Genomic DNA, 142,688 nt, shown 5'->3' with positions numbered 1-142,688 from the left:
TGAAACCATAAAGCTGCACTTTCTTTTTGCCTTATAGTCAGATTTGTCATAACTTTTCCGTTTTGTGGTAAGCTTTTCTTTGGCTGTCACTTCTTCACCCTGACCTGTCTTATTTGGCTCAGCAGAACTAAAATATTGTGGCGAGCTCAGACAAGGAGGAGACAGAGGTGTCGTTTGGTCTTGCTTCCCGTGAGCTAGCCAGGGAGCACAGTCGTTTATTGACATCTGCAGAAGAACACTGCCGCTAGCTAACTGCTCAGCGCGGCAACCGCACAGCAACAACAACAACAACACACAGGACGCCCTCTGACCCCGGAAGGACACACCGTCGCAGCGAGAGGGCGTCACCCGTCACTATGGCAACATAAACAAAACATAACTGTACAAACAGAACCCCGAACAGCCCTGACCCGCTACAATATGCTGCTGAGAATATAGCCCAGAAGAAGCGTATAGTATAGCTTTTATTTTGGAAAGAGCCATTTCTCTGTAATAAACTCTCTTTTCCAAAGATGAGTGATTCCTCAATAAGATACAGGGCTTGCAAAATCGCCTGCTGGGGCTAGCGATTTTTCCAGTCGCGCTACCAAAATCTATCTCTGCCCTGCCCGTCGGGCTATTGTAGGAAGGAAAAATATATGTCAATGCTTTTGCATTCTTTCGGAAATGTAGCTGGGTAATTATGTCATTGGCATCGGTGAGAGCCACTGTCAATATGTGACATATTGAAATCGCGTTTGAATTTGTGCTTGTTTTTTGCTTTCACTTTGCAATCGCGCAAACTGTGTATAGAGAGCGACAGCACTGATTGGTGAGTGATGATAATTTGCGCACCAATTCCTCTGACATCGTCTTATCAATCGTTAGCTTACTATGCAAACATGACAAGTGAAATCTCCCGCAGCAAGCTTAAACATGTGAGAGGTTGATCACGCAGAGAATCGCTGAGCGTTGTGTGAGTGCGTGTGTAAAAGCAGCAGGATATATATTTTAGTTCTGCTGAGCCAAATAAGACAGGTCAGGGTGAAGAAGTGACAGCCAAAGAAAAGCTTACCACAAAATGGAAAAGTTATGACAAATCAGGCTATAAGGCAAAAAGAAAGTGCAGCTTTATGGTTTCATGGACAAAAGAATTTCTGTGGCTGCAATATGACGAGCTAAATAATAACCAGGGCTGCACATAAGTGTTCCGCAGGTGCCCATTCGCTGTCAAAATAAAAAACGGGCACAAGATAAGAAGTTGCAACGCGTGTTTGCGTACATAAGATTTTCAGGAGGAGGACAGACATTTGTTTAGAACTCTTAAAGATGTCGAAGAAGCTCCTTTAAGCAATTACTGTGATGTTCCTCCACCTCCAAAGAAATGTCAGAAGGAGTCCGAACCACAAAAGAAGCACGTATCCTTGGAAAAGTAGTTGCAGGAGGTGAGCTGGCTTCAAACAAATGATGAACGCACAGAGATGTGGTGCGGAATGTGCCGTGAAAATTTAATAAACGACAAATTAAAAAGGCATGAACATTTTTTTTTGTATCAGAAAAATATCAAACCGTGACACCAAAGTATCGAACCGAACCGAACCGTGAATTTTGTGTATCGTTGCACCCCTAATATATATACATATATTCATGACAGAAACTAATAAAAGTTACTATAAATGTTAAGTTTGACATGTTTTGGCCCTTAATTTTTTTACTCTACCTTTCAGACATTGACTACATTCAGTCTAAGTGTCAAATCATTCCTAAAGAAAATACTTTTTATACTATCACCTAAAAAAATCATCAAGTTCATAGAGAATATTTTAATAAAATTCAGACTTATTAGATTGTATTCACACTGATCCATAAGAGTATAATCAGTCAATTCTAATTCAGCTCTGGATACATAACATTAAAAATATAATTTACAAAAAATTATGGGAAATCTCCTTTTGCTCCTTTATCCCTGGCTCTTCTCAATAACTTTACGGTGTTATCTGCAGCAAAATATTAAAGTTAAAATATTAAAATATATTTCATCATGTCATAGGAGCATGGGCTATGAAAATCCAGTAAAAAAAAAGATATCAATCAATCAATGTCAAGACTCTAATTTTAAAGCAGTTGCGATAGCTTAATTGTACAACAGCAGGCTCAGAATTATTCCACCTGATTTATGTGTTCCCTCAGGTTGCCAATCTTCTCAGGCTCTTCCAGATCCCTCAGATAAGCTACGCTTCAACAAGTGCCAAACTCAGCGACAAGACGCGGTACGATTACTTTGCCCGCACTGTGCCCCCTGATTTCTACCAGGCCAAAGCCATGGCTGAGATCCTGCGGTTTTTCAACTGGACCTATGTGTCCACCGTCGCATCCGAGGGTGATTACGGGGAAACTGGTATCGAGGCTTTTGAACAAGAGGCACGCATGAGAAACATCTGTATTGCCACTTCAGAGAAGGTAGGAAAAAGAATTCATTTGCACATTTCTGTTGTCAAATCCACATGGCTATAAGAAGCAAACAGAAAGAAAAGCTAAACAAAACAAACAAAGCCAAAACTTCCATGTGGAATGTCACCCTGATGTATGGCCTACGGCTGCACCAGCAACAATAAGCAAAGTGCTAAATTTGTCCGCTTATAAAAGTTTGTCTTTACGTCTTATCTCGTCCTACACCAAATAGGGTTTAATATCACACTGTTGTTATCAGTCGTGAACCAGAAAATGAAAGCTTATCTCCAAGAACTCATTCTGGGTGCTTTCACAGTCACATTTTTCATCTAATTTGCTACAGAAATACATGTTGGTATGAGACTGTGAGACATATCTTTTTTTGTCACATTTCCGCCTATGATTTATGTGATAAATAATTACGAATAGGGAACATAAGGAGGAGGAGCATGTACAGTATGTCTGTCATTAAATTGCAGCATGTCTCTTCTTTGTCCAGGTGGGACGGTCTAACGCGAAGAAGTCCTATGAAGCTGTGATCCGTCAGCTCCTCCAGAAGCCAAACGCCCGTGTGGCTGTTCTTTTCCTGCGAAGTGACGATGCCAGAGAGCTGCTGGCAGCTGCTGCCAGGCTCAACACCTCCTTCATATGGGTGGCCAGCGACGGCTGGGGTGCGCAGGAAAGCATTGTCAAGGGAAATGAGGTCACAGCTGAAGGAGCCATCACGCTTGAATTGGCAGCCAATCCCATACCAGAATTCAACCGCTACTTCCTTAGTCTGAACCCTGTCAAAAATCATCGGAATCCCTGGTTCAAGGAGTTCTGGGAGCAGCGGTTTCAGTGCTCTTTTGGGGGAGGAGGCGGAGTGGGCTTGGGAGAGACGCCTCCCCCACCATGTGACAAGGACTTGTCGATGGACAAGAATAACTTTGAACCCGAGTCCAAGATCATGTTTGTGGTGAATGCCGTGTATGCAATGGCTTACGCCCTACATAACATGCAACGTAGCTTGTGCTTTAACACCACCAAGCTGTGTGACAGCATGAAGGCCTTGGATGGGCGCAGACTCTACAGGGATTACATCCTTAATGTCAGCTTTGCAGGTAAGAGAGCTATAGCACGGCAAACAGAATGAAGAGCGATAAGGTGTTGAAGTTTTATGAAGAATAAGAAGTAAATGTTGGAGGGGAAGCTGGTGGAAAGACAGTAGGACAACGATGGGAATTTTCAGTCCCTAGTTAACAGTCCTCTGTGAAACAATACAGGGATGTTGTCCTTCTCCTCAGCCAAAGCAGCCATGAACATAAAAAGTACTGAAACAAATCCACTTAATTGCTATGTATTGTCAGAGCCAGCTTGCCATTGACACCTATTACCCATGCGTAATTGATACGACACTTGAAAGTTTCTTTGAGGAATGAGAGCTTCAGTTAATCCGTCAGCCATATTCTTCTCTCTTGCACTAATGAGATTGTGTGTGTTATAATAGCTCCTATAGCAGGCTGCCTGTCTGTCTGTCAGTCTCTGTAGAGTTGGGAGTGAAGAGACAGAGGATTGGCTTGACTGACAGATGGCGTACAAAGGAAGCGTTATAAATAAACTGCTGTGTCTCAGGGACTGACACAGGTTTAGAGGTGCTTATTCCTCCACCAACCGTGACCAGGAGCAGACATCAAAACAGCCAGACAAACAACACTAACACGGCAGATTTGCCATGGGACGCTGGGGAGAGAGAGCAGCAAGGATGGATGGAGGATGAGAAAATGGCATCGCCTATGAGGGGAGGGGGGGAGGGAGCTTACAGATAAGAGTGACAGGCAGACTAAAATGAGAAAAGAGAGTTTGGGGTAAGGTAAGAGAGCGTAAGACAGAAAAAGAGATAGGGAAAGAAGGAGGGAGAGAACAAGTGAGCACCGAGGCAATTCCGGAGTGGGACGGCATGCGTCAGCAGAAGAAGAGAATTCTCTTTGAAATTCCCCATCTTCATTTCTGCTACAAATCAAAGTGGAGCATTTCTGTCTGAGAAGAAGAGCGAGTATAAGATAGAGACTGAAGAAACAGTCAAAGCAATTGCAGTTGCATCCTCCACTTGGCACCGATGATCCCACTCCATTATAGAGTACATACAGTGAGAGATAGGAAGGATATGCAGATTTACACACACGGGAAGCTGACAAATGCTCTGGAGTGGGTTTTGGGGCAGAGGAGAGAAAAGCAGGGAAAAGCAGAGGACAGCAGATGAGAAAGAAGGTGTGAATCCCTCTGTGACTTTCCTACATCTCTATGTCTGATAATACACTCCCTCTAACACCGCTTCTGCCTTCTTTTTAATACTGATGTATGTCTGCGAATTGCACGTTTTTATTCTTCAGCTGGTAAGAAAGAACAGCAAATACAAACAACCTGAGTCCTTTTACACTGACAGTGCTGACAGAATGACAAGCAGCTGTATTGGTAAAAATCCATTCAGAGAAGCTGTGCTGATAAGAGCTCAAACTACGTGGAAGACGGTACAGTTAAACTGGGAACTTGCGGCAGTGTTTGTTTTGAGGTATTGGTTCGCCCAGAATGACTCACTCTCGCTCTCTGCTGTACATATACATCCTTCCGACTACAGTATGTAAGGAAGAAGCTGAGGTGAGTTGAGGTTGAATGTGGGGTATGAATACTGCAGCATCACCATCCGCAGTGCTCTCAGTCTGAACTGTAGCAGACGGAAAACCAACACTCTTCAGTGCTCTCTGTCTCCCTCCTTTCGCCTTCTCTTATACACACATGCAGGTTTATTGCACAGTCTTTGCATTGCATCAAAATCGGAGCTTCCTTATAGCTTCCAAATGTCCCCTAGGACTGTGATTCTTAAATGTAATAAGACTGTTGTTTTATTAGCTTTTACTGACATTGTATGTGGTGCCCTAATGCACTATTCTGCATTAAAAGCAGTGTTTTCATATGCGGCTCTCTTCATCTAATCTCGTCTTGCTCGTTGCTATGGTAATTGCCAATTGTTGAAGTGATCCGGTAGATCATGGGAACTGCTCCTTACCAACTAGTAACAGACACAGAGGCGTTTTTTTACACATTTTTATGAGGCCTTACAACATGCTTCATACGCAAAACGTAGACATACATACACACAAGAGGCACATAAACGCCTTCCTAACATTCTTTTTTACAATGAGGTGGCTTGAAATGCTTGTTTTTCTACCAGCATGAAATTGCAGACACCCCCAACCCACACACTTCTCAAAGCCATCATTCAACTCCCACCCACCCACCTCCCCGATCTGCAGCAAACAGATCAGTATATACACACATGCATGCAGTCTTCTGTTCAAATAGTGGTGATAGATGTGATATTCCCCCTTCTCTCTTTCTCTCTCTCTGTGTGTGTGTGTGTGTGTGTGTGTGTGTGTGTGTGTGTGTGTGTGTGTGTGTGTGTGTGTGTGTGTGTGTGTGTGATATGTCTGTGTTAGCAGAGGCGGTGTGCCTTCAGGGCCACATTGAGCTTGCTGCAACGTTTAGATGCTAGAGAACAACCTTCACTCATTTTCTCTCCCTCATTTTTCCCTCAGTCTCTTTTCCTCTGTCTCTCTGTCTTTGTCGCTGTCTGTCTTTCCGTCACTCTTTCTCTCCCACCTCATCACTCCATCTTTTCTAGATGCTTGTCCCCCTTTTTTTCTCACCCGGAAAGTGTCCTACTCTCTCCTACATTCAAAAACAGCACATCCCACTCAGACTTCACAAGGTTGCTCTCCTGCCTCCACTGCCTCTCTGCGCCAGTCTGCTTCTCCACTCCTCTCCCTCACTTTGCTCATCTGTCCATCCAGCCTTCACCTATTCTCTGTTGATTCCTCTCTCTAAAGGCTCTCCTTTCCATCCACCTGTATCTCAGCTACCATGACATCAGTTTCTTGCTTTTCACTTTTGCTATCTCCTTTCTCTTTCTCTTGTATTCTTCTCCCTCTACTCGCTTGTCACTTCCCTCCTTTCTTTGCCCTTATCTTGTCTCTTGGCTCATTCTCCATCCCAGCACCTTCTGTTTTTCTCTTGCCATTTCTTTCTTTTGTCTCCTCTATCTCACCACCTTTCTTTCAGTCAAGCCTCAGCTCTCTTCCGCTACATTTTACCTCCTATACATTTCTGTCCCTTACTCTAGACTTCCTTTTCTCTACCCTATCTGTCCTCTGTTCCCCTGTGGCCTGTTGTTCTGTGACCCAGTCAGCGCCTCCATCCCCTTGGACCAAATCCACAGGGAGAACAAATATAACTAATGTGATCCCTCTGTGTGTGAATTTGTGACATGTGAGTGAATACCTGCATATATGCACTGAGGGGACATGAGTGCATGTATGTGTGAAGTCACGTAAGCAAAAACAAAAAAAGATTTACCCTCTCCACGTAAATCTGTGCACTTCACTTTCACCGCTTTTAGATGACTTATTCCTACTTATTCATCCCAAGCCGCCTTTGCCTCCTCTCGCTCTTTCCCCCTGCCTTTAATACCCACAATCCCCCTTGGGCTTTGCTTTAGCCCGACATGGCCGATAACATAATTAATTTCTCAGCTTCTGAATGAAAAGCCTGTTTTCACCATGCTTCTAATTAAGCTAGAATAATAAGGTGTTTCTCAAGTTAGTGGGAATGCTAAGTGTTTCGCAAAAATTAGGGTTCTGGTTAGGCTGCTTTATAACTACAGTTTGTCTTGCTTAAGTTGATTTGCTTTTTCTTTCTTTTCCCTCTTTTTTTGTATTTTTTGCTGTTTAATTTTCATTTCTCCCAGTTGTCTAATCAAGTGCCATTACAAAAATGAAAGAGTTTGTTGCCATTGCAGTAAGATAGTTGTATATTTAGATTTGATTGGGACAAAGCAAACCCTATGTTTCACCCAGCCTGTGAGACACCGTTTCTACTCTACTTCTAGTGTACCACATGGCAGATGAATTGGCTGACAGTATTGCTGGATGTCAGTGAGTGAGGCTTGGTCTTTTGTTTGCTGATGACACTTCACGGGCATAAAAAGTCACCCGGAGCAGTAGGGAAGTATTGTGTGGATGAGGTGACACAGAATCATCTATAACACTGTATTAGGTTGCGTTAAAAGATCTGTTACACATGGAAACCTAAGAGCCGCCGTTAGGAAGCATCGCTACAAATCATTCCGTCAGTTTATTGTTCAGCGTGTTGTTGTAACAGAAACATGTTGTAGAAAAGTAGCTGACAGATCAAGGCTTTTGTGCACATTGGAAATAATATGAACAGGCTTTTTAAAAATCATTTTTTAAGCAACACTGTTTCGGAAACACTGCAGGTCGGTCGAAAAAGACAGTTTGCATATTTGAGATGCCGGACTTGAACACAAAGACCTGTCACAGTGCTTCAGCTTTGCTATAAAGATCCTGAGGCTTTATTGAGGTTTCCAGCTGGTTAAATGAGTCTAACTTTATTTGATATTAGAGATTTCAATTTTCTTTGTCAATTCTGATTTTTTTCCTAAAAGTGACTTGCCTATGCTGATTTTCCCAGTTCTGATTTTCTTTCTAAGAACCAAAACCAACACCAAATAAAATTATACAGAAATTACCAAATTAAACTTTACAATTCCCCCAAAACTGCAGTAAGTTACAGCACATTGTCTATTAAATATCTGAAAAATAAGTGTTCTGCTACCTGAAAAAGATACTGTACACCCATCATCAGCTGACATTTAGGTGTAACAGGTTTATACAACAATGTTAATTTAAGGTGTTTACATTATTTTCCAGTATGTTTATAACTTTAACAGATAACAGGACACCAACCACTTTTTCATTTGTCTCCATAACTTTCCTCTTAAGTGCTTTGATCTGTTGCTCATACCGAGGCTCATATAGAGCCTGCAGGCGTGTGGCTGACTCTGTGCACTGGATAGCTTTAGCTTTAGCCACTTTGTCTTTGTTAGTTTCTTTAAAATGTCTGTATTCAGCTGGGTGAGGGTGATTTAAGTGCCTGATTAGGTCTGTTGTTACAAATGTTTTCGCACTCGTCCACACATGGTTTACTTTGGCAAAATTTGAAGACAAAGAGACAACTGCTTTCCGAAGAGCTTCCATGCTAACAATATATTAATGTGTGGTTATGAGTGTGCACTATTTGTCTGCCCCGCTGTGCGTGTAGCATGTGTTGCGCATGCATGAAACAGACCGGCTCATAATTGGACATATGGGCAGACTGGTTCCCTGTTCGGTCCATCGGTGGAACTGAATTTAATACGTGCATTTTCATAAGATAAATGGATCTCGATGAGTATCGCTGACATTAGAGTTGCATCTGTTGATGTTTACCAAGACTATATTTAAAGGACATGGCCACTATAATCACTTTTAGTTGGTATAATATGGCCACAGCTAACCTGTTGATAGTAAAAGCACATTTGTGGTGCCCTAACTTGCTGTAATTGGAGATAAAGTATCTGAATTTCAGGTGCAGGACCACATCTCCAAACACGCTCTTCCGGTTCTCATCTCTATAAGTTCCCCCAGTTCTACAAGCTGTTCATTCTCGTTTACACGGCCCACCATCCCTCCCCTTTTCAATTCTTTAACTTCTTCACTTCTATTTAGTACATGGGGATCTGCCAGGCTCGGGAGCCGCCACCAGTCCACTTCGAGGCCTTGCCTAAACTGCACCTCAATTCATGTCCAAGCCATTCATCTTTATTTACTAAACCGCTGTCAAACCTCAAATAAGGACGTGCGCCCAGCAAGTGAATTACATGATCAGTATATATATATATATATATATATATAGAGAGAGAGAGAGAGAGAGAGAGAGATTTGTAACTATTTGGGAAATCAGGAAATCCTAAATGTATATATTTTTTAATTCAACAAAACACGCTGGAGATGTGGACTGACAAATATTTATTAACTGTTTTAGCTATTATTTAAGTGGCCAGTCTCAAAATTTCAACATGCTCAGAAGTTTGATTCAGTGAGTCTACGGCCATAGATGCTTAGTCCTGTCAAAACAAAAACCTTTGTTGTTGTTGTTTTAGTTTTATTTTTTTTTAGTTCAGTCCAGGACAGTGATGAAGAGAGAGAATTTTGTCCATCAGTCAATAACCTGGGCTACGTGTCTCCGCTCTCTGCAGTCAGTTGAATCTTGGTGGCCTTCGCTAGCTCTGACTTGCACCCTCATCCACTTTCTTGATAAGCCATTCTGTCATGTCAGCGAGGTCACTGATGTTGGAAATAAGGAGGAATCACCGGTCCTCTGAGTCTATTGCTGCCTGAATGCGATGTGTTAGCGGGAAGTCAAGGACAAAAACAGTGCCTTCAAATGGCTCTGTAGGCCAATACTCTTATCTCTTTTGTCTGTATTACACGTAATTACCACATGCAGCTAATTAGGCCTCAGCACATATCTAAGGTCCTAATAAGGTGCAGTTATGATAATTAGCCACTGGTAACGTCTTCTGTCAGTGTGTATTGGTGTTTAAAAGGAGGAGGTCCCAGCTTGCCTTATTGCTTGCTGATATTAGCAGACTTTATTATCTGGCGACGTGCAGCATAATGGATTCATATATCTCCTTTATCTCAAGATATTATCAGCACCTTCTTATTGAAATCATTTTCATTTAGCTGTCACCTAAACATTTAGCTGCAAAATCCAAAGAAGACTTGACAGTTAGAATTTCCTGTGACAGAGGGAGATGAGAGAGGAGAAAGATAGAGAGTTGTGCTGTCTCTGTGATTTATGGATTTCATAAACCCTAACCCCCTCTGCTGCCATCTGACACGCCATTCTTTTCTGAGCACACTGAACTATCACAACAATAGCACAGCTTTAGCCCCTGTCAGTGCTGCGTGCACATACGTACACATTCGCACACACACACAGCTAACAGCAGGGTCAGAGCTTTGGTTCTGTCAGCACTGCCTCCCACAGCGCTCAGAGCAATACCTTAGCCATCAAACTGTAAAGCAAAACCTAATCGAGCTTCAATCTTGTGTGCACATCCTTACACGTACACACATGCAAACTTTTCAGCCCAACAGCTTATTCGCAATCTGTATCCTGATTCACTCTACTGATCCCAGGCTGTATGTATGGAGAATGAATTCAGCCCACGATTTATTCAGTTACCCAAAGACAAAGAGATATGAGGAAGGCGGCATAGCATCATCAAAGCAAGCTGCACGGTGAGGACCGAGAGCCTTGTTACAAATTGAAGAACGGTGCTTTATAAACCCAGCATACACTGTGATTTCTCTAGTCACATCATCTTTCGACAAGGCACCACCGTATAACACGCAAGCCTGTGTGTCAGCAATACAGAGCTGACTGCTCTGCTGTAAAGGACAGCGATGGCACAATAGGAGTGGCATACACTTTGTCTGTGTCAAAACAACCAACTTTCAGCACTGTCAGGTCCAGCACTGCCTGCAAAGCATCAATAACTTACTGTTTTCCCAGTCCATAGCCCTTTTCTATTTGTTTTTTTAATGGTGACCGCACATCCTGCCAATTTTACAATCTCTTCTGTTCCCACATCCTCAGGGTAGATGGTAATCCTTTCATAACAACATGTATACAAACCAATTTGGCAGTTTCAGCAGTGCACCTCACTCACAGAAGAGACCCAGAGGCTAAATCTATCATTGTGTGGGTAGCTATAGCATTACCAAGGGATTCAATTCTCTGCTTCCATGCCTATATGGCTTTATGGGCAGCTTGTTAATGATGCATCTGGTAATAAACTTTATCAGATCTGATTTTAGAACAGCAATTTTGTCCCTAGGTGACCTTATGGACAGGTGGGAGGCCAGTGACACACACATCACCAATTATACTGGGCATTTATAGCCTTTTAGAAAACACTTTTGTGACTGGCTGGTCTTCAGTAATGAAAACACTTTTGTAGTGCCTTTCACTATCTGTTTTGGACTCCTAAGGCTTACTGACCATTGCTTATTGTCCCTCTCTTCACTGCTGCTTTTAAAAGACATCAATGAGACCTCAATAAGGTGATTGTTTGTGATTGTTAAGCTTTGATCTCCTTTCCCACTGGGTTTATCGCCTTTTTTCCACTCTTTGTCTCTTTGTTCTCTCTTCAGCCCCATTTTCTCCTCCAGGCAGCGAGACAGTAGTGAAGTTTGACACCCAGGGGGATGGCGTAGGCCGATACAACATCTTCAGCTACCAGCACTCTGGTGATCGTTATGGTTACGTGCCAGTAGGTGAATGGGCAGAGAGTTTAAGTCTGAGCAGTGATTTAATTCGCTGGCCCAGAGAAGTAGTGCCCACGTCGCAGTGCAGCGACCCCTGTGAGCGCAATGAGATGAAGAAAATGCAGGCAGGTAGGACGGTGAATTTCATTAATTTCGTCTTTGTTGTAGTGACATTCAAGGTAGCAGCACCTTTGGAAAATCTGCCACAAACTGTTCATATTCTTGTTTCCCAGGTGAGTACTGCTGCTGGATTTGTACAGCCTGTGAGCCTCATGAATACCTGGCTGATGAGTTTACCTGCTCACCTTGCGCTCCTGGCCAGTGGCCCACTGACGACCTGACGTCCTGTTATGACCTTCCCGAGGACTATATTATGTGGGAAGATGCCTGGGCTATTGGCCCAATTACCATTGCATGTGTAGGGTAAGTGACAGGGAAACTGAACAGAAGTAGCTCACAACAATAAGTAAGTGAGGAAAAACTTAGCATGTGGTCAGCCGAGGCTCAGCGTCATACAGATACAGAAATTTTCATAGCTATGCACAGACAATGACATGAGCATATACTGATTTCAGAATATTTTGTTGATTGTTTAAGTCAATTTTGCTATTTATAACCATGCTTTATGTGTGTGACAGCATATAAGCAGTGACTTCATGACACTGATTGTATGTCTGGCTGCAACTTCCTCCCTGTCCCCAGATTCATGTGCACCGGCCTGGTGATTTGGGTGTTCGTCAGACACAACAACACACCACTGGTGAAAGCATCAGGTAGAGAACTGTGTTATATCCTCCTCTTAGGAGTCTTCATGTCCTACGCCATGACTTTCCTCTTTTTGGCCAAACCCTCTCCTGCCATCTGTGCCCTGCGCCGCCTTGGCCTGGGCACATCATTTGCTGTCTGCTACTCCGCCCTTCTCACCAAAACCAACAGAATCGCCAGGATTTTCAATGGTGTGAAAGACGGAGCGGGAGCCGTGAGGCCACGCTTCATTAGCCCATCCTCTCAGGTGAGTGATTGCAGCATCATGTCTATCCATCTGCATCAGTCAGATGGATGGATGGATGGACAAACAGTAGATCTCGATGACCTTACTTCCTCTTTTCCCTTTTTTTTCCAGGTGTTCATCTGTCTGAGTCTAATCTCTGTCCAGTTAGTAATGGTGTCAGTATGGCTGCTGCTGGAAGTCCCCGGCACGCGTCGCTTTACATTGCCGGAGCGACGACAGACTGTCATCTTGAAGTGTAATGTACGTGACTCCAGCATGCTGCTGTCACTGGGATATGATGTGCTCCTGGTCATCTTGTGTACTGTGTAAGTGTGTCACAACTAAACTCACAACTACCCAAAATGTACTATATAAAGTAGTTTATGTTCTACAGATCAAATCAGGAACTGCTGAAATGAAAAGGGTATTTTGTCAACTTAAAAATGTGATTCTCTTCTCCACTAGGTATGCCTTTAAGACCAGGAAGTGCCCTGAGAACTTCAATGAGGCCAAATTTATTGGATTCACTATGTACACCACCTGTATAATTTGGCTGGCCTTTCTTCCTATCTTCTATGTTACATCCAGTGACTACAGGGTATGGTTTTGAACATACACATGCATGCACGAGTGCGTGTTTCTGTATTTAAGGAGGACACTGATCTGACTCTAGCTCAACAAGATGCAAGCCTAACCTTAAAAACTATCTAGCAGCAGCACAACTGTGATGGTATGCTTATGGTCCAAATAAAAAGCAGAATTAAATACTCTGGGCTGTTTGTGGTAAAAATTAACTATTGGCAGTTTCACATTTACTGTTTTTTCCCATAGACTGCAAAAGTTATATGTAGACATTTTGATGTTGGATGTTGTATAAAGCGTTTTGAGTGCTCAGTTAGAATAGAAAGCTGTTTCATGTTCCACCTTAAAAGTTTTTTATTTCTGTGATAAAGATGAGCGTTTTTTCAATGGGACTCTATGGCAACTGACTCGCTTTGGTGTTTCAAGTATGTAATGCGGTTATTTGAGCAGTTTTTATCTTCTCAACATGATTTTTTTTTTAAAGATGCACAGCTAACAAAGCAGAAATCACATAGGTGTAGTCACAACTTCAACAATTCCTAATCCTATTGGCAAATGTCCCAGCTGTGCAGTACTGGGAGTGACACTTGAACAAGCTCTGTCAAACTGCTGACACATGTTCAGATTTAACAGCAACGGGGAGTGAATGTTCACCTGACCATACAAATCTTAGGCATACACACACACACCTTATATACACACTCCACAAATGCACACGTTGTATCAAAGGGCGCAAGAGAGGAGTGCTGATAGAGTGCTGATGCCAGGGCTGCTCATTTGATCCCCGTAAAATGTCAAATAAATGACCCTCTTTCGCTCACTCTCATACTCTCTCTAGCTCTCCTCTCCACCCCTCTAAATATGCATTTTTTGACGTAATGTTACTGTAAGATTAGACAGATATGGGAAAAACATCGCCAATATGCATACCCGCCCACTCACATACTCTATGTACATACGTACTCAGAGGAGACGTTGAAGGGTTTATTGCTGATATGCTCAAATGTACTGTGATCTCACTGGGAATTGCTGTTATTCAAACATTTGTAACACTTGTGATAACGATTATGGCGGGATACAGCAACATATAGTGCGCACTGCTGCGTGCTGGAGATCAGGAATCAAGAGAGAATAAGAGTGTACTTAATTGGCATTGATTTCACAGAGAATAAAATTAAAGCTTCCCTCCAGTGAGAGACTTTGGCCACTGTGGTCTCTGTTGATTAAGTCTTTTATTGATAGATTCTAGTAAGTGTTATAAGCTAACAAAGTATGCTAACAAAGACTTGTGCTCTCACTTTACATGCATGATTATCTGCAGCGTGTGCAGACACAGAGATTCATTTCTTTAGTGTCTTTAGCAGCATTTGCTTTCATTTCTAATTCTATTCAAAGCACTTTGTCATAAGCACTCAAATGTTCCTTTGAAGTATTTTCATTATTATAGATTGTTATCATTAAATTAGTTTGTAATAGCAACTGAAACAGTACAAAAGTATGCATGTCAGGATTACTGGCAAGTCTCAGCTGACCGTAGATGCAAATGTTAGCAAAAACGATTTAGTCCATGTGACAGTGATAGACTTGCAAACTGCTCACAATGTGGCTGATAGCTAGATCGATGGATGCATGGATGGATGTCTTGTGCTAACCTGGCTACTAATTACTGTCTTCTTATGTTTCCTCTGCAGGTTCAGACAACTACCATGTGTATCTCAGTCAGCTTGAGTGGCTTTGTGGTGCTGGGTTGCATGTTTGCCCCCAAGGTCCACATCATCATGTTTCAGCCCCAAAAGAATGTAACCAGCCACAGGCTTAACCTTAATCGCTTCAGTGTCAGCGGGGCTGCCACCTCATATGCATCTCATGGTAGGTTATTTGGTTATATGCTCAACATTCTGTACTCAACAAAAAGTCCAATATTTCCCTGTCTATTACTATTTATAATATTCCCAACCTCCTTACTTACTTAACAGTTGGCAGCCATTGGCATGTTTTCATGAAATAGTGCTTCTTTTTCCCCCTGGTGAAAAATCCCTGGTGATTGTGGCCAAAAAAGCTTCATCTCTGACCTATCCAGATGTTGCTCTGCATACATCAGACACTGATTTTAGTGATGAGGTCACAGGTAATGTTTTATTCGTGATGACTCTTTGATGTAGGGACCCAGTTTGTGCATTAGTGCTGCACAGTGGAACAGCGCACCACCACGCCTATTTTAGCTAAAGCTTCCAGCAACTGTTTTGTAGTGGGTGGTTTTGATTAGACTTCCTGCCCAGCAGACCTGCAGTTTTATCTGAACATTTTCTCTCAGATGCTGTCTTGATTTCCACAGTTTCTGTAAACTCACGTTGCTTAATGGTATTTTGGATAGTGGAAACTAAAACTAAAAGAACATGGGTTGTATTTATAGACTCCCCTGAATTGTAGATACCCAAACCAATTAGCTTATTTCCAGATCACTCAGTTTCTTGGAGCAGCCCGGTTGGTGAGTGTTTCCACAGGGCTTATTCAGCTGAGAATTGTTATTACCTGACAACTCCTAATGTTAGTAAGTTCCTGTGAGTAATTCAAGACTTAGTAAAAATGTAAAATATGTTAAATGTGTGTGTGTGTGGGGAAGAGGGTGGGGGGGTTATTGCTGCAGGGTCATTTCTACTGCAAAATATGAATATTTGTGTATCCTTCTATTCTGTATGACAAAGATGTTGTTGTTTTTTCTTTTACTAATTTGACACCAACAAAATTGAATATTTAACTGTGCTTTTTTTTCTGTCTGTGTAGTTGTATTTTCCCTTTTAACCCCCTTGCTCCTTTTTCCTTTCCTAGCTTCTGTCAGCGCCCACTATGTTCCCACTGTGTGCAACGGGAGAGAGATTGTAGACTCCACTACTTCCTCTCTGTGACCACATCCAGTCTACTCTCCAAATCTGCCCCCTGTGACTGTTAGCCAGTTGATGAACATTATCCTCTTCTTTGCCCGCCTCACACACACACAGCGCTCACAGATAAACAGTCACATATGTGCACATACACGCACAAACAAGCAGACACCTTCCTTGTGGACTAGAACTGTATCGTTTCACATATGTAGAAAGTGTGTAACTATATGGAAATTATTTTCTAGGGATGTATATACATGGAAATCAAAACTTGTTGTATGTAGAGAAACAAAAGAACAAAAAAAGTTTTTAGGAGGAATTTTTGGAGCCTTTGTTTTTGATAGCTTTGTTATGATGCAGTGTAAATAGACATGCGCTTACTCATGGTAGGAGGGGCTGTGTCCCTCAGTCTGGATGCACATTTGTGGCTCTGCTTGCCTCACCTGCAATACCCCACAGACTTTTTATTCTCATGCTTTTTTGTAGGTCTCATTGTAATAACAAATGATGTATGTATTTCTATTGTGTATCTGTACATTTGTATATTATGCTACTGATGGTTCAAACAGCACAATGTTGATGGTCTTACAACCCTAGAGTGAATGTGGACTAAAGCATAACCTGGACTGGTTAGAACAGCTGGAATGGACATGTATAAAAAACAAAATCTCTCAAATTCATCAACTTTCAGTTTGAGAATTCATCCGTTCACATCTTGATAGATGTGCTTTGCATCCTAGATCTATTTAAGAACCTAATGTGGTTGTTTTTTGCGGGAAGGTATGTTTTGCTTTTGATACAAATGTTCATTTTTCTATTTCTAATCATGGAATCCCTTTATCTTAATGGCCATAGTTCCAGACATGTGTTCACCAAAGCAACAGAATTTTACTCCCACTCTTAAACTGCTGTTTCTATGGAGGATTTCTGTAATGGATTGCTAATAATAACTAATAGCAGGGCTGAAAAGATACAGTACAACAAACACCTTTTTTTCTGCCTCAAAACTGTCAACACAGACAGTGCAGCAATAGTTGTGTCGACAAAAGCAAACTGGTGTCTTACCCTGTAATTATGAACTTTATGTACTCAAATGACTCAAACGCTAATGGAGGAAAATGGTCTGCTTTCATGAATACATGCTGAATTTCTCCAGCTAGAGGGGAATGGTAGCTGATGTTTCTGTGCCCCATAGATACAGTATGTGGTGATGTTTTGAATATGGCTATGTGCCTTAATGTAATGTTTGATAGTTCTCCAGGTAGAAGTTGTAAAAGATCAATTTTACATTACCAGCTGCAAATCCCTGTTTGGTGAATGGAAAAGTGGGCTAACTATAGAGAACATGCAGATAGTTTTATTTCCTAACGAGCCTTCTGCCATTGATTGTTTACCTGAATTACTGAAACGGCGACTCGGAGGAATCCCTGGGTTAAAATGCCTTTCCCTACCACCCATATCTTTTCCAGTCTGTTATTAAAAGGGAAAGGGTATTTCTGATATATATGCCCATATATTTTTACAGCATAGCATCTCCAATAAAATGAGGGAGGGGAAGAGGAGCTCATATACCATTAAGATTGAGTCTTTGACTCACTGAGTTATTGAAGTGTGCAGTTTACATATCTGTGTTAAATGTGTTGATGTTGAGAGGCACAGAGGAGCAGCTGGCTTTGGCAGTCCCAGAGAGGCTCACGAAAGGAAGCAGAGCACACAATGTCAGCTGCTGGCTGATCCCAGCTAACAAAAGGATGTTAGAGAAGAACTCATATCCATAAAGTACATCCAATTTATCAAAACATCCACACACATCAAACTGTCTGTTTCAAGCTGGAAATGTTGCAGACTCGCTGCTGGGTGACAGTTCTGAGGTGGTGGAATAAATGAATGTTGCGAGAAAATCTAAATATTAGCAGAGTAATTTAGCATATTTTCTTTTTAAACAAGTGACTCATGCAATAATTTATTGCATTTAAGGTGGTAGTAAATTATTAATAAATTGATCTTAAATGTTTACATATAATATGCTGTCTGGAATAAAGTGTGACTGTTATATTTGATGTTTCCAGCAAAATATGTGATCGGAATCACTCATTTTCTTCCCCCCCCGGTCGAGCCTTTTCAAACTATTCTCTCAAATTTCATACAGCAGATGTGGGTAGAACTGTTGAACATTCATCTCATGACTGGTCTACACCTTTATGCTGCCTGTCTCCAAGAGCACCCTGTGATTATCACACTGAATGATAGATTGAAAGAATTTCAGAGGATGCGCCAAGATGAGCCGACCTACATTGGGGCGTGTGTGTTAGGTGCAGAGAGCAGCAGGAGAGAGCGCTGTGGCAGAGCAGAGGGAAGCTGCTGCTGGATTATGTAAAGCACTCCCACAGCCCAGAAGTCACAGTGCTTCTATGGAAGCTCAAAGCATCTCAGAGATTCGCAGGCTTTGTTAGAAGAAGGCTTAGCCATTCACTCAGTGGTCCTGCTCCCACAAGATACACCCAGCATGGCACGTTGCTATGGACAACCACCATCACATCCGCTGCTGGAATGTCTGTTTGTCCGCATGAAGAGGAGGGGTGAGGAGTTGCCGAAAAAGGAGGAAAAGAAAAACGAGTTGCTGGTTCTGATTCAAATTGGCAGTGACTGATGAGATTTGGCTCTGCGAGTCCCTGTACCCTACTCCCAGCTTTTAATAGTTGCACAAATAGAGCACTTAACCCTGTTCTCCACTCATTTAGTCCGGGGACCAGTCTCTGACAACAATCTCACACTCTTCTTTTGACCCCGTCTCTCACAGTCTGCCTCACCCCTTCAACCATTCCCTCACCACATTTGTCCACTTCATCTCCACTCGATGTGTGAAACTTGCTACACAGTGGGTCTCAGCCAAGACCACCTAAGCAAGACCAGCAGGCTGCTAGGCCATACTTGAACTGAAGCATTTAGATCTGGGAGCCCACTGCAGGCATGCTGTCGAGGCATAAGGAGGTTTGAAAAGGGTTTAACGGGTGTATGGGAAAATCTGTTGGAACTGAGACGTAGAGGAAATGCTTTACTTTGAAATGCCTCACCTTTCCGAGTTTTACCATGTCATGCACCAAGTAACTCACTCTGGAAGCGTCCTTAATTGGCTTTACTCATGAATATCCTTTACAAGCAGCCATTCATTATAAACATTGTTCCTCTATTCAGCCTCGGCCAACTGCTGTGTGCTCCACAAAGATCTCTGTGCTATAGCCCCCGCCGTATAGCAGAATGTGTCCTTGGCCTCTTTGAAACAAGATGAGATCTCTGCAGGCAAAATGAAGCTGAGGTTTAAGGGACTCTGGAACTGATCAACCACAAAAGCAATAGTTCCGTGTTTATGGTATGTGCAATAATAAGGCTGTGATGACATCATAATAAAATAACAAGGAAAAAAACCTGGTTTTGTCCACTCATCCTTCTCTCTGTTCATCTCAGAAAAATATCAATAAATGCAGCTAAAATGTGTGTCGAAGTGCAGATACATTCGTCTCTCCAGCAACACTAACAGCCTCTCAACATCACTTTCATATCCACATGGGCTCTATTCAACGTGTGTGTTGCCAAATGTTGAAAGATGGCTCTAACACCCTGCCTCATCTGTTCCCCAATGAAGGCATTCTTGTTAAACCATCTACCGGAGAGCCCAGTGTTTTTGCTAAATGCAGTGTGAAGGTTCAGTCTCTGAAAGTAAGACGTTAAAAGTGTGTATTAAAAAAAGATAAAGATGAAGCAGTCTTTTGGTAATTTTCCATTCTACACTGCAGTCAGTAGCTTGTAGTTTGACACAACGTACGTTAGAGAAGCTATTTTGTTTTGTTTTTAGAAAAGTCGGGGACATGTCAAACTGTTGAAATGAAAATCTTATCATATTTATTCATTTTATCTCATTTTACTTTATTATTTTTACAAGATTACATTATCGTTATCTGTTCTGTAAAACAGGATTTGGACTCTTCTTTTGTATACTAGTGAATGTCGCCCTCCAGTGGTTAGTTTCAGTAATTACACTTCTGACCACCATACTGTGCTGCGGTTTACAGCAAGGAGTTCTCCAGCGGCATTAAACACTCGGAAATCGTGTACAGGTAAATTTTCAGAAACTTGTACTGAAAAATGATGTTCTCTAGGGAAGCAAAAACCAGGGAAAAATCAGAGAGGACGTTAAATTAAACGACATGAGTTTACCTTTTAAAATCTTAATGTTTGACTGACCTCTGCAGGACGATATGGCGAATGCCAGTGAAGACCAGGGTGAGTTGCTAAGGAAAAAGGTGGGGGAAAAGTGGTTCATCAAATGTATCATTTCTAACCGCGAGAGGGATTTTTTTTTCTGCTTCAGCTGCTTCAGCTGTAGAATATGTGTATACACACACACACACACACACACGTAGAAAAACATTTAGTATACACATCCAGAGTTTTTTTTTTTAATTTTTATTTTTTTTGCATATACTATTATATATTGTACATATATTTATTAGTTTCAGATTTAGCCATTCGTATATTTTGCCTGTTTATGTTGTTGTATTTTGCACAACTCTGTTGCTTGTGAAGCTCGCACACAAGAATTTCACTCGCATGTGCTGTACCAATGTACCTGCATATGTGATGTGACAATAAAAAGTGATTTGATTTGATTTGTAATTTTCGCATCCTGTATATCAGTAAGTCAAAGGTAGCCACTTCTGAGCCAGCATGATGATTTGCGCAATGGTAACTTTAAAAAGTAATATATCATTTTAAGGTAATATTGTGCCCTCCGTTGCTAGGATATTATATTACTGTTGAAGCCAAGTGCCAGAGGGGTTTGGAAATACTGAATGCTTTCAGGCCACGATATAAATCTTCTGACTGATGAATGCCATTCATTCCACTATAACAACCAAAACCAGGAAAAGAAGTTCTGCCTTATTTGTAAACTTGTTGTGCGATGACTAGTTGGGCAGTTTGGAAAATGTTATTAAAACATAATGCAATCATTTGCAAATCTCATAAACATTAAACTGAGACATTTTTACCATTTTATGAACAATATTTGCTTAGTTTGAAATTGATAGCAGCCACACATTTCAAGAGCAAAAGGCTGGAAACATAAGTAGTACTAAAGAGAAATATCTGGAGGAACATTTTGCAATTGTGCAAAATTAATTGTGCAACAGGTGAGTAACATATTCTGTATTTTTTGTTTTAAAAAAAAAAAAAGCATCTTAGCTCGGCAGATGTTCACCAATCTGCATCTACAAATTGTGGAACAATTTCATAATAATTTTCCTTAATGTAAGATGTTCAATAACTCATTATCTTCAGTGCATCAAAAGATTCATAGAATCCAGAAAAATCTTGTTGGGCAAGGCAAAAGGCCAAAAATAAGTATTGATTGCTCATGATCTTTGGGCCATCAGGTAGCTCTGCATTAACAGACAAATATGATTCTATAATGGAAATCACTGCTTGAGAACACTTCTGGAAATCACTGCAAACATAATCCAGAAACACACGTCTTCTCTGGGTCAAGGCTCATTTATACTGGACTGAGAAAATGTGGAAATCACCATTTGTGGTTAGATTGTTTTAAATTTGAAATTATTTTTTAGGATAACATTGGTCAAATATTTCTCACACCAGAAAACCAAAAATACAAATAAGACCCAGGACTGGTGAGCAGCTATTGAGTCCATTATCACCTCTCCCAAAAAATTCCAGCACATGGTCTCCTTTGCTCACAATTACAAGCTGCTGTTAAATGAAATGGGGACATCACCCTGTCCCAAGTTTTTTGGAGATATGTTGATCCCATCAAATTCAAAATGATCTTATTTGAAACACATCACCACTGTGATGTAGAATGATCTCCTGCATCTGGCGTTGCACAAAACTCAAAGGTGCTCTATTGGATTTAGATCTGGTAACTGTGGAGGCCAAATGAGTATGTTGAACTCACTGTCATGATAAAGAAAACAGTGACATCTGATGTGGCCTTCTGCTACTGCAGCGTATCTGTTCTAAGCTGTGACATGTTGTGCATTCAGAGGTGCTCGTCTACGTATCTTGGTTTTAACAAGTAGTTATTTGAGTTACTCTCATTATCCTATCAGGTCAAAGTAGTCTGGCCATTCTTCTCTGACATCAACAAGGCATTTCCCCACAAAGCACTGCCTCTGTGGGGAAATGTAAACCTCGAGGATGGTTGTGTGTGAACCAGCCCAGTCCGTCAGGTACCAACAACCACGCCACATTCAAAGTCACTTAGATCTCTTTTCTTTATTCTAATGCTCAGTTTGAACTTCAGCAGGTCATCTTAACAATAGGATCCCCTAACAAAGTGGTTGATGAGTGCATATTTCTTCACGAGTTACATTTTTGTTTGCCAGTTCCATTTTTTATGGATGCCCCATAGTGTTAATGACGATTTGACATAGCTTTTACTAAGGCCGTATTAGAAACAACTTGAATTTTTGGTGACAATCCCATTAAAATAGAAGCAAGTGCACCAGATCTATATAACTGGACATCTGTGAAATGTCTTCATATTTTAATAATGACTGTTTGTGCAAGCTTGTATACATATGTTTACAGATGTTTTAAATGTCTCTTTGTATTCCTCTTTTCAGTCTGCAAAGCATGCAAAAGTACCTTGAGTCTAAATAGTATTGAACAAATACATTTGACTTAAGGTTAAGTCAAATGTATTTATTGCTTAATTTTTCAGCAGCTTTTTAATAAGATAATCAGACTGAGTCAGATTATACATAAATACATCATGATTTATTTGAAGTACATGGACAGTCCACACCACAACCCAAACAGAATATGGCAAATTCAAATTTCAACTGATCAGTAGTTCTCTTCATTATATAATTTCAAATAAAAAAAAAAACAACAAAAACATGAGAAGGTAATGATTGTACATGAAAAGAATAAACCATCTGTGTAAACATCTGTGGGATATGGAAAGGCAAATCATAGCTTTCCTGAAGATGAACTATACCACAGGTATCAACGAAATATTGGACGATACGCAAACTGAAGAGAGAAAAATAGCAAAACAGGACATCTTAAATAGGTCTTTGTCTTACCCTGAGGTCTTCTATCAATTTTTTCCTGAAATAAATTAGAATCAGACAGCTATCAGGAAGTGTCAGCCACACACCTGCTTCACAGTCTTTAACTGGACAGCTCCATCGTACCAAGCTTTAAGGCCACCAGGTTAGTGTGACTCGTTTGAGCATGGCTCTGATGTTATGTCTATATGTGTGTGCACATACAAACAGTTGGTGTTCCAGGTATCAAAGCTTATAAAGGGGATAGTTAGATAGGGGTCACAAAGTGGGAAAAGTCTCTTGAAGGTCTGATTTCTCCCCTCAGCCCCCTTCACGGTTCTTCCACTCTAGCTCCACACCAATGTTTTGGAATGAGCCGAATTTAGCTGCACATTTTCATAGTTATCTCCATTTCTCTAAAATGAAAACGAAAAGAGAATTATTTTGCAACACTATATAGTTTGTTTGTTTGTTTTTTTTACCACTGTGGAACTTTGTGGTTTTAAAAGTATAGTGATACTGTGTCTCTCACCTTGGATGCTATGGCTTTGAGTTTTCCAAGTAGAGAAGGTTTTGTGTATACAACTTCATCCTCCATGTCTGCCTCATTCTCCCCCTCCATCACAGCACAGCTGTCAGCCACTGGCATTTCACATTCCTTATTAGCAGACATCACCAGCCGGGAGTACTTATACTCCAACCTTGCACAGAGACAAGTGACAGAATCAATACTGCAGAAATTTACAAGAAGAAGAAGAAGACGAAGAATCTTCACATAAATACTGTGATGTTACAGAGACAGAATGGCAAGAGATGGGATTTGGTAATAATGGAGAAGAAGAGACAAAGTTAAGGAAAGAAAACAAAACATGTGAAGCTAAAATCTTACAGCAGTGATGAGGAAGAAGGTGAGAAAGGGAGAAGGGGAGAATATTAAGGGGAATTAAGGGGAAAATGAGAAAACATGTAATTAAATAATGATGTGAGAAGTTAAAGAACAAGAGGCTAAAGATACCGTTTGTTCTTCTTCCAGAAATAGCAGGTCAGGGAAACGAGCAACACTGCAGTGAAAGCTCCCAGTCCTGCACCAAGCTGGATCCAGAACTCAATGCCCTCACAGGTCTGTGTTTTCTTAGCAGGCAAGGGCACACCACCCATGCACAGCTTTGGTTCATTCCACACATACAGCAAGTCCTAAGGGTGGATATACACACATGAATGGGACAGCGCATACACTAGTAAGTGTAAATATGAAATTTGAAGTGTTCAATAGGTTTGTCTTCATTCCAGCAACCTGCATTTTAAGTGAAACAAAGACTGTTATAGGGCTGACTTTAAGCTTTGTGGGATTTTTCTACATACATGGATATTTTGGATGCTAACAACCTTTAGGCTTGTTACCATGAACGGTTGTGGAATTATAACCCGTTTGGTTGCTTGGCTGGCTATAAAATTGGATAAGAATTTTAAAATCGGAGGTGAATATAAACCACTTCAAATGAAAGCTGCAGTACACAGTCTGTTTTAATTCACATTAAACATGCCTTTAAGAAAAATCCAGTACTCATAGACAAGTATATGTCCACACACACACCTGATTTCCTCCCTTGCACACTCCCTCTATCTGATGGTAGTCTCTTTCTGTGCATGTAGGACAAGCCCCTGAGCTCTCCCATAAGAATTGAAAGGTGCAACCATCACACGTTCCAGCAGGACACTGACTGAAATAGCCAAAGGCACAATTTGTTCAGTAAGCTGGACCACAGCACAGAACAGTGACAAACACATGAAAATTAGAGAGACGTTGATGAGAAAGACCTGGGTACTGAGAGCTCCCCCGTAGTGCTCTTGTCTGGGTTACAGCGAAGTGTCACCACCACGCTCCGACCCGACTCGCAAGATGAAGTTGTCTCCAAAGACCTTACACCAAAAAGCACAGAAAGCAAGAAGCTTAAAGCAGTGATTTTTTTTTCCACTCTATAAATAATGCCTGTAATGATAGGCACCTGTAGTAAAAGTTGACATCAGGAACTTTCTTGGAGGTCTTGGGAAACAGATCTGGTGTTACACTTATTCCTTCAAGGTTGTTATCCACAGTTGTCCCTGTTAATATTTATAGAAATGTATTACTTAATAATATGTCTACTTTTAATTTGTCTTTAATCTTTTCTATGACAGGAGTTTAACATTTAAAGACAAGCAAAAAAGACCTTTTATATTATACGAGTAATGATCCCCACAAAAAAGGACCTTTTACTTATTATCACATATTATTTTATTATTTTAAAATAAAAATAGAGGCATAAAAAAGTAAACCTAAATTCAATTCTCTTCACTGCCACCGTCTGTGTTTGATGCTCACTAACCAACAAATGTGTCAGCCAGGTTAATGGACTGCGAGGAGAGGGCTGTGTGGAATCCTCGTCCACTAGCTGGGATTATTGTTGATTGACAGATGAAGGTCGTGATGGCATTGGGCCCTTCCTTTTCTCTCTGGGAGTCAGTGATGGATAGGTCTGTTACATTGTCTGTACATACTGCCAACTGACCCTTAAAGAAAAAGAGAAAATTGCAATGACATTCAATTTGTGCACAACACATTTAAAATTGCAGGATTTTCTGCGCATTTTCATCTTTGCACACCTTTCCTCCACAGATACTGATATTGAAGTGATGGAAGTACTTGGTTCCTTTTGAGGTAAAGCTTGGGCCATTCATCAGTGACCCCACTGGCCCAAGTGAGCTGAAGTCAAAAGTCAGAGTGGCATTGCCTTCTGTGTAGGTGAAGTGACAGTCACTATAGCATAAGCTGTGCTCCTGGAAAACAAATACACAGGTATCTGGTGTACCGCCTTACTGATAACAAGAATTTTCTTAAATTCTTTCTCAATCATAGCAACAAACCTTGTCACTTTTGCTGGAAGGTCCACAGGATTTGCAGGCATCAGGGCCTGGTGCAGCGTGAGGCATCAGGTATGTGTTAGGTGGACACTCTGTGCACTGGCTCGTACTTGCGTCTATGTAATGCCCAGGTGGGCACGGCACACACGCAGAGCTGGACGGTTGTGCACCGAGGGCACAAACCCGACAGCTAGAGGACACTCCGTCCACCGCGTTACTCACAGTGATGGAGTAGATTCGCGCCACATCTTTGACATACTGTCGTACCTTAGGTAGAGAGAGATAAATACACATCAGCTAGATGACATGAAATAAAATCTCCAGTGTTGATATATTGTGCAAGACACTGAATGACACTTCAGAATTTATCTTTAGAACCAAAAAGAAGGGAGTACTTGGTGTGCCTAAAGTGGTCTGACCTCAAGAACTCAGTCATTTCAGATTTTATTAGCTATTGCACAAATTACAACACAACGACAACAACAGCAACCAAAGACAGTTCAAAACAAAAAGCAAGAAGCAAAGGTTACTGCTATTCTTTTACAGTTTTGCACTTTATGATATGTAATAAGGTTTGCAATTATATGAGATAACTAAAATATTTGAGGTAAATTAAATTAGAGTTATATATTTATATATAACTCTAATTAATAATATATAAATATATTTATAATTTTAAAGGACACCCTAGCCCACACGTCAGTGATCGATTTTGTAACTGTATCATCAGATCTGCAGCTGTATGTGCTAGACACTTGGGTGAAGAGAGGTGCTGAGCTGACAGCTGATCACCACCTGGTGGTGAGTTGGCTCAGGTGGGACTGTGGGATCTTCCATAGAGGAAGCAGAGTCTGGGGAGGAGGGGGGCGAGTCATCTATCACCAGGGGTGGGGTCACCCCTGGTGATAGATGACTCTATCACCACCAACTCTTTGGTGGGATAGCCCCTGGAGTGGATGAGGTTCCTAAAGGCTCTGGGTGTTGTACAAAGACTGAACTTTGGACACAGGAGCAACAATGCGGTTTTTGTCCCGGTCGCTGAACACTGGACCACCTCTTTACCCTTTTGAGGATATTTGGGGGTGCATGGGAGGTTGCCCAACCAATCTACATGTGTTTTGTGGACTTGGAGAAAGCATCTGACCATGTGCCTCGGAGAGTTCTGTGGGAGGTGTTTCAGGAGTATGGGGTGTCTGGCCCGTTGCTTTGAGCCAGTTGATCCTTTTGCAACCATTGCAAGAGCTTGGTCTGCATAGCCTGTAATAAGTCAGGCTTCCCAGTGGGTGTTGGACTCTACCAGGGAAAAAGTAACTGAGGAAAACAAAGACATGTTCTTATTAGGAGACTTTAATATCAATTGGTCAGCTCCTTCTTGTCCTTTAAGGAAAAAGATAAGTTCATCAGCGTTGGCTTGTTGCCTGTCTCAGATGATCACCATTCCCACCCGGGTCACGGTCAACGCAGGAGGTCATCATCATGTATTGATCATATATATATATATATATATATATATATATATATATATATATATATATATATATATATATATATATATATATATATATATATATATATATATATATATATATATATATATATATATATATATATATATATAAATGTTCCTGAGCATTGCTCTAATATTGTTTCTATTCCAGTTGGCTATAGTGACCATAATCTTGTAGGTTTGACCAAGAAAATGAAACCACTGAAAACTGCACAAAAGATTATTTTTCATAGATCATACAAAAATTTCAATGCAGATAAGTATATTAATGACGTAAAAGAAATTCACTGGACTGACATCTGCCTCGAGAGTGACCCTGATATGGCATTATCTATGTTTATTGAAAACTTTTGCTACCTGGCTGACAAACATGCCCCCTTAAAAAGATTTACTGTTAAAAAGAACTACGCACCTTGGTTAGATAATGAACTTAAGGTTGCAATGTCAGAAAGGGATATAGCAAAAGCAAAAGCACATACCCGTAAGTCTGTCAGTCCACAAGAGTGGGCACGATATCGCGAGTTAAGAAATCAAGTAACTAAATTGAATAGGCGCAAGAAGAAAGAATATTATCAACTTAAGCTCAAGGAGGCCAATAAGGACAGCAAAAAGTTTTAAATAATATAATGGGTAGAGATCTTGCTCCGGTGATGTCTCACATCTACACGGGTGGTACGTTTATAAGTAAAGCTAAGGACATAGCCAATTATTTTGCGAATTATTACAGCAATAAAATAACAAATTTAAAATCTAATATGAGCAGAGGTGATCCCACCTTATCACGTCGTCTTATACAGGATGTTATCATGAATAATAAGCAATGCCAATTTAAGTTTGAGGCAGTGAATGCGGAGATGGTAGAGCGCTTATTGATATCACTTCCTGACGATACATCCTCCGGCTCTGATAACATAGACAGTAAACTGCTCAAAGTTGCAGCCAAGTTTTGTGTCCGCTTCCTATATTCACAATTTATATAGATCTTTGGCATGCAGCTTATTTCGCATTGGCAGTGGAAAGAATCGAAAATAATTCCCATTCCTAAAAAACAAGAATGACGTTTTTAATGGTGGTCAATAGCAGACCTTAGGTCTACGCCCGTTCTAAAGTAAATCTATGGAGAGGATTGTCTATGAACAAATTCAACATTACCTAACAGAAAATCAGTTACTCACTCAGTTTCAACATGCTACAAACCTGGTTATTCCACCAGTTCAGCTCTCATTCACATGACAGATAACTGTACAAATATCTAGATAATGGAATTTGCCGGGGTTGTATGCGGAAGTGCTGATTGATTGATAAATCATGATTTTGATAGATAACTAAATGTTAGGTTTTACCACTGCTTGTGCTGAATTCCAGGATAGCTCAGTTAAATGGCGCCATGACATCGTTTGATAGATAAACTAAAAGTTTATGGATTTCCCACTGCTTTGTGCTGGAGGAACAGTTATTGTCTGGAAGAAGGCAAAAGGTTTATTATAATGGTTATTTCTCGGAGGGCTGTGAAATGAACTGTGGTCTACCCCAAGGCAGCTGCTTCGGTCCACTTCTCTACTCAGTCTTTACAAATGATTTGCCGTATGTCCTGGATAAATCTCATCTTGTAATGTATGCTGATGATTCCACCATGTTTTATTCAGCCAGTAGCCACTCTGAATTGACAAGCGTGTTACAACTAGATTTGCTGAACGTGTTTGATTGGATAAGTAAAAACAACATGATTTTAAACGTGTCTAAATCCAAATCCATGTTAATAGGAAGTAGAGGACGCTTAGTCAACAGCCCACAACTAAATCTTTCCATAGCTGGATTGGTATTAGAACAGGTCACCCAGATTAAATTACTTGGTGTTACCATAAACCACCACCTTTCATGGTCTCAGCACATCAACTCTGTTATTAAGAAAATGGGACAGGGCACAGCTATAGCTAGGAAATGCTCTTTTTATATCACTTCTTCAATTATGAAAGATGTCATTAATGCACTAGTATTATCTCATCTAGAGTACTGCTCAATCATTTGGTCAGCAGCTAATAAGACAGATCTGAACAGACTTCAGTTAGTCCAAAATAGGGCGGCCAGATTAGTGTTAAGGTGTTCATATTATACAAGTATTGATAAAATGCACGATAAACTTTCTTGGCTTTCTGTACAAGCTAAATTATACTATGGATTACTTGTATTTTTAAAGAAAGCAATACTGGTAAACACACCACACTTTTTTTATGCTCAGTTGCAGTATCCAGATGAAATACATAATCATGCTACACGATTCTCAACTACCGTAACCACAATTTAGTAACTCCTCGAGTTAAAAGTAACTTTTTGAAAAACTCTGTTATATTTAGAGCATCTTTTCAGTGGAATAAGTTCCCTTATGCAATTAGAGAATTGGCTTCTATTCATAATTTTAAAAATCACCTAAAAGCCTATTTAGGCCGTTTTTAATGTATTTGTAAAAATTGTAGAGGGTAATGTCACTTGTAATGGAAATTGTGTATTTTGTTTGAGTGTTGTGTTTTGGGTTTTTTGCTTTTTTATATAATTTTTAATATTCACATGTTTACATTTTCAGAATTGTAAAACCTTATTGTGGATCTAAGAGCCAAATTATGTGGACAATTTGCATCCAACTCATTGTGTAACATTTTATTTGGTGGTATTTGATGGTTTGGGCCCCAGGAAGACTAGCAACCACTGTTGTGGAAGCTAATGGGGTTCCTTATAAATAAACAAATAAATAAACCAGGGTTGCCGTTTGTTACAGATTCAATTTATAATTTAAATGGGCAGAATTTCTAGGCCAAGTGACAGAAAGCTTCAACTTGGGTGGTCTCAGAATCTCATCTCTGCCTTTCGCAGATGTGGCTCCATTGACTTCATCAGGCGGTGGCCTCCAGCAGCAGGATGAGAATCACCACCTCCAAGTCTGAAGCCATGGTCCTCAGCCAGAAAAGGGTGCCATGTCCATACTAAACCAGGTTAGGGACGAGTTCCTGCCCCAAGTGGAGTGCCTTGGGTCAGTATCTTGGGGTCTTGTTCACAAGCGAGGGAAGAGGGGAGTAGGAGATTGACAGACAGATTGGTGCTGCAGCGCCAGTGATGCGAATGCTGTACCGGTCTGTTGTAGTGAAGAGAGACCTGCACTTAAAAGCTAAGCTCTCAATTTCCCGGTCTACGTCCCTACCCTCAGCTATGCTCACGACCTTTGAGTAGTGACCAAAAAACGAGATCGTGGATACAAGTGACGGAAATGGGCCTCCTCTGAAGTGTGGCTGGCCTCTCCCTTGGAGATAAAGTGAGGAGTTTGGCCATCTGGGAGAGGCTCAGAGTAGAGCTGCTACTCCTCCACATCGAAAGGAGCCAATTGAGGTGATCTGACAAGGATGCCTGCTGGGGTCTCCAGGGTGATGTGTTCCAGGCATAACCCACTGGGAGGATGCTGCGTTGCAGACCCAGGCCAAGCTTGAGAGATTATATCTCTCATTTGGCCTGGGAACACCTTTGTGTTCCCCCAGACAAGCTGGAGGAGGTGGCCAGGGAGAGGGAGGTCTGTCTGGGTGTCTCTACTTAGGTTGCTGCCCTAATGACCCAGCCCCGGATAAGTGGAAGGAAATGGATGGATGGGTGGAAAGTATTAATGAACATCGTTCACTGACAGCTTTGAAGTGAATGTAGTTTAAATTAGTTCATATCTGTGTGTAATTGTGTACTTCTACTCACATCTGAAGCTTGGTTAGTCCTCTGGAAGGCCCATGTGTAGGAAACTGAAGCATTCTTTGTCATGATGTGTGTGTAGGTTTGCCTTGTTTTGTTTTTCTCCCAAGACTCCACTATTTTTGTACTCTTCCTGTTTACATCCTAAAAGATTCATTAGACAAATTTCTGGTTTGAAAATCTATGGTAACATTTTTCAGAGCAGCAATCATGTCGGTAACTCTTCTCACCATCATGAAGTAGAGCTCACAGTCAGCTGTGCAAGAAGTTTCAAATTCAAATGTAATGCGACCAAATTCTTCCCCTGAATGACTCGACACTGAAGTAGGAAGCCTGATGGCAAATAAACAGAAGAAGGGAATTAGTCACAGCTGAAAGAAATAGCTCAGTGGCAAAAGTGATGGAGGCTAAAAAACTCAAAGCTACTATCCTTACTTGAATCCAGGAACATGGAGGTTGAGGATGAGGTAATCATTATCAGAGCTTCCGGCTCCAGCCTGGATGTGATTACCTGCAACCTCCCAACCTGAAAATAAATAAATAAATAAATAAATAAATAACTGATCAAGCACACACATCCATACATATGCAATAATACTAAGTGCAATAATCCTTTCTGTCATCGTTGTATTTTTACTCAGTTGTATATAGTATTTGTATTCTATTTTTATCTTATTGTATATTTATTTTATTTTATTCTACTGTATATAGTATTTTATTTTATTCTATTCTGTACAGTTGTGTACTGTATTTATTCTTATTGTATTCTAATTTTTGCCTCATAACTTTTGCACTGTCCACTTCCTGCTGTGACAAAACAAATTTCCCAGTGTTGCGGTTAGTGTCGTGTGGGTGTTGCGGTTAGTGCGTGTTGCTAATGGTAGCCAAATATTTGCCATGCTTTTTGATTCACTTCATTGGAGTCATCACACAATACAGTGACAAAATAGACCAGAATTGAGGGAAAGAGCAAAAGTGGGCATGTCTTGCCATAAACACCTACCATTCATACTGTCACACTTGGAATTGCCGACATTAAAACAGGAAGTCTTCATGTTAGAAGGAAGAACATTCCACCATTTGTACTCATAACCCAAGGTGGGCTCAGAGCCTGCAGGACACTGCTGACATGCTGGGGACAAACAGTGAAAAACACAATTGGGAAACCGCATGAAACAAAAGGTAAGTGGAAGACAAATGAGGACTGTAAGATAGAAAGTTTTCAGTACGTTTCATGCCATCGGAAAAGGTCCCAGGTGGACATGGTGAGCATGTGGCCGTGTCATTGTTATAGAAACCAGGGTTACAGGGGGGGCAGGGCTCTCGTTCTCCACTTGGAGGCAATGTCACAGCTCCAGTCACATTCTCAAGACAGATCTTAGGTTCAACCCACTTAAATATGACCTGTGTCTGAAATCAGATAAAAAAAAGGTGTGAGTTGGAATAAAAAGGACAAACTGTGATTATAGAGCGAGTCTCAACAGGCTCTTTAGTAAAGAGGTAGCCTCTTTTCTCTCACCTTGCGCTCTTGGTCACAAGCTGTGTGGATCTGGAAATAATCCTTCATGGAACAGGGAGGTCTGTCCTTACATGAGCCAGATCCCTCAGCTAGGAAAAGTGGGGATACATTATATTAATATTAGCATAGGAGATATAAAGCAAATATAATTATTTAAAAACAGGAGCAATTTTAAGCAGAATCGATCCCCCCCACCCCCATTTCCTTTTATATGGATACAACACTAGCAAAGCAACAGTCGCAAAATATGTACTAAATAAAATATGTTTATTCCCTGGATGATCTAGCTAGGAAAGAGGACTAGGGCCACTGGGGGGAAAAAGTGGGCATGTGATTTTTTTCTTCTTTTCCAGAAGTCTGAGACAAAAGAAAGAATTCTGAGGTTAAGCTCAGAATTTTGACTTTTTCCTTAGAATTATTTTTTTTCAGAATTCTGGAAAAAAAGAAAAAGAAAACTTTTTTTTTCCCCCGGTGGCCCTAATCCTCTACCGTATCTAGCTGTATCCAGTGACTTTTAAATTACTTTACTAAACAGAAAATTAATTAAATGCATTATATGATTCTTTATCAAGGCAGAGTGTGCCTCAGTAAAAACTGTGGAATTGCCTGTTCTTTCATCTTAAAACTTAAATTTCATTAGATGGTTAAACAGTCTGAACAACTCGTTTGAAGTACAAAGAAGAGTTGTATTGCCATATCAGCTGGTTTTGCCTTTTGGTCTTCATAAAACACATCACCTAGTACAGCTCAAATAAAAAATATTAAAAAATAACATCAAAATACATATCGGTCAACAGTGCATCTACAAGAAATGGCCAATCATTGTCCCAGGCAAGGAGTAGGTTGTGTCATATTTAGTTCATAATCCAAAGGAGTGCAACTTATTGGCAGTCCTTAATACTGTATTTATCCTGAGATGTGCCTATTTAATATGGTACAGGCCAATTTTAAAAATAAGTGAATACATTTTTTTAAATCACTTGAGTAGAAAGATCCAACTAAATACATTTTCAAAAAGTATGTTAACATTATGTAGCAGTATGTAAAAGTATGTTACAAGATACATCATACAAATAAAATAACCACAGTACTTTAACTGAAAAGTCCTCGTTCAAACCCCCTGGGGGAAAAAAAAAAAAAATAAATCTAAACTTCTAGTTCAAGATTCTAGTGCATTGGCTGCCTTCCTATCATATTACATATGTTAGCAAATATACTAACATAATGATCAAGCATTACTTTTGCTGCCCCAGTTGCCAAAACCTGCTATTCCCTTGCGATCACGCGGGCTCACTGTGTTTCTTTTTCTGAAGTTTGACAACTGTGACATAAAAATAGGACAAGCTCTATCTATATCCTTTAGATGTGCTTCTCTAAAAAGCAGTGATAGCAATTAGGATTCAAAACAGATTTGAAATGGCAAATCTAGCTTTTTATTCATACCTGCATACTGAGTGCTGGTGTTACAGGGAGTGCAGGAACTGGCACCATGGCCAGAATAGGTGTCCCGAGGACAGGGTTCACATGAGGAGGAGCCAGGGACTCGACTGAAAGATCCCGGCTTACACGGAAAACACTCTGATGTGTAGGCAACACCTGAGCGGAGCAGAAAAGATAGAAAGAAGAAGTAACTGTTTGATCTATTTTGTTGTCATTTTTTATAAAGAGAAAAAGAAAAAAGCAAAAGTAACCACCAACCCTCAATATGAATATTTTTCAGCAGTGCAGGATTCACCACTTTTTTTCCCCATCGTAACACCACCAGTCCTCCAGTAAAGGATGTTGGTGCCAGATTTCAGGTTCACCTAGAATACACATATCAATGCATCATCAGCTTGGGATTAAATATTAATAATTAATATAATATTCTATCTGAAAATTAAGAAAGGTCATTATATGCGATCAGCTTAATTGCAGCAGCTAAGCTGTAACTCTATAGCCATCTAACCATGAAGTATAAAGCTTAACAGCACAAGTTCAGAAAACATAAACTGCAAAGTATGCAGGACAACAGTAACTTTATACAGATTGTTTTGTTTTCATGGCATATAATGCCACGTAAGTAAATTCATTTTTTTTTTTCTTATTAAGGAATTAAAATAGCAGAACAATTTTCTTGAACCAAACAAATCTAATCTAACCTGCGAGAAGAAGCAAGGAGCAGTACCACCACTAGAAACCTATCTCAAGAAGATCCATATATTACATTTAATTGTACATTTTAATTCACAATGCAGAAACCAAAATATGTACGTGCAGAAGCTCATTTACAGCATGAGTGTAAAATTACTGGAGACAATATAAAATGATGCCAGCTCCTTTCTGTGTACACGCTTCCTGCTTCTATCCGCTCTGTGGATGTTACACAATACATTTGATTTGGGAGAACGAGGCTAAAAACCTGCCCTTTCTGTCTACTTGTCGTCGTGCTCTGTGAGACATTTACCGTATGAGTTGCCCATTCGCCATGCTTGGTGAGCTTGAGCCACTTCTTGTCATCAGACTGATCCATTTCTTGACACTGGTCATTCTGGATCTAAACACACACAAGCAGATCAAAACCTCCCCCCTTTTTTTCCACACTAATTTTCAGTTACAACATTGTGCATGGTTTATATGTTCATGCATACACACCGCATCACTACACTGATAAGTGGACAGGGGAAAATACAAAAAAAAAGTACTAGAATTAACTGTAAGAAAACTATGTAACTATGCTTTAGCTTGAGCACAATCTATAGTACTTTTTAATTAGCTCTTGCAGGCTTCTTACAAATAAAATAGCATTGATAGATGTATATACAAGCAATAATAATAGAATAGAATAGAATAGAATAGAATAATCCATTTAATTGTCCCACAAGGGGAAATTTGGTTGTAACAGCAGCCAAAAAGACACATATACAAACAAACAGTACACAGGACACAGAACAGAAACATACACAATTTTTCTTACATATTTACATTAAGGACAATGGTTACTATATACAGAGAGTACTGTACAGTTACAGTGGGGCAAAAAAGTATTTAGTCAGCCACCGATTGTGCAAGTTCCCCCACTTAAAATGATGACAGAGGTCAGTAATTTGCACCAGAAGTACACTTCAACTGTGAGAGACAGAAGGTGAAAAAAAAAATCCATGAATCCACATGGTAGGATTTGTAAAGAATTTATTCGTAAATCAGGGTGGAAAATAAGTATTTGGTCACCTCAAACAAGGAAAATCTCTGGCTCTCACAGACCTGTAACGTCTTCTGTAAGAAGCTTTTCTGTCCCCCACTCGTTACCTGTATGAATGGCACCTGTTTGAACTCATCATCTGTATAAAAGACACCTGTCCACAGCCTCAAACAGTCAGACTCCAAACTCCGCCATGGCCAAGACCAAAGAGCTTTCGAAGGACACCAGGAAAAGTACTGTAGACCTGCACCAGACTGGGAAGAGTGAATCTACAATAGGCAAGCAGCTTGGTGTGAAAAAATCAACTGTGGGAGTAATCATCAGAAAATGGAAGACATACAAGACCACTGATAATCTCCCTCGATCTGGGGCTCCACGCAAGATCTCATCCCGTGGGGTCAAAATGATCATGAGAACGGTGAGCAAAGATCCCAGAACCACACGGGGGGACCTGGCGAATGACCTGCAGAGAGCTGGGACCAAAGTAACAAAGGTCACCATCAGTAACACACTACAACGGCAGGGAATCAAATCCCCCAGTGCCAGACGTGTTCCGCTGCTGAAGCCAGTGCATGTCCAGGCCCGTCTGAAGTTTGCCAGAGAGCACATGGATGATACAGCAGAGGATTGGGAGAATGTCATGTGGTCAGATGAAACCAAAGTAGAACTTTTTGGTATAAACTCAACTCGTCGTGTTTGGAGGAAGAAGAATACTGAGTTGCATCCCAAGAACACCATACCTACTGTGAAGCATGGGGGTGGAAACATCATGCTATGGGGCTGTTTTTCTGCCAAGGGGACAGGACGACTGATCCGTGTTAAGGACAGAATGAATGGGGCCATGTATCGTGAGATTTTGAGCCAAAACCTCCTTCCATCAGTGAGAACTTTGAAGATGAAACAAGGCTGGGTCTTCCAACATGACAATGATCCAAAACACACCGCCCGGGCAACAAAGGAGTGGCTCCGTAAGAAGCATTTGAAAGTCCTGGAGTGGCCTAGCCAGTCTCCAGACCTCAACCCCATAGAAAATCTGTGGCGGGAATTGAAAGTCCGTGTTGCTCGGCGACAGCCCCAAAACATCACTGCTCTCGAGAAGATCTGCATGGAGGAATGGGCCAAAATACCAGCTACTGTGTGTGCAAACCTGGTAAAGACCTATAGTAAACGTTTGACCTCTGTTATTGCCAACAAAGGTTATGTTACAAAGTATTGAGTTGTATTTTTGTTATTGACCAAATACTTATTTTCCACCCTAATTTATGAATAAATTCTTTACAAATCCTACCATGTGGATTCATGGATTTTTTTTTCACATTCTGTCTCTCACAGTTGAAGTGTACCTCTGGTGCAAATTACTGACCTCTGTCATCATTTTAAGCGGGGGAACTTGCACAATCGGTGGCTGACTAAATACTTTTTTGCCCCACTGTACAGTTAATAATGAAGTGATGGCAGATGTTTCCACTGAAAGGCAACGAATACTCACAAAGAACTCAAATAGCAGGTTACTGTCAGGATACTGGTAGTCAAAGCTAACTGAGCCTTGTTTCTTCAGATGCACAGCATAGATGAGAGAGACTGTGCATTCATCCCTGTTGGACTCCAGATAGTTTCCCTGAGGAGCCCAGGAAGAGCTACAAGAAAAAAAAATAAATAAATCCAGCATAGTATTTTTTACCAACTTTTTCCCTTTTTTAAATGTCTTACTCAATTACCTGTTACAGGTGAGGCTGTTATAACCGGGTAGGCTGTTCTCCAGGGAGGTTGCTAGGCTACTAAATCCAATAGGCATGTAATCCCATTGGTCGAAGCGGATACCGCTACCGAGGGAGTAGCTTCCTGCTGCACACTGAGTGCACTCCTGAGCTGACATCTCCAGGAACTCTCCAGCCTTACACGAGAAGGCTAGTGGACACAGTGAAAGAAAGAAAACAGTTTTTGAATTTACCAACCTTCTTCACATTCTACAGCAAAAAGCATGGTCGCATCAGCCATTACATGTAATGTAACCCCAGTGATTGACAAACTTCATTCTTACATCTGTTACAAAGCGTCTTTGTACTTGTTTTCCCCTCACTGAGCCATTGTGTCTCTGCATTTCTCCAGAACAGGTATGAGGACAGTTCTTCCTCATACCTGTTCTCGTCTAATGGCATTGTGATGCTTCTCTATGCTAAATGTGAGAGCATGCAACTGCTTCAAGGCTAGATTTAAAAATAGTTTGCTCTGGCAGGCACTTTGATAGTTACACATAACAACTGGTGACAGATAAGCTCATTAAGTGGGCGGTGTGCTCCATTTCAATACAGTGAATGACACTGAAATATCATATGCGAGTTAGAATTAGATGACGAACCTATGAGAACACAAGTGTATATAAATAGTGGTCTGAGGAGGAAGAAGGAAACAAAAAATTGTTTAAAATAACAAAAGGTGAGAAACAGTGCTGATATGGAAAGCATTTTGTTAGTTCAGTCTTCAGTGCATTCCAGTTCACGGCACTATTATTATTAAAATAATAAATAAACTTTTTCCAAACAATTTATGCATACATAACACATGTAGGTTTGAAAACAGTAAAAGAAAAGAAAGCATTCATGAACCCTATTGTTGGATTCGATCCATTAGTGAGGTGGTGTTGAATAAAAGCACTGGGCAAACCTGTACAGGTGAATGATAAAGACCAAACTTGTATGACCAGCAACATGAGCATTCCGTCATGTAATGAAACGGTGTCATCTTGGCTCCATTATGATAAGAGTGTCAAACAAAAACTACAAAAAGAAAAAAGTAACACCCTCTATGACTCACTTTTTTACTTAAGAAAAAAAAATGACATTAGCATCGACTGGAAAGGTTAGTTACATGGCCCAATAAAAAGCACCAAACGAGCTTGAGTTAACATCCTCAAGGACACGTTTGTCAGTGAGCACCTGTGCATTCTTGGAGCTACACTAACATCTCCCTGTCCTTTCACTTCACATTAAACAACCACTAACCTTCATCAACACGTGCCATCAATTATGTGCCTTGTTTCGTAGCAAGCACAGAAAGATATTACGTAACATTGTTTTTGCTCCAAGGTTATTGGCCTGTAGCTTCACTCTATGGTTGGTCGACGTCCAAACACAGTCAGGTTGTGGTGGTGAAAGTTCCAGCTACTGATAAGAAGGTGACATACACACATCAGCTTCAGTCATTTTCCACACGCACACTTAACTCACTGCATTCTGTGCCTCGCACTGGCGCTGGTAGTCCAGTACAGGCCCCAGGGTGCTGTGGGATGGCCACTCTCCACCGAGATCCTGTGCTGTCACACTCCGTGTACTCAAAGTAGTAATCAGTCTGCCAGGGAGACACACAAAACATAAGAAGTCAGTCAACATAGCAGGCTTGGACATAAAACCTGACTAAACATAGGCCAGAGGCAGGTCAGCAAACATCTCCACCCAAACTAAAGCACAGAATCATCTCTTCCAGATAAGAATCACCAGCAAATCAGAGCAGACTGCTTGCTACTAACAATGAATTCCTACAGAATCCAGCTGCTATTGGCTGAAAAACATGAGTGCCAGTCACAGTGTAATCTCTAAAGCTAAAACCATTCTTCTGCCCCTGGTCACAACAAACCATCTCCATGGCGATAGGAGTAGGGGAGATGGCAGCAGTGGGCTGCTGGTGAAAGAGGCTGAGTCATTTTACCAGCAGCTTTTAACATTTCAAGTAGGCTCACTTAGACATTCGATTATTGCATGTAATTGTTTTAATCTGTGGCTCATGAGTGAAAAGCACTGGCCCAGTGTTCTTGATTCCACTTCTCCTCATCTTGTGTCTACAGAGGCGGGTGGCCTAATTTCTGACAGTTTACATAATGCTATTCCTTGAGCCAAACCAGATTTTGACACCCCGGCACATACAGGCTGTTGTGTGTGGAGTGATTTTTTTTCCCTGGTTTTAAGTGGGTCTAAGGTTAGAGCTCAGAGACGCTTTCCGATAAAGGTCACAAGAAATGAGGCTAAATCAAGCATATTAATACACAAACTGTTTTTACTGCTGTAGTGATACAAAAAATAAATACAGGATTGTGAACTGTGCAACACTAAACCCTCGTTATCTCTTGCGACTCCCATAAGTGCTGTGGTCAATCACGGATGTGGCAGCTGTTCAATATTCATCTCACACCATGATTCAGCAAAGTCCTCTTCGGAATAAATTTCTTTCAGCGTAAACATCAGCTCTGGTAAATCTCACCCTCCCCAGAAGGGCTAAAGCTGCACAATGATTTAACCACCATATAGGAACAAACTGGAGGCCCGCAGTAATCTCTTTGTCAGTGTGAAAAAAGAGAATGACTTAGAGGAATGTTGCTCCTCTATCTTGGGACACCTCTGTGTGTGTGTGTGTGTGTGTGTTGTGCTGCCAGCCTAGTGTCAGAACGTGTTGAGCTGTGCCAGACCAAAGGGAAGGAAAAGCCAGTTCATGCAGGAAACTGATAACTTAATAGCACAGACTGGTGAAGTTCAACAAACACCAGACCTGAACAGTGATTCATACTCCTCCATGTTGTTCGCGTTATTTAAACAGAAAGCAGCGCTGAGGTGTGCGTCTTCACACATGCTGCAAATTATAAAGTGGGACTCCAAACCTACACCGTAAATCGACCCGGAAATGTGACATCAATGTTTAATCGTGTTTACTGTTCGATCACTAGATTAATAACTCGCTCAAGCGTGCGCAGACACAGCAGCCTTTCGCCTTTTCTTTCTTTTCTGTATAAACAGTCAGTTATTTTTGATATAGCGATAAACAGCTCAGACTGATTGACTGTAGCCTCACCTCAGTACACTGCTTCTGTCCTTTCGCCCCGTCCATCAGCTGGAGCGCGCAGAGGATGAGAGCGCAACGACCGACGAGCCAAGCTGAGGTCTGCATTGTAGATCATCGAAGGTGGCGGGGGGGACACAAACACACAAAAACAACCGAAATCCAGGAGAAAAACGGAACGTATCATGAACCCGAACCCGGCTTGACACCTGCTTATATCGCTTCTTGCTTCCCAGGCTTTCCACCTGCAATTACGCTGCGCGCTCCAGGGATGCCTCATCAGATTCAAGCAGTGTAGGATAAAAAAAAAAATGGGTTTCCGGTTAAGGTTTTCAAAATAAAGATTTGCGCGTACGGTTGATGATTTGTGATGGTAGTGTTTAGTGAAATGCATCATTTTGTATGATGTCATTTTTGTGATATGGATGTGTTTAGGAACGCATAAATGTTCACTGCAGAAGTTAAGCCCCCAGTTTTCCTTTAATTTGAAGGCGAAGTAATGCTGCCTTCTGTTGCTGTCGTTGTATTTTCTTTCTTTTGCACATCTTTGATTCATGCTTTTAACCTCCTGGTCCTCCTGAAGTGTTGCTTACATAAAAAAATAAATAAATAAATAAAGAATTTTTTTTAAAAATTAAAAAACAAGCTGGCTATCATAAAAATATTTAAATATACAAAATATAGCGAAATGTTTAGTAGCATATTAATTATAATACTGGTGGCTAAAGGAAAACGAGCAGCAATTTTTTGGGCACACAACATTTTGAAAGGATTTTTTCATGATCTTGCGAGCATTAAACACTAGTGACAGTCATGCACACAACTGACCACCAGAGGGAAACAAAGCTCTGCAACATTACTGTGGGGACGGCTCTGGTTAGCTGTGTTACGTTATCTACAGCCTGTGCAATAACAATCAAATTTATATTTTTTTATTTTGTGTCTGAAGTGAGATATTTATGGAGATAAATGTTCGGCGTGCAACTCTGAAAGTCTAACATAGTAAGTGTAGCACTTGCAGCTGATGTGTCTGACATGGAAAAACTGGTTTGTGCTCATTTTTTTGGTTTTGAACACATGTAGAGTTTGTCAGACTCGGGTTACTACTGAAGGTCTAACAGATAGAAGATTTCTAAAGCTTCCAAATAATATCAACCTGAAAATGAAATGGATATAATTTGGTTGCATGTTTTTAATCTTGGCTATAAAGTCCCTCTAAGCCTGTATGTTTCTGTTTACATCCTTACACAAAAAAGCTCATGCATGTTTCATAATAACACCCTGGCTCAATTTGTCAGGGTGTGCATTACACCCATAGCACCAAACCGCATTAAAAAACACGGAAGAGCAGCCTGACAGAACAACTCTGTGCCTGTAGGTGTAACAGAAATGCAATGCGTCTCTTTTTTTTCTTTTTTTTCTTTTTTTTGAACAGTTTTCTTATTAACTTTCTATTTAATGGACAGAAATTTGAAATTAGTTTAATCATCTAAGCAAAGCATTGTGTTTAAAATAAAAAACGTGTGTAAAATTTTTATGACCTTCATTGACTAGTTATCAGACATTAATCTTTCTTTGGAATTGGTAAACATATCGGTGACATAATAGTTTAATTGTTGTGTCTGGTGTTTCTCCTACAGTCAGCAGTGCAACCGACTTAGGACCAAAATGCCACCAAGAACTTGAAACTTAGAAATGACCCATCTTTCCCATGAGACTGAACCTGTCCCCCCAATTTACAGCATGTGAGAAAACGCATAAAATAATAATAGTTTCAAGAGGGAAAAAAATGCCTGGCAGGCTGTGTAATCAACTTGCTTTCCTGTGGCACTCACGTGGATAATTTATGACATGCTGCATTAAACTGAGTCACAAGGCTTGTCCACAGTGCTAGGACTTCCCTTTGTTCACACACTGAGAGTCAGGACTCCTGCTGTTAAATTCACGTGGGTTGAAATTTTTCCTCGCTTGACAGAATATACCCTTTCTGACATTTAATTCTGTTGCAGGAAACTTAGCAATAATTTCTTTTCTGTTGAATTTTTTTCCTGTGTATAGAGTATTTTGGTTTCAACTAAGAAAACTATGCAGCTGGCACCAAATGAAGACTAAAGCTTATCTTTAATCAGAATTACAACTAGACCATCAGAAATATTATATGCAATATAATTGTGGTCTAAAATATAAGTATGATATCTGAGCCTATAAAGGTTACATCAAACACTTCCTTTATCCAGAGCCTGTGCCGTTTATATTAAAAGAAACAGTCCAAACCAGCATCCGTAACCAAAGTAGGATTAGAATATGTTGGGTCCCAATGCTAACATTGATATTCCCTATGAAAAATCATTAACCAACAAAACTATGGATCCAGCTTTTCTTCATGGGATTGTATGAATATTCAAGTAGTTCTCACCTAAAGGCAGCTGGCTTTCTACCGTCTCACTTTTTCAGTGAGGACTGATGCCAGCCTCCACCCTCTCTCTCTCTCTCTCTCTCTCTCTCTATCCATCTATCTCTCTCAAGCTCTCTCTTTTTCCCCCCTTTCTCTTTCTCATCTGAGGCCTATCACTTACGGTGTTTGCCTGTAACTTGAACTCTCATATTCAACCATCTGTAACGCTGCAATAACCTTTACACCCTGAGCTGCTGCTCTGTGATCAGATGAGTTCATTAATTAATAGTGGTGAAGTGTAGGGCAAGTGTATTAGTAACTGACCCTGAGTCAGATGGTAACCAGAGTCCAGCTGGAACAAGGTGGACCAACCCCAGCCTCCAAATTCACAACAAGCCAGGGACTACCTGATCGAGTAATGAGACACCAAGGCACTCACGTATGCGCATAAAACCCTGAGACAGTCGTACTCATGCTGGTTGTCAGGGTGGCAGATAAGGTACTGAGAAGAGAAGAAGAAACAATTGCTTAATAGTTAAATACTGTTTGTGGTTTGTTTAGCTTTTGGGGGGGGTTTTCCCCTTTTTTTTGTTTGTTTGTTTTTTTCAATGAGAGAATAATGTGTTAACAGATTGATCAATTCACCAAGAAGGCTGACACATTATGGATTTCTAACGACGAGCCTCGGATAAGCTGTTGATCTGGTTGCTTCAGGAAACCGCTATTGCATTAATGAAATAATTGTTATGGGTGGAACCAAAAGTCTTTCCTGGGTATGAAGATTTTTTTTCACACATCACATCGCAACTTGGCAACTTGGCCTGTTCATGTGCCTTTAAATGATATGAATACCTAAATGGCAGTAGCTCCGACTCCAGTGCTGGATGATCCACAAGAAAGTACCACGCATTTATTGCTGTGTTAGGAAACCACATATCTGCCTGATGTTAGAGCCTTCAGGATTTATTTTATTTATTCTCTTGGTCATTTCTGAATCTGCCAGCATGCATGGACTACCTTGCTCATCTCTAGGTCATTGTTTTGGTAATCCAGCTGATGTTAACACTGACCCTGCACCGTCTATGGAGGCAAACAACTCCAGGCAAAGCAGTAATAACCATGAACTTCCAGCAGCAGATCCAGTTATATCTCAGCCAGAAGCCCTACCAGACAGCCCGCAGGAACTTCAGCACAAACACCTTCAGAGGGCTGGCAGCTGTACATCTGCCCGTTCCTCCAGGACCAGAAAAATAAATGGTACCAACCCAAACTCTGTCTGCCACACGCAGGATAAAGATGATGACCCATACTTTGAGTCACCTCCACTGTCCCGTAGCCCATCTGAGCACTCGGACATTGACATCCTGGAGTCTGAGTGTAGTCCAGAGCTGGAGCTCAAATATACTCACATTCCCAGACCCTCCATTGTTATCAGACATAGTGAGGTAAGAATTTTGTGGCCAATAAGATAGCCACCCTCACAAACACCTTGTTACTCATAGGTCAGACAATGCATGTTGAAAATATATAACCACGCACACAAACACACATATAAGTACTTGAAGAAATTACCTGAAGCCGTCTTTGTGGCATCTTCTGCTGCAGCTGTCACCAGGATCATATTTTTCCATGATGACACACACTCACACACACACACACACATTCTCAAAGAAAAATAAGACTAGCCACACTGTGATCATTAAGACTTTGACTGTTTGGTATTTGAAAGATGTGCTGCTTGCTTCATTTTCCTTCATGCTGGGGCATTGCATTGTTGTAATCAATTATATAACCACAAGGGGGCATAGAACTCAAATAAAACTGTTCATTCATCCTGTGTGGGTTTGCAAAGAGTAATCTAGCTCAATCAAGCTAACGCCTTTCTTATCAGGAGAAACTAAAGTTTCAGTTTTTATTAATCAGGTTAAAAAAACTCTGAAAATCCCCCACCACACACACACACACCCACGCAGACACACATGTACACACACGTATCTTGCCACCAGCTGTAGATAATGTGTCAGTGAAACGTGTCCGGAGATAATTTTCAACATGATCTCTGTAGCTTAAGTTCCTCAAACACATACATCTGTGCCGTGCTATGAGTGTGTGTGTGTGTGTGTGTGTGTGTGTTTGTGTGTGTGTACATGCATCTTTTTGCATTTTTAAAACTGATATTGGAAACATATAGCATTGGAAACTCCAGAAGGAAGAGGGGTGGTGTATTAATAAGAATCCTGAAATGTAAACTGCCAACTGCATGGCCTGTCTGTGAGTCTTTGAAGATCTTTTTTGCCATTATTTCTATTAAGTTTAAGTTATGTTACACAAATCTTATGGCAAGTTATTGTGATACAAAAGGTTGGTATGAGGAATCTTCTCCTTTAGACACCAAAGCACTGAGCTGACTATAACCAGTATTCACCAGATCAAATAAAAGCACTTTTTGATTTTGTGTAGCCTCGAAATTCAACTGTAGTAGAACTGCACAGTAGCCAAAAGTACAATGCATGTTTTGATTTGAAGGTTGGGAATGCGCACAGGAATCCCTGTTGTTAATATACACTATGTTATGGTGAATCAGAGTGAGAATGAGAAAGCTTTTTTATTTAGGCATGTAATTCGCATTCTCTGTGGCAAACGGAAAGCGGTTACACAATATTTACTCTCACAAGTCTGCATAACACCCACCTTACTTCCTCCATCTTGACAACAGATTCATGCTCACCGGACCATAGGCATGATCTGATCATATGCACCACTATTATACTATATTACTCCATCAGGTTAACAACTAACTACTTACACTAAGAAGCCTTTCTGACTCCTACCATCAAGGTATGAAATAAAGTCCCCATTGTTGTAGAGTTCAAGGAGTGGAATGTAACAATATGACCTTTTATGACTGCAATGAGAATACTGTGCAGTATACCAAGTACGAGAAATGAGTAGGAGTGTGTGAACAACAGAAGGTGACTTTTGAATAACTGTGATCGCCCAGTCGAGCCATTCCACGGTGTAATTCTCTGGACTTAGTCATTAACGTTTCTGTTAAGACTTCCAGTGTAACAGATGCAGCTTTTGATCTCTTGGAGCAAAAGGCTTCATCTATGTGTCTGTGTGGACCCATATCAGCGAGAGATAAATCCGTCATAGCATTTATCTCTGACCCCTCCTGCGAAGCCGGACATGTTTATGGAACACTTCCTTTATCCAGAGCCGACTGCTGTCATATCTGCACATTCTGCACAATACACACACACAGAGAGACATGCGCGTGCGTGCATGAACACACACAGGAAGAATGATTAGATGGTAAATAAAAAATGTGTTTCCACTTTAAACAATGACACCAACTCTTCTGTATCACCCTCTACCACACAGCCATTCACACATGTCCAGAACTGCACTTTACAGTAAAGGTTTACTGAATGGTGTTAGTAGGCAAATGGTGAGGTTAGTTTGAAGAGGACAATAGAGAACAAAGAACATAAAAGATCTCACAATATACCACTGCAAGCAGCCACAGAAACTAAACTTACATGTGCAAAGGCATTTCTTGTTTTGTTGTCACAGAGATAAAGCTGATAAGACAAACGTAAAGCCTCTAAATAGTCTCCTTGAACCACATAATTCTTACTTTTGCCTGAAATTTTTATGACAACATTCCTGGCACACTGTTCTTTCTATAAACAACTATTAAAAATAGGGTTTAGTATGTTAATAAGCATAACTGCAGTTCCCATTTTGCCTTTATTGTGTGCAAATTGCATTAAAATATTGGATTCGTTTTTATTTCATGTAGCACAGCTACACTTTACTTTAGTCAGCCCCTTAAAGGCCTGTACTAATGGCCATGTGAGTAGAAGCTCCATAATGCACTGGCTTACACATTTGACTAACAAGAGAGAGATCCAGATTAACAAGCCACATATAAGCGTTGCATCAGAAAGGGTGTCTGTTGTCTAACATCTAACATTTGGAGCTACCCTCTGTGGTGAACCCTCGTCAATAAGGGAGCAGCCTAAAGTAGCCATGTGGATTAGATTAATATGTTTGTTATTCAGTGAAGACCTGACAATGACTGACAGTATCCCTTTGTGTTCCCTTTTCCAAACACTCCCCTCAGGAATCAGAATTCCAGGAAACAGCGTCTGACAGGTCAGACTACAGAGAGGCAGAGGATGGAGGGTTATCAGGTACGGAAAATAACACAAGCTTCCTCCTTTTTTACTCCTGATTCCCTTCTCCACCTCCACATCATCCCTGCTGATTTTTTGGGCACAGATTTGGGAGGGGGACATCTACCTTGAGCTATCATCTGCTGATGGAAAAAACAACTTTGAATGGCAAAGAAATGGCATATACGTGAAAAGAGTTACTACTGCGTGTGAGGAAATGATCTGGTTCACACAGTTGTGGCCCCAGTGCGTCAGCGTGTTATTATGGAAGAATTTGTGTTTCCTATATATGTTTGTTATGGAATGACCAGGGAGACTTCTCTTTGTCTGTTTGCAGTAAATACTGATAAAGAGCAGATATTCTGAATGCATGTGTGCATGTGTGTGTGTGTGTGTGTGTGTGTGTGTGTGTGTGTGTGTGTGTGTGTGTGTGTGTGTGTGTGTGTGTGTGTGTGTGTTGTAGGTGTGTGTAGGTGTGTGTAGGTGTGTGTAGGTGTGTGTGTGTGTCCACTCACCTTGCCAGGATGTCTGGGAAGAGTTGAGTGCTGGCGGTTACCTTGACGATGGGCCCTGGGCAAAGCTTTGGGAGGGGTAGAGGGCTACAAATAGGTAAAAGGATGGAGTTAAGTGGCTGAGTAATAATGTGATTGAGTGTGTATGTCGTGTGCCTACATACAACAGCTGTAATGTTAGTGTGAATTTGAGTGTGTGCCAGTGGACCTGCAGTGTGTATCAAAGCCTTGGCATGCACAAATCAAGGCCGTCCCATCTGCAGTCAGTCTCTTGTCTTTTGTTGTCTAAAACCATTTGATATTCTTTCAAGGAACAGTGCTCTGGGCTGCACGGTGGGGGACATTTAGCACTGTCACCTCACAGAAAGCAGGTCCTGGGTTCAAATACCACTTGGGGCCTTCCTTTGTGGAACTCCAGCTTCCTCCCACAGTCCAAAGACATGCACGGGGTTAGGTTAGGTTAACTGGTGATTCTAAATTTATCATAACCCTGTGCCCATCCTGGACAGATTGGTAACCTGTCCAGAATGTACTCTGTCTCTTGCCCTATGACAGCTAGGATAAGCTCCAGAGTTTTGGGAACAGGAATTCGAAGATATATCGCAAAACAATGCAGTCCAGTATAAAAGTTCCAGAAACAGTACAAAAACGTATCTTTGAAAGTCAAAAGTGGCATTTATAGTACTTGCTTACATAATGCAATAGGCTCATCATTTCACTGGGGTTATGTGTAAATAATCAGCTCGCCAGCACAGAGGGTAAAGAGCAGTAATAATATATTAAACAAACTACACTAGTGGTCTTAGTGCTTTACTAACCCAGAACAGTGATTTAGATGCTTTTAAAGGATTAACATCTTTAACTTTGCCTCTGTGCCACAAGCACACACGCACACACACACACAAAGAAACACCATCTGCTACACATGGCTTTCTAAGAGTTGCTATGTTAACACAATGTGCCATGTAAGTCTAGAACAACTGGGGTCTCTTTATTCCAATGAGAGAAACTGAAACAATACAAGCACACTTTTGCCCCCCCCCCCCTTCCCCCCCAAGGATAAAGTGGGAGAGATTATGGTGCACCAGGGGGTAATGTAAGCACAGAACCTCCTCTGTCTCTTTCTGATACACACACATGCACACAATTGTCACACTGACCTTGATTTCCTGCACTCTTTGTGTGTGTGTGTGTGTGTGTGTGTGTGTGTGTGTGTGTGTGTGTGTGTGTGTGTGTGTGTGTGTGTGTGTGTGTGTGTGTGTGTGTTGTTGGAAGGGCCTTGCTCTCTATGTTGTAAATTCTGCTTATTCAGCTTTTTCACACAAACACAGACAGATGAGTGCAGGGACACATGGGAAGCACAAAAATTCTCTCACTCAGACTTGCTTAGCTCCCACCCTTGAGTTGAACTTTGTCAGTCTTGTTTCTGCACCTGTATGATTTGTACGTTATTGAGGCCTTTCAGTGATCTACATGAACTGTTCTGTCAGTGCTGTGAAAGAATATTTGTGCTTGTTTGTAGAGTGTGTTGAAATTGTATATGTAAAATCATGGAAGTTGTTAAATTTCCTATCAGTTAGCACATGTTTATACTGTATATGTGGGTGAGATTTATATCCCAAAGACATAAATGTAGTGTGTATGGTCTGTGTGATAAAATAGACATTATAATTAGTGGGTACTTTTGTCCAACCCTGTGGCTATATTGCTCTTACTGTAAGGAAGCCATCTGCTCTCATTCCTTTTGGCAGTCATTAAGCTAAAGAGGAAAACTCTACACTAAAGCTCAATAAATCTGGCTGGCTGGGCCATTAATAATGGCCTCTGTGACAACATCCAAGGGCCGCAGTTAAATAACTGTATCTGGATCTTTGCGTGAGCTCCCTTGCATCACATTCAAATGCATGCAAACACTGACACACAGGCAGACATGAGGGAAATGACATGTAGTCTCTAATTTGCTCACTTGTTACGCTTGAGTTACACTTGTTTTTTCTTTGAATGTGATGAATGTGCCATCTTAGCCACTCAAATGATCGTGTGACGATCTAGTGTGATAATAAAGAGCCAAAATAATTGTAATAAATAATTAAGAAAAAATTGATAATTAGTCTTAAGTAATGGACCACAAAAAGGTTACAAAAAATATCCTACTTTGTCAAAATTAGATCACTGCTATCAATTTTGACTTCATTTCTCCATTTGAGAGAGTGAAAGAACTGGGTTGGTTTCCAGACAGACAACATGAAACAGGAAATATATATAACAGCATCACGGCACATCAGCTGGCTCGTGAAGCTGTGTGAGAACCGATTATTTCACAAGCGTACCAAGAGGCTGACGCAGCACTGACCTCACACACCTCATCCAGGCAAGCACCGTGGTGCATGTGTATGCGTACGCTTGGCCCTTGTGTGTCTGTGCACAAAGGGACACTGGCGTGAGTCATCCATCAGTGATTGAATTAGCTGAACTTTAGCTGAACACTCACAGGGAAAAGAAGGAAAGGCAGCAAAAGCTGAATGCATTACGTTACCCAAACAACTGGAGAAAACATCTCACAGGCAGACAGGCTGACGGTGGGCATGTCGCCCAAATTTTATTTAAAAAAAAAAATTCAAAAATATTCCGAACACATCCTCTTTTTAATGCACACAAATTGGGGAACAAAAAACCCCCAAACAACTGAAAATAGCAAACTAATTGGAAAATTCTTCCAAAACACAAATCATGAAAGTGGAATATCACTTAAGAACAGAGTCTTATTTGTGGTTTTCTCCAGCAGTGCACTGAGGTTATGTGCCCTAAATTGTAGTCGTGTCAGACATGAGGGATAAAACTGTGGAAAGAATGCAGTTTGTCTGTTGGTGTGAGTACAACAGAGAAAAAAATGGTGTTTTGCTAAGTTGACCAAGTTCTCTTGAACAGACACTGCCTCAGCATATGGTGGGTGTGCTGCTGGTATGAACCACCAGTCACTCAGAAGTAGGTCAAACATGTAGGGGGTGGAGTTTATGTACACTGCAATTACGCAATTATTTACATCAACTCCTTTCCTATACTGGTGCAAGATTCAGTATGACTTCACCCTCTTTTGCTCTTTGCACATTTTCATCACTAGGTCCACGGAGCAACAAACACGCACAAAAATTAAACATAAAAGAGATCGGTTTTTAAGACCTGCCCACACTTTCAGGAAGGCTTCTCTGTCACCATGGTTTTCAGATAACTGCTATATCCTGTTTAAAGTGGAGGCCCTCAGAGGCCTGAAAAAGAAAAAAACAAGGGGCCTCGCAAATCTCTGCAAATCTACATAGACACGAGGATAAACAAGCACCATGTGAAAACCTGGAACATAAACAGAAACATCTCTCTTGGATGTTATACTTCAGATAGGAGCGGTGTGAAATTGTGAGAGAGGAAGAGTAAGGATTATCTTTTCCAGGAAAAACCTACAGCTTGACCTTCAGTGTCCAAAACTGTCCACATTAGCTAGTCACATGCAACATTATGGATTGTGTCTATATGCTCAAATGTGTCCACACAAATCTGTCAATGTGCATCTGATAACGACAGTCCTGACATCACAGAAAGCTTCTGGTTAACAGTAAAAGTGGTTATGATGGAAATGTCTGTCCTTTATTAAATAGAAAAGGGGGATTTTTTTACATATTCAAACCACTATTTGGGTTTATCCCATCAGTAACTGCTACACTAAATCTGTTTATCACAATGTGGTTTGGAAGTTAAAAAAAAACTTCCCCAAACCTTTGCTGAAACCAATCTATAGCCACCAAAAACGGATCTGGTGACAGATGTGATATCTTTTCTGATCTAGTTTTCCGATGGTGACAAAGTAGTTTGGTTTGTCACCTTAGCAATGAGGAAGTACCTTCTTCCTCCCTTGGGGCAAAGACTAAACCTCAAAGTTAAAATTTGCTTGTTCTTTTATTTATATAAACCATAGATTATTTCATGTTGGCTATATTCTTGAAATTAAGGCTCAGTTAAGTTTTAAGTTAAGTTTTAAGTGAGTATGGTTGAACATTTTGAGAAATTTTGTACTTTTCCTTTAAGAGAGGTTTGTTAGAATCGAAAGATCAAAGTCTTAACTACACTAGACCTATCATAGTATGATAGTTTCCAAAAACATCCACCACAGTCTCATGTGTAGAGTTTTCTCTCTTCTATGCACAAGACAATGAATATTTTCCAGAATGTCAAAACTGTCACTTTAAGCAGGAGGAATACATCTGAAACAGCATGCTGAGGTTGGCTTATAAAACTCTTTGACAGTCCTTGCTCCGACTTTTGATTTTTCATAGAGATTTTATTCTCTTACATGCAACCGCAGTCACACACTTACGCACATCTGCTTCCTGCATGCTTTCTGCTTTAAGTGTGGTGGTCTCTGGAGGGAGTGTCCTTTCTGCCAGTGACGACCCTTCTCGTGATTCACCCCATTGTTCAGCAGAAAACTCTTAGTCACCTCTGTCTTAGGTTATGACAAGCTTTGTAGGAATGTTTTGCTTCTCTGGACCCCCCTCCTCCCACGTGTTTAGATTTCAAACCAGACCCTTGGGCCATTTTGCGCTTTTTTGTGTGTGTGTCTGTGTGATTTCCAGTAAGCCTGGTCTGGTAGTTGTACAAGAATTTAGAGCTTTATGAAATGGACATCCAACACAATGAGAGGTAGCCAAGAAAAACATAGGGTTTTCCCCCTGAAATAAGCAAGGCAATGTAAAGGGACAGATCACCATGAAACTAGGGGTTTCAGTGAGCCGATTTAACAGAAGGACAAGGGTGGGGGGATAAGAAGATCCACAGGCCCTTTATCAGTAAGCAGATTACTCTTTATCACAAATAATGCTCAGCATACTCATTCTGCAGAAAAAAATAACAGGCAGCAGGCTGATGTGTTGCAATCAAAGAGAAGCTCTGCCACAGAATGGTGTGTCGTAAAGGTCATAAGGACGTTTTTAAGAAAAGCTTTGGGCCCTTTTCCACTCAAAGTGAAAATTGTTGCAACTTTAAAGTACAGAAACAAACAGATTTTTACAGTTACACATGTAATTGGGCCTGCTTAATACACAATAAGTCTGTTATAGAATACCAGATATATTATGTGGATGATCAGGTGTGGTAACACAGCATTTTTGTTCTTACATATTGAGATAATGTCCAAGATCTCAGTTAGCTCATATGAAAGTCAATACATATGAAAACGTGTCCTTAAAAACAAAAACAAGTGTGCTATCAAGCAATGTATTCACATGGGTGATCGCCAGAGTGATTAGCAGCTGTAATAACAGGAAGCAGTTATTGCAAAAGATAAAGAGAATGCACAAAAGGAATAAAAAAGATTGCATATCAGAACTTCCCTAAAACAAATTACAGTTCAATTTATGCTTTTACGAGGCTGGGAAATTTCTGTTTACATACATACATGTTGTGTGTCACACGATTTATGAAGATTTAGTTGTTGATGCCTGGTCCCTCCACGCGTTACATAATTTTTACAAGGCCACTGGCTTTAGATAAACATGTCACCTATAGCCCAGTTTTCAGTAAGAAACCTGGTAACGTTCAATTCGTGCACGCCCCGCCCTGAGCTCGAGGAGTCCCCACTCATCTTCTCTCCGGAGCAGATGAAGAAAGAGGAGGAGGAGGAGCCCCTGTGTGACGTAACTCCATCCCTCCCACCCCGTTTAAATTTACATTTTCTATGGGTCCTGACTGAGTGTATGTGGAGCCGGAGCTAACAGATTCCACAGGGAGACACACCTCAACCCCAAGAAGTGACCCGGAGACGCACCGATGTGGCTCAAACCACTTTGTCACTTTAAATATTAAACAACCCGAGTTGGACAAGTCGCGTCGGCTTCGACTTTGAGGTAGGTGTGTGTGTATGCGCGCGCGTGCGTGCGTGGCTGGAGCTCGTGCTGTTTTTCTCGTGAGCTTGCTTCACAAGTGCACTAACAAAAAAAGCGGCGCGGGTATAGCTAAGCGACCGGTTTGGGGTTTCGAAACTAGAAAGTGTCTAAGGGCAAAGGAGCAAGCCGGAGAAGAGAGAGGATGAGATTGCAGAAATACAAACTCTTGTTTCATTGTCTCCTTTTGTTGCGGCGCATGACTGTAGCCGACGGGACAGTGAGGAACAAACACGTTGAGGTTGTTGTTTCCACACGCACAGACAACAGTTTGGTTTTCTTAGAGCAGGTAGCGTTTGTGGCACTTGATACTTTGAGGAAACAGCAGAGGGGAAAAGCCTTTATTATAGTTCCCCTTCTGTATCTGTGTGAACCTGTGAGGGCTTAAAATGCAACCAATGCAAAGGCTGCATATGGTACTCCTGCTTTTAAGCCAGTTCATAATCCTTTACCCCAAAACCATGTATTTTGTGTTTACAGTTTGTACCACCAGACGTTTGTTTGTTTTTTTCTCGTTGTTCCATTTTTCTTATCAGCTACCATAACCTGTACATAGCACTTCAGTATTTACTGTTGAAAGGAGATCAATCGGAGAGACAAATGACATGCGAAGAGACCACATTTTATGGGTGACTGAATCAGTGAGTCAGACTCTGAGTGGAATGGGACAGGAGTGGTTAGGTCTAAGCACATGGCTTCATTCAGAACTGACAAACTGGCCTGTGCTGTCATCAGGCAGAACAACTGTCATGTGAGTGTGAGAGTGTCTATTTTTAAAGTGGCAACAGGTCTGCAAGTCTAAAACTTGAGGCATTTCTTTTTGATAGTGAATTATGTTTCTGTTAAATTTTAACAACAGTAAGCAAACAGGGCAAACCCCAGCTGGAGCTAGAGGGTTGAGTGTCTGTGTGTGCGCATGTATGTGTGATTGCTGGGTGGAGGCAAACTAGCAGCTTGGTAAATAGTGCAAAGTAGACCTAAGGTGAGGTAGTTTAACTCTGGCGATCTGATGTTTTAGTGAGAAGAGAGGCGATAAAAGCAGGTGGTTTGAGTGAGTTTGTCGCCGTTTAGGTGAATGGCTTCTAAGAGTGTGGTAGTGGGTGTTTGTGCTAAAGGGAGGGGAAAGTTTTGCACATGTGTTAGTCATTTGGAGGAGAGTTTGCGAAACGATTTACATCTGTTTTCTGATCTTTGAACCCCCTCCTTCCTTCTTCTCTCTCTCTCCTGTTTCTCTTACTAGGTCTGTCTTTGCTGTCTTCCCGTAAGAGCTGATGCCGTCACTGTGTATGTGTGCGTGTGTGTGGTGGGTGTTATAACTGAAAAGCTGCCTGCTTCATTATCATTGCACTCAAAGGAATTTAAATATGTGAATGAAATATCTGAGTTTCCATTCTATAATAGCAAGTGTCCATTAGTGGTTTGGTGCATTTCTCAGATATATCATTACAGAGTTAGAGACCATGTCAAGGAGTCAAACCGACCTCAGGAAAATAAAGGTGTTTGAGTCAGGAAAGCTCAAGCTCAGGCCTTGTTGGTGAAGACTACCTTGTACCAAATGTTTTTAAGCATTTAACCCTGTAATTAGCCTGTAAACTAAGAAAGATTTCAGAGGATCTCTAGTAAAGTCTTCAAGCATTTTTACCAAACACCACCTCACTCTGTCCAGTGCCACTTTTAACGTATGTAATATTATTTAAAGCTTTTCAAATGTGCCACAGTGCTCCTGTTTTGATGCTTATGTCATAGGAATACTTTGTTTTTCAAGATGTTTGCTAGAGTAATTTGTTTGGGTCTTTTGGTTTTGTCCTTTCCTAAGCAGGTATTAAAGAATATCAGCAAGTGTAAGGACAGTGTATTCAATCAGCCATCATCTACTAACTGCAATGATTAAATGACATTAAGCATTTGCTAAATAGTTTCCAGGCTTAAAGCCAAAATAGTTGTACTTATTCTAGTGTACTCCTCAAGGTTTAATAATAAAGTTAGTTCAGTGTCATTATATAAAATACCAAAATGTTTGGTTTGCATTAAAGGACTCCTTAAGCCTGCTTTCTTAAAATATGTTTTCTACAACTGTTTTAGAGAGCTGCTTAGCATTTTAATCTGGCTCTACAGTTTTTCAAAAACAATTTGCGCCCGTAAAGGCTGAATTAAATATTATGATGCAACATAAACACAAGTGATGCAATCCAAAAGCAGGATCGACGAAGGATCTTTCACTCGGCTGCAGTTTTGTTGCAGCGGTTTTACAGTTGGCTGTGTCACGGTTCAGGTGCCGAGTATCTTGATATAGCACTTGTGTGGCATGCACATCTGTGTGGGGGGGGGCTGTGGCAACTCAGACATGGAGAGACTTGTTTAAGCATGCTCAATACTGATTTACTCATGAAAGACAGATTAAGGTGCATGGAAAGGAAAGCCTGAAGCAGAGACAAGTTCACACACCTACAGCGATTCTGCCTCTCAAAGAATCCCATTGATTTTCCTGCTGTTACGCCAGAGCTTCAATCACAATAAAGCACCATTACTGTGCTGACCACTTTGCATAGCATTGGAGAATGGATGGCATGCACGCTGACTCTAAATGCTTTTCTCCTTGCGGCTATATCGCGATTGGGAGTCTGAGCTCAATGTATTGGATTAAGCTCATTGTAAGCCCATATCAAGATATATGGTCCTTTCTTTAACACAAACAGGAACATAGCTACACTTCCACAGTAGAAGAGATCCCCATTCTACTAATACTTGAAAATGACTGCGATTTCAAGGTGCGTATACTTGATTTTGGAAGTTTCATCAGGCAAAAGCACAAGATCAAGACTTCTGTCTGTAAAATATGCATGTATAAATCTATTTATACAGGCCTGTATAAATAGATTTATACAGATACATTTTACTTGACGAGCACACTTAATTGAATCAGAGAGAACAAAGCTCCTCATTTAGCCTGTTTTTTTGGATACCTGGGACCCTTATTGTTTCTATATGCGTGTGCCCGCACAGTCAGCTTGCACCCCTGTCTGTCTGTCTGGCTAACTAAAGATTGTCTGGTCGCTCAAGGTAACAGTTGTTTTGGGGGGTTTCTTTACTGGCATGTAAACAAAGGAGAACCTCCCAAATACTCCCTGGTGTGCCCTCCAGCCAATCAGATGTGAGATCCCAGATGGGCTCCGCCAGTAGTCGATGAGGATGGGCGTGCCTGCTCCATATGAGGAAAACAGCAGTAAAGCACAAAGCTTTGAATCTGGAGCAGGAACAGACAACAGAGCCATAACAAAGACTTCTTATTTCTTAGCCAGACAAAACAATTATATATTTTTTATTTTCCTGCATGTCTTTCACACCACTATTGAGACAGACATTGGAAATGTATTTTAAAGTGTGTGTGTGGATCTTTCTTATGTCTCAGTAAGGAGGACCTACATGAAATGTGCGTATATCTCAGCTGTGCCTGTGGTATATAAGTCTGGATCTTATGCATGTGTTGTGATCTTCATCTCTCCACCTGTTCCCATCAGGTCTGTACATATACATACAAGAACATGTGTCAGTGCCAGTTGTGAGCATATAGGCGAGCCTTTTGTATTTGACTAACAGGTGTGACCTCAAATTGTATCCCTTCCTGAAATATGCCCTGAATGCGGTTGTCAGCAGTTTCATTTTAACCTTTTGAAGGAGGAAAAACACCCAAATGTTTCTCACTTAAATATGTCAGTGTTTGAATATATTTAGGTCTCTGTGTCCATACATGTATTTGCTGTTGTGCGTCCAAGGCGATAATCAGTGTGCAGTTTCATCACATTCCCACAGCGTGACTCAAAGTGGTGTCTGTGCCTTTTCAATCCATCCCATTCATCCTGTAATCTGCCTCACCCCGGGGGCTCAAACCGTGCAGCAACAGGAGCCACAGCATGGAACAATTTCAGTTCTGTGCTTAACAGAAACTGTCTAACTCGGCATGTTTCAGTTCAACGAGAGAAAGGTCATAGCTAAGCATAATTACATTTTTAAGTAACATCTTAACAACTAATACATAATATTTTACCAGTATCTGCTTCATCTGATCATGTCAAGACATTTGAAAGATCAGGATACTCTTAAGAGATGGAGCTTGTGTTATCATCAGGCAAGACAAATTGCAGCTGACACACAAAAAGGAGTGGAAGATAACACAGACAGATAAAAGAATTACAGCCACAAGAGACAACCATTTTCAAGTGCAGCTTACAACACAGCCACAAAACTACATTAACAATTGCACATACAGTTATTGCCAAAGTGTATGCCAGTTTTGTTTGTTTGTTTGTTTTAATTGAGAACTAGAACCAGACAGGAGAAGTAAAATTATGCATGTTCCTCTACTTTGTTCTGTTCCGATAGTTGAAATTGTCTGATATAAAACAAATGCATTGGTGGGAAAGAACAGTTTAGTTCCTCATTTAGAGTCGGTATTAAAGCCTGATTTCTGAAGAAATATTTTCCAATATTGTAGTTATAATGAGAGGGTTTGACAAGCTGACATATATTGAGAGATATATTTGTTAATATATATAATAAATTAACCTATTATGCCTTTCCTAATTTTCGACCTCATGTGTACTGATGCAATAGTTGATGGGGTTTGTTTGTTTTTTTTTCTTCAACATGGACATTTTTTTTTTTTTTTCAGATAACGATGTCCTGTTTGCAAATGATCCTTACAAGCCAAAAGCTCGGGCTTCAGACTGCTACTCTTAAATCTGTATTAAGTCACAGAGAGGGGCCATTATTCTCTTTTATTGTGGTCATTTCAGACACATTGTTCTTGCTCCCAGAAAGAACTGTGTAGAGAGGGAGCTGCCCAAAGGCTGTATTTACAACAGTGGATTAACTAGGGAGCAGCACCAAGGCCCAGTTGTAAGCCCTTAGAGCAGTATAAGATAAGATAAGATAATAAGGTTTAATTTTAAACATGCAAAGCTCTTAAAAAATTTTAAAGGATACAGTATCTGCTAAGGCGCTTATTTATTTATTTATTTTTTTGTTGAGATAAAACCAAAATATTTGTGGCTCTGTTGTAGATTATTGTATATGGAGCATAAATATGCTTTCTAACTCTAGTTTGTTTGCAGTAAGCCCATATAAGCTGTTGTATCAAGTGGAAGATTTATCAGACCAATACAAAGAAGCTATCGATATTTTGTAAACTGGAGTAGAAGCCAAACAAAAATAATGTATTTACAGTAAGTATCAAGTTGCCAAAGAGAGTAACAGTAACTCAAATGCCCTGATTGAACCCTTTGGCTGGGAGGCGTATTGGTGATTTTTGTTGTCATTGTAACAGCCTGGTACTGACTTGATACCTCCAGTGTTTTTCAAGCACCCGACGTGCACAGACACATACTGCATAGCACAGCTCATGCCTTTGTCACATGATGCACATTATCCTTTCCTTGTGTGGGTGTTTTCTCCATGTTTGCACATCTGTGGTTTATGAACCCTAAAACCCAGATTGTAAATTCCCATACCCCTGCATCTCCCAAGTGACATCATTGTACTGTGGGAGCAGTCCGGGTGCTTTTGGAGGTCAGTACATGATGAGGCCCCTAAATTCCCCTGCTATAGACCCCCACCCCAAGGCAGAAAACACAAAACAGATCTCAACCCCCAAACTCGGAATACATTTGAGGAGCCCTTTTCAATCTCACTGTATGTTTCTTCTTTGTCGTACTTGGCTAAATATATAATCGCTCCAAAGTTGCCGTGTCTTCACCACTCTGCTCTCTCGGTAGCAATTGTGTGGCACCCTTTCTGACATACCCAGAGTCGTTGGTCTAAGCTGAAACTCTTGATGCGGGTGGCAAGAGTGGTATTTGCATTGAGCTCAGACAAAATCATGCCAGTGGCCATCTTTTCTTCTTATCTTACTGGCTCCTTTGCAATATGATGAGCACTACCTAGATAGTCATTTGAACTCAAATGATTTTACCTACAAATGCAAATACACAAAAAAAAACACACAAAAAATAAATGTGGGTATGTGGTATGTGTTTCAAGATGACAGCTTGAACGTGTTTGTAGGTACAGGAGAGTAAGCACGCTTGCCACAATGACTTATTCGTTGTCATGTGGTAAGGCTGTGAATTATCACGTCTGTACAGGGAGCCCATACGGGAAATTATCTCATGGTCACTGGTAGACCGTCAACTCTGTGATTGACTTTTTCAGTCACTTTCTCTTCACACTCACACACAGGGCCATGCTATCCCACCCCCATCCTCCCTCAGCTGTCCGTTAAAAGCCCATCTATCTCTGCGTTTTAATTAGGGCCTCCCCTATTTATGGCTGAATGGCCGCTTCATTAACAGAGAGGCTAGGAGATTCACATCCGGATCTGTACAGCTTGTGACACACAGCAAGGCGAGAGAGTCTGTGTGTGTGTGTCTGTGTGTGTAAGAGGGACAGAATGGGGTGTGGGGGTTGCTTCAGGGGTATTGATGACGTAATTTCCCCTGAGGGGTGGACCTCCCATCTGTGAGTGGAATATAGAGGATTTGTCCAAAGTAAAAGCAGACTATATGGGACAAGGAAGCAAGATGTATAAGATTAAATGTTAATTTTTTTTTATGGCCACAATCATATGCATCTTATTAAATGTTAATGTGTTGTTGTTTTTTTTCTTTAGCTCATATGAATCTACAATCAACATATGTCAGTATATATGAATATATGGCCTGAATAGCAATTAATATTCAGATTCTTTATCGTATTTAACCAAGAAACACAAAGTCAAACAATACACAGGCTTGGCTCTTCCTAAAATTAGATCCCTTTTTTTTTTTTTTTTTTTTTTTTTTTTTTTTTTGTTTTAACATAAGCTGCCAAAGCCTACATCAAAACTGGATGCTAAATCTCAGATCAGTGCTTTTCTTAAGCCTAACCCCTGTGTACCTTTGTACTGGAAATTGCAAGGGGGGGGATCTTGGCTCACACATGCTGTAGTGGGTGTGGTCAGCTATGTGTTCACTACCAATGACAGTTGATTGCCCAACCCCACCCTGTGGTGTGCAGATCTCTGGATGGTCTGTGCCTGTGTCCTAGAAGGAGAACGGTGGGGTCAGATGGCAACGCAGGCCACCAGCTGCTCTCCTTGCCTTCATTTTCTGTCTCTAAAGCTGCACCAGGAAGAGGGCCGTTTGTGACTCATGAAAAGCTAAACCATGTCATCGTTCAGTATGGCTGTCAGTGTCTTTGCATGCCCTATCTTGTTAGTCATGCTGATAGTCATCTACTTTTTCTTTGCTCCTTAATCATGTTCACATCACTAACAATCCCCTTCATTTGTCTGTTTTTTGTTTTGTTTTGTTTTTGTGTTTTTTTTTCTTAGAGTATCCACAGTATTGTTTTCCCGGCCAGCTTAACATCCCCTTCCATGCTCATTACTGTGCTCTGTTTTGCTTTTATTCTTTTAATGGATGCACATATTTGCGTAAGGTAAGGACTAAGGGTGAATATGCAGGCTCTAAATTAACTGAAAGAAGCTATTTCTGAACCCAACTCAAGAGTCTGATGGCTTTTGTTGTAAGTAACACATTTTTACATGATGCAATTTTTTCCCATTGTTTTCCCAAAGCTAACAATTTAAGCCACATTAACATTGTTTTTAAGGCTTTAATTCAGTGCTAAAATTATTTTAATGTTCTAGCGTCTTCACAAGTCCTGCATCACAGTGCTGTGTCACTAAATTGTGGGTGGTGGCTGATCGCCATGGCAACTTAGAGGCTGTTGAGAAATGAGTCCATATAATGAATGTAAGTCTGTGTGCGTGTTAGCTCATATAGCAAAGCTGGCCATGATGATGCAATTCCTTGGCACAATGCTGGCACTCTAGTCGTTCTATCAGCTCTAATGCAGCCTGCCACTGTGGACTACACTTTCTCACACAGTGCAAACACATTGAACTGCTTCCTCTTTTTTAAAAAAAATAAAATAAAACGACAACAAAAGCAAAACAAGTATCGCTTTTATACAGTGAGAAGAACGAACTTGTGTCAGCAAGATGTGAGTAAGTGTGTGTGTGTGTGTGTGTGTGTGTGTTTAAGCCTCCTCGTGGTTTTAACCTTGTGCACTACTGTTTATCTTTTTGTTGGCATTTTTCCTCACTTAATCAATCAGATATTCCCTGTTACTTAATCCAGAAGTGTGATTACCTACAACACAAGAACAGCTCATGAGGACAGCTGGGAGAAAGAAGTTTCTTTTTCCGCTTTTGCTTTTCTCCTTTCCAAGACTCTGTTCTGACCCAGTTTTCTGTTTCTTCTCTAGTTCCCATTGTTTTCACCAACTTTTTTTTTCTGTCTCATTTTATTGCTGGATGCTCGGATATTTTGAATCATATTAGTACTGCACGCTCTCTCCTGGACATCTTGGGGAATGGAGACTCATTATCTGTGTGTGTGTGTGTGTGTGTGTGTGTGTGTGTGCGCCTGTCTCAGTAGTAAGGGTGTGTCTCCAAAACCAATAAACACAGAGGGATTTAATGGGATTCTTGAAAAAGCAGAAAGTGCTTTTTTTTTTTTTTTTTTTTAAAACTGTGTGTTGTTGTTGTTGTTATTATTATCGTTATCTTGAGATGTGGTGGAGTTGGAGGTGCACATATTAACACGTGCAATCTACTACATACATTTTAGTGGCTGTTAGTGACAATGTTATTTCATTCTTAACCCCACCGATGTGCAAAGCAGCTGCAGTCAGAGGGATCTTAAGGGACAACATGTTAACTTGTCTGTACCCATCTTAGATTTTAGGTGTGCAACTGTAACATGTAGCTTTTTTTTAAAAAAAAAAGAAGCCAGAAGGAGCAAATAAACATGCAGAACCACCGGTGATCAAGCTGACTTTAAGCAGTCCTCGAACTTGAGGTTGTAGGTCCCTTTTGAACTCCTTATGTTACTTCCCCTCTCCCCGGGGGCAGAGAGGAAGCAGGAGCAGATGTGTTAAACGGACACTGTGACAACACTGCCAGTCTGTAAGTTCCTGTACCCGTCCAACTCAGCATTAACAGAAGCCACCCTTTGATGTGCCCATCATGTGCGGGTTCACGCAGCTCCTGATTACAGCATCACGCAGTTCTTCCCCTTCTCACATTTACAATCACTATCACTATTTCCTGTTCCAAAAACAAATGCACTTTGACTGCCAGGTTCCTCACAATATTAGAGTCAGTGATGTCTGTGAAAGTAGTGGTAAACTAAACTAGTGACCAGTGTTATTTATGTTGCTTTTCTAAATTAGTTATATGCATAGGTTTGTGATGGCTACATGGGTTGGTAAACACAGGGTTACTCATCTGAGATTAGAAGGAATTGTTTACAACCATGACAACCAGGCAGGAAAACTGTACTATTACCAGCATATCGTATAATATTCTTCAAGGATGTTTCTGTATCATTTCTCTCTCTCTTTGTTCTGCACCCAGTGCAGCCACACACTAGGTGTTTATCCCAGGCTTCTTTGTTATGTAACTGACATCATTTAGCTCCTGGGGATGCAAAAATATCGACCTCTAGTGGTGACTGTAACTCATTGCGTCAATGCTTTTGAATGCATGTTTTGCCATTGTGTCTGGCACATGCAGTGTGATGCGTCTTTGGAACAAGTAACTGTGATTGGCTGTAAGATCAAAAGCAGCATTCTTTAGTCCTTATCAGTTGAAGAAACACCTGATTATGAGTTTGAGCCATTCGTCAGACCGGGAAACCACGACTTTATTGGATGGTATATTCAGACAATCATTTAGTAGTCGAGTAATTAATAACTTTACAGTTTTAAAGCTAACAGAGGTCGTAAATACATATTGTATTAATAAAGGTAAAAAGTAAAGATAAAGGTAGCATGAAATTTGATAAGTGAAACATTGTGCATAGTCATAAACTGCCAGAGGTGTGTATTAAAAGTGAATGGAACAATGAAGGTAAGGGAGGGGGCAGAGAGAGAGGGAGAGTGAGAGAGAGGGGGCGAGCGAGCGAGGGAAGGAGGGTTTGTGTGAGCTTAGCTGTAAAACAGACTTTGAACTCCAACCAGCTCAGTAGCAGACAGCTGTGCAGAACAAAGCACGACTCCAGCACGAGGCTTTACGAGATACCAATTAAAAAAGAGAGCCAGAGAGGGAAAGAGGACAGCGTGTTTTAATAGCTTTTCTTGGAGAATACATCCCAAATCAAAATAACAGAGATGGCTACAATGTTCAGATACCCCGTCTTTCCTCATCTGCAGGGTGAGTTTATCATTTCATTTTCAATTTATGTAATTCTTTTGCTTTAATTCAAACAGTAGCTCAACAGTGAAGTAGTGAGTCCTTTTTATTTTAGCTTGCAGAGTCGGTGTTTTAAAGAAACACAAGTATCACTCAGTGCATTTGTTGTATGTTTGTCATGCGGTTGGATCCTGGAATTTTTATGCGCATCGTTCCGAAGTTCCTGATTAGTCATTCTTTGAAGTGGAGCACGTGAGCCGTGAGTTCAGATAGGTAGATCGATAACAGTAACTGCTATAAAAGGTATGGTGTTACATGCATACATTGCAACTTGTGAGAGATATTGATCAAACTTGGAGTAAATCACAGCTTTAACTAGAGCACTGCTAAATGAAGAATTAAGTAAAAATATACACCGTGCTGACCCTGAGTACCCCCTGCTATTTCTGTACCGTAGTTTATAATGGTTCATAATGAGGGTTTTTGACATGCTGGTTGTGTGTATGAAAATAGGTGAACACTCCATTCGCAACTGTTGCTAGAAATTTCTACTTTATGGTTTCTGCTCCTTCTGTAAAGTTGACCAAAGCAAACATCTGTTCACATCTGGAGGAGTTCACAGATGTGACTTGGTTTTATTTCAAGCCCACAGACAGCTGTAGGCTGATTCTCTGGGCTAATTCTGTGCTTTAGTAGTTTCTGGAATATTTACATGACACTGTGTGTCAGAAAGATATTAGGCTTTTAAGGGCTGTACCCATTACTGTCCCTTCATTAATATGCATATGTTTCTTATATCATCCATCAAGGGGATGAAATGTTCCTCTTCACTCAGTGTGGAACACTTACGTAATTCCAGTGCTGAGTCCCTTCATCACTATAGAGACCAGTGAAAAACCCTGAGCTCATGCCAGAGTATCTGGCAGATGCTCATATCCTGATTTGCAAGAAGTATGAGATTTCTCATACTGTGTTTAAATCAGTCTCTCTTTTTTTTCTCTTCCCCCCCCCCCCCCCCCCCCCTGTTGATTTAGATCCCTGTGATCCTGGTTTGTCGCTGTCAGCAGGGAGGAGTGTCATGGCGGAACCGGACTATATGGACGAAGACTGTGATGAGCTCATCAAGCCCAAGAAACTGATCAACCCAGTGAAAAGCTCCCGTAATCACCAGGACTTGCACAGAGAGTTGCTCATGAACCAGAAGAGGTCAGCAGATAGAAAAATACCTTGAATCTCACTCCTAGCTGTCACTTGGTGACCACATGTGGTAAATCCAAAACATTTTTTCAGAGAGATTATTTACCTCCCTTTTGTTGATACCAACAGCAAGATTATATTTTATAACGGCAGTTAAGTGTTAAACAAAGATAGCTGCACCCCTATGCCTTTAATAGTCATAGCCATAAAGCAATATTTAAGATTTCCTTATGTTTAATACTGCTAGTATCAAGATAGATAATACTTTATAGTGAGAGGCCACTGAAGTCCAATAGTTTCTAGAACGACAATAAAACATCCCCGTTTGTTTCTGGGTGTAACACAAACTTGTGATAAGAAGGAACGGTTCCACATTCAGGATAATTTAGTTTTATCTTCACTAATGGAGGATGAGTGAATCCAGTAACTTTGCCACTTTCTGCTAATTCCTTTTTGTATCCATGTCAACGACACTGATGCTACCGTATGCCACTGCTGTCAGTGTGGTTGACTTCACTGGTCCATCTAGTTCCCAGCAGCAGTGTAATGTGAGGCTTGGGATATAAAACATTTCATAGAAGCTATTATATATAAAACCTTTGGCAAATATTGGTTATGTAAAAGTCAGAGATATATGCCATGGAGGAAAATCCAGTCGTGGCTACTGATATTACATGAAACAAAGGATTTTATGGGTCTGTAAGTCTCTGAGCATCAATCAGTGTATGCATACGTTTATATCTTAGCATGTTTAAATGCACATACATACTGGGGCCCATGATTGCCCTTTCAAACTCGATGTTTGTATTTTATCACACCATACAGTGCCAGCAGCTTTGTGCCTGAACTATAAATAGCTCTGTAAACACGCATGCTGGTGACAGCTGTTACATCACAGCAGCAGTTCTCCGGTCTGTCTTAAACCAGAGTGTAATGATTAAAGCAGGGCATTTAAGAATCAGGAGGAAACGGGCCAAAGAGAAATGAAATTCTAAAAAAAATAGAAAATAAAAATTTTCGGCTCAAACTGCTGCAAAATATTGCTTCTAATAGTCTAGACAGAGGATTTTGACAAGCATCAACCAGCTTTAAGGGGGAATAAACTTTAATGATTGTGCTTTTATCGTGTGCTGAGGTATAGAAAGCTGGCCTGCAAAGTGGATTAGTCACAGTGATGAAAGTGGGATGGTTGGATGAATGCATGGATGGATGCTTTTATCGTGTGCTGAGGTATAGAAAGCTGGCCTGCAAAGTGGATTAGTCACAGTGATGAAAGTGGGATAGTTGGATGAATGCATGGATGGATGCTTGTAACGGAGAGGAAAAAAAATATGTTATGTAACAGAGATTACAAAACTGTCTCTAGCTGAGGGCCTTTCTCTGCCTTGGCTACCTTAACTGTAATGGCACCTTCCTACACAAACAAAGGAATTTGAGAAATTCAGCCACCATGACTGGCCAGGCATTCTATCAGATGGAGGTAGTGATGTGTGGGATTTTGAACACACATTCCTCTCAGTCTGCCTGAGGGCATGCATTTGGTGGTGGGGTGTGTGCATAGGTCAGTTATTATGTAAACACTGCCCACGGTGAGAGAAGAATGAAGTCAGCATCTTTGTACTGTAGCCTGTCTTACTGCTGTCGCCGACCTTGGCGTCCACCCCTTCTGCGTGAGGGTACTTAAAATCAGCCCACCCAGTCACATCTTGGGCCTTCTGCCCTGCTTCAGCTCACTAAGAGCTTTCTAAGACCCTTACTGACGCAAAACAGGGCATTTAACTGAAGCAGTGACTCTTGATAAAACAGACCCTTGTTGTAAATTAACTCCCACTGCTTTTTGGAACACGGTGAGCTCAGTTATGTAATCGTCTTGATTTAATAATGCATGTAATTAAGGCAGTGCTGTTGCTAAAATGTATCCAGGTAAGGGACGCTGTGTTTTCTTTGAAGACCATCTGTGGCCTGTGTAGATTCAGGCTGTCATAGTGAGAGAAAAATCAGTTGGAGTGTTGGGTTATCTGCATTAAAGGTTTTAAAAAATTAAATCAGTAAAGGGCATGGAGATTGGATTTTTGACCAGGCACAGTATTTTTTTCCCCCTTCTACTGTGCCACTTTATTTGCCCTTAATCCTTTGATCTTTATTAGTTTTTGTCTGTTTATAGATGACTTCAATCCATCTGTTCTTAAATATCCCCACGTCCCAAACTTGCTGTTACCCCCTCAACCCCAAACAACATGTTTTTGTTTTTGTTTTGTGTGTGTGCATTTTTTTTTTCTTGTCATGATTTTGGAAGAGCTTAGCAGATTACATAATATTTTGCATCTTTGCTCCTCAGGCTTTCACTTTACTGAGATGTCTTCACCGAGTTGTGTAACAGTCCCACTGGTTTTGCAGTGACTTAAGACATTTTCCGTGTGTGCCGTATGCTTCCCTGCAATCATTCTTGATACTAAAAGACCAAAAAAAAGGCAACTGGGAAAGAAATAAACAGCCAAGTTCTCACCCATGGTTTCAGCCCACTCTTTCAAAGTCATTTCCTGTGCTGGCAAAAATCATCTTATGCAATTCTTTTTGATGCAGAGCAATCTGCGATTTGCTGGGAATCAGAACTTTCCTGTAACACGATTGCCGTGTTTAATCCGAAAGTCTAATACTAATCTGCATGTCAAAACAGAATAAGGTCATATATTACGCATGAATTTGCATGCCAGTCTCCTTCTGAATGAGGCTTTGCAGTGACATCAGCATGTGTTGATTGAAGCTGACATGCTGTTTCATTGATGGATTCTGCACAGGGGTCTGGCTCCTCAGAACAAACCTGAGCTCCAGAAGGTTCTGGAAAAGAGAAAGAGGGACCAAGTTCTCAAGCAACAGAAGGAGGAGCAAGAAGCCCACAAGAAGAGGAGTGACTTGGAGATAGAGCTCATGAAAAGACAACAGAAACTAGAGCAGGTAAATGATTGATGGACATTGTGTCATTTACACGCTCATAAATCCCAACGTGTACAATGGCTTTTTCAAAACTTTATCTGAGTTGCTAAGCTGTCTGTATGTGTTTTGGAAAAACTTGAGTTTCGTGTAAATGTAAATGTGAATTTAATGTCTTTATTCCTGCAGCTTGAACTGGAGCAACAGAAAATTGAGGAGGAACAGGAGAACACCCCCGAGTTTGTGAAGATGAAAAGCAACCTGCGCAGGACCAAGCAGGAGACCGACGGGGAGGAACGAACCACCTAAAAAAAAAACAAACATCAGGGGTGGCTGGGTCTGGCTGACTGTGCATATTTTTGTGAGCACAGAGGCAACAGGAGTGTGTGTACAAAGGAGAGAGAGTGTGTTGTGTCTGTGGTACACGGTGGTGACCATGATCTTGGACCTGGCTTTCCCAACCTAGCTGTTCCTTCGTGCAGTGAGGAGAGAGACTTTAAAGAATAAAGACCCCCCTCGGTTTGCCTGCAATGGACCACCAGTACCCATACCCACCCAGCAGCACACAGCACCCCCCACAGGAGGACCTAACACATGTTACATGATTTTTTTCCACAAGGGCGAGCAAGCTTTCAAGGAGCTCTGAGGGAGATGCGACCAAACACACACACACAGACACACACACACAGGAGTATTTGTCCCCTATGTTTTTCACTCCTTTCTCCACAGCAAGCTCTCATTTCTCTTTACTGTTATTGATGTTGTCATTGTTGTTGTTTTTTGTTTTGTTTTGTTTGTTCTCACATTCAGAATCAAAAAAAGGAAAAGTGGACACTGGATGGACTCTTGAAGCTGTGTAATGTAAAAGCCAAACAAATGTGCTTTTATTATTTATGTTTGTAGCTTTTAGCGCTGGTATAGGGGAGGACACTTTTAGTCATTCTGTTTTGTTTTGGGTTTTTTTTTGTTTTTTTTGTTTTTTTTTTTAAGTTTGTTTTACTGCATAGTATATGAAGCCAGAACAGGACAAAGGGAGTGCGTGGTTGTGTGAAACACTCGAATTCGCTTTATTTTTTTAAATTGTACACATGCCATTTCCTCAGCTAATGCAATTTTGAGCAATAGTAAAACTCCCAGGCATGAGAGTGACTTTTCTTTATATATTCTGTTGTTTTTGTTTTGTTTTGTATGAATAAAAGTGTTACTTAATAAATAATTTAAGTTTTGTGAGGCTGGTCAATCAGAATAAGCCCTGAGGTGTGTGTGTGTGTGGGGTGTGGGGGGGCTGGGGGTGTTTGTTTATAAACAAACATTTGGATGAAGCCAGGAAATAAACTTGAATGTGTTTACACATAATCCACCCATCATAAACAGATCTGATATCACCACGGCTCCTGAAATAACGCCCTGATAAACTTCTTGGAAGCTTATCCTTATCATCAGCAAAACCATAGATATTAGATATGTTAAATTAGTTGGGCGTGTTCCAACAAAACGAAACAAAAAACGACCCTACTTTGGGCATAGAAATTTACATGCAGTATTATTCTGAGTGTGAAATCCTGGTGATACTCACAGAAAGAAGCAGATATTTGCCAGTATATCCCAGTATTTCTCTCTAAAACCTTCTTTTCATATTTTTTTTTTATATTTTAATTTGTTGCTGCTGAATATGTGGGCTTTTGTTTTCCAATTATTTCCAAGTGAAATGTGTTGAGGAAATAGCAAGGCATGTCTTAGAACAGTCTCATATTAAAAGGTCTAGATCTTTAAGTCACTGATTTGAATGTTTATTTAACTTATACTTCAATTAATGTCTAAATCTTGAGCATTGCTAGAGCAGCAAAGTATATAAAAAGTATTGGGACATAACCTACAATCCATTATTTGAGTCACTGTAAAGTAATGGTGTATGTGTATTTTATTATATTTTTGACACTTAGATTTTTAAATCAGTATAACTTCCCTTGGCTTTGCTGACAGTAATTTCGGCGTTGTACTGGAAAGATCAACTAAAATAGTTGGAAATATAAAAAGTAGTACACCTTCCACTTTATCACCAAGGTAATGTTAGACTTTATTTTACTGAGTTATTCAGCCACATGGGAAAAAACAACTCAGAAACAAAAATTTATTTTTCCTTTTTTAATATTAGATGATCTTTGAAGCTGAAACATGTCTTAAATGGTATAAAACTTTCAAACTGCCAAGAAATTTATTTTAAAATAATGCAGCATCGATTCTAAGTCAGTTTCCATTTCCATCTGTGGCAACTTTTAAAAAAAATCAACAGGGGTAGAAGTAATTTACTTTGGGCTTGAGTTTGGCATTTCTTTATTTTTTTAAGAAATTTATTGCTAGTTAAATTATAATAATAGTTTTTATAATAGCAAACCGAGCGCTCAAGAGGATCAATAACGATGATCGGTGGAGGGCAGTAAAGCGCCACTGATACCTCTCATATCAATGAAGAAGAAACATGCTCTCATCAGTGAGCGACAAACATGGCTGCCTGTTGGCTACTCCGTTCCCTCTCTTCCAACTTTTCTACAGTTTTGCCTTTACTCGCTCGTTCAGCGTCGCTTTCTCCATTGCAGCTGGCATCTAAGCCTTATTTTGGAAGAACGCTAGCCTCTTCTAGCCGGTTATCAGCAGGTATTCGACTATGCATGTCTTGTATTAGATAACATTAGCGACAGAAAGGACACGATAGCTGCAGCGTGTTTGAGTGTTTCTGTCATACTCGTCGAGGACTTCAAAATCCTCGCTAAGTTCTGAGTATGTTGTGTTATCTTGCAGCGCTTAAATTCACAGACAAACACGAATGGATTCGTGTGGAAGACGGAATCGGGACGGTCGGGATCAGCAACTTTGCACAAGTGAGTATTCCACCTTTGCGCGTGCACTTCACAGACCGGTGCCAAAATGTGATTTCCGGAATTTGCCAGAAAAAGAAGGAAAAAAAGATGATTACTGGTGTTGTCTTAATAAATTATCAACTGATAGTTGATTTCAGAGTTTTATGTGTAATGTGTTTAATTGTATTGGTAAATAGACTTTAAATGTTATATATGAAAAATAAAGAAATGGCCTGTTTCGCGAGTATCTTCATGGCTCTGCATTATTCTATCTACATTATAATCAATCCAGTCCTTTTTTGGCCACACAATATCTTTATAATAGTGTTATTTTTAATGCTGCTTGGCCAGATCTCTCTCTTTAAAAATTGACATTTTTATATGTCAAGAGACTTTTTAGCTGGATAAGTAAATGCTATGTAAAAGTCACTTTGTCACAAACTGGTTTATATCATTCTTTAGAGATATGGTTGGCATACGTTTCATGTCTAGGCTGACAATGTTTTGGTAAATCACTCAAATCACTTTTTGAGACAACACTGATTAAAACTGCTATAAATGATTTGATGGCTTACAGTATGTGAAACATATTTCTCTTAAATGTTATCATTGTGTTTTGAAATAAACAGTCCAGTAGCAGTAGAAGCTGCACTCAGTTTTTGGCAGAGGGACTTGTATGTGTCCTTTGTTTGTTCAGGTGTTTCATTAACATTAAAAATGTCTTTTTAAAAGCTATTTTAAGTGGCCAGAAGAGACTGGGTTTATTATTGTGTAAAATACACAGTAGGTAGGTACAATAATATAGTCATAAAGATACTTGTTATTTCTTTATTTCATATGTAGATTATGCGGAGTGCAGCCTATTTTTCAATATAAGCAAATATATTAGACATAAAAACATAATCTTTTTTTTTTATGTTTGCAGGTGATGACTTTTTAGCACAATGGCGCTGAAATATGTGCACATGCAAGGCAGATCCAAGATTTAAAGCTCTTTTATTATGCAAGCTAATTAAGGCAATGCTCCCTCACATGGCCCCCAAAAAACTTAAATAACATATATTTACTGACATAAATATAAAGTACAGTTTTTAAACTGGCATTTATTTAAAAGTTTAGAAAGTATATGTAGGACTGACAGTTGTCATTACATTTCTTGTGTGTGCACAACACTCAAACACCAGATAGCAGTGACTCAAATGTAAACACAGACATCCCTTTCCACAACATTTAAATGAAACGCAAATAACTGTTTTGTTTGTTTTTTTTTAACATCATACTCTGGTTGTCCTGGCTAAATGTTTTCCCTAACCGCTTGCAGGAGGCATTGGGAGATGTAGTTTATTGTGGACTGCCAGAGGTGGGGGCACAGCTGGCTCAGCAAGGTATGATGTTTGCTGAATAATAGTGAATATTATTAAGATGGGTATAAAGCTTGATCTCATGCATGTCATCGCTGGATTTAGAGTCACCACAATGCAGGAAAGTGGATGGCCTCTTGTCCCTCATGACGTACTTTCTGAAATTTACTCCTGCAGATGAGTTTGGAGCTCTGGAAAGTGTAAAGGCAGCCAGCGAGCTTTATTCTCCTTTAACTGGAGAAGTTGTAGAGATCAACACGCTACTGGCAGACAACCCTGGCCTGGTCAATAAATCTTGCTACAAAGATGGTAAGTACACACATAAACGTCACAGTGCAGTTAGTGGAGGGTACTCTGGTGTATGTATGAGACATTTTAGATTAATGCAAGAGCTTAAATAGAATTAACCAATGACATTACTCTTTGTGGTTTGTCACAACATTGGCATTTTCTTTTGATTGGTGCATTTTTTTTCTATATAGATCACTGCTAAAACCTAATGTTTTTTTTTTTTAACTGTTTTATCACCCAGTATAATACGCGGCAGTAAGCTATGAGGTTTAATCTCTGGACAGTAGATGGCAGTAATACAACACAACATAACAGTGAAGACAGGGTCTACATTAAGGCCATAAAGCTGGAGCTGTTCTATTGTTACATTACATTATATTTCATTAAAATGACCCTTCATTGCACATTTTCTAACTAACATCTGAATATTTGATGTCCAGAGACATTGTATGTTTCAATCTCTTTTCCCTCACTGCATTCATTCCATTTTATTTAAGTTAATTACTAACCCATCACAATTACCTTTATGGCCTTTGGTAGTAATGCACTGCAGAATGTTAAAATAACCTTTCACTTATAACATTCACTCACTGTCTGAAAGGAAAACATAAGCTGTTCACTCTGGTGGACTATTTTACTCAAGCAAAAAAAGTGTGTGTGTGTATGTATGTGTGTGTGTATGTGTGTATATATATATATATATATATATATATATATATATATATATATATATATATATATATATATATATATATATATATATATATACATATATATATATATATATATATATATATATACATATATATATATATATATATATATATATACACATATATATATATATATATATATATATATACACATATATATATATATATATATATATATATACACACATATATATATATATATACACACATATATATATATATATATACATATATATATATATATATATATATATATATATATATACATATATATATATACATATATATAACAGTGTCAGTGACATTTACAAACATTTTCTCTTATAAGGTTTTTAGCTTATATCTTTAAACAATGCAAAGAACAAAATATACTCATATTTTGTGTAGTTATTTTGTTTTGTTTTTTCATGTGAAGCATTTAATGCTACAAGTACTGAAACCAGTGTGCATCTTTGAATCAGAGCTTAGCTTAACTTGATTTTTACACATCTATTATAGGTTGGCTCATGAAGATGAGCATTTCCAAACCTGCCGAGCTTGACAGTCTAATGGATGAAGCTGCATATGAGAGATACATCCATTCTATTGAGGACTGACATAACACCTTTCTGTATGTGCTGTGCACCTTCCCTTTTTCTCACAACACTGGCAGAGAGAGGTGCACAATATGTGCCTGTCCGTTAAAACGCAATACATAGCATTCTCCAGTGGAGCTCTGTAGCTCCAGGCTACTGATCTGTCAGTGCTGTAGAGCTGTGAACTTTAGAATTTCTTTACAGACTTAATTTAGGGGACCTTCCAGCCTGCATTGACCTAATATCCATTGTTGGTTTCTTAAAGCATCAAACCACCAAAAGGTGGAAGAGACTGAGACTAGAATAAAATAGTTACAAATCATTTCAGTGAAGGACTTGAAACTCTGTCTTGGGACACTGTTTGACTTAAAAAGCACTTTTGTCTTTATGGTATTAATTATTTTGATCTTCACTGCATGTATAAGGGTTAAACTGTGGACAGAGGACCTGTGTAATAAAAAATAAATAAACATTTCCTTAAAAAGTCTCTTTTCTTTGTTATTTATTTCTGAAATTTTTATGTTTTATATACGGCTTAAAGAAAAAATAAATCGCACTAATATAAATATATGTATATACACCGCATTCCAAATTATAATGCAAATTGTGTTTAAGTGTCATAAAGATTAGTAGTTTTTCAATTAAACCCATGGATGGAATTGTGTCTCAGGACTCTTTGTATCATTGAAATCAATCTTGGACACTTATGATCATTAGTTTGCCAGGTGAGCCCAATTAAAAGAAAACTACTAAAGAAGGATGTTCCACATTATTAAGCAGACCACCATTTTCAAGCAACATAGGAAGGAAAAAGTATCTCTCTGTTGCTGAAAAGCATGAAATAGTTGAATGCCTTGGACACGTAATGAAAACCTTAGATATTTCACAAAAATGTAAGCGTGATCACCATAATGTTAAGAGATTTGTGGCTGAGTCAGAGCACACATGGGTTCGTGCAGATAAAGGCACAATGAGGAAGGTTTCTGCCAGACAAATACATCAGATTAAGAGAGCAGCTGCTAAAAGGCCATTACAAAGCAGCAAACACTTATTTGAAGTTGCTGGTCCCTCTGGAGCCCTGCGAACATCAAGGTGTAGGATCTTCCAGAGACTTGCAGTTGTGCATAAACCTATTCAGCCACCCCTAACCAATGCTCACAAGCAGAAACGGCTGCAGTGGGCCCAGAACTACATGAAGACTAATTTTCAAACAGTCTTGTTCACTGATGAGTGCAGTGCAACCCTGGATGGTCCAGATGGATGCAGTGGTGGATGGTTGGTGGACGGCCACCATGTCCCAACAAGGCTGCGTCGTCAGCAAGGAGGTGGTAGAGTCATGTTTTAAGCCGGAATCACAGGGAGAGAGCCGGTTGTCCCCTTTAGGGTCCCTGAAGGTGTGAAAATGATTTCTGCAAAGTATGTGGAGTTTCTGACTGACCACTTTCTTCCATGGTAGAAAGAGAAGAACAAAACCATCTTCATGCAAGACAATGCACCATCTCATGCTACAAGGAATACCTCTGCATCATTGACTGCTATTGGCATAAAAGGAGAGGAACTCATGGTGTGGTCCCCATTCTTCCCTGACTTCAATCCTATTGAGAACCTTTGGAGCATCCTCAAACAAAAAATATGAGGGTGGGAGGCAGTTCACCTCCAAACAGCAGCGCTGGGAGGCTATTCTGACATCCTGCAAACCATTCAAGTAGAAACTGTTCCATGGATGCAAGAATTGTAAAACTGCTATCAAATAAGGGGTCCTATGTTAATATGTAACTTGACCTGTTAAGATGTTTTTGATTGAAATCGCTTTTGATGTTAGTGAAATTGATCTACTAATGCTGCAAATTCAACAAATAACCATTTTCAATTCTTTACAATCTATAAAATCTTTTGAAAGTCTGTGTGCGTAATAATTTGGAACAGTGCATTTTAAGTTTTTTTATTTTTGAAAAACATACTGTTTTCATTGGGAGTTTTGTTCAGTAACATTTGAATTATACTCTATTGGTCGATGACTCGAAAATTATGCCGACTGTCATTTGAATCGACTAAGTAGCAAAAACAGAAAAATATCATTTGCATAATAATTTGGAACGCAGTGTATGCTGCCATTATTAAACACAGTACCTGAGGTCAAACTGAATATAAACTTTTGAGAGCATTTTCCAGCCCCCTTGCAATCTACTTTTTTTCCACAAATATTTTCCACATCCACATTGGCAGAATATGTCTTGGCATAATTTTTACACTCAATAAATTTGTAATATGTTTACATTCTGTGGCAAATGACTAAAAAGTTTGTAGTCTTGGTCACTTTAGAGAAGTGACTGCCCCACCGGGTACTATAGAGAACCTGTCCTCTGCTGTGGGAGTTCGTCTGGCCCTGCCTCGAGGTGAAGGAGACGGTGGGAGCCCCTCCATTCTCCGATAATCGCTGTTGAGCCTCTCCTTTCTTTGGACTGCCTCATGCATTACACTGGCAGTGAAGTCTCTCTTATTAAGGAAAGCAATGGTCTCGTCCCTCTTTCGGCTCACGTATCCTTTTAAAACTGCGTTGTAGGGGTTTGATGTGGCATCAGCATCCGGATCTTCATGCTGGTGTTTGAATTCCATGCGAGTGATGACAGGCAACAGGAACTGCTTTCCTTGTGTCACCACAGCCCCATCCTTGTGTGATAAACCCAAAGCCTCAGAGACCAGGCGTGGGGGCAAAGGCACCAAATCGCAGCCTGAGCGTTTGTCCACATACTGTTCAAACTCCCTGCGCACCAAAGCTACATCCTGCAGAGACTGATTCCTTCGCTCCTCGAGATCTGTAATTATTCGCTCGGGATACGACTGGCCAAACACCACACCTAAACCGTGAGGACAGCATCGATGTAATAAATTGATATATTAACTGTTAAAACTAAACTATGCAAAGCATGATTCCATACATTTATCTTATTTAAAAAGTGAATTACAATAAAATGTCTCACCTGCACGCCGCAGCATAGATGCAGGACATTTCCAGGGTTTGTGAATAAGCTCGTCAGGCAACTCTGCAAGTTCAGGACACCATTTCCTAACATAGGTACCGTAGGGGTCACAGGTCATTGCTGCGTCAACAGGGTGCATGACAAAGTTCCAGTGATCCAGGCCACACATGCCCCCATTCTGCCACATCATTGCATCTATGGCAACATCTGCATCCACCAGGGTGTCCTAAAAATGGGTTGGATACAGTCAGGAAGTTAAGTAGTACTTGTGAATATTTGTCAGGCATTTGGTGCAATATCTTTGTGAGTGCATTAGTCCCAGTGTGCACACGCATCTCACCTGGAACCAGCGATAGCCTTCTTGCCAAGGCAGATAAAGATATGCTATGAGAAAAGATGCCACTACATGTCTCATGTAGTTGTTCATCCAGCCTGTTTGCCACAGCTGCTTCATGGCTGCATCGACCAGAGGGTAGCCTGTTCGTCCTCGCTGCCATGCCTTGAGGTGGCCCCGATCACTGCTCCACCGCAAAGCCTGCCAGTGGATGTAAAATTATCCATAATGTGGTTTAGGCCTTTATTACAAATTAATAAATTGACGTGGCAACAAAAAAAGTTTACAATTTTATGGTATGGTTAATATTCACTTTGTAGTCTATAACTAATTTCCACCTTGTATGGAGGTCTGATGGATTCCCATGGGAGGTCAGGAAACAGCGTGAGCTGCCAGTAAGCCAAATCTCTCCACGCCAATTTGCGTTGGAACTTTAGGGGTCGACAACGTGCTCCTTTGGCATCCCACATTAACCAGCGTGGACTGAGCTGACCAAAATGAAGATAGGGCGACAAGCAGCTGGTGTTCGGAGCATCTGCCCTGCCTGACTCTTTTTCATATCTATACACACCTAGAAATAGAAATAAATATATGGTGTTGTTCATTGCCAAGTCTGTTAAGATAACCAACTGAACAATAGGTGTCTCACCATCATGAAGAAAGGCCTCTAGACGGGCTTGCGCTCCTCCTTCACTAAAATCCCAGGTCTTTCTAATATTCGCTGCCCAGTCAACCTGAATGCCGAAGAGAAAACAAAGAAAACATTGACAGATGCGTGATTTAAATTATTTTTTAAGTTGTTTTGTTCTGCCTTAGAGCTTTGGTTTCTAACCGTTGTGCCATCCTTCCTGCGGGGCATGCGTGCCAAGCCTAGTTCATCCAAACAGAGCCCCTTTGGCCAGTGGGCAGGTGTAGGGAGAGATACCGGGGGGTCCAGGGGAACTCCTACTGCAGTCCCTGGGTTCTGTCTACAGCAGCTCATGAAGTGAGAGACTGAACCTATTCCTACATCATAAAAAAACAATAAAAGTTCATCAGAATAGCCATATTGTAATTTAGGTATACATTATCAGCAAACCCAGTATGCACATAGAAATATGCTTTGACTAACCTCGAAGGCCAACACCCTCCGTGGTGACAGAATAAGGGTCTCTGAGACAATAAGAGTGGAACATCCTGCATTCAACACCTTGTTTCTGCAGAGCTGATACTACCAGATCATCTCTCTCCTTCAGCCAGGGCTCATACAAGGCATTAGCCAGCACTGTTCTTGCCCCAGTCTCTTTAATCAGCTCCTTAAGTGCCTTCAGAGAAGATTCAGTACTTGTCATCTCCCCATTTGCCTTGAGGACGACAAGACGGCTGCCGATGTGCTCCAAAGATGAACAAAAACACAACAATGCCTGATGCAACCAATATTTACCTATTTAAAAAAGGGAAGATACATTCAGACAATTAGAATACAGAGCCTTACAAACAAGGATTTTGTCAAGAACTATTATGAAGACATGAGACAAAGTATTGCTATAACCACTGATTCCTTGATCAAACTTACAAGCTCCTCCCATAGCCACTGTAATGCCCGTTCCCTCCTCTTCTTTGGGGCTCCAGATGAAGACAGGTATGACAGGTGCACCCACTTCTAGTGACGCCACGAGAGCAGGATTGTCACACAGCCGCAAATCCCTCCTGAACCACAGTAACACTGGTGGTGGTGCTGATGGAGAGCGGGGTAAACCTACAAGGTGCTGGCCAGTACATTTTCGCCTCTGCCGCCTATTCTTAGAGCGTTTTGGTTTCTGTGATTGATCCACATCTCCCTCCTGTTCTGAGACACACACAGTCTGACCTGTCCCGAGTGTCTGCTTATTAGGATACGTACTTATTTGAAACTCCATCTCTCTGGCTGTCTGCGGTGGACTCTCTCTGTTCCAGGATCCAGTTTGATTGGTGCAGTTGCTTCCTTCAGGCTTTAATATAGAATTCAGCTGAACAGATCCTCTCTGACCTTTCATATCCAGTAGAGAGAGAGCCAAAGCAAGTTCCAGCTCGTCATCTTCAGTCTAAAATTTAAGCAGGACAACCCACTGTTATTACTTTTAAAACAATTCTTTAGTAGTTTAAAAAGACGAATGTGTACACTATGCCCTAAATGACAAGACATTAGCTTTTATCAAAAACTACCACAGGTGTTTCAATTATTTAAATGTATTATCTCTTTAATTAGATGGGTGTGTACAGGCACGGCTTGGTTTACACTCATCAAGTACTTCATAAGGGACACATGCAAACCTGTCATTCTTCCTTGCAGACACCTTATTGTAACCCAAATTCTCCCCATCACCGGTTCCGTCTTGTCACTCAGGCTTCATTCAAGCCCCCATCTTCATCTCCAACACCGCCCTCTAGATTCCAGGGGGTCCTGCCCTAATCCCTATCAGCACTGGGATTAAATCCTGCGCTGATGGGCAGCATCACATGCATCTCTCAGGTCCTGTGTCAGGTCTTGTTTTTGATTTTTTTTTCTCCTATTTCTTCTGGACATGACTTTCAGATACTGTTCATCTGCTTTAGATAGTTCTTTAGACCTGCCACTTCTTTTGTCCTCCACTTGTCCACTTTCCTCAAATTGTTTAGGGAAAGTGGAAAATGCCAAGGAAATCACAATTTCCATTTTCTAAATTACTTTTAGACATTTTTAGAAAAAATCCCTACAAATACAAAGAAAACTGAAATGGGAAAAAATTGGGAGACATCATCTCGATGTAGGGAAGCATAGAGCTGCCACCCAGGCAAAATAAAAATAGAGATATATCACAAAACTTTATTGTTCTTACAATATACTTTTCATGTTTGTTCAATATACTATCACGTCATTACAATATACTTAATATCACGTTATAACAAAAAACTTTTTATATTCTACGAACGTAATAATTATGTATATTGTAATGACGTGATATTATGTTGTTCAAACGTGAAAAGTATATTGTACTAACATGATAGTATATTGTGAGAACAATAAAGTTTTCACGTTATGATGTGATATAGCTCTATTTTTCTTTTGCCTGGGTGGCAGCTCAACGCTTCCGTAGTTCTCGGGAAAATATCACCAATTAACGCAGATCCCGGGGCTCCGCATTCACAAAAGGGGGAAACTTTAGCCTTGGCAGTGGTTTGCAGTTTCGGTGAAGAGCTGCTCCTGTACCGCCATTAGGAAATCATTAATACTTATGTATGTTTTCTTTCATTTATTTACGTATTTATTTATTTTAGGTTAAGCTAGGCTAGTAGGTAAAATGAAAAAGTGACAAAAACACAACTAGCTACCTAAAGTTACGTGTATCATCAAATGCTTGAGTTAATCTCTAAAAACGCCAGTCGTTTAATTAAGTCCTGTTACTTCCTTATTGTGTTTTGTTCGTGTCATTTTTTGTATGTATTTTATTTTTGCTGACTTAAGCCTAGGTGTTACAAGTCCTCCAACCTGAATGTACTTCTATTGCTGAAACATTTACTGACCTTGGTGAAATATTCCTGGTAGATGGAGGTGAGACTGGCGTGCAGGAGTCTGTCACCCGTGGACAGAGGCTCGATGAGGGACAGAAACTGTGAGCGGGTCTCTACTTGCCCCAGGATGGACACACACACGGCGAAGAAACCCTCGGGATCCTCTCGACCCTCCAGTACTTCCCCTAACCACCATTTCACTGTGGCTTGGGCATCAGCTCCTGAAGGAGGCATCTTCGAGTAAAAGGTGACTGACATTTTAGTTTGTTAAAAAGATTAAAGCCTAAGCTCTATATTCACGATCATCTCAACCTCCTGAACTACCGGTTACCAAACAACAGCTGATTTTCAGTTACACAAGCCATGTGTCAAATGTTTTGTAACCTGGGGTAAATTGTAATGAGTAAAAAGCACCAGTAGGGGGTGTACAAATCTAATATAAATGAGCTATGCAGGAGGCTAGTAAAGCCCATGGGTGTTAGGCTGGGTTTTTTTTCTTTTCACAGCGTGTGAGTAACAGATGGGATTCCTTGTTTACATTTCATTAACTTGGCATTATGGCAGAGCAATATAGACCTAATAAATGCTATATGAATGCCTGTTTTTGACATAGATTTGAGTCGATCTCTGTGTTTCATCTTCCTGTCCACAGCACAATCATTTCTCTGCCAAATCTATACCTGTCAACGAAAATGTTTCATTCCCAGGGTCGCCACAAGCAAAATCCAATCAAATAGAGATCCTTGGTTCAATTTGAAGTGATGTTAAAATGCTGGAGGGGGGGGGGGGGCATCTTCCTTTGGATAATCACTCTATAATTTTTACATAGCCTTCATCTTGACAGGAATGTGGCCTTTTTCAAGTGCAGCCTGTGATGTGACTGAAAAACAAAGCCAGGAGACAGGAGACGGTGTACCCAGCAGTGATTTTTTTTTTTTTAATCACAGTCTGTGTTCAGACTGTTGAAGGGTTGCTAAGTAATTGATTTTTTTAATGAGACCATGAATAAGCTTTTGAAAGTACGCAGCAGGGGACAATGATTTGTGACACTTGTGGAGCAAACTTTAAAATGCTTTGTATAGTTGATAAGCTCCACTTGTGATACTATTACAGGAATTACTCAGAAGTCTTATTTTACTTATATAAAAACAAATTCTCAAGTGTTCGTCTAAAATGCGACTCAAGGCTTCGCAAACAAGGACATACGATCTGAGTTATTCAAAACTATTATGTGAAAAGTAGTGGGAGTGTAAGAAGGGAATATGGTGTTGAGTGCTGTGGTATGTGAATAGAGCAAGACCGAAAGAGAGGGAGCGGGAGAAAGAGATTGAGAGAGAGAGAGAATCAATAGTGTTTAGACAGAGAAGTGGAGTCTAAGTGTGTGATCAATAGAGAGCAGAGAGGAGAGATTAGCTGCTTTTCTCTTTCAAACTAACACTGACAAATTGGTGAATTGGTGTATCGGCCCTTGGGCTAAACGGATTGACCTGCTGTTTCCATGTTCTACCGTGTACTGTCAATAAAGATCTGTGTTCATTGTGGCTCTCAATGAAGAGAGTGAATGAAGCACCAAAAGAGAGAAAAAGGGGAAAAGGAAGGAAGGGAAATAGAGAAGCAAAAGCAAAAGTGCAGTCCAGGTGCCCACGTAGAGCTGATACTCGCGAAATGTCCACACCTCGGTCTCATTAACACACGCGTGTACTCATATGTGCATCCTCGTGCACATTGTTATAAAACCATAATAACGTCTCCAGGAAAATTAATGGAAAGACAGATTAAAAACTAAGTGAGGAGAAACGGGCCACTAGTGTAGCTATTTGCAACTCATAAATCATTCTGACACACCCACGCGCATGTAGACACTTGCATAGACTCACACACGCACATACACACAAGCACACACACGTACTGTAATTAACCACAGGCTATTTACTCTCTCCTGCTGTAAATTAGACATGCAGACACAGTTATTACATTAGGGGGATCTGCCATGCAGAATGCTAACAGGGGGGGGAGGAGGAGGGGAGACTCGTGCACATAACAACAACTGGTTCATACAAACATAAACATGCACGTACGCACACACACACACACATGCATGCGTGTACACAAGAAAGAGGGTTTAGAAGAATCATAGACTGACGGGAGTGAAAATGAAGCTGCAGCACAGAGAATAGGGGCCCCCAGCTCTTTGTTCCCTGCTGCATTTCATTATCTGAAACGCCAGCCAACACACGACACACACACACACGCAACGCACCTCCCCCTTCCCTAAAGCTGTCTGCCTTCACTCCATGCATACAGCACAAAAAGAGGGGAATATAGAGATACTGCGTCAGTGCCATTCACTGGCATCTGTACTTGGTCATGGCAAGCGTGTCTGCATGGTCATCCTTCGCAAATCAACTCATCCACACACTGCCCTGAGTTGACCACTTCCATTTAAACCTGTGATCACAGAAAACACAGTCCCATAAATTCTATTTCAAGCAGAACAATGGGAGATGAAGTCTTGATTAAAGCAAGTATTGATACTCTGTCTCAGGCAGCTTGTCTCCATTTAGTTCATCTGAAGTTTTTCTTATTTTTTTTTCTGGCAGTCCTTCAGTTTGTGTGTGTGTGTCCTCTGGTTCCCTCTGCCTCCCTCACCCTTCTCTGTCCCTCTGTTTTCCCACGGTGATCGATAGCTCATTACAATCATTGACTGCAGCTCATCAGCACCTTTTAAGGTCTGGAGACACAGAAAAGGTGTATGTGCTTGTAAGGGTGCATGTTTTCTGATGTGAGCTTATTGACAAATAGAAAATAACCATTCAAATGTCAAACATAACCTTTGTTTTGTTCAAAATGAATTTTTCTGTCTTACAGCCAGTGCTGCGGGTGTCTAGTTTGTCACTTTGTCGCTTTATGGTCCATGGTCTTGGGGAACATCTTATTATGCAACTCACGTGGGTACCATGGTTTGTTGCTATGGTGATTGCCAAGGGAGCCAGAGTATTATAGGTGTTTATCCTAGACAGGAGCAAGGCTACTCTCCGTCTATCAGGACACGCTTCAATTTGCCACACAGTTTGGACCACACATTAAGATCAACACAGTCACAGAGGGACAAAGGGAAAACAGAATACAACACAATCAGGTCCGGATGCGATTTAGTGGATAGATTATTCAGTATTCATATTCCTGGAAGAAAGACCTTGTTCAAACACTCAGTTGTTGGTTTAATGCGTCACTGCAGGGTTTGTTTTTGGAGAGGACAGGATGTGAGCCAAAAGAAGCAAACAGAGAAAAAAGACTGTTAGAGAGTACAAACCATGGTTAAAGGCAAGGAGAAAAGTGTAGACATAAAAAAAGGCAAAATAAAGGAGACAATAGATAGACCTCGAGAAGTCCCCCAAGGATTCAGTCACAGGATGTGGTCTAAGAAAAGCAGTAAATTGGTAAAGAGTGTGAACTTTTAAGGAAAAGGGGATAAAAATAGAGAGTATAATAAAGGGCTGAATAGACAACAAGTCTCTCAGCCCATGCATAAATTACACACACCATTTACATATTCATTATGTTTTGTGTTCTAATGAGAGTATTTGCTTAATAGCATCACCACCACTGCCAGCTTTTGTTTGACTCAAGAGAATTAAAAGAGTGGGAGAAAAAAAAAAGAAAAACAAGGGAGCAAGGGTCATCTTGGCAAAGTGGGTTAGGTCAATGGTATACAATCAATTTTACTGATGATCATATCAATCATATTGCTGTATTGTTCATGTGTGAACGAGCACAACCTACTCAAGGCTCTAGGAGATGTGAAGTGAAACACACATAATGGGGGGTTGGTTAAAGTTAATTAAAACAGCACAAGCTCTCTACAAACTCGGGGCTCTCTTCGTCCTTCTCCTCTTGTCTCAGTGGAATAAGTGAGTGCTGCTGTAATTACCTACAGGGCAGCCACTGAGAGCATTTCTTCAGGTGCCAAAAAAAGTCTTTCAAATGACAGCAAAGATTTGCAGAGTGACTTTAAGGAATGAAAAGTTTGTATGTCTGAAGTGATCTTGCGCATAACTAGAGGTCCAACACATAAAGTGTTCCATACAATGTGAAGCGTTTTTTTTTTTTTTGTTAGAAAATAAATGAATGAAATAAGGGGAAAAGAGAGGGATGGAAATGAAGAGACAGGGGGAAGGGCAACGGAGGGATGAGCTACAAATGAGAGCGATGGCGGTGGCAGGTTGGCACAGTGCCATCCAGTCAGGACTTGAGCAGGGGCGGGCATGGGCATGGGAAAAGGGGCGAGGAGGAGAATAAGAATGAAAGAGGAAGAGAAACAGACCTCCATACTGCTACCATGGTGGCACCTTGGCACAGGCATAATGGGGCGTAACGAACAAGAGACTGGGCAGAGAAAGGGAAGATGGGAAAAATATCAGAGGATAGCGGAGCATAGAAGTAAGTGAGATGCCAGCAAGCAGAGGACTCGGATATCGATAAACGACAGAATCATAGGATGTTGAGGAGAAAGATGGACAATACTTTAAATTTGTAAATGCACGATAGGTCGCAGAATGGGAAACAGCGTTGGAATTATTGTAACCGTTATTCAATTTTTCTTCCTTTCTATGCCAGCTGCAGCGTGCCACCCAACGGGCAGCATGCCAGTTTGTACATGTGGCATGCCCGAAGCATTCGAAGCGAATGGCGGAAAACTGTCATAGTCAAAGACGAGGACTCACCTCCGAGGATTTGCTACTAATCACCATTTGTTTGTTTGGACAAAGCCAAGAAGAGGTGCCCGGGCAACGGTTGCCAGCGATTTAGTGATGGCATCTTTTCAGGGGCGGCAAGGGCACAGGGAGAAAGATGGCACCCTGCCAAAGCAACATAATGCACACATTAGTAAACAGAAACCTCCGTACGGTGAGCAAAACATTTCGGATGCCTTGAACGTTTTTGGCGGTGGCATCCCCTCAAGGGAAAGACTGGAAACAGAGATGGCACCATGCCAAACACAAACTGCGAGGCGTTCGCGGGCACGACCAATAGATACACTAAAATGTACTAAATGCCACGGCAAAAAAAGTAGCAAAAGAACTACAAGTAGAACTACAAATGTAGCCGTGGTGGGAGTTTGGGAGAAAAACTATTTCCGTGATGCCAACTCTGCTCAGTGCCAGCTGCTGCACTGAAAGGATGCTGCTGCCCATCACAAAAATCTAAGAGGAGGGATCATACCATTCCAGTATGGGCAGAAAGACTATGTGGAAAGAGAGGAATAATGAGCAAAATGAATAACGGATGCAGAAGGAGGAAAATGGGGGATTTTGTGCTTAACGAAGAACAGTGGGAGTGGGTGGACAAGGATGATGAAGAGCCTCTTTCCTGCACTTGCACACCTGGGATCTTCTTAAAGGGATATCCCCTCAGACTGCTGTGTGTGTTTAAAGGGAGGGATGTGTTGGCATCATCTCCAGGGTGTCAAGCTGTGTTTCTCTATTGCCAGTCAGGGAGGGTTCTGCAGTCATCAGAGGCGGGCAACTGTCTGGGCATCTCATCTGCAGCTAATTAACAGCCACACACTAATTCTAACAGCCGATCATAATTAGCGATTTAATCACTCGTCAACGCTCTTCTCCCCCCCAAATTGTGCCTCCTATTTGGACACGTGCGGATAAGCTAAGGAACGCCGGATTCCTCCCTCACTACCTCCCCCTCCCTCGTCCTTCCTTCCTTCATCCTTGGCTCCAGACTCCAGTGGGATCTTAATTAAGCCTGGGCTTCATTATGCAAATGGAGTACAATAAACGACAGCAGAGGTGGAGTTGGATACAGACTAAAACGGAACGGTGGGAGGGGAGCATTGAAAGTGGAAAATGAAGAGATGTGGAAGGTTACTAAAATCGTCTATGTAATGTTACTACAGTAATTGTAAAGTTGTTGTAACTTGTATGTCTGCAGTGGGCTCACTACCACATGAGACGTGAGAACCAGTGAAACCAGCTCTCTGATTCGCCATCTCTGCTGGCATTGGGAAAACTTCTCTGAAATAACAGCGGATATGCAAAATGTCACTTCTCACAAAGGAAATTTCAAGGAATGGTGAAGGAAAGGGAATATTGACAATGAACCCTGTTAATATCACCAGTTGGCTGTTGTCGTGGATACAAAGGAAGATGGTAGAGATAGGGAGACAGAAAATAGGGAGACAGAAACACTGAGAGTGGCAGCAGCATGGCAGCTAATGTCATCTCAGTTTAATCATCGCATGGGATCATGGGGTTCATGAAAATTCATTTGCATATCATTAAATGGAGAGAGGTTATTTGGTGCGGCTAGCCAAAATGGGATTGGATGAAGGAAGGGGGGGAAAAAAAGGAAAATGTAGGGGCTCGTTATTAAACTGCAATGTTTTATAGTCCGCCAGCCGATTCATTTAATTTGGGCTTAATTAAAATGTGTCAGACTCAATAAATCATTCCAACAGGGATACTATCAGTGTTTCAGTCTGAAAAAAAGACTAATCACTGGATATGCGGTCGGACATTTTCCAATAACATTTTGAGTGCTTTAGTCTAATGTGAGCTTGACCAATCGACTTCCATTTCTGATTTATCTGAGTGGTGTGCATCGAAACAGCCTGTAACTTCTGTGTACAGTGTGAGCACAGGGCTATTTCTGACAGGTGGTGATGCCACCCTGTGTTAGTCAATAAGGGGGCAGCCTGCACTGTCTTTTTGACCTCTGCGATGTGTATGTATGTGCTTGGCTGTGTGCATTTCTCATTTACATAAGTGATGTAATTAGACCACCCTTTCTCATGCAGATCAGTTTGACAACATGGCAATCACTTTAACAGACATGCAGGCGCACACTCAGAAATACACACACAGGACAACACACGCTTGCTGCCGTGACCACCCCCATATCATGGGGAGTCTGTTGTCTGTGAGCAAAAAGTGTAAAGATTAACATAATCCAGCTAATAAGTGTGAGTAATATTCACAGAGTGACGCGTGGCATAGACACTGTCCTGCTGATGCGTATTTGTATCTCATTATAGATGTAAAGTACTGTGGTCGCCAGTGAGGCGGGAGGGGGAGTGGTGACGGTGAGCAGGGGGCCTTCATGAAGTGTGGGCCTGAATAAAGAGACACAGAAGAACAACAATAAACTGCACTACTTGGGGGGGGAAAGTTACTCTATCCTTCCTTTGAAAAAGTTATTGATGTAATATAAAGACAAATTACGCGGGGTACCTCATAACCAGGATGCTGGAGATTGCTAAAGGAAGTTTTTCCAATGTCTGCACAAAATTGGAAAGACAAACCTACTGATTTTGTATCTGTTTGTTTACAGTACTGAGAGGCACACTGAGTCGGGTTTTTGCTGCAGAATATAGGAATTATAAATAGAGTGTATTTGCGCTTGCAGGCTAGCTCTGCCACATGATTGATTAGGATGGTGTGACGACCATTAAAAAGTCATTTAAAAGATGGATAGGGACCACATTTCCAAATAAAAACCACTTTATACCTGATGAAGTGCTGAACAAACTCTCCTTCAAAGACATTTACTGATTACTCTCTGGGTATGAGTGAGTGTAATGTGGGAAGCTCCCATGAACTCAGTGTAGCCTCTGCATCAGCTGTAGAGGACTCCAAAGCACTCGTCTCGACACAGTCAGGAAAAGGGTGGTAAAGGCTGTAGTTAAAAATTGTAGTTAAAAGAGAAAAAAAAACACAACCTCTGACATCTTTTTAATATTTTGGATTTAAAGCAATATATTAATTTGGACTGAGGTGTAATCTGTGTGCACAGGCGTGCGCACACATGCACACACTGACTGAAATCTGATAGCGCAGCGTCGCTTCAGCTCAAGCCTTATCCTAAGAAACAGAGGTGCGTCTGAATGTGCGAATATATTTCAGCTCTGTCTCTTTAACTCGGGGCTCCACCACAGCAGCATGCTTTGGGATTCATGCATAAACATGAGCTGGCCTTTCAGCTCTCTCCTCACATAACCAATCTAAATCTAAATGAGCCCCCACTACAGATACACCAGCAGGCAATGACATTACTCCCCAGCCCCAGCCCAACCCCCTACTCTACCCTACTACCCCCAGTGACACATATACACCAGCAGGCAATAATTTCACGCTATCCCTCAAAGCCCCCCCACCTCCACCTACTCTCCACACGCATACACTCACTCGAACCCCCTTTTTTGCCGCAACCCCACCAGCTGCACAGTACTCATTTGATTAAGAGGGGGAGGACAGGGAGAAGGAGAAATGGTGGGGGATCACTTTATCAGGATGACTTTCTAAGATGGCTATCATGAGCTACGAAGCTATCTCAAGCCCTTTTCTGTGGTTACCTTCCTATTGTTCTCGCCATGTATCTGCTTGTCTCCGCCCAGCAAACCCAATCAGAACAACCCCGAGTTTCACAGTTACATCTTCCGTTGCCGCATTTCTGTGTAACAGTGAAATGAAGGGCTTGCCGCGAGAGAACAAGAAGCAGATACAGGTTTGTGCTCGACTTGTGCGCGTGTCTGATCGAACACTACATTCCCATGTTCATTGAAGTTTTTCCCCCCTCTCCAGCAAGTTGTCTCATCAACCACTGGGAAGTTTTACATAAGAAATGAGCAAATAATAAAATCTTCTCTACCAACCTAAGCTGTGGTCTTTGAAATGTTGCATATGAAAATTTGTGTGTCCTAAATGTGCTGTAGTGTGCAATTTTCCTCTCCTCTCTCCCAGAGTCGTAAAACACATTATCATCATCAGCAGCAGCAGCAGGAGCAGCAATGTAATTCATCCGAGGTCGTTAATATTCATCATATCATTTAGTCACAAAGGAAACTCATCTGGCTGAATGTCACAGATGTAATTAATGAAGTGACCCCAGAGGTCATGGCTCCATTCACCAAACGCCTTCCACACTTGGCCGTGTTACGCACACACGGTTGCACATCAAAAGCCTCCCAAGCCAGACGCACACCGCAGCCGAACATACACCCTGGAATATGAAACACGCATGTAACAAGCAGACACCCTCGCATACCACAACATTCACAAAATGGCTTCTCTCGGCTACACCAAAAGGATGAGACCAGAGCGTGCACCAAAGCAGACTTTATTTAGCTCAGTGGAGTACGGGGAGGGAAAGGAAGAGAAACACACACCAGCACAACTGGGGTAGGGAGAGTATAGAGACACACTAAACCACTGGAGCAGGACATAAGGACAGGTGCACATCACAGGTATCTTTTTGGTCATCACTATGGCAACAACATATCCAGGAAAAAAAATGAAAAGAACTGTTTTACCTACAGTAAGGATAACAGAGTCTCTTCACCATAGAGTACTCCAATATGTACATCTTACAGTCACTAAGATCAAGAGAATACGAGAGAAATTAAATCTGAAAATAATCAGTATATTTTAAAAAAAAACTGCCTTTGTGGTATTTGGAATGCACATTTCTGTACAGAAGAAAGCTCATTGGTATTGTCGTAAACATTGGTTAGTTAAGAACGAAACATGACAGAGTTAGTCAGTCCACATCCTTTGGAAAGTCGGCTGTGATGTCAGTCTGAGTTTAGCAAAGCTGTTTAAGCTGGACAAACGGACAAGAGACATTGCAACACAGAAAGACATCAACCAGTAGAGGGTTTGGGGCTGAACTCCTTCAAAGAACTGCAGTATCTCCTTAAGCATTGAGAAGTAAATGCCCCCGGAGGGTTTCTCTCAGACTGGAAGCTTTAACAAAAAAAATAGAAAAGAAAAAAAAAATTCTGATATTACGAAAGCCATTTCTGTTTTCTGAGAAAGGGTAATTATTATGATACTGTAAAAAAAAAAAAAAAACTTGATGGAATTGAGCCCCACATATCCATTTGTTTCTGAACAGAATAAAAGAGGAGCAGTTTATCAACAGCATCACAGGTATCATTACAGTTTGTAGTCATTAAAGCCTAGTGGTAAAGCGATCAGAGCATGCATCTTTCTACAGTATCGTTAGAAACTACAGTACATTAGCAGCAAACTGGACATCCTTAAGGGCTGAAGTTCAACACTATGGTATAAAAGAAAAATAAACTGCAACATTTCTCAAGAGAAGTAAAACTCTTCAACCGCTATTTTACAGACTGCCATGGCTCTAGTTTGGGGTTTTGGTTACAGTCTCCAGTGTGCTTATGAGAGGCAGAAAACAGTAGCTTAGATACAGGGACTCCTTCCTTCTTTAAAAACAGCAATACATCGTCAAGTAAACAGTAGCGCTTATTTTTTTGTAGGTCATATGGTTAAAGTATTATCACGTCTTTGGATTTTTGTCTTAAAGCATTAATTATTGTTTAGCTATTATTGTTATATTATCATTATTACAGATAGAATAAGGACTGGTTGCAAATGAACAGAGGAAGAAAGGTAGTGAGAAAAAGCGGAAAGTGGGTAGGTGGGGAGGGAGAAAAGGAGGGAAAATAAATTAAGTGTACAAAAATAACATCAATAACATCCGAAGTTTTTTCTCAGCTTTGCGCAGTAGCTCTCTTTCTGTAAGTGGAAAAGAGAGCTATGTCTCAAACATCCAATGAAGTCTCGAGTCAACCATACAAAAGCTAAATACTGTACATTTACCCCTCACGCTATTAAACACTTTAGTTTCAATAAGGTTCTTTTTTTTGTAACAATCTATTACTCAGAGGTGAAAAGCTCAGATCTTTGAAATACAGAGATGTTTTTTTTCTTCTTTTTTTTTAAAGATATCCTTTAATACTTAGTCCATGGTTAAACCGTGTCTCTTCTGTTTTAAAAACAGAAAAGTCCAGTATTAAGATCACATTTGAAGCAGAGCCATGTTGAGCTGTTGACCTGAGCATAGAAAGCTTTACATTAATCACATAACATTGGTAAGCCATTGGTATATTCAAATAGAACGGAAAGGCAGTAAGTCACCTCGCCTGAACATATCAAAGCTGTCATAATCTTTTCATAATCATGACACTATTATATCGAAGCAAGACAGTTTATCTCAATCCATAAGATTTATATTAAGAAACTATGACTAAACACACACAACGTAAATTCGAGTTTGGTTAAAGTTTTCATATACAGTTTAATGGTTGAGTGCTATAAAAAAATAGTTTGTCCCTTTTGGGACAAACTGGCCTTTACTTTCTGTGCTATTTGGGCTGTTATCCACTAAAGGAACATAGAAGGAGTACATGTACAACAGAAGACTCATCATTGGCTTTTGGAGGGTGAAGCTGCATTCTAGCACCGGGTCAGTCTATTGGTACTCGGCTTACCTATGCCAGCTGCAGATCTCACCCCTTCACCGTACAGACGTCAGCTCTGCAGTTTGTTATTGAAAACAAACGTGTTCAAACGAAATCCACAGACATGTAAAATTTTGGTTATGAGCTTTGGAATCTGAGTCAGTCTTTACAAAAGCTCTATGCTAATATCCCTGTGTATTTCAAGGATACAATTCAGTTTTTTTTTTTCCTCTTCTTTTTCTTCTTCCACTTCTAACCGTTTTTTCTTCAAGTTTATTTTTTGGAGCTCTCTATTTACACTAAAATCTCTTTGACATTTTTTTGTTCCAGCCTCGTACAGACTGGCACTACATGCTACACAGCTAGTCATCTAGCACTGGTCTGGTGGAGGGCCCACTGTGAGTCTGTCGTGCAGACTGAGAGGTAGACTGCAGGTCTAGCTGGGCAGTGAGGTCACATACTTTGAGAATGCTCTTTGGCCTCTGTGGCATCTGGTTGGTTTTTATCAAGGTGGAGTTTGGTTGTAGTAAGGTGTCTGACTGAATAAGGAGAGAAGCTCTTTTTAGAAAGAACAGACTTGGGCAAGAGTTGAAGGAAAAAATGAAGACTGGAAAGCTGTGGTTGACAGGACGTGGTTTGTGCTCTCTCCTACTTTTGGCTGAGAGAGTTTGTCTTTGGGCCACTGCAACTCGGCTTCTTTGGGGCGTTCGTGTTAGAGGGATGGCAGCAACTGGACATGGTGTTTGTTTGGAGTAAGATGGCAACTGCAGGAGGGGTTTTGGTGCGAACGTAGTTGAAGGAAGCAGTCCGCCTCTCTAAGCTCTGTCTCTCTCCCCTGTTCCCGCCGAGAGCTCAGCATTCTCCCTCTCAGCAGAGTCAGAGCTCAGGCTCCTGGCCCTCTTCTCCTTAGCTCTGGCATTTTGGAACCAAACCTTCAAAGAATATTTAAACAAAACAAATGTCAACAATCATCAAATATCATTTTAAAGATTTTTCCTCTTTTTTTTTTTTTTTTTTTAATCTTAAATACTTAAAAACAATTACCTGCACCACACGGTGAGGCAGACCCAGTTCCTGGCCCAGTGTCTCACACTCTTGTCGGTTGGGTGTGCGATGGCTTCTGTAAAAGTCTTTCAGCTGGAGTAACTGGAAGTGGCTCATCTGTGTCCTTTGGCGCTGCTGTTGTTGATGGTGCTGCTGCTGCAAAGTTTGTGTCTCACCCCAGTCTGAGCTTGGACCCACAGATCCTTCAGGACTAAGAGACCCTTGGTCAGCCATACTGGAACCCTCCTCACACGGGTATTCCTCATCATCTTCCTCATAGTCATCATCCTCCTCGGGGTTGTTTAGATGAGTGGTTGAAGGCAAAGTAGTTAGGGGTAACTTCATACTTGACTCTCGGTTGCTGATGACATGGCCGTGGTTTGGGATTGGGCTGGAGGATATCGATGGACCTGGTCTGTCCATGACAGACATAGCCATCCCAGACTGCCCACTGGATCCATTGCTCATTGTTAAGTTGAAGCCTGCTCTTTCAGCCTCTGCCCAGTGGCGTGACCTCATGTGTGCATCTAGAGCACTTTTCACCTTGAAGAGAGCCCTGCAGAATGGGCATCGCAAGTGATTCAAACCCAAGCTGAAACTGGATCCTGGCCCCATTGACCGGAACTGCCCTTTTCTCTCTCTCGCTCTGGTATTCTGAAACCAAACCTGTGAAAGGAAGGAAGACATGTGCTTTAAAATTCAGCTGAACCAACACCACAAAATTATCATCACTGTCTTCTCATCTATTCAGTACCTGAACCACTCGTCTCGTGAGACCAACATCGCGTGCAATGCTTTCGAGGACTCCTCTGGTGGGGTTAGAATCCAAGCTGTAGCGCTGATACAACACTTCAAGTTGTTCTGGAGTGATGGTGGTTCTCTGACGTTTATCTCTTCTGTGCTCCTCCTCGACCTCTCTGCTGCCCCTTTGGCCCTCAAAACCGGTCTCTGATATATGCGCTGTACCCTGCTTTATGGTTGTCAGGGGATTTGTAAGTGTGTTACTAGAGTGATCAGAGAGTGTGTTCTTCATTTGTATGTTGTTTAAGTGCGAAATCATGGGAAGTGTGGGATTTGAGTGTATCTGGGAAAGCATTTGGCTCGCCATTAAGGGATGGTTGGGGTGAAGCATCATATAAGGCATGGTTCGGTCTGTGAAGCTGGAGTGGAGGAGTTGCACCTGGGATTGAGCTGCTAGGAGGTGTCTGGTCTGATGTTCCTGCCACAGCTGGAATGATGGCAAGGATGCTGGACAAAGATTGCACTGGAATTGAGCCTGGGTTTGGAGCTGGGTTTGCTGATGGGTTTCAGTGGATGGGCAAGCTGCAGTATCATTGTGACTTGTTTCAGACTCTAGAGCAGAAGGGAGGCTGGGTGATGTCTCAGGAGCCTTTTCAACAGCTTGATCTGAAGGAGGGTTGTGTGTATTCACTTGGTCTGGATGAGATGTAGTGTGTACTGTTTTCTGTAAAGAGGAAGTAGCAAGAGGCTGGGATCTTTCTAGAGTACCTTCTGTTGGCAATTTGGTCTCAGGTTGTAGAGAAAACCCTGTTTTCATGGCTGGAATAGTTTCTTTAAGCTGGATTTCTGCATCTGAAATTCTTTTTTCAGTATTATCAGGAGCTGCGTTTATGTTAGTTCGAGGTGAACTTATTTTATCTTCTTGCTTCTTTTGAGCAGGTGTCGGCTCACCTTTGGCCACAGGATGCTCACTTTCTGTGCAGTGAGTAGAAGAATCAAGGGCAGGTGAGTCAGGTTGGGTGTAATACTCATACGTCAGATCCATGGAGTTTTCATTCTGAGAGTCACCTTGTCCTTCATCCTCACAGCTATTATCCTGATTATTATCATCATTCTGATAGCAGCCATTTCGCTGCTTGTGTATGTTGTCAAGCTTCACCTCTAATCCATCATCAGTGCCTCGGTCTTGATTTTTGCGGGCTCTCTGCCTGGCATTTTGGAACCACACAACAATGACCCTGTTAGGGAGAGATAACAGAGCAGACAACCTGTCATATTCTTCCTCTCTGGGGTAGGGAGTGGCCTCAAACACCCCCTGCAGGGTTTCCAGCTGCTGCTCCGTAAAGCGGGTTCGTGAAGAGCGTCGGCCCCTATGGTGTTCTCCTCTATGCAGGTCTGTTGTCTGAGGCTGTGGGGAAGCGTTGTGTGGGAACCCAGGGGACAGTGAACATGGGGAAAGCGCCAAAGACTGGTTTTGTGCTATATCCTCTCTGGAGTCCTCCAGGGCTGTGGTTGGGGGATTATTAAAATTATAAGGAGAATCCTTGTCTCGCTGGCGCTCTTTAAATAAGGTGTTGCGGAACCAGTGTTTGATGACTTTGTGAGGCAGACCGGACGAAGCAGACATCTTGTTGATCTCTTCATCATTAGGGAGACTGTTAATATTGAAGTGTTTCTTTAGAACAGCTAGTTGTTCTTCAGAGATGCGTGTTCGGGTTCTCTTCCCCTGCTGCTGTTCAGGTATTGTTGGGCTGACTTGACTTTGCTGTCCTGCTTGGATAGGGCTGGGTTGGGATGGTTGGCCAAGCAATGCAGGATTGAGCTGTGGAGGCTGACCTAACAAAGCTGGGCTCAGCTGTGACTGCTGAGCTAACAAAGCTGGGCTAAGCTGTGGTTGTTGCCCCAGCAGTGCAGGGTTAAGCTGAGACTGGTAGAGTTTTGCCAGCTCAGGGTTTACACTCGAGTCTAACCAAGGCTGGGGCTGAAGAGCCACAGACTGCATCACAACAGGAGGGAGGAGCGGTAGCTCCATGGGAAAAGGAATTGGTGGTAGAGGAAGCTTTGGTAGGGGTAGTGGTGGTATAGAAAGTTGAGGCAAGGAAAGAGGGAGCATAGGTATTTTGGGTAAGGGAAGAGGTAAAGGGGGAGTGTTCTGGGAAATAGGGGCAGCAGGTGTGGTTGAGATCTGGATGGGTGTCTCGTGCTGTGAAAAATCTAGAGGTTGACCAGGAGAAGCAGGAGAAGCTGAAGGGGCAGTTACTGTTAGGTCTGAAGCTGTAGAATCTGCTTTATTCATGGCTTCTGAACCTGGTGAAGATTCAAGGGTTTTAACTTGAGCCTTCATTGGTTCTGGTGCTTGTTCTGATTCTGAGCATGCAGCTGAAGCAGGAGCTGGAGCTGGAGGTGGAACTGAATCCTCTTCAGATTTAGGTTGTGTAAGTGGGTACATCTGGTCATACTGAAGCCTGTATTCTCTGGAAAACCTCTCCAGGACAGCAGTGGGGAACAGCATTCTGTGAATATACTCCTGGTGGCTTTTTAAAATCAATGCATCTGAAAAGAACTTGCCACAGTCTCTACACTTCTTCCCTCTTTCACAGCATTTCTTCTCTTTATTAGTCGATTCTTTGCCTCTGTCCTCACTTTTCTCTTCTGTCAACCTTTCTATGTTTCCATTGCCTTCCACTCCTTTATCACAGCGCTCAATCTTTCCAGCCTGTAGTTTACAAAATAGATCTCTTTCCTCTTCTGAGCATACTTCGATCTTGTTTATATCAGAAAACTCTTGCTTATCTGGTATTTTTTGAGTGGCTGTCTGCTGCTGGTGCTTGTGTCTACTCTGTATATACTGCAGTGCTAACTCATAGCCATAACTCTGCAGAAGGGCTCTGAGAGGCTCCCCATTCACAGCAGCATAGGGCACTCTGGGAGGAGGACACTGCAATCCAAGTAGATGAAATGAGGAGGAAACGGCTTCCTCCTCCCGACTCTCATTTTTAACAACAGGAGCATGCATTTCTCGTTTTTCTTCCTCAAAACTAGAATTGCTGTTTTCTTTTTCTGTCTGGTTAGTAGGGGGGTCACTGCAGACTGCATCAACCTTTGCTTCACACTGTGAAAGATCCTTTGGTTGGGTATTAACTGAACTTGAACTTTGTTTCTGGGTTTGTTTCTCATCTGTTTGAGTCTCCCTTTTAGCCTCTGTCTTAACCTGCTCTTTCAGGATAGAGCTGGCAGATATCAAGTGGCTACATTCTGGGCTACTAACAATGAACTCTGGGTTGAGCTTCATTTCTCCAGACATGTAAAAGGGCAGAAGAAGTTGCTGCTGAAGAGAAAGCAAATTGTCTGGGGTCAGGGAGAAGTGTTGTTTAAGGAGATTCTCTGGCCCTAAGGGAAGGTGCTGCATAACTTGAGACTGGAGCAAAGCTGTGTGCTGCTGTAACTGAGCTTGGACCTGTGCCTGGGCTATCTGCTGCTGTTGTATTAGCATTAGCTGGTTTCTTGAAGCTAGAAGATCTGACACTCGCTTTTTAGCCTGCGGGCTCTCTGTTGGGTTGGACAGGATCGGCTGGGCGTCAGCTACTAAGCCAGAACCAGCTAATGAAGAATTTGACGAGCTCATGCCATCTGGCCTCTTTGTGAAAGGCAAACTCTTCAGTGTTTCTTCTCTAGTGGTAGCGGCCTGAGTAGCTGTAGTGGGGACAGACTGTGGAACAGCTACAGTAGATGCAGGCGTCTGTGATGTGGGATTCTGAGCGGCACGCGCTCTAGTCTGATGAAGGACTGATCGAAGGTGTATATCCAGTGTGGAACTCTGGCTATAGCCCACTCCACACAATCGGCAGCGGTATGGTCTAGGATCTGGGCCGCGGGGAGCCTCTGGAGCAGCAACACTAGTGCCAGTTTCCTGCAGGGCTCGTCTGGCCCGGTGGAGATGGGACACGGAGTTATAATGGACCAGAAGGATCGTTTTCTGAGTAAAAGATTCAGAACATGTGGTGCACTTATAGGGCCTGGATGGATCCAGATAACGGTCCATTGTGGGGTTAGAGCTCTTTTTGACAAGAGAGCTGGAACCAAGTTCTGATAAGATCTCCTCATGTGGCCCTTTCTCTGGCTCAGTTAAATCCTCCTCACCTCCATCCACTTCAGAAACCATGCCTTTCTCCTTATTTTTAACATCTTTTTGTTCATCTTTTCCCTCCATGCTTATTGCTCCTTCATCTATGTCTTCATCCTCTCCCTCTCCTGCTTCTTGACCCACTTGGGGTGATAAACTAAAATCTTGTTGAGCTGAATTCTTGTTATTCTCCGTGTATTGCACAGTATGAGGTGGCCATAGCGTATTCTGTCCCTGTGTGCTGTCCAGCTGTGAGTGCGTGTTCTGCATGTGTCTCTGCAAGGCCTCCTGACTGCGGCATTGTCTAGAACAGAGGGGGCACTCTGTCGCCGCCCTCATGGCATGGTACTGCCAATGCAGCTGGAGCTTCTCCTGAGTGGGGAACGCCAAGCTGCACCTGCTGCAACGGAACCGGTAACCATGACGATCAGAAAGGGGAGGGGGGTCACCGGGTGGTGAGGTGGGAGGCGAGGATGGGGGGATCTGAGTCGGGGATTGGGGAGCCAATCTGCCATTGGAAGGGTGAGTGGTGTTGTCTTCTAGGGGTGGGGTGAGAAGAGCTGTGACATCTTTGGGTGCGGCTACGTCTCCCTCAGTGCTCTCCACTGAAATGCCTATAAAATGTACAGATATAATGGCTGTGAGCAGGGCAAATAAAAGTAGCATGGTGTGCTATTGTTGCTTCTTTAATTAGTAAACTGGTATCAGTTTGGCACTTTACACCAACCTTTGTTTTTCTGAGAATTGGTTGAAGCGCAGGAATCTGCAGCATGGGAGCTATTTGCATTGCTATTCTTGGTGGTTTTATTTTTCTGAATATCATCTGTGAGAGAATCTGCCTGTAGTTCTGTCTCCAGCTGAGGCTGCGGTTGTTCCATGGGTGTTGCGACCTGGAAGAAAGAAAATGTAACGGGCTGTCAGTTTTGGTCTTTTTTTTTTTTTCCTTTGTTAAATTTTCTCACTAAGGTTTGTTTCACCAATTCGGAATAAAAGAAAGCTGGGGTATTCCCAGTGTTTTCCTAATCCTACATTATGAATAAAACATGCTTAATTGTAGAGGATAATAGCAAGCAAATCTCAAGATGTATAAACACAGAGTGCCTGCACTCCCCTTACTGATATCATAAAACATTAAAGTGTATCGTTACATCTTGCACCTGCCTGCACAGCAGTCTAAGCAGCAAGGCACATCAATTTCTTAATAAGTATACATGGTTGAGATATGTGGGTCTGCCCTTCAGTTCATGCGACGCCCTCCAACATGCCCCAAGGGTTTAATAAAACTTTACTGAGCTGAATAATGAATTTATTTAAAATCATTCTTCATATAGAAAACCTCCGTCCCCACAGCTTCAAGCAATAAGAGCAAATACTATATCTACCCGAACAGCTAGCCACCCAAAGGAAAGGACAGACAGCTAAAGATGAGATTTACATGACAAGAGTTTTCTCTGCATAACAGCTTCATAAGAGCAAAAGGGAAGAACAACTGCACACACACACACATGCACGCGCGCGCACACACACACACTGCAGAGAAAACTGAAGGTCAGGCTTAATCTAGAGAGCGTAATTGGAAAGCAAGGTACATAATGGCCATCATCACCTCAGTCTGAATTAATGAACCTCAATTACTATCAGAGAGAGTGAGGGAGGGGTAGGGGGGAAGGAAGGAGGGAGGACTAGGGGGAGACTAAGGGGTGTAGGATTTGAAAAAGAGCGAGCAGGGAGAGGGAGGGAGGAAGTATGGGGCAATGAACAAAAAAAAAAACTGCTTTGGAGAAAGACAGTGAGTGAGGGAGGGGTAACGCATAAGAAATTGAGAGAGAGCTTGGGAGAGACAGAAAGGGAGGGGCAACGCCAGAAATTGCAGAATAGGAATGATAGGAGTAGCTGGAGGGGGGAGGGAGGGAGGGCAGCAGAGGGGAAAAAGGGTGAAAAGCAGTCAGTGAAGTGGAGGGAAGAGAGCAAGAGACAAAGGCCACTTAGCATACAGGCCAAGGAGATGGCGGATGGTGATGTGGATAGATGACCGGTCATTGTTAGTTGGAGAGACACAGTAAAAAGCAGGGGGGCCCCTTTTTAGCTTGACTGCACTTCTGGTAATAGAGGGCTACTTAAACATGCATTATAGAAAGACTGGCTTTTCCCTCACTCACTCAGTCAAACCCTCTCTCTTCCACTCTAAGAGACGCGCATACACATACACACAGAATGCACGGCTGCATCAAAGATGATAGCGGGGAGCTACTTAAACATGCATTAAAAAAAAAGCGTTGCCTTTCTCTCTGGTGCCTTCTTAATGGAATTGTCTCCCTACATTTCACTCTGCCCCATCCCCCATCGCTTGCCCTCACATTTTCTTTTGCTTCCCGACAAACGCAAATACAGCAAATACACAGTTGCATGCACTTACTGTGCTGATGAGCTTGTCTACACAGTCCTGCGCCACACTGTGCACATGTGTGAGGTGCTGTCGAAGTTGGGTGTATGGGAGTTTAACCTGGCACAAAGGGCACTGGACAGTCTGAAAGAGAGGAAAGGGAAGGGAGAAAAATATAGAAGGGAGAGAAGTGTGAATCTGAAGGTGGCACAGATCACGCAAGGAAATGCGCGGGCTTTTAATTTGTTATGTCCAGCGGTACATTCTGTATTCACTTATTCATATTTGAATAATTTAAAAGTGTGTCACCTGCTGGTTCTCATTTTGCTGGTGTGTTCTAGGGCGTTTGGTTAAGATGGTGTTTTCCATTTCCGTGCATCCAGATGACGGACGCTTGACTGAGGGCACTGACTCCTTCTTTTCTCCTTCCTCCACTCTATTTTTTTCTAAAAGTAAAAATGAATATGAATATAATTACAACAAAATACATTGTCATACTAGCATCATGTTTAACAATTAGTATGCTGTAGAACTGATGTAAGCAGCAATACCTGTCTCTGCAGAAATCTTCTTTGCCCCCAAGTTACATGTGTCTTTGGTTGTGTCCAAAGGACCAGAGCAGGACTCGCTGGAAGTTTCCATATCTTCACTGAGCTCTCCTGGGAGACAACAAGACAAGTAATTATGTCCTACAAACACAGTGCTTCATACTTTATGTTCCTGCAAACTATCAAGCTAATTGTAGTTTATATTATTCGCTAGGTAACATCATTCAAAAAGAGCAATTTCAGTGGGGCACACTTCATTCTTCTTGCTTGCCTCCATACACTATTGATCAAGTATTGATTCTACATTAGATTCTCCTCAGAGGTGGAGTAAGGGTAATATGGACTTACAACACATCGGTTCATCTCAATAAGTCTTAATCTACACAGAGGCAAATCATCGGATAGATTAAATTTACAAATAAAGTGTTGGACTAGTCATTTTAGGTGCGCACTCCAGACAGCATATTACTGTTTTATCTTGCATGTGGCTGCAGAGTAGGAGCTAGCCTCTGCCTCCCACAGTTCTCGTCCTGGGGATTTGTATTGGTCCATTGATTAGCAGGTGCTAGTTAGCTGTTGTCAGGGGTGATTGGGGATATAACAAGGATGTGTATCGACTAATCACTTTGCTTGATCAATATCTCAGCAAAAGCCATTACTCATTTTCTCGCTCTTTTCATCTTAATCCCGAGTCCGCTCTCCGTTGTCAGCAACCACATGAAACATGAATTAGAATACACCCACACACAGTTCATATTCTCACCCGTGACACCATCAGGGCTCTTCCTAATGGTAAAAATGGCTGCCAGCTCCTCTCCACCCATTGGCTGCAGCTGTAGTAGCCCTTCCCGCTGTTGATGGGTTGGGGTTTGACTGTGTTTCAGTACTTGGAGTTTAGAAGAGGAGGAGTGGTTGCATAGAAGACAATGGAACAGCCACGAACCTCCATCGACTTCACCATCATACTGCTGCAGGAACTAATAACATAGTGAAAAGGAGACAAAGCAAAACAATATTATGAGCTCGCAAAGGTTCCTCAATCTTTTTTAATAACATTACACTTTATACTTAAAGTGTAGCTTGCCATTCCTAAGACGCAAGGGTTTTTGTTCTGGAGTATGACAAGGTGTGGTTTTGTGTACTTACTCTGTAAACCCGGACGCTCGCCTCGTGGTGTGAACTGAGGGAATGCCCTCTGAGCTTCTCCAAGCTGCTGGTCACGTAGTCACACAAGTTGCACCTCAGCTGGATGGGGTTGCCCTTAGCAATGAGGGCAGCCCCCTCCTGACCCCTGTCTCCCCCCTCCTGGAGGTGAGCAGCAAGCTGGTAACGGGTGCGGTGTCTGTCGGTCTGACAGTGTAAGGAGAAGTTAGCCCTCAGCGGGGTGGTGTAACCACACAGCCTGCAGTGGCAACCACCGGCAACTAGGGAGCACCACTCAGACTGGGGCAAGGAACGGGGAGCATTCAGGTGCTGCTCCACAGACTCTAAGCTGTCGGACGAAAAGCAGGAGCAGACAAGGCATTGGAAGACACCCTGGGAAAGGGGTCCAGTGGGGGACAGAGATGGAGCTGGAGGGGGAGACGGGGAAGGGGAGGGAGATGGAGTCAGTGTAGACCCAAGGGTAACTGGCTGTTCTGCGACTTGTTGACTGGTCAGCCGCATGTTCAGTGAAAGCTCGGCACCTGCGGCAGAGAGAAAGCACAAATTACAATTTACACATTTTGAAACTTCAATGCTGGATAACAGTGACAGTTGTGACACATCACTCACCTGTGTTTTGCAGGTGTTTAAGCTGTGGGGCAAGGCTCCTGCAGTGAGACAGATAGTAACCTCTCTGGAGCCGTAGCATGTTATGTGTGTGTTTCTCGCTGGTGGTGTGTATGCGCAGGTTGCGGGCAATGCTGGTCTCATAGTCGCACACGTCGCATCGCCACCGCTTACCATGAGAGTGGGAGTGTGCAGGTGGAGTGAGCTTGGCAGGCTGGGTAGTAGGTGTGGGGATAGAGAGTGTCAGCTTGCTGTATGGCTGCTCATCCACTTCGTGACCATTGGAGGAGCTGCTGCTGTTAGTAATATGAGAAGTGTGCATGTGGCCGTTCAAGTTTCCCCCATTTTGAACATTATTAAGGTGTTTGTCTGACTGCATGTGTATGCTGAGGTTGCCTTTCGATGAGGTAGCATAGTCACACACCTCACAGCGGTAGGGTTTGTAGCCGCAGGCGTAGGTTTCACCCCGGGCTAAACGCGGATGGGGTTTCCCCGACCTGCAGTATACACACACACCTCGTGTTGAACCACCACACACACACTTTCCCTCAGATGTGCCACACACACACTGGCCTCCTGTCTCTGGATGTTTTTCCTTCATGTGGACTTGCAGCGTATGCTGAGACTTGTAGTGCCAGTTACATTTGGGGCATTTCAGGGTTTTGCAGGAATTACGTGAGTGCATTATAGTCATGTGACCAGTCAGTGAAGTAGGAGAGAGGTCTTGGTTGTGGTTTTTAAGGACAGCTTCTTTCTGTTCTCTTTCTTTGTCTCTCTCATCATCCACCTCGGTGTCTAGCTGGCTGTCATTTGGTTCTGGAGCTTTGGCACCATCTCCATTGGAAATGGAAGAATGAGGAACCCCTGCCAGACCATCATCCTCAGCAGGTGTACTGGCAGGCTCTGTACCTGCCAGTGGAAAAGCCAGAGAAGACTGCTGGGATCTAAAGCTCTGAGGAAACCCAGAAATCCAGCCCTGATTTCCCTTAATGTCTTTTACCTCTGTCTCGCTCAGCACGGCAGAAGAGGAGGACGGACAACTGAAGTGCTTTGGAGAAATGGGAAAAAAGGGGGAGGGCTTTGGAGAGGGGGAAGGAGTGGGAGAGGGCTTTGGAGAGGCGGCTATTTTGCTGTCGAGTGTGCCACTGGCCTTTGCAGTGCTGGAAGAAGAGCTGTGCTGGCTCTGTTGAGGTAATAAAGAACATTTGGATTTGGTTTGGCTTTGGTTTGAGATGGCCTCCTCCTCTTCCTTCTCCTCCTTTCTGCCTCTTCTGTTGAGGGCTGCTGGGAGGCCCCCTGTAACTGATGCCTCTCCTATACCTACAAGCACCTCCCCTTCTTCCTTGTTTTGCCCTGACAAATATCCCTCCCCGAAGTCTTCCTTCATCCCCTGCCTTTGACGCACTCCATTTTCCCGTGAATGTCGCCCTCCTTCTTTCTGCTCTCCTCCCTGGGTCTCTTCTCTAGCCTGGGACCGCTCTGTGCCCTCCTCCTCCTGCTGAGGCAGGGTCAGGGGCTCTTTGGTAGGGGCCATGGCTGAGGTATGAGAGGATGACCCCTGCTCAGGAATGACTGCCAGGGTCAGGAGAGGAAGAGATAAAGCCTGGGGACTGAGGTCAGCATCTCTCTCCTCTCCTCCCCCTCCATCCCCTCCTCCTCCCTCACCGCTGTCCATACCAGAGGCTACAGCTGCCACACATCATTACCCCACCTGTGTGTTTCAGTTACAGATGAAGAGAAGAAGAGAGCGGGACAGGCAGAGACAGAAGAGTGAAATAAAAAAAGAGAGGAGAAAATGAACAACATATGTCATGTAAATATTATTGCATAACAGTGGACGCATTGATTAGGGTCCCTGGATAGCATCTGTTCGATAGAGCCTTCACAGTGCGCAATCCAGAGGCTGGTTACCCAGGGGTTAGCGTTAGCCCTTAATGGGAAAATCAATAGCACAAGCGCTAAACTAGGTAGAGGAATGCGGGTAAAGGCTACGCAGGAGGTCTATAATATTCCTCAGGGGATAGGATTAAATAAAGAACTGAATGCTTCTGAGCTAAAGGGCTTCGTCTAAATTGCCACACTTAGATAAAAGCAGATAAAAGAACACATTTAAAAGCCTGTGTATCAGTCTCTGTATCTTCTGCTGCACACACTAGGACGCAAATAATATGAGGATACGGGATCATCGTCTAGCACACAAGCGAATTTTACACTGAGAACACACTTTGCACATTAAGCACAAAAACAAGAAGTGAACACAGCTAAATATGTACTTGAATCTCTTTCTTTTTTCTGATTTTAGATGCGTATTAATTCTAATTTGTGAAGAAAAAAAATTCTAATCTGTGGTCACTTTCGAAGCAGTTTTTACTTGTGGTGTTGCATTGCCGTGGATTTTATTTTGACTTATTCACAGTCTGGGTCTGTTATATTGCTTCCATCCCCTGTAAGCTCTGTTGCTACAGAAATACCCAGGCACATAAATACTAGAGGGTAATAAATAATAAATCCCTGCTTTTATTAAACTGAAGCTTTATTATTCATTTGTAATCCACAGCAGAGGCATGTCTGAAAAATGAATACTTCAAACAGTTTATTACAGCTTATTAAATCTACATATTTAAGACTTTACTTTTGTAATTATTACTTTGAAATAAAGCTAGTACTGGCCTATAACGTTCTATCATACTTTAAGATAAATTAATAAAATAAAAAAGAGCAATAAAATTTCACAATGAATCTAATTCACTTTATATAAAAACGTATCACTATAGATACTTCCTTAAAAATGGATAGGTTTTCTCCCCTCGTCAGTTTCTGAATGACAGATGAATGCCATCTAAGACAGATACATCTCTGTTAGCCTGCGTGTGTCCCACAATCTCATTACTGACCTTTTTTAATCAAGGAGAGACCTTAATCTACCCTTTCACCTTCTCCTTCAACCAACCAACCCCCTCTTCCTCCTCCTTAAACACCCCTTTTCTCTCTCTCATTCCTGTAGCCACCCCCTCCCCCTCTCTGCAGCTTTAAGATATATGGCTCATATCGGCACCCTGATAGTGCTTTAATGTACTGTGTTTATGTCACAGGCCACAGACCCTTGCCCACTGCTGCTGTCCACTGTCCTGCCAGAGAATGCTGAGGGACCAAGCAGGCCTGCCAGCAGCTGAGAACAGTCTCTAATCTGATAAAGATTTTCATTTACACTGCAATCAATAACCTGGGTCTATCGGCAATGTAACTATTTATACAAGCATTCCTGGCTCTTCATCGATCAAGTGCGGGAAGCCATCATTTAACAGTGTGTGTGTGTGTGTGTGTCTGTCTGTCTGTCTGTGCACATGTGTGTGCATCTCTGTCTGTTAATATGCCTGTACCTCTTTTTGTGCTGCTAATTGTGGTGATGTCAATTAAGCACACATGTAACACCTGAAATCCAACATGCACAGGCCTATTGCTGTAGTTGTGGCGCAACAGAAGTTGCAACATAAAAATCATGTGCAAATATACAACAAAAAGTGTATTCCCGGATTCCCTAGACTGGTGTGTGGGTGTGGGTGTGTGCACGAGTGTGTGCTTGTGTGTGTTACAAGGGAGAAGAGAGAGCAGGGGTGTGAGAAGGAGAGAGAAACAGGCAGAGAGAAGAGTTGTGAAGCAATACTTTAGGAAAATGCCTTTTGTCTGCCCGTGTGGGACCTGGATAAACACAGTTGGATATGGACAAATACTGATTTTTATACGTGAAGACTCGGTGGACCATAAGCCAACGACCTCCTCGCAGTCTCAAGGTAAAAGCACTGGTATTTTAGCATTAATCTGGGACCACAGTAGCCGGGCTGTTGGGAGAATACCGGAGGGGCAGTGGCTTGAATAGTTCACTCCCCGTCTCTGTGTTGTCAAGCCACTGACCAACCATCAGCTCCCACACTACTTCAGCCTTTGTTTACAGTGTATCCTAGCCCGATTCATCAAAAGCCGAGAGTGATCAGTAACCAGTAACAGGTGACCTAACGCACAAAAGCTCGATTTGTGAGAATTAGAGGCTACACTGACCAAACATCCCCTCCTCCCCACCGCCGAGTCGCGTCCCTCCAGCTCCCTTTAACATCGTAAACAAATGACACACTTACATTTCTGCAGCGACTCTGGTACAAAGCTCCGCACGCTGAATGTGTAGTAGTCCAGAAAACAATCGCGCAGAGAGTCCACTCATTCCTTATGAATGATCCTCTGCGTTTTTACGGAGCCAGGAAGAGAAAAAAATGGGGAGAGGGAGAGAGAGCAGCGGGGTCCAAGTTGTTACCAAACAACAGTGTAATTAAAGCTACATATAGGCTGTAGTAAACAGAAGATGGGGGGACGGAGGGGTTTGTGCGAGCTCCAGAGGTAGAATGAGTTCTGATCACTGTGGGAGGAAAAACACTTGGCTCTTTATTCCTGCTAATTAGTTTCCTTCAAAAAATGGCTGAGATTACGCCCAGTGCGCATGTGCGTAATTGCGCAGACACCGCTAATTAGCCCGTTTGGATCAATAGGATTCCGCGAGAGAGAAGCGAGAGGGAGGAAGGACGGAGGGAGGGGGGAGAGGCTGCCGGGGACGCAAGGAGAAGACGAGGAGAGGAAAATATTTTTTTAAAAGTATGAGATTACAGCCGAAACATTACATTTTATTCTATACTAGTGTGTCGCTGCTGGAAATTCCAATAGGCGTATCCATTTAGATGGATTCTAAGAAACAAATCCACCCATTTAAAATATCTAGAAAGGAAACAGTTTTGCAGAATTTTTTTTAAATATGTAATTCTACCAAAACACACATCGGAATGCTGTAAAGTATAAAAACGGCGAACTAAAATCCACATCAACAAAAAACATTTAATCCAGACGTTTTTTACGAATGTGCAAAAATGGAAAACCTGCCGCAAAACGCGACGCTGTCACTGTGCTTCACTGTGAAGACTGGTACAAACACACCAAAAGGCCCTCGAGGATTGTTTTAGAGATATCTTGTTGACATTTGTGCCTGATAAAGCACAGGTTAGACGCCCAAACGTATGCATGATGCCATGCGCCTAAATTACACTATTTTACTAAATCTGTTTGCGATCATTTGGCTCGTAAAAGTTAAAAACTGTGAAAAACTGAAGGCCTTGAAGAGATCTAAAATGTATACTTAGGTCAACAAAGAAAAAAAACTATTATATGGTTGGATATAGGCTGAGAAATAAGGTATTTCATCCTTTTCTTTTTTTGGATTGATCAGGTTAGTCGAAGCAGTGGACTCGAGTTTGGCACACTGGCTTGATGTTACTGGAAAGAAAAATTCTCTGGAAAAAGTCAAAAATATATATATTTAGGCTAAAGCTAAATTATTGTATCCATTGCTGTCACAGAATCACAGAAGACCTTTAGCCAAGCAGGGTTTTGTTTCCAGTCCGGCCGTCCATCCTCGCCACCGAAATCTATTGTTATGATAATACTATTGTGAATTTCACGCTGGATGTGCAATCTGTCGATCGTCCATATTTTAAAAGGTGAACACCGCATTTAAATTTAAGATCCATAGCATCTATTTTCTTCCCTTTTATTTCTTTTCTGAGCTTTGTTTGTCAGAGCTGATCTCGTCCTTATTTTACAATTGTACTTTTTTTTCCCCCCACAAACGTTAGTCTTCCTGCAAAAAAGTCCATATATAAAACAGTCTGTAGATTCTCATATTTGATTGAATTTCCACAGAAGCTTAAATGAATATAGGTTTCTGTCAGCTCACTGTTGCGTGAAGCAACCGCACTATTAGGTCATATCGGAATAGGAAAGTCATGAATATAAATTTTTTATAATTATTTTTTCTACCTGTGTTAGATTTAAGTGCACTGACATTTTATTTGTGATTCTCTTGGTTGTCCTCGATTGGTCACTTAAGACATTGCTAAAAAAATGGCCTTCGTTTGGTACATCTAGTAATTGTTTATGAAAATCTCGAAAACCTGAAAAAAGACGTGATAGTGTGTGTGTGTGTGTGTATATATATATATATATATATATATATATATATATATATATATACATACACACAATAGAAATAATAAAAAAAAAAACCAGTGACAGATCTGTTGTGTGTGGTGTGCATCGTGGCCTCACAGCGTGAAGGTCCTGGGTTTGAATCCACCGACCTGCTGGGGCCTTTTTATGTGTGGTTTGCATGTTCCCCTCGTGTCTCCATGGTTAATAACATGCGTGTTAGGTTAACTGGTGATTCCAAATTGATCGCAGGTGTGAATTGTTGTGTCTTTATCTGTTGGCCCTGAATAGACTGGCGACCTGTCCAACGTGAAGTCCGCCTCTCACCCTATCACAGCTGGAATGAGCTCCAGCAAAATCGTGGATGGATCAGTTGTTTTAGTGCCAGCATGGATTTTCTGCAATTTGTTCGTGACAGTATACTATTTTATCATTTCATAACGTTAGGCCAGACATTGTGTGTGTGTGTGTGTGTGTGTGTGTGTGTGTGTGTGTGTGTGTGTGTGTGTGTGTGTGTGTGTGTGTGTGTGTGTGTGTGTGTGTGAGAGAGAGAGAGAGAGAGAGAGAGAGATAAAATGTTAATTGAAGCTTTTGCAATGTGGCTATATGCTGTTTGGAAATGTTTCTGTTTGCTCATACACATTCATGTTTTTACTGATTTTAGTTTGTCAGATGTTTGTTTCTTATAAATGTAACAGAGTAACCTGTAAGAACAAAACATACAAGGGAAATATGTTTCCCTGACATTTTCAGATACATAGCCCATTTGAATTTAGTCAAATTTCCCAAACCTTAGACTTGTGTAATGACTCCAAGGCCTTCAAATGATCTTTGTTATTACTGGTATTGCTTATCAATATAGATTTTCATTTGCATTGAATTTGCAAGTGTTTTTCATTAAAACAGAAAGGCGGGCGAACACATTTGATGTCTGTCTCGGTGTGAGGAGAACATGTCTGTATGCTTTTGGGCACAATCCACCTCAACAGCGATCCTCATCTAAAAGGTTTTTTTAAAATAGAAAAAAATAGAATATTTTTCCTCATCGGTTTGAACGTACGTCGATCCAGCACAGACGAAAGCAGCGCCGCTCTCTGTGACTGCCACTGAGTTCATTTCCATAGATATAAGTGTAGAGTTGTAATAATGTATTAAAGCTGGTGTGATTGTACATTCAAAATTCACACTCATCCCATCTTTTGCCTAAACACTCAAGTATGCACAGGCTGTAATGTTAAATGTGCCAAGCTTCCCATGCCCTCAGGTGTATGCCAGGGGTTTGTTGTTTTCACTGTAATATATAGTTAGCCCTTCCACCAATTTACCCTGTCAGTACTAATGGGGCAATTAACCATTGTGATACCCCCCAGGCAGAAGGAACAGCAAAAGCTCCACAACTCCAAACTTGTCTTTATGACATTTATATGACAAAATATGGGGGGAAGCTGGGGACCCATCTGACACCTTGGAGGGTCCTTAATGTCACTCCCTCACTTACCTCCGCCCCTTTCTGCCCCAGGGTATGGCACTGAGAAGGAAGTGTAATGCATCATGTATGGACAGGCTCGGGCCTCTTCCAAGAGAGAGGAAACTTTGTACTACATCCAAAGGCTCAGTGGGACAACACTGATTTAGTCCTTCACGCACTCTGTCCCGTACTGTGGGATTATAAATGTAAACTGCCTCATATGCAGACACACTTCCAGTCAACACACTCTGGCTTGACCTCACCTTTCACTCCTGCCTTTTTGGGTGTCTCTTTGTCTGCGCTCACATTCCCCCTGTCCTTCTTACATCCCCAAGGAGGCAATAACCTCCCTAGCAAGAGCTTCCCCTTGAGCCGTTGTCATAGTAACTAGTAGGCTGGTCGACATGACAACCCCTACCATGGTCCAGAGATAGATGATAGGCCAGAAACGGGGAGGGAGAAGGCACATGGGAGATTTGCACCCCCACCCCGCTTTAATTTGCTTTGCCTGATTTTGATTCAAAATCTTGTTGTTTTTTTCTCTCTAAGGGTGAGGTTCAGCCAGCTTCAGTCTCCTTTCCAGTTGCACAGGTATTTATAGACGGAAAACACTCTTGGTGCGTGAACAACTTTACTAAAAAGAGACTTGATCAGATTCATGAAACTTGGATGGATATTGTTGAGAAAAATTGTATTTCTCAGCAACTTACAAAAAACAAAAATTTAGGTTTCTGCTACAAAATGTTACAGTAATAAAATAGGCCTCACAATGAATTGTTAGTTTTGTATAACAGACCTGAACAAACTTAGTCATTTTCTTCCAGAGTAAATCAGTATAGATGATAAATGCAAACAAAAATTAAAAATAAGGATTTTGCAGGGGTGAAGTTTCTGTGCGATTAAATATAGTAGGCTATCTAATCCCCAGACTTCCTAAGATTCCCTAAATCTACTATTAATGCCCCAACACCAGCCGATGTGCCGACTTAAAACAAGTTAACAATTACTACACTTCTCTTAGTCGATGTTAACCTGGCTTTCAGTGGAAGAGGATTTGTGAAAAACAAAATTCAAAAATGTATTTACCCAAATAATGACCTAATATTGCTAATGTGTAAGGAGCTATTTGTCACTTATAGTTAATTGAGTAGATTTGCACAAATTTATTTCACATTTTTCTATTTTCTGCAGCTGTTTTGATAGTATATAGGCACAAGGAGTTAAAATGGAGGACTCTGTGAGAAAAAAGAAGTCCTCTTTAGACACCCTAAGTGGAATTATGAAACCCAACCAGCATCGATAATGCTGACCCTCAGCTGACCCTGATCTCTGACCCCAGAGCAGAGGGTAGCCAGGAAAAAGAGATTTTCCCATAGAGATCAATGAGTATCATTTTTCCCCCTTTTTGGCTATTAAATATTGTTATATATTTCAGGCACGTCAAATGTATTGTAGTTATCAAATACATATAATATTCATTATGATTATGTTACAACAAAATTAAATCCAGGTGAGCATTCTAAGGACAAAAATATACAAAAGAAGTCAGAGTCAACTGAATGGCAGATGTGTTAAAAACAACAACAACATTTCAGCTTTTAGGCTTCGTGGTTCCACTGGTGAGCATTTGTCCTTTTCCAACTGAGCACAGTCCGCAAATTAATATGGCTATTAGGTGCAGTTTCTGAGCATTTTTATATTTCTTACTTTAATCATATAAATGATTTTGGACAGCACACTTTCAGCTCGATGTTTGCTTCTGAAGTGTTTGTATTAGTATGCCTCCATTCACTTCTGCACAGTAACCTAAAAACACTGAGATGCTCATGTTTTTCCTGAGGGGTTGCAGCATTTGTTGATGTCACAAACCTCCAGTTTTTCATTTAGTTCTTAATATCACTCCACTTTTATTCTTAATTTAACTGTGTTTGTTTGTGTGGCTGTTTCTTTTATGTTTTTGAATATGTGTGAGATCTGAGTTTCTTTTCATTTTTTTATGCCCCTGTCTTTGACAGATGGATTTCCCCTTGGGGATCAATAAAATGTATCATCTTATTCCATCTCATCTCACCTGATCTCATCTCATCACCATGTCGACCATGGCCTCAAAACAGGAGGGCATTAATAACACTAATGGCAGATGGAGGTCATGAGTATGCCTACAGGTAGCCAATATTTAGATTCAGAGTTCTCAGCTGTTGGCAGAAGACACAGACAAACAGACAGATTTAAGTCCTGATCATTAAATTTCCAGTTCTCATTAAATAGCTCCGCTCTGAAATTTACCTGCAAAACTGAGCAACACCGCCCCTCGATGGACGGACTTGTAACTGAGCGCTACCCGGCAAAACACGCTGGAAAGGCTCTTCTCTGCCACCGTACATTCGCGGAAATTGTCAAAACATTACTAAGCCAGTGAGTAGCGGTTTAGCTCGATATATTTTCTTAATTAAACATAAATTATAACCTACAATATTTTTTTCATTACAGGAATTTCAGCATGGAAGACGAATGGGAAGAGGAGGTATGAAATGCCAAAAATTTACTAGTAGTTCCCATTCGATGTAGCCCCCTGAAGCTACCGCATTAGCTCAACTGCACATGAGGATACAGAGCCGTTTGATAGCGTAACATTTCCCAAGTGCTGGTTTAAGGGACAATCATCACACCAGATAATTTGACTTTTGTGTATTTTTGTATTTAATAATTAACACGAACACGTAAAGAAAAATAACTCTCAGGGGAGTCTGTTTTTCTAATGCACTTTTATGTTTTCTAAAGCATCAATAATTTTGCTCTGTTTAGGAGCAGATTGTTGTGGTGGAGCTCTCTGGTATAATCAACAATGACTTTCTGACCAAGAGTGGGGGCGCATGCAAGATACTGGTGAGTTTGAAGCATATTCTGTTGTACTGAGAAAAGAGAAACCTAATTGCTTCCAGTGTAGCTTCATAAATCTACTTTTCTCTTTTGTGTGTAAGGACATTGACAGCGACAGACCCATGATGCAAGTTGGACCGTATGTGTTTGCAGGAGAATATGAAGGTGAGAAATCTTGCAAAATGAAAAAGATTCAAACTGCTTGTACCTGCTGTGTTTGCATCCTGCGAGGATACTTATTCATGTTAATGTCCTTTCTTAGTTCCAAAGAGTCATTTCTAGTCTGATATCTGATTAACTATTACAGATTGTTTGTTCTGGAAATATAAGCCATTAATAGATGAGCATGTGGGTGCCGCTGGCTGATTGTCTGTGAAGTTTTTTGTTGTTTTTTAAATCTTTGTTATCTTTGCCTCTTTAAAGATGCTTTGGGAACTTGTGTGCTGTTTGAGGAGACACCAGGAAAAGGTACCAATTTACTACAACTTTTTCAGTGGTTTTACTTAAGTACTTAAGTTGGGTTTTTTTTTTTTTTTTTATTTGTTTGTTTTTGTCTGCAGGAAAAGGAGTTGGTGGTCTAGATCTGAAGTACTTATGCCACACAGCGAAGAAACTGAAAATGCAACGAATCTTTCTCACAGAGAAGAAAGAGTGTGAAGCAAGCACAGGTCAGCCTGATTGCCCAAATTCAGTGCAGTGCAACATAGATGATCACGTCTAACATTGTTGATACAACTCTGTATACTTTTAGGAGTTAATCAGCACAACCTGCAGTTTTATCTGCAGTTTGATAAAGAATCAACTTTGGAAAATAAAATGCTAAAAACCCAAATATGTCTGTCTTACAGGAAGCTGTGATGGTGGGAAACAGATGGACACAACCTGTGAATCCAGTCAAGGAGAAAATGTTAACCTGCGCGACAAGACAGAAGAAGATGGGGACAATGCAGATTTGGATAACTCAGCAGTTGGCTGAGATATAGAGACTTTGCTGTGCCATAAGCTCCCATTGTTACATAAAACACTTTAATTTTTATGGCTCTGAGAGACTCTGTAAGAAAAACAAACTCATGCCAGTTAGATTACACTTCAGAGCTAACCAGGAGACATGTTTGAGTTACTGTTATTTTTACACAATGTGTAATTGTTGCCTTTTTTATACTAAGCCTCTATGTCGGCAAATGTCATGCATAAGTTGTTAAATATTTTATGCAAAACATGAATGTAGTTAAATCACACCCGAATAAAAAACAGAATTTGTCATAGGTTGTCATGTATATTAATTCTCATCATATCTTCATAGGATGGACATACAGATACTGGGTCAGCTTAGAATTTACAATAATGAAAATTCCTGAGCAAAGGAAGACAAAACAGGCAGTATAAATTGCTATTTCTCCAATGAGCTACATAAACATATAAAGAATTCAGAGGGGTATATGATTTAAAATATAATGGCTTTCATATTTCTGATCAAATCTACTATTTGGATGGCACTAAGAGTTGGAAGAGCACTGTTGCTTCACAGCAAGAAGGTCCTATGTTTGAATCTTTCTGCCTGTGTGGGTTCTAACCAGGTGCTCCGGTTTTCTCCCACCATCCAAAGTGTATGTTAGGTGATCCTAATTGGCTGTAGGTTTGAATGCAAGTTTTAATGGTTGTCTGTTGGCTTTGTGATGCACTCGTGAACTCTCCACAGAGTCTCTGGCCTCCATTATAAACTGGGATATGCTCAAGCATCCCACGACCCTGTTTTCAAAAAGTGGAGAAAAAAATGGATAGTTGGATACTCTGATGACAATATATAGTGGTAAAAATGAGTGGTTTCATATTTTTGATTAAATAGTTGCTCTCACTGGGTTGAGGGTTTTTTTTGTTTTGTTTTTTTGTAATTGCAGGCCTTATTGCATTTTGTTCTTTTTCATTTCTTTTTGGCTACACTTAGCAAGTTTATAATTGTGGATTGTATAATTGTAGAAAATTGTTTATTTTTTAAACAAATAAAAAAGCCGAAAAAAACCGACTTCTATTTACTTGTGCTTGTTTATGTGACTGCTTCTTTTATGCGTCTGAATATGTATTAGCCAAGCTTCTCTTCATTTTTGTAGCCTCTGTCTTTGACAAATGAATTTCCCCTTGGAATCAATAAAATGTAACAACATTAATACTATACAAAAATATATAATTAATGTATTTATTTATTTAAATAATAAGCGACATGTTTAGGCAAAATGTGATGGTTTTGTAGCTTTTTTGACAGTGGCATTTATGAATGAAGTGTGTTTTGTCGCCTTTGAGGACGTGGCGGTTCTTGGCCAATCCAATCAACGATGCTCTCTTGAAGTGGACCAATGAACAAGCGACATCGCATTCGGCTTCTCGTAACCTGATTGGTTGATTTTTGTTCTAGCACAGGAAGTGCATGGGTGTGTTTCCGAGGGGCGGACGTAAGGCTACAGCGACGAACTTTGCAGAAGAAACCGGTGAGTACTCAAAATAAATTGGGTAAAATCTCTAAAAGAAATAGAGTGTATTTCTCCAATAGTGACTTAAAGTGGTCCGTTATGATGGTGCTGACTTATCCGCATTGAGCGCTTTAAATTGCAAGACTAATAGGGGGGAAAACTAGCGGTATCCTGGGTTAGCCAGTCTGCTATTAATGCCTCACCTTGGTATGGATGGTAACGGTCTTAGAAATAACGGTCACAAACTGTTGCTTCTAACTTTAATACAAAAAAGGCAAGATTTAAGTTGTCGAGATAAAAAAAAAAAAAGATTATATCACTTGCCACGCTAAAGCCAGTATAATGGTGAGCTTTTTTTGATCACAGGATGATAAAATGACCAAAAATTAGAATATATGGGATAGCAACCCGGCAATTCTGTAAAACCGTTATTAGGTGTGTTTTTGCCAGGTAAACTTACAAAGGTCTTTTAGATATGTGAACAGGTAGCTTAATCTCATAAGTTTGCTTTAAAGCTCAAATCTGTGGATGTTTGGAGCAAAAGATCATGCAGCATGTTTTGAAGAGAAATCTGTACTCAATTGCCAGTTTATTAAGTATACCAAGCTTTACGCCGTACAGTAAAAGACAATAAACATGCTCCATTAACATGTTTTGGTTTAATACTTTGTGTGGAGTGACTGTGTAATATGCTGGGAACTGTCGAGTAGATTATGGTAATAACAATGTGTGGAACACCAGCTTCCAGAAAGCAGCAGTAGAACAAATAAAGTATTGCATAAGCTGTGAAAGATTAGCAGTACTCGTGGTATTTGGCTGCCCTTTGAGTCATATACTGGCAACCAGCAATGAATGAATGAAATCAAAAGACAGGATTAGTACTGACTGCATGCTTTCATGCCATGATAAAGAAATGGGTTTAGGAGGATGACAATGGCTTTTTGGTGACTTTTTTTCTCCCCTCCAAACTCCTGCTCTAGACGGTGCTTGTACGTGCACAGGATGGAGCTGCGGCCACTCATCATGTGTTTTGCTCTCTGCGTGGTTTACGCCACCAGCAAACCCACAGACAAGAAGGACCGTGTGCACCACGATGAACCTCTCAGCAGCCGAGAGCACGATGATACTGAGAACTTTGACTATGACCATGAAGCCTTTCTGGGACAGGAAGAGGCTAAGACTTTTGACCAGCTCACACCAGAAGAGAGCAAGGAGAGGCTCGGGTAACAACACTGTCTTCTGCTTTTTTTTTTTTAAGTCATTGGGGGATGTTTGTAATTACCTGAATACTTTGAGGAATTATGCAGATACAAATGAATCCCAAAATTGGTTGAAAAAGTAATTCTTGTGGTACATTTTGTTTTGATCATGCTTATCTGAGATGACAAAACTTTAGGGGGGGAAAAAATGAACCTTTTCTAATTTTTCTGCTCTTTCTTTCCAGCATGTTGGTTGAGCGTATAGATGAGGATAAAGATGGTTACGTGACTGTTGAGGAAATGAAGAAGTGGATCAAGCACGCACAGAAGAGGTGGATCTATGATGATGTGGATCGACAGTGGAAGAGTCATGACCTCAATGGGGATAACGTGGTGTCATGGGAGGAATACAAGAATGCCACTTATGGATACATTCTGGGTACAGAGGCAGACAGTTTTCGTTTCATACGTTAGCTTTATTTTTATAGACAAATGTACTTTGCCACTCTTGGACTCACACTGAAAAATGCTGTGTCTTCTGACTCGCAGATGATCCCGACCCTGAAGATGGCTTCAGCTACAGGCAGATGATGGCTCGTGATGAGAGGAGATTCAAAATGGCTGACCAGGACAATGACATGAAAGCTAACAAGGAGGAGTTTACAGCCTTCCTTCACCCTGAGGAGTATGACCACATGAAAGACATCGTAGTGCTGGTGAGAGACACACTCACAAAGGTGCTACATACTGAGACCAACTGGATATCTTCCTTATCCTTTCTCACTATGTACTTTTTTTCTTCTTCTTTTTTTTTAAGGAAACTATGGAAGACATTGACAAGAATGGAGATGGCTTAATTGACCTGGATGAGTACATAGGTGAGTTCTGACAGCCTACCAGCATCATTATTAGTTTGTACCACACGATCTTTGGTGATTGGAGGAAGCAAACCAACACACATATTAAGTTTTATTATATTTTATAGGCCACGTTGCATTTCTAGCACTTGCTTCATCAGTCAATGTGTTCCTGTCTGTTTGTGGTCTAGGTGACATGTACAACCAGGAGGGAGACACCTCAGAACCTGAGTGGGTGAAGACTGAGAGGGAGCAGTTTACTGAATTCAGAGACAAAAATAAGGACGGGAAGATGGACAAGGAGGAGACCAGAGACTGGATCCTGCCCAGTGACTATGACCACGCTGAGGCTGAGGCCAAGCATCTGGTCTATGAGTCTGATGCAGACAAAGTGAGTACTGTAAAATGTCAAAATTACTTATTTCTTTCATTTTGTTCCTTGTGACTTTACTTTTATCTGCACCGTGAGTTTAGGTATAGAAAGTGAAAGTGGACTCATGCCCACACTGGTTATAACATTTTTAAGTTTTTGAATATGTAGCAAAATTGACTTGACCTAGTAAATTGTTAAATGTGATCCCAAACACTAGTCGAGACCAGACCAGTCAGCAAGATCCTGATCAGCTCATACCAGTGTTCAGAAAATACTGGTGTATCTGTAATCAAAACTCAATTGGAGGCCTTTAAAATAGCTTGAAAGGCAGACCATTGTGTTAGTTCAAACATATAGGACAAACTGAATGCCTATAGCAGATGGTTTCTTGTGTTTCTTTTGTCAGGATGGCCATCTCACCAAAGCCGAAATTGTGGATAAGTATGACCTGTTCGTGGGCAGCCAGGCGACCGACTTCGGGGAGGCGCTGACTCGACACGATGAGTTCTAAAATCCGCCTGCCTCCAAAGACTGTGTGCTCTTCTTGTGTGCCACCTTTTAGCCGTGGAGTGTTTTTTAAACAAGATGAGCTTGCCTAATCGAACGCCACAGACAATAATTTATTTGATTTCTTGAATGTGTCCCATTGCATACACACACACTAACATTCTAAGCAACTTGCACACCATCGGCCAGTGTGAGCTCATGTTAAGCAATGCCTCAGATTGGGATATATAATGCCGGCCTTTGCTCTGCTTCCATACACTACCTTTTTTTTTTGCCCATGTCAGGTAAAGGACAAATCAGATATTATTTTCTTTGAGAAGACAGTTTCTTTGCATAGCCTTGATTTGTTGCAAAATGCTTCATGGAACAGAGTTTTAGTTTGTAGCCTACAGAGCAGCTTGTCACAGCATGTCATTCTGTAGTGCATTAGACTGAAGCAAAAAGCAGAATTTGTACCATTGCTCTGTAATTGGGCTCAAACTAAACTTTACTTGTACTTTGTTTTTCATTTCTTCATATTATTGTGATGCTGGAGTAACAGCTGTTTGTAACAAGGAGGTATATGTTGAATTCCAGTGGCAATGGAGACCATTTGGTCGAGTGCAATACAGTATCATCAGTTGGACCAGGCTTTGTTTGCTAAGCTGGGCCTAAACCTTCCACGTTAACAAAATCTGCACATCCAACGTGCTTCGTGTTAGCTGAAGGAATACAGATGAATTTAGGGACTGATGGATGCTTCGTCCTCAATGCTGCCTCCTTTCTTCTATCTCATCACCTCATTAGTGTGAGTGCGTGTGCGTGCATGTGAATCCGTGTGTACATATTTACTTGTATTCTTGATGACTTGTTTTTTTTGCTTTTTATTGTTACAGTTTTGTTTGATTCAGCTGAACTAATTTGTGTGCCAACCAAAATCTTTGTCCTGTTTTGTAAGCAATTTAGTTTAGAAAAAAATGACGTTTCAACATTTCTTTCCCAGATATGTTTGTCATGTTTGTACTATCACTACTAGCATTTATAACCACTGTTAATAATTTTTATGGTATTATATATGACTGTTTTTTACAAGCTCACTGCAGCAACAGCCTTTCACTAGTGACTTTACTGTAAATGAGTTGTTTAGCAAAGTGAGCACTCTAACAATCAGGTCCAGTTTTTGTGATTGAGAACAAAGTCTCAATAAAAAATTAAAAAAGGAGTGTTTTGGTTTCTTTATTCTTTTGTGTTGGTTAAGCTGTCAGAAGCTTTCTGCTGTATAACAGCTATTCTCTGGAAAGCTAAACATACCAATTGCTCAGTTACTGTCTTCTACAAACTTCACATTCCTAATAAATAATCTTATAAAACATTTCATCATATTAAGTGGAAGCTGAAAAATATCAGTGCTCGTATTAACAGTGAAGGAAAAACACAGTTCAGAATGTTGACCTGCTTGTTGTCTTCCTTCCACCTTCTTTTTCAGACATTCATTTTCCCTTTCACTATAATACCAATGTTGGTGTTTTTATATACAAAAGTGTCAGAACTGAGCTGAATCCACACAGTATTTAATGAATGCGGCGAAGTCACAAACTATTCAGAATAGGGCGTGATGAATATTAACAATTTATTCAGAAGCTCTTTTCTTTTGAGGTCTTTGTGATCTTTAGATTCACATTCACTTACCTGATGCTATTCATTAGGAGCCTTAACCTTTAAGTTTGTACAGAAACATGTTTTTTTTTTTTATTCTGCTTTGATGTACAAAAATGTGAGAAGAACAGGATTCATCTGCAGAATATTCAAGACTGAGTGCTGCCTGCTACACTGACAAACTTATTAAAGGAAGAATCAGTAGTATGCACAACCTTTCACCTTTTGTATCTTTAGATTTCTAGTGTCTATAACCATCTGTCAGTGGCCTTTAACAACGAAAACTGAAACCGTATCTTTAGACACGCTATGCTGAAAGTTAAACTATGGCCAATTCTGACCTGCCTTTATTTCTGAAGTAGCCCAATAGCATGAGGCTGCCACCAGCGTTTTTCACTGTAGAGATTGCATCAACCAGTTTATGAGTGTTTGCCTGATGCTGTGCTTGCAGTTCTTTCTAATGAGTTCAGTTTTGTCCTGTCAAATCAGAAAAAGCAAGTAAGTCCTTAAAATACTGTTTGGAAAATTCAAAGCTTGCTTCCTGTGCTCGAGTAGCTTCTGTAATTAAATTAAAAGAGCATTCAGTATAGCTAACTGTAGGAACAGTCCCTGTGGTTGTAGAATTTTTTTTTCTTTCTTTTTCCCCCCCCACATCACAGTTTATGAAGCCATTTTCCTACCAGGAAATAGTTTCTCCGGTTCTGTAGCTTGATAAAGATCTACAGAAGTTCCTTGGCTTTTTTCCCACTGACATGCAGTGTATGTTGACATAGATCTGAAAAGGTCCATCAGAATGGAGCCTTTAAGAGTAGATGAACAGATTGGGTACTGATGGCGCTGAGTGTTTGAAATACTGAGAGATTAAAACTTCAGATGTGTCCATGCCTGTTGTAACATGTGCTCCCCTGTTCTCTTTGATTTCAAACTGATGTTCCGTGATGAATGTACACATATTTTATACTAATTTTATGCTGTAAGTAAGTACATTCATAAGTGTAAATCTCTTCTCATCAAAATTCATAACGGTGTGGAACCTTAGATGCACAGGTAAGTGGCTTTTCAAATGTGGCTGTGCTTTGCACTGTGACTTTAAATGTAGATTTTGTACTTGTGTCATGTGATGGCAGCTGCTGGGGTTTTAACAGCTGCAAAAAGACGTCACTGACTGGAATGTGACCAGAAAATCAGACATTTGCTGTGATTATCCCTTTGAACATTCTGATTACTGATAAACGATCATTATCAAGTATGTGTTGTGCTCTTTGTTACAACATGTACATAAACTGGAGCTGCATTTATCCCTGTGGATTTAAATGTTAGCCTTACATAGTCCTCTGATATTACAGCAAGTGTTTTGCTTGTGACTAGTACACCCACAGCAACACCACCGACCCCCCATATTCAGCCTGGATGGAATTTTAGCAGCACTTTTCACTGAGATTTGTGTATATTTATCTTTTTGAAGTATATTTCACATATTTCATCATATTCAGGATAAACTCGTATATTTGGTTAGTGTGAAATGTTTGGACAACAAAATCTCAATTTATGCTTACATTTGTTTTAAAACAGTGTGTTATTTATTTGTATTGCATTTTCATGGTATCCTTATTATCTTATTTAGACTATGACTACTGTATGTGTTATGAATGGATCAGCATGGTGTATTTCATGCTACATGTTACACGTTACATGTTGTTTTACATATAGACTAATAAGCTACAACTTTCAAACCATGTGTCAAAATATCATGGAGGTTCCTCTTGTGTTACTGAAACATTATTCAGAAAAATTGACTCCAGGTCTTCAGTACGTCACGGATGTTCAGTAAGATTAGTATGTGAAGAGTCCAAGTCATTAACTTAGCCTCTTTGTCATGTTTGTGGGAGCCTCTGTGAGCATCATTCTGCTTAAGGAGGCCACTGCTGCCGGGGAGTGCCATCTCACTGGATAGGTTTCCTTAATCTGCAGCTATGCAACTATTTGGGTGAGTGGCACCATCAAAGCAACAGGACTCAAGATTTCCAAGGAGAACATTGCACTTTGGTTTTAATGTTGTAGCTTATTAGTGCAAACACATGCAGGCCTTTTTTTGATGTGGCCCTTCAAGTGCACTGTGTATACACCCAGTCTTCATTTATGCCTTCAGAACAGCAGAGCCAGCCTTTAGTGCTTCTTTGTTTCTCCATGATTTCTCCATCTTCGTCTTACCTGCGCCATCTTCTGTCACCCGCCTGCGATATCATAGTGACATCACTTACTAAATGTGATAAAAATGGGATTACAACGAGCCATCACTCTCAGCAGCTCTTCTTCGTCTGACTCCAACTCACCCTCACTGTTCTTGTCTGCATCTTCATCTCCCAGAAAACCATCATCATCCTCCCCCACCCTGCGGTCATCTTGGGTGTTTACCGAGTTTGTCGATGCCCTTCTTTCCTCAGGATGACTGCTACTGTCTGCTGTCCCGTCGAGACGCTCTGATTCTATTTCATCCAGTGACGTAGAGGGTTGGTACACCTCTGTGCTCAGAGCTACCGCCGTTCGCTCTGGTGTTTCTGGTGGCGTCTCAGTGGGAGAGGTATCTATATGTACCAATGTGGCCTTTAAAGGGACATCCTCTGGGGTGGGTGGGGGTGTGCTTGTCTGCCTGGGGATGGATGTGGACAATAAAGGCGAATATGAGGGCGTCTTCACGCGAGATTTACGAAAGGGTTTGTCAATTTCTGCTGAAGCGATTCGGGTACGACTGAATGGAATACTGGATTGAGAGGAGGGGCTAGTTGTTGGGTCAACAAGATCATCATTGGAGCCTGTTTGCATATCCGGGCATGTTACAGGTGGAGTTGTATCAGCGTCATCGGTTTCAGGGCTTGGGCTGATGTTAGATTGTTCCTCAATAGACTCCGGGTTTGATTCTGGTGGGATACCAGGGGTTTCGTTGGGTGGAGCAGCACCCAGAGTTTTATCTGTTGGGCTCACATTTGCAGGGGCTGTAAAAGTGGGCGAAATGCAAGATATGTTGGTTGGTGTAGAAACATTATTGTCAAAGGTTACAGTTTCAGTGGGGATGGAGCTGGTGTCAGGTACAGCTGTATCTGTGGGTGGGGTCGGTTCTTGACAGGGGGTACATCCTTGTTGGATGTAGATTCCTGGGTTTTCAGTAAAGCTGAAGGAAGGATTGTAAGTTCCATATTCTTCACTGCTGTAGGGTACTTCCTCCGTTTGTGGCATAGTATTATGATGACTCATCTGAGGAGTGATTACATTCATCAGATCAACACACAGAGGAATAAAGCTACTTTTTGCACAGAGATACAAAGACGGTGCAAGCAAATCATCCTGAGCAAGATTATTTGAATATGCAGATTGCCCTCGAGTCTCACAGACTTATAAAGTACTCTGAATATTCAAATACTGTATAAACTTTAACATTAGAAATAGTAGATTCGACAAGCAGGGTCCATGTGACATTTCTTGACCACACCTTTTGTGCGTGTTATTCTGTAATAGGAAGTTTGAGTTAAATCTGCAGATGAAGGCCATGAGATGGGTTTGGAAATTTTGGAACTAGTGAGGAAGTTGTATCTTGTATTTACATGAATTTTATTATTCATTCAGTTTTGTAAAACCTGATCATTTACTTTTAGCAGAATTAGAAGAGTTCAGATGTAAAACTGTAATTAAATCCCTTAGTTGGTTTTGGATAGAAGATAAATATGCTATAAAGGTAACATTAAAAGGACAAGCAGTTTTTACTACAGGAAAAAAATATGGTGAGGATACAGATAACTCTAAAACAAAACAAACAAACAAACAAACAAACAAACAAACAAGAGACCACTCACCAGCTGGAACCATCGTAAGCTCTGTGGGAGTAAATGGCAGAATATTTTGGATCACATTCAGACAAATAAAAAATGTTAATTTTAATTTTAGTAAATATTTTAGTCATAAATTATCTTACGACATTGGGATGTTTGCCTTGTGCTACACAGCCTCTCTCCAATGGGCCTCTCTTTCCCTTCTGTTTCTTCTTCAGCCACATCAGTATAGACAGGACACATCCAAGTGCAGTCATAAACACCATGCTCAGAAACAACGCTTTACCCACTGTGCAGCCGATCACGTGATCACCTCGCAGTGGACCATAGGGGACTGGGGCAAACAAAGTAAAACATGAAGAGGCTGTTTTAGTCTGCAGGATTATTAGCAATCAGCAGTGTATACAAGTGTGCAGATGGGTCACCTTACTTGGTTGCCCTTCAGGTAACACCTCCACAACTACGGTAGCAAACGTGGCATCACCTGATTCCTGATCTACAGCCATAACCTGCAAAGTATTTTAATGGCATCATTATCTTATTTACATGCATCTTTTATGAGACTTTCGTGGAAGACAGAGGGCAAGTGGAGCACAGAAAACATGATTCACATAGACCTAATATAAACTCGCCTATGTTATTAGTAACTACAGGGAGACACTGGTTGTAATATTTTAGCCAATCGATTTTACATTGTTACATATTGGTTACATTTCCCCCCACCAGTTCTTACTGTGTTTCTACAATTTTAGTATAGAAAGACAATGTTATTGAATATATATGAACTATTTTATACTACTTTATTTAAATTCTCTGTAATGTATGATTCAATTCAAACGGTTGTTTAAAAAGTGCTAAATGTAAGTAACACAACATAAGGTTTGTAGCCTGTACAGTTTCGAGGCTCACCTCCAGAACATATTCCTGTTCTGGTTTGAGTTCGCTGGTCTTGGCTATCAGGAGACCCTCCTGTGTGACTTGATAGATGTCTGTGTGATTGGATGTGGGATTGAACGTGAAGTAGATCATTGGATTGAAACCCTGTGAGTTTGTGGAGAAAAAAGGTGACGCATTACAGACTGCACTGACCATCGGCAGCATGGTTGTATCTGTGCATGTCACAGTGCATACTTGGTTAAAATCTTGGTCGTGTACATGTAGCACTAGTGCTTTGCTACCGTAAGTATCGACCAGAGAGGCTGGACTTTTTCCTGCTACTACAAAGCCACGATATTCAGGCTTGTCAAACTCTGGAGAAAACTGGTTCGCTGCCAGAACTCGGACCAACACTGTAGCAACAGAATACTTCCTGGGGTCGTTATCCTGATATGCCTGGGTGAATGACATAGAGACAAAAAGCCACAGTAATGAGATTGGTACTGAAGAAGACGTCATACATTTTAAACCTACCACTTACAGTGTGTTTGAGCCTTACCATGACCTGAAGACACAGCAGTGGAGTTATGAGCCTGTCTCTCACCCCTCGAGTGAGCCTCGTCTCACCTGTCAGCCTGTCCATCGTGAAATGTTCATCATCATCTCCTGCAACCCAGAAAAACCCAGTTATAGATACAAACACAGAACATTTTTAAATACTGATTTGTGTTGCTGGTTATCTTACCTGACAGGATGGTGTAACTCAGTGAAGAGTTGAGTCCTCTGTCTCCATCCACTGCATGAATGGGACCAGGAGAAAAGTCCAACAAAATGTCCTGCAATATTATACATATTTGTTCAAATCAGCTCTAATAAAGTAGTAACCAAGCCACTGGATCTGAGTCTTGTTTGAACTGTGACAGGGAATTACAAAAATGCCAGATAACATAAAATTTTTTGATAGAATCTAAATAAAAAAATAAAGGAAATTCATCATTTTTTAAATTTAATATCCTTTATTTTGTTTTTTAAGAAAATAAAGCTCAGAGCATTATCTTGGGTGTTTTGATCTGCTAAAACTAACATTTTGGACTTTGTCAGCTTTAAGTTTACCAAACTCTGAGCGACTGATAGCCACGCACTGTGTTGCTCTGATGACATGTGTGTGCCATCTGTGAGGGAGGGTTTAGCACCTGACCTCTTCCCCCTCAGTGACGTTGACCGTGTACACAGGGCTGGTGCAGATTTGATTAGTCTCCTGGAAAAGCCACGTGCAGGGCAGGAACTGTGGGTATTGGTCATCTCCATCTTGGACAGTGATGGTGGTACTGGTGCTGATATTGTAGTGCTCAGCAGTGTTCATTTCCTGAAATAAAGACAAGTCAAATATATTACACTGGTCATGAAGCATGAAATACAGTGAAGCTTTTCTTACAGTCTTACAATCAGGAGAACCAGTGAATCAAATCTTGATTGTATTTTTATTTTATTTTTTGGGATAAAAAACAATCTAGCAACATATGTATATATTTGCACAATTACTCACGTGATTAGAATCAAAGAAATATAAATTAAATAAATGTACATACTGAGGCATAGATGGTGACAGTAAGCACAGTTTTGGTCTCATAGTCTAGAGGCTTGGCCAGCACCACCTCGCCACTGTTTGGTAGATCAATTTTGAAATATTCAGCATCAGGCTGTGGAATACACACAAATACATAAACAATGATAAATTGTTTGTTTATGTTTCCAATTTTTATTTAAAAGGTAGAAAAATACAACTTACGGATGCCTGGTCAATTGAGTAAATGATGTTGTCATTATCGGCATCTGTGGCCTGGACAGTAAATACCACAGTATTCACTGCAGTCAGCTTGAAAACACAGACAGACAGAGAAGCACTTGAGGCAGCAGGAGTGGAATTTTTATTGTAATATACACATGCAGAGATTTGCGTGCGGGTATTTTTGAAAGCCCTATACCTCACTGATAATAAGAGTCTGGACTGTGTTTTCTGGAAACACAGGTGAATTATCATTCTCATTAAGAATCTTCACCAGGACGCTGTAAACACTCTAAAATAACAGCAAAAAGACACACATATATTCAGCTTTGAATCTGGAATGATACAAAGAGGAATTATGAGTAAAATGATGGAAGACAGTGTACCAGAAGGATGCCGTCCTCATGACATGTCAATTCAGCTATTAGGATGGGTCCCAGTGCCTAAAAGATGTAAAACAAGAGGCGACAGGCAGAGCTTTTCATTCAGTGATATGATAACATTGTTAAACATAGCTGTCAAAACCACACATTTCAAATGGAGTCCCTTTCCAAATCAGAAACTTTGTAACCAGAGTCCATCAAAGACACTTATAGAGAAGCTAAGCAGGGTTGGGCCTGGTTAGTACTTCTGTTGATGTTCTGTTGAACTTCTGTTGATGTTCAGGGTTATTTTTCAAATCTTAATTTAGGCCACTTCTCTTTATTCAGTAAACAGGACATAAGAGTCATGTGAGCACTCAATACCTGTCTAATAACATGAAACATTAATTTGTATAAAAGGATTTTAAATCAATTTAAAAGAATAGACTTGTTGTAATCATAGTTTTTAAGCTGATTTGTGTTGAGTTTTTGAGTTGATTATTAAATATGTAAAGAGTCTTTCCATTCTATAATGATTTATATAATATTTAACTTAGATTTGGTCTGCATTTGGATTACTTAATGCTATAAAGTATGAAATTATAACATTTCTTTCACTGCAGCAATTGCATATTTAAAATAAACACATAGATATGTGGAGATTTATGCATTGACTACTTTGTTAGGTGCTGCCTGTAAATACAAACTAATCAGCCAATCACATCAGAATGGGGAAGAAAGGTGATTTAATTGATTTTGAACACAGCATGGTTGTCTGTGCCAGATGGGCTGGTCTGGCGTCAACAATAAAAAAGAAGAAAATAAAATCCCTTATTAATGCCAGAGGTCACAGGAGAATGGGCAGACCATGCTGGATTTTGAAGCAGATGGTTACAGCAGCAGACTACACCTATATCTGTCAGCTGAGACTACAGTTTGCACAGTTTTAACAAATTGGACAACAGAAAATTGGAAAAACGTTGCCTGATCTGATGATTATCAATTTCTGCTGTGACATTCAGAATTTGATATAAAACAACATGAAACCATGGATCCAGTAATTTATGCTAGTGATGGTGATGTGATGGTGTGGGGGGTATTTTCTTGGCACAATATGGTCTCCTCGGTTTCAACAGATCATTGTTTAAATATCACAGTCTACCTGAGTATTGTTGCTGACCAACTCCATCCCTTTATGACCACAGCAGACCCATTTTTTGTTGGCTGATTCCAGCGGGATAATGCACCATGTCACAAAGCTAAAATCATGTAGTTTTTTGAATATGAAAGTGCATTCACTGCACTCAAATGGCCTCCACAGCTAACAGATCTCTATCCAACAGAGAACATTTGGGATTTAGTGTGACAGGAGATTCATATCATAGATAGATTCATATCATATCATAGATGTACAACAATCAACAAATCTGCAGCAACTGTGTGATGCTATCATGTCATTTGTTCACAGATCAACCCATTTCTTTCTGTTTATTAAGTTCAGGATTGTTGGGGTTATATGTATTATAAATATTATAGCTTCTTCCTTCTGAAGTTGTTTATCTCATTTTTTTTGTTTTAAATGAGTGATCAGCACATTGAAAGACTTTCTTGGTGTGAGAGAGAGATAATCTAGCTGACCCATTAACAGTTGCCATGATGTAAGAGGATGACAGTAAGAGAGGTTGGGTTTGGGCCAAGAAGGAGATAGTGAGGTTCAACATGTGTTTGTTCCAAATACAGTTTCCTTAGTGTGGCTCAAGGCCACTACAAAAAGTATATTACACATCTAAATATTTCTGCCTTGTAGACAGCTCAGTTATCAGTGCCATTACCTCTCTGTCAAGCACCCGGTCAGCTGACGTGTTGAGCCGGATGTTGCTTCCATCCAAGAAAAACCAATGTGCATCCTTTCCAATTAGGCTCCACTGCACTCCCTCCATTGTGGTGTCAGCCATTAACTCAGCAACAATCTCTCCCCAAACTGTGTTTTCTTTGATTGCTGCAGATACATTCTGGCCATCCAAACATCCACCCCAGCCTGACATTCCTGTGCCAAACACAAACACACACTTGAACACATAGACGGGGGGTTAAAGCTTCATTAAGTGTGACCTATAACTTAAGCTTTTGGCTTGACTGTGAGGTGGTTGCACCTGTGACTGTGCGAAGATACAAGAGAACCAGCAGCAAGCAGACTGGAGCCCTGGCAGTTGGTCCAGTGAGGGCCATTCCTGGGTTAGGACTCAGGAGCCAGTTCTGCCTGAGTCAAGGCAGAGAAAGAGCAAAAAACAAGTAACTAAACATAGTCATTGTTATTAGTGTGTCACATTCAGTTATTCTCTTTAGGTTAAGAGTGTGACATGATACCCAAACACAAATACACTCAACTCTGCCTTATAAATCCAGTTTAATAAATTTAAATTGGGTTTCAGTTGGGGTTTCTTCAATCAGAAAGAGCAGACTAGTAATAGTAATAGTAATAGTTAGCTACATGTTTCTCTAACATGCTTTCCTTACTTTTATTCCCAGTTCATCTGCAGACATGTAATCTTAACTCTACTCTGTCAGTGCTGGTAATACTCACATGCCTCCTGTATCAGGGATTTCTAAAGATTTTTTTTACTATTCATCAGTGTTCTCATTACATTGTCTTATATCAGAAATACTAACAACTCCCAAATTTTTTTTTAATCAGACTTAAGGAATCGCTGGATTTTTAAAAAAATTTTTTTAGCAGCATCTCTACCTTGACCTTGTTTACTATACCACCAAATAGTTTAACTGTGGGTCTGCGATGCTCTTGAGTAACTGTTTGGATCTGTGAGCACATCCCACTGAAATAACAACTTTACCATTTATATGAAGTAAAATAAACACACAGAAGCCTGCCTTTACACACTCATCTGAACAGTTTGTTTTATAGATCAAGATTGATCTGCCATCCACACTGTTTGATAAACTTCGGCTGACTGACCTGTTGTTGTCAAATCCGCTGAAGCTAGTTGGTCAGTCTGCATATCCTCCTGACTTCTGATGGACGTGGCATGTCTGAGTCTCAAAACCCCAAAAATCCACCAAACATGGTTAAGAAAGACAGAGTGACGCTTTCAAAAATAAAAATAAGTGACAGCAACAGGTAAAACACACACATACACACACATTGACACCACCCTCCCCACATACATTAAAAAGCAGACAGCAGCTTATGTGTGTCCGGGGATAAATGCCAGCTCAGAGGCTAAAGGCTGAGGGCGTGGCTTACCTGGCCAAAGAGGAAAACGCCAAAGAGATTAGAGATGACAGGAACCTGACAATGAGGTCAGAGACTGGGGTACCAAGTGAATTCAAGAGATTTGTATGATACTCTGAGACTCTTCACCTTTATAGACATTGTGTCTGGCAAACTCAGCTGTCAGTATTACAGCGCATAACAAGAACATCATTTTGTTTAGTACATTAGGTCTAGGATGGTCATACATAGATTTAAATTTCAGGCTGTGAGATAGTTAAGAAATTTTTAAATGATTCTAAACATTTTCTTTGGCAATACAGCTCGTCCCTGCTGGATTTGTTCAATTAGCAATTAATGTGTGACAACTAATAGACCCTGACAAGGGATTAGCTGTTCATCTTCTGGAGATTAACCCACATGTCTTTACACACTTATCTCAGCACACCCATGCAAAAACAAACAAACAGAAAAACAGAACCTCCCAAAACAATAAAATTAAGGAGTGTGTACACATACCTTTTGGGATCTGGACTGGGACAAAAAATCAGCCCGGGCATTTTGACTAGTGACTGGCCCACCATGGTATTTTAGGAAAAGCCATAAAGCCTTTATAATAAACTTAAACCTACACCAGCCTCCCTATTCTGGTATTCTAAACAGTACTTAGAAAAAACATATAACAACATAATAATAATTACATATACCTATCTAATGGGGGTGCAACGATACACAAAATTCACGGTTCGGTTCGGTACTTTGGTGTCACGGTTCGATATTTTTTCGATACAAAAAAAATGTTCATGCCTTTTTAATTTGTCATTTATTAAAATTATAAATATATATTTTAACTCAAAAGTACAGTTTTTAAATTTAATGTTGCTGAAACAAAAATAATTAAAAAAATAAATATATCTGATTGAGGAATCACTCATCTTTGGAAAAGAGAGTTTATTACAGAGAAATGGCTCTTTCCAAAATAAAAGCTATACTATACGCTTCTTCTGGGCTATATTCTCAGCAGCATATTGTAGCGGGTCAGGGCTGTTCGGGGTTCTGTTTGTACAGTTATGTTTTGTTTATGTTGCCATAGTGACGGGTGACGCCCTCTTGCTGCGACGGTGTGTCCTTCCGGGGTCAGAGGGCGCCCTGTGTGTTGTTGTTGTTGTTGCTGTGCGGTTACCGCGCTGAGCAGTTAGCTAGCGGCAGTGTTCTTCTGCAGATGTCAATAAACGGCTGTGCTCCCTGGCTAGCTCACGGGAAGCAAGACCAAACAACACCTCCGTCTCCTCGTTGTCTGAGCTCGCCACATTGGTGTCAGAAGTGGGATGATGGTGGCACCCCATGTTCTGACCCGAGTGACTTTTCCCCCGCCTGTCGTGACCGGCGGTGCGCCAAAAGAAGGCACCTGGATATTTGCAAAGTGAAAGCAAAAAACAAGCGCAAATTCAAACGCGATTTCAATATGTCACATATTGACAGTGGCTCACCGATACCAATGACATAATTACCCAGCTACATTTCCGAAAGAATGCAAAAGCATTGACATATATTTTTCCTTCCTACAATAGCCCGACGGGCAGGGCAGAGATAGATTTTGGTAGCCCGACTGGAAAAATCGCTAGCCCGATTTTGCAAGCCCTGTGTTACAGGCATGGCCCTTTAAGGATGAAGCCTGATGGGAAATGTATTCGGGATGTGTGTAGCGGGACTGCCTGGTGTGTGTGTGTGTGTGTGTGTGTGTGAAGAGAGAGAGCGGAGAAGGGGAAAAAGTAACGGTTAGCTACAGAAGAGACGGAAAGAAAATAAATAAAAGGAATATAATAACTCCCTCGACAGCCAGAGTTGTGTCGGCGATGCTCGCTGCGAGTAAACTGTTTCAGCCCACTGTACGCTGTGTTCATGCCTTAGAGAAGAAATAAAGTTCGGTGAAGCAGTTTCCTACGCCTCCTTCGATCTTTTTGCTAGCGGAGTTGACCTGTATAGTAAGCTGTTGCCGGCTACGAGTCAGTTACGGAACCTTCAAGTAACTGCCAGAGGTTTCCTTACTACGGTTCGGGGCCGCGGATCTGGCGCGGTAACACCTGTATCTGATTGAGGAGTCACTCATCTTTGGAAAAGAGAGTTTATTACAGAGAAATGGCTCTTTCCAAAATAAAAGCTATACTATACGCTTCTTCTGGGCTATATTCTCAGCAGCATATTGTAGCGGGTCAGGGCTGTTCGGGGTTCTGTTTGTACAGTTATGTTTTGTTTATGTTGCCATAGTGACGGGTGACGCCCTCTCGCTGCGACGGTGTGTCCTTCCGGGGTCAGAGGGCGCCCTGTGTGTTGTTGTTGTGGCTGTGCGGTTGCCGCGCTGAGCAGTTAGCTAGCGGCAGTGTTCTTCTGCAGATGTCAATAAACGGCTGTGCTCCCTGGCTAGCTCACGGGAAGCAAGACCAAACAACACCTCCGTCTCCTCGTTGTCTGAGCTCGCCACATTGGTGTCAGAAGTGGGATGATGGTGGCACCCCATGTTCTGACCCGAGTGACTTTTCCCCCGCCTGTCGTGACCGGCGGTGCGCCAAAAGAAGGCACCTGGACATTTGCAGGACTTTGTGTGGGGCAATGGGGTCGTCGGGGACGACTGACCCCTTAGGCGGGGGCTATGTAGCGGGTCAGGGCTGTTCGGGGTTCTGTTTGTACAGTTATGTTTTGTTTATGTTGCCATAGTGACGGGTGACGCCTTCTCGCTGCGACGGTGTGTCCTTCCGGGGTCAGAGGGCGCTCTGTGTGTTGTTGTTGCTGTGCGGTTGCCGCGCTGAGGAGTTAGCTAGCGGCAGTGTTCTTCTGCAGATGTCAATAAACGGCTGTGCTCCCTGGCTAGCTCACGGTAAGCAAGACCAAACGACACCTCCCTCTCCTCCTTGTCTGAGCTCGCCACAATATTAAACATATCAGGTCCCCATAAGGAGAATCATGTGCTAACGGCTGTCTAAATGACTCGGGTAAAGTTTGTAACATGCATGCTTGTTGTTTTTGTCTGCTTCCACTTGTCTTTGCACTAGGATGATGTCGGCGTAAATGTGCAGTCATATTCGTTGTGTTCCCACTAGTGCTCCGTTATCGAGCTACCCCTGCGTGGGGCTAGACGGCTAACACGTTAACGAGCTAACTGCTCGCTAACACACTAGTTCCCACCCATGTAATTGAGCATTGCGTGGCACATCCAACATACTGTTTTACTTTAGTCCATGACGCGCTTACCTTCAGGGTCATATGTCACATGAAAACCAAAATAATTCCAAACGCCACATCTGAATGAGGGTGGGGAAGGTTCAATTTGCCATGTTGCAAGGAGAGCTTAACTTCTGTCTCGCTAGCTTGCCCTGCGCTCGTCCTTCTGATGATGCTGTCTGTGTTGAGCGCTCAGTGGATCTGCGCTCGACAGTGCAGCCTAGGCTGAGTAGTCGAACGCAGATTTACTGAGCGCTCAACACAGACAGCATCGTCAGAAGGAAAGTTGATAAAATAAATTACAAATTTTGTATTGTTCGATACATATGCGTACCGAACCGAAAGCACTGTATCGAACGGTTCAATATCGATACGAGTATCGTTGCACCCCTACTATCTAATAGGGTTGCCAGAATCCCAGCAAAAAAGCAAAAGAAAAAAAAAATAGGGAACCACTCCCCCACCCTCTGCCTCAAGATTTTAATTTAATGCACGTATAAAACAAATGCACAGAAATTTATTATTTTTCTCCAGTATTTAAATATATTCATCATCTTTCTTCAACAGAATTGCAGACTGCACAGATGGTACCTTCCCAAAGGAAAGAATACTATAACGTACTAGGGTATATACTAGACTTAATATTTACTGAATACAATAATGGATTTCTATACATTTTACATCAGATAGAAACTTTGGTTGTAAGATTCAGATAATTATTTATTAAAAGCTAGACATTTTAAATAAGAATAAGGAAGAAAAGTATTTCTTTGTGCCCCCCTTTCCCTGTTAATGCCCTACCTGCCCCGCTGGCAAAACATTGCTAGACCCGCCCCTGCACAGCTACCAGCGTCAGGTACGTAAAAAAAGGATCCTGGTGTTATTTGTCTCTCAGAAACAGTTCATAACTTCCCTTCAACTCATTCATGTCACCTAAAAGGTAAACCTGTTTCTCCATCACCTGTTCAGCTCTGATGATTCAGTAAGGACATCTCCTGGTTTCATCTTCATGTTTCCCTCTCACCACATATCCAAACGGATATCATGACCAGCAGCTTTACAGCTGTGGCTCCAGCAAACATCAGCTGATACTAGAAATTAATATTAAATAAGTTCTAATAACAGCTGATCAAGCTTAAACGTGCTGCTGTTCTTTAGCGTGACCTCCGCCGGTTTCCTCTTCCTGGCGCAGAGAGAAAAGCCGATCAGCTGATCATTAATCAGTTTCATGATTGAATTAGCAACTTTCTAGCTGAAGTAGTACGGGACAAATCGCATTCCTTTTCACCTCAACTTTAAAGTTCGAACCCCTCGGCTGTAATTGGTCCAGTCCAGAGTCGATCATGACCAACTGGCCAATCCACCACTATTCACTTATACCGCTAAAAAAAAAAGAAAAGAAATAAAACCCCATCGGCCCATAAAAACGAAAAATCACGAGCGGCCCATATGACGGATGGCCAGTCCAGCCCTGAGTGACAGCCTCAAAGGGGGGAAAACGGCTCAAGACTGTTTAATCTGTATCTTATGTGCACTATATATCACTATATCACAATAATTTTTCATATCATATGATTGTTCCTAGAAGCTTTCAATCGTATTAGTGTGTTTTAATAAGTTAGAATATTCATTTAATATCAACAAAAGACTTAAATTGGATCAAAAAAGGTTATATTGTGTTTATCTCATCAGCCATGACTGAATATGGCCACTGGATGTCAGCAGAGATGTGGTTAAAATAGGAGGCAAGTCAAAGAGTTGACTTTCAAAGCTAAAGTACCCAAACATTTGCTTCTTTTCAGAATGAGTGTATTTTTCTTGTAATAGACTTAAATACTTGCTGTGATTAAGGGAAGGATAAACCATTTATAATTGTGCAATTGTGTTTCTCTCAATAGTAAAATTGTAAGTAAGTTTATTTTATTGTGTTTTTGACTCAAAACAGCTTTATAGAGGTAAATAAATAAAAAGACAACTTCTGAAGATTAAACCTCATATCTTTAGACACTTGTCTCAGCACACCCATGCAAAAAAACAAAAAAACAAAAAATACCCAGAACCCCCCAAACAATAAAATTAAGGAGTGTGTACACACACCTTTTGGGATGATTTGATGTGAAATGTGTTTGGTGACAGACTCAGAGAAAAAAAAGGCTTAAGGCTGTTTAATCTGTATCCTATGTGCACTATATATCATTATGTAATAATAAGTGAAAGGCAAAGTGGACAAGTAGCAGATCAGAGTTTCAGAGCAGGAACACCTGACTAAAAAATTGCCAACTGAAACTCAAAAGCATAAAGACACGATTTTAAGAGCTGTGGTGTGGATTTGTCCTTGATCCAACACAGCTGATTTAAATGGCTAAATTACCTGCTCAACATGTCTTGAAGTTCTTCAGAGGCCTGGTAATGAACTCATCATTTGATTTAGGTCTGTTGACCCAGGGTGATATCTAAAACTGGAGGCCTGGAGTTCTCTACACCAGATTTAGGGCTTTTAATACTGTACCTGTACAATAGGTACAGGTAAATAGAATAATGGAATATATAATCACAGAAGAAAAAACTTTTCCCCTCTTTTTGTGTTAATGGGGGGGGGGGGTTGAAGCTGGTTTGCAGACTCCACTGGGTGTATGACGTGGGTGTGTGGATGGAGTGCCCACCTGCTGCCCAGTGTGTGCTGTTAAGTGAATTCACATGACATTTGTTTCAGATGCTGTTTCTCTGCTGTTTCTCCCAGTAGTGAAAGCTATATGTTTAATCTAAAATATATGTGTTCATACTCTTTTTTTCTATTGCAATTATCAATTATTTTTGAGTAGACTAAAGGCAGTGTATGGCCCAGGGGGACAGTTTGCATCCAGCAAATGACCCCAGTCAGATCGGCACATGCGAGGTGTAAGAGACAAATTCTGGATATTAGTATTAGTGTTTGTAATATTAAAATAAGTTTATCTAATGTTACGCAGATATGCCTCTGACAAAATATTGGATATGCTCTTTTGTTCTCTAGTTAATGGCATCATCATATATATGTAGTGCCTCAGTACTGTGGAGCAAATATTACACCAAGTAATAGATGAATAATTAAATGACAGAAAAGTTCCTGTGTTTTCCACTCTCTGTAAACGAAATTTCAGTTGATTACAATGTGTCCACAGTAAAATAAATAAAAAGTAAAAATCAATCAATCAATAAAATAGGACATCTAAAGTATTTTTTGCTTTATAATGGCACGATAGTCGGGACAAAGAGCTACCAAACCTTTTTCTATAATTTTACACATTTTATTTTGCCCAGAGAGTCATTTTGACATTTATTTCATTAAATAGAACAGCCTTTCTTTAACATGTAGTAGAACACACACATCCAGCTGAAATTGCACTTTTTTTTCTTATATTGAGATATTACAGGGACTATAGGTGGAGCTAAACTTATTTACACTGACAGAAAGGGTTTTTTTCTGGCCTGGACAACTTAAGATTAAAGTGCACTGTATGTGCATAGCCTTATATGCCCCCTAGAGCTCTTACATCGGGTGATCTTTTGCTCTTGGCCACACCAAGGTCGAGGCTGATTCTTAAAGGTGATAGTGCATTTGCGGTCGTGGTGCCTAAATTGTGGAATGATTTGCCTCTCCACATTAGACAGGCTCCTACCTTCAACCTTTTTAAATCCTATCTTAAAACACATTTCTACTCACTGGCTTTTAATACTGCACGAGAGTCATGTACTTATTTATTTGTCATTAGCTATCTGTCATTGATGTTAATTGATATTGCTATTTTATTGTGTGTTATTTTATTGTGTAATTTGTATGTTTGTACAGCACTTTGGTCAACACCACTGTTGTAATTAAAAGTGCTATATAAATAAATAAAATAAATGTGGCTCCAAGTGTAAAATGAGTTTGACCTCCCTGATTATAGTGTTAAACTGTACGGCTGTGACAGGAAATGGCCACTGGATGTCAGCAGAGAATGAGAATGATTGAATATCCTTATTTTCTTTAATTAAGGTATTAATAAATCAGTGATTTAATAATAGAATCATTTTTTGCTGTATATTCACGTAATAGTAAAGTTGTAAGTTTTATTTCTATTGTGGGAAAAGGAAGAAAAAGAGAAGTCACAAATGCTTTATAGAGGCAAATAAAATTTAAAAAAAAAAACCAAAACAACCCACTACAAGAGAAAGTGGACAAGTAGCAGGCCAGAGACTTCATGTGAAGATCAAGTCTTAGAGACTGAATGAAATTTATCCCCGCATTTTACACTTAAGCGTATAAAGTGGATAAAACAGATCCCAATTGCTGTTTATTTTGGGCACTAATGCGCAGGAGAAATAATTAAATTGTTTGTCTTGTCAAGATTTCACTGCAAAAACGTATTTGCCATCCAACAACTGACTGCATTAAGGCATTCATTTAAAATGGATAAGTTAATGAGTTTGTGAGGTTTAAAAAAGAAGTAAAGTTGAATGTGATGGACATACAAGTCACGAGAAATTATTTTAAAAGTACTGATAAATAGAGCACCTAATCTAGAACTTTGTAGAACGCCACATGACAGATCACCAACACCTAGACCACCGAAACCATAAGCATTCTCTGGAGTTGCCCCACCCCTGACTTTGTAAACATTCATCAGTTCACTGATTAAGGGAACCGCCTTTAGTCAGCCCTCACAATCAACAAGTTACAAGCTATTCAGAGGGACTGGGCATTATTGTCCTTAAAACAATCGAAGTGCCTTGAAGGTATTTTTGGTATTGGATCTGAGGTGCTTGGATTTCGATCACAGCTTTTCCCCCCCTCTTGCTTCACGACAATGGAGCACAAACAAGGAGCATTTGTGCTGCTGAAGATACATTTGCTCTGTGTACTCTTTATCTACGGACAGTCTAGTGTAAATTGCAAAAAAGGTAAGCTAAGACAAAAGGCGTTTGGGTCACAGAAGTCACTAATTGTTTGGTTTTACTGTTACTATTGTTACTGTTATTATTGTGACGCAAAAGAGAGAGGTCATTAATTAATGTTTCATACAGAATTATATCCTCAACTTAAAATCAACAATGTTTAATGTTTAAGGCTGAATTTTATTTTAAGGCTTATCCTATTCCATTGTTTGTCTTATTTTTTGCTGCTCTAACATTGCACTGTCCAATTTCTGCAATAACACAACAAATTTCCCAAGTGTGGGACTAATAAAGATTTATCTTATCCTATCTTATCTTATCCTATCTGGCTGTTGTCTTTTCACACATCGCTGTCTCCTGTTTGAAGGAAGGTTGGCTCTCGTATCTTAAATTTCTCCACATGTGAGAAATTCTTTGATACTTTTAATTTATATCTATCCCCTTATAACTAATCTTTTTAATAATACCTGTCGTTCCATTTTAGATAGCTTTTAACAATGCAATAAGAGATGCGATGGCTGCCTATTTTTTCACACCTGCAAAGATCAGAGGTAATCCAGAGGTGTTGTTTGACTCCATTAGTGGTATTATTACTCCTCTTGCACCTGCAGCCCCCTTTCTTCATAGGGGAAGTAAAGATTTTCTCTCTTTCTTGCTAGAAAAAAATCAGTAATGTAAGAAAAAAAAAATTCCCATCAGTATCTTCATTGTCAGTTCCTACTCCAGCTCAGCCTGTTATTTTAGAAACTTTTTCACACGTTTATCTTACCTCAATTTAGTATTTAGATTTATTATTTATTGTCATTGTCAAGAAAATGAAATTGCGTTTGGGGCTTCCATACAACCCAAAAAAAGAAGAAAATAATAAATACCCTTAAACCCAAGTGTACATATTTAACCCAGTGTGACTCCAATGCAATAAGACAATCCTTAGCAATAATGTTCGTAGAAATTCAACAAAGACCTGAGAAACATGACAAAATACAACAATGCAACCCATTCAATATTATTGTACTGTGAGATATGATATCAGATATGATAGTTATCTATTTAAGAAAGAGGGGGGGGGGCAGGAGGGGGAAGAGAATAAAATATGATGCACCAATGCAGACCAGTTCATTGCTATTAAGAAGTTGGATATGGTTTATTGTCCGTGAGAGGGGGGCAGAGAGTTCAGGAGCCTCACAGCCTGTGGATACAGGCTGTTGGCCAGTCTGGATGTTCTGGCCTGTATAGACCTGTACCTTCTCCCTGAGGGCAGCAGATGGAAAATGTGGCGCGCAGGGTGATGTTGGTCCCGCAGGATACTGTGCACCCTCCTCAGACAGCGAGTGGGGAAGATATTACTGATCTCTGGCAGACTTGTTCCAATAATTCTGCCAGCTTCTTTCACCACCCGCTGGAGTGCTTGCTGATCGGCCTTGGTGCAGCTGGGGAACCACACTAGAAATCCATACGTCAGAACGCTGCTGATGGCATAGTTGTAGAAGTTCAACATCAGAGATCTGGGAATGTGTGCGCTCCGCAGTCTCCTCAGGTAGTAGAGGCGCTGTTGGGCCTTCCGTACAACTGAGGTGATATGGTTGCCCCAGGACAGGTCCTCGGTCACAGTTACCCCCAGAATTTAAAACTGCTCACCCTCTCCACCGCCTCACTGCCAATGAAGAGAGGCAGATGGTTGTTATGACCCCTCTTCCGGAAATCTACAATGATCTCCTTGGTCTTTTTGGTGTTTAAGACCAAGTTATTGTCGTGGCACCATGACTCTAGTTGTTGCACCTCTGTCCTATAGTTTGTCTCATCATTGTTGGATATAAGTCCGAGCACTGTAGTGTCATCTGCAAACTTAACAATGAGATTGGACGCGCAGGAGGAAATACAGTCATGGGTGAAGAGAGTGTATAGCAGAGGGCTCAGAACACACCCCTGAGGGGCACCGGTGTTGACCACAAGGGTGGAAGAGGTGTTCTTACCCACTCTGACACTCTGTCTACGGTTAGTGAGGAAGTCCACAATCCAGTTGCACAGAGAGGAGTTAAGTCCCAGTTGGTGGAGTTTGGGACGGAGTTTGTATGGCCGGATGGTATTAAAAGCCGAGCTGTAGTCTACAAAGAGGAGCCGTGCATAGGTGTTCCTGTGTTCCAAGTGCTTCAGTAATGTGTGCAGCACTGTGGCGATCGCATCCTCGGTTGACCGGTTCTCCCTGTATGCAAACTGGTGCGAGTCCAGGGATGTGAAAGCGTCCTCCTGTTGACTTGACATTTTACCTGCATCTTTATTCTCCTCGCCTAATCAACAGTTCACTGGTGTCTGGTAAAGTTATTATTTTAAAAATGTGATATCCACCCCCTTTAAAAAAATAAAAAACCAAGTTAGACCCTTCTCTTCATAGCAGTTACAGACCAATCTCAAAATTGCCATTTATTGCTAAGATTTTAGAAAAGGCCTTGCCGTATTAAACCATTTAGTCGACCTTTGTTTTTGTTGTTATGTATTTTATTTTATTTTAGAGGAAAAAAAGAGAAAACAAGCAAAAAAAAGAGCAACATAATAAACACAACACCATCACATTAATCTAGCTAAGTGTAAATAACAGTAAATACTAAATATTGAAAGTTGTGCACACCTGTGTGGATGAGCACGGCTGTATACAAAAGGTTTCTCCATGTAACGATCTGCTAGAGGGTGTGGACAGGGCTATGGCTCCCTGGGGACAGGGCATGAAGCAGGCATGGAGGAGATCCAGGCCCCAGACATTCACAGGCCCCAGATTGCGAGAGCCCAAGAAGGACCACCAGAGGGGCATCCATGCCACCCTCCTGGGAAGAGCTGAGGAGAGCCCTAGATGAAGGAACACCCAGCAGCCATGGAGCAGAAGCCAGAGTGGGCTACAGTGGTGTGCCAGTAGGCTCCGCCGGCAGCCAGCTGTGCCAGAGTGAACTGAGCCGCAGGCCCAGAGGCCTGAGGGCCCCCCGCACCCCGGAAGAGGCCCAACCAAGCCACGGGCGCCAGACCCTGCCAAGCAGCCACCAAGAGTAAGCCAGTACATACCTGAGCGCCCAGCACCAGACACCAAGAACCACCGACGCCTGAGGGCATCAGCCACTGGTAGGGAGTGTGGTGAGGAGAGATAGGCCTCCATACTTTGGAGGGCCTGAGATGTTCCCAGAGAGGTGGAGTCTAACACCCGACCTGACATATAGACACAGACAAACAGGCACACAGAGACACAAACGTGTATTCCCACCCTCATGCACATATACACAAATACTCAGCAATCACCCAACGTAAAGACAGACACAAATGGACATTGTACACACAATCATACTCCCCAAACATACTCTATACCCCAGGTCCAGGTACCCTCGCCCCCAGAGGGGGAAACTGCACCTAGACCCAGGAGATGTTACCCTGTCTCCCTGGGTGGAGGCAAGCAGACCGCCCCCGGCTCCACAGCAGCAGGGAGGCCCCGCATCCCAGCCCCTCCGCCTGATGCCTAATAGAGAACAGGGGTGTGTGAAGACCCCATACCTCCCTCCTCCCGCTCATCCCACATAGCAGACAGGTCTGGTCCGAATCTGGTGTCGAGCTGGCACTGCTGGCTGACTTCTGGCATGGTAAGTGGGATGTCATCCAGATATGGTCCAGGCCTGGCGTAGATGGCACTGTTTATGTGATGGCATGCCATATCTGGCCCGATTATGGTTTGGTGTATGAGGCCCAGGCTCATAGAAAACAGGTCTTCCACAGATCTGGCATCAAGCTGACACTTCTGACTGACTGGTGTCGTTTCAGGATGTATGTCAACCAGATGTGGGCCAGGCCTGGCAATGATGGCACTATTTATGTTCCTATTTTTCCTATTTTAGTTAGAAGACCCAAATGCCACGTTGCAATACTATACTGCTACGGTAGCCAACATTTCAAATACAGGTTTGACAGGTTTGTGAGTGTACACTTTATCCAAAAACTAGTGAGGGTTTACTCATGTTTACCACTGGGTGGTTCTAGCTCAGGTGGTAGAGCCGGTCACCTACTGATCGGAAGGTTAGTGATTCGATTCCTGAGTCCACCAGTCTGCATGGAAAGAGAGTGAATGTAGTTACGAAGCACTCAGTTTTGAGAAAATAGGTAAATGTGGCATGTTGTATAGAGCACTTTAAGTAATCCGGAAGAATAGAAAAGCGCTATATAAGAATCAGTACATTAACTGCCTGAACAGAGTTTCATCTTGTTACTTTTGCACTGTTATGTTCCGGCACATGTTGTTATTACATGGCTTGATTAAGGTTCACATTAGGCTGACATCTGGGTCCAGAGCTGAAACTGTTCTAGGCCAGCACAGGGCCAGCAGT

The 142,688-nt window shown here is 41.2% G+C and overlaps 9 protein-coding genes across 13 annotated transcripts in view; 5 read left to right on the top strand and 4 right to left on the bottom strand.

Moving 5' to 3' along the window:
* Positions 1-19,652, top strand: part of grm3 (glutamate receptor, metabotropic 3) — a 42,400-nt gene extending 22,748 nt beyond the window's left edge. For all 3 annotated transcript variants that reach the window (XM_026176095.1, XM_026176092.1, XM_026176093.1), the window contains 9 exons: positions 2,170-2,439; positions 2,930-3,533; positions 11,529-11,771; positions 11,876-12,065; positions 12,345-12,654; positions 12,766-12,959; positions 13,099-13,231; positions 14,907-15,084; positions 16,045-19,652. In XM_026176095.1, the coding sequence (XP_026031880.1) occupies positions 2,170-2,439; positions 2,930-3,533; positions 11,529-11,771; positions 11,876-12,065; positions 12,345-12,654; positions 12,766-12,959; positions 13,099-13,231; positions 14,907-15,084; positions 16,045-16,121 (2,199 nt within the window). In that variant the 3' untranslated portion in view covers positions 16,122-19,652. The remainder of the gene's footprint in view (positions 1-2,169; positions 2,440-2,929; positions 3,534-11,528; positions 11,772-11,875; positions 12,066-12,344; positions 12,655-12,765; positions 12,960-13,098; positions 13,232-14,906; positions 15,085-16,044) is intronic.
* A 3,218-nt stretch (positions 19,653-22,870) lies between these two features.
* elapor2a (endosome-lysosome associated apoptosis and autophagy regulator family member 2a) lies at positions 22,871-41,118 on the bottom strand. Its single transcript, XM_026176091.1, is given in 23 exon segments — positions 22,871-23,583; positions 23,700-23,868; positions 24,183-24,361; positions 24,762-24,888; positions 24,986-25,087; positions 25,174-25,270; positions 25,534-25,717; positions 25,811-25,984; positions 26,072-26,335; positions 31,305-31,442; positions 31,529-31,631; positions 31,734-31,824; positions 32,302-32,430; positions 32,528-32,708; positions 32,818-32,906; positions 34,261-34,413; positions 34,516-34,552; positions 34,554-34,622; positions 35,264-35,353; positions 37,488-37,635; positions 37,717-37,906; positions 39,226-39,346; positions 40,838-41,118. Coding segments are annotated over 23 exon segments (3,000 nt in total). The 5' UTR covers positions 40,934-41,118; the 3' UTR covers positions 22,871-23,514.
* Positions 41,119-53,615: 12,497 nt separating this feature from the next.
* Positions 53,616-69,392, top strand: fam107b (family with sequence similarity 107 member B). 2 transcript variants are annotated; one of them, XM_026176090.1, is made up of 4 exons: positions 53,616-53,807; positions 65,112-65,283; positions 68,073-68,229; positions 68,395-69,392. In XM_026176090.1, exons 2-4 carry the CDS (start codon positions 65,156-65,158, stop codon positions 68,512-68,514), a joined length of 405 nt encoding a protein of 134 aa, XP_026031875.1. In that variant the 5' UTR covers positions 53,616-53,807; positions 65,112-65,155; the 3' UTR covers positions 68,515-69,392. The 2 variants fall into 2 exon arrangements, with proteins under 2 accessions (XP_026031875.1, XP_026031874.1); XM_026176089.1 differs by lacking the exon at positions 53,616-53,807 and adding an exon at positions 63,877-64,098.
* A 1,263-nt stretch (positions 69,393-70,655) lies between these two features.
* On the top strand, positions 70,656-74,490 carry LOC113027474 (glycine cleavage system H protein, mitochondrial-like). The gene is made up of 5 exons (XM_026177090.1): positions 70,656-70,860; positions 71,005-71,084; positions 72,385-72,448; positions 72,602-72,733; positions 73,927-74,490. Exons 1-5 carry the CDS (start codon positions 70,710-70,712, stop codon positions 74,022-74,024), a joined length of 525 nt encoding a protein of 174 aa, XP_026032875.1. The 5' UTR covers positions 70,656-70,709; the 3' UTR covers positions 74,025-74,490.
* Positions 74,491-75,929: 1,439 nt separating this feature from the next.
* On the bottom strand, positions 75,930-81,610 carry LOC113026866 (deoxyribodipyrimidine photo-lyase). Its single transcript, XM_026176088.1, has 9 exons — positions 80,841-81,610; positions 78,874-79,381; positions 78,430-78,741; positions 78,151-78,323; positions 77,968-78,052; positions 77,657-77,889; positions 77,325-77,519; positions 76,985-77,210; positions 75,930-76,861 (listed from the first exon to the last, which is right to left on the bottom strand). The coding sequence occupies exons 1-9, from the start codon at positions 81,084-81,086 to the stop codon at positions 76,317-76,319; spliced, it is 2,523 nt and encodes an 840-aa protein (XP_026031873.1). The 5' UTR covers positions 81,087-81,610; the 3' UTR covers positions 75,930-76,316.
* An 8,331-nt stretch (positions 81,611-89,941) lies between these two features.
* On the bottom strand, positions 89,942-107,265 carry LOC113026864 (zinc finger homeobox protein 3-like). The gene is made up of 11 exons (XM_026176084.1): positions 106,846-107,265; positions 102,716-104,423; positions 102,089-102,627; positions 101,706-101,919; positions 100,946-101,053; positions 100,704-100,840; positions 100,428-100,538; positions 98,739-98,901; positions 93,902-98,625; positions 93,148-93,813; positions 89,942-93,035 (listed from the first exon to the last, which is right to left on the bottom strand). Exons 2-11 carry the CDS (start codon positions 104,385-104,387, stop codon positions 92,919-92,921), a joined length of 8,451 nt encoding a protein of 2,816 aa, XP_026031869.1. The 5' UTR covers positions 104,388-104,423; positions 106,846-107,265; the 3' UTR covers positions 89,942-92,918.
* On the top strand, positions 106,325-114,347 carry gtf3c6 (general transcription factor IIIC, polypeptide 6, alpha). 2 transcript variants are annotated; one of them, XM_026176086.1, is made up of 8 exons: positions 112,220-112,369; positions 112,473-112,619; positions 112,695-112,728; positions 113,010-113,090; positions 113,186-113,249; positions 113,508-113,552; positions 113,645-113,752; positions 113,933-114,347. In XM_026176086.1, exons 1-8 carry the CDS (start codon positions 112,338-112,340, stop codon positions 114,058-114,060), a joined length of 639 nt encoding a protein of 212 aa, XP_026031871.1. In that variant the 5' UTR covers positions 112,220-112,337; the 3' UTR covers positions 114,061-114,347. The 2 variants fall into 2 exon arrangements, with proteins under 2 accessions (XP_026031872.1, XP_026031871.1); XM_026176087.1 differs by lacking the exons at positions 112,220-112,369; positions 112,473-112,619 and adding an exon at positions 106,325-106,503.
* Positions 114,348-115,484: 1,137 nt separating this feature from the next.
* Positions 115,485-119,686, top strand: calub (calumenin b). The gene is made up of 7 exons (XM_026176083.1): positions 115,485-115,567; positions 116,530-116,772; positions 116,994-117,187; positions 117,298-117,464; positions 117,566-117,626; positions 117,797-117,996; positions 118,385-119,686. Exons 2-7 carry the CDS (start codon positions 116,552-116,554, stop codon positions 118,487-118,489), a joined length of 948 nt encoding a protein of 315 aa, XP_026031868.1. The 5' UTR covers positions 115,485-115,567; positions 116,530-116,551; the 3' UTR covers positions 118,490-119,686.
* A 391-nt stretch (positions 119,687-120,077) lies between these two features.
* On the bottom strand, positions 120,078-130,332 carry LOC113026862 (cadherin-related family member 5). The gene is made up of 16 exons (XM_026176082.1): positions 129,943-130,332; positions 129,122-129,228; positions 128,801-129,015; positions 126,993-127,049; positions 126,806-126,898; positions 126,610-126,696; positions 126,410-126,520; positions 126,019-126,186; positions 125,566-125,656; positions 125,380-125,486; positions 125,076-125,276; positions 124,854-124,985; positions 124,375-124,453; positions 124,088-124,278; positions 123,969-123,989; positions 120,078-123,372 (listed from the first exon to the last, which is right to left on the bottom strand). Exons 2-16 carry the CDS (start codon positions 129,195-129,197, stop codon positions 122,374-122,376), a joined length of 2,628 nt encoding a protein of 875 aa, XP_026031867.1. The 5' UTR covers positions 129,198-129,228; positions 129,943-130,332; the 3' UTR covers positions 120,078-122,373.
* Positions 130,333-142,688: the final 12,356 nt, after the last annotated feature.

This window comes from Astatotilapia calliptera, chromosome 7 (genome assembly GCF_900246225.1).
Source record: "Astatotilapia calliptera chromosome 7, fAstCal1.2, whole genome shotgun sequence".
Classification (NCBI taxonomy): Eukaryota; Metazoa; Chordata; class Actinopteri; order Cichliformes; family Cichlidae; genus Astatotilapia; species Astatotilapia calliptera.
The sequence above is the reverse complement of the archived record's forward strand: the minus strand, read 5'-3'. Positions and strand labels throughout refer to the sequence as shown.

Bases quoted from the DNA above. Each gene is read 5' to 3' on its own strand.
- fam107b (XM_026176089.1), top strand. From the start codon at position 64,056: ATGGCTACAATGTTCAGATACCCCGTCTTTCCTCATCTGCAGG. The intron at 64,099-65,111 runs GTGAGTTTATCA...CTGTTGATTTAG, and splicing joins CGTCTTTCCTCATCTGCAGG to ATCCCTGTGATCCTGGTTTG. The intron at 68,230-68,394 runs GTAAATGATTGA...TTATTCCTGCAG, and splicing joins GACAACAGAAACTAGAGCAG to CTTGAACTGGAGCAACAGAA.
- LOC113027474 (XM_026177090.1), top strand. From the start codon at position 70,710: ATGGCTGCCTGTTGGCTACTCCGTTCCCTCTCTTCCAACTTTTCTACA. The intron at 71,085-72,384 runs GTGAGTATTCCA...AACCGCTTGCAG, and splicing joins GGATCAGCAACTTTGCACAA to GAGGCATTGGGAGATGTAGT. The intron at 72,449-72,601 runs GTATGATGTTTG...TTACTCCTGCAG, and splicing joins GGCACAGCTGGCTCAGCAAG to ATGAGTTTGGAGCTCTGGAA.
- LOC113026866 (XM_026176088.1), bottom strand. From the start codon at position 81,086: ATGTCAGTCACCTTTTACTCGAAGATGCCTCCTTCAGGAGCTGATGCC. The intron at 79,382-80,840 runs GTCAGTAAATGT...CTTAAATTTTAG, and splicing joins ACCAGGAATATTTCACCAAG to ACTGAAGATGACGAGCTGGA. The intron at 77,890-77,967 runs GTGAGACACCTA...TTCTATTTCTAG, and splicing joins AGAGGCCTTTCTTCATGATG to GTGTGTATAGATATGAAAAA.
- LOC113026864 (XM_026176084.1), bottom strand. From the start codon at position 104,387: ATGGACAGCGGTGAGGGAGGAGGAGGGGATGGAGGGGGAGGAGAGGAG. The intron at 100,841-100,945 runs GTATTGCTGCTT...TTTTACTTTTAG, and splicing joins GAAGATTTCTGCAGAGACAG to AAAAAAATAGAGTGGAGGAA. The intron at 93,814-93,901 runs GTACTGAATAGA...TTCCTTTCACAG, and splicing joins TCACGAGACGAGTGGTTCAG to GTTTGGTTTCAGAATACCAG.
- gtf3c6 (XM_026176086.1), top strand. From the start codon at position 112,338: ATGGCAGATGGAGGTCATGAGTATGCCTACAG. The intron at 112,370-112,472 runs GTAGCCAATATT...CTCATTAAATAG, and splicing joins GGTCATGAGTATGCCTACAG to CTCCGCTCTGAAATTTACCT. The intron at 113,250-113,507 runs GTGAGAAATCTT...GCCTCTTTAAAG, and splicing joins GTTTGCAGGAGAATATGAAG to ATGCTTTGGGAACTTGTGTG.
- calub (XM_026176083.1), top strand. From the start codon at position 116,552: ATGGAGCTGCGGCCACTCATCATGTGTTTTGCTCTCTGCGTGGTTTAC. The intron at 117,465-117,565 runs GTGAGAGACACA...TTTTTTTTTAAG, and splicing joins TGAAAGACATCGTAGTGCTG to GAAACTATGGAAGACATTGA. The intron at 117,627-117,796 runs GTGAGTTCTGAC...TTTGTGGTCTAG, and splicing joins TGACCTGGATGAGTACATAG to GTGACATGTACAACCAGGAG.
- LOC113026862 (XM_026176082.1), bottom strand. From the start codon at position 129,197: ATGGCCCTCACTGGACCAACTGCCAGGGCTCCAGTCTGCTTGCTGCTG. The intron at 129,016-129,121 runs GTGCAACCACCT...TGTTTGGCACAG, and splicing joins GTATCTTCGCACAGTCACAG to GAATGTCAGGCTGGGGTGGA. The intron at 127,050-128,800 runs GTAATGGCACTG...TACATCTTTTAG, and splicing joins ACCGGGTGCTTGACAGAGAG to GCACTGGGACCCATCCTAAT.